At 41.4% G+C, this 144,179-nt stretch overlaps 1 protein-coding gene and 1 long non-coding RNA gene across 2 annotated transcripts; both read right to left on the bottom strand.

Annotated features, from left to right (window-relative positions):
* Window positions 1-2,841: 2,841 nt before the first annotated feature.
* NT5E (5'-nucleotidase ecto) lies at window positions 2,842-60,393 on the bottom strand. The gene is made up of 9 exons (XM_073219335.1): window positions 59,917-60,393; window positions 32,828-33,050; window positions 28,328-28,516; window positions 19,633-19,830; window positions 18,442-18,596; window positions 16,889-16,994; window positions 15,923-16,072; window positions 14,413-14,613; window positions 2,842-4,881 (listed from the first exon to the last, which is right to left on the bottom strand). Exons 1-9 carry the CDS (start codon window positions 60,244-60,246, stop codon window positions 4,718-4,720), a joined length of 1,716 nt encoding a protein of 571 aa, XP_073075436.1. The 5' UTR covers window positions 60,247-60,393; the 3' UTR covers window positions 2,842-4,717.
* A 41,072-nt stretch (window positions 60,394-101,465) lies between these two features.
* LOC108384163 (uncharacterized) lies at window positions 101,466-126,101 on the bottom strand. Its single transcript, XR_001849953.3, has 4 exons — window positions 120,440-126,101; window positions 120,155-120,263; window positions 119,048-119,167; window positions 101,466-115,689 (listed from the first exon to the last, which is right to left on the bottom strand). It is a non-coding gene; the product is annotated as an uncharacterized lncRNA (long non-coding RNA).
* Window positions 126,102-144,179: the final 18,078 nt, after the last annotated feature.

Below are 144,179 nucleotides of genomic sequence, written 5' to 3' on the forward strand. Positions count from 1 at the left end.
TAGAAATTAGCAGTTGTCTCAGTTCTAGTATTAAGCCCACTGGTGTCTCCTGATTAGTTTTGAAGGGGATGACTGATTATTATAGTGAATAAAATTTAAGTGCTGAAGAGTTTCTGTATGATTTATTCTTCTATTTATATTTTAAGTGTGGATTATCTTGGCTTCTGTATTAGCCTGGTAATACTACTTACATTCATTTACATTTATTGTGGGCTTTCCTGAATGGGATGGGGTAGTAGAGTTAAATAAAGTTAAAAAAAATACTTGATCTGATAATCAGGTAGCCAGCAGCCTACTAATCTGTGGTGTTGTTTTAAAGGACAATAATTACTGAGGTTAATCTAGTTTATTATGAATTATTCTACAGTAGTGTCTGGGATCTCTAATTTTATGTCTCTTCATTTTTACTCAAAGATTGATATTCAGTAAGGAATAAGGCAAAGCTACATGAATAAAACTTAAGCAGGATAATAATGTATCTGTGTTGTAGATGAATAGGAATGACACTATAAGTATTTCTTAGTTATGGCACAAGTTATGATTACAAAATCAGTTTAACACAATAGGCTCATGAAATTTTCAGAAATACTGTGTTAATGCTAACATATAAAGTCAATACATTGTGATTCAACCTGTAAAATAAAACTTACATTTATTCTTTAAATGTATAGATTTCCTTACTCATCTAGAGTATAGGTCTGAAAAAAAATCAAAATAAAAACTTAAAGCTCAATTAGAAATTTGATTAGCCATATTTATTTTTCTTCATGAAATAGTATTTGAAATAGGGGCTGATTTTATTGCTAACATGCTTACAAATTATTTGTCTTGCCAAAAAACAGTTGTAGTGTGTTTACTTCTGTGGCATTTTTGACTTTCATAAAGATGTGGATGTCACAGGTAAATGTACATTGGAGAGAGGTACAGTACAGTTTTCAAGACAGAAGGTAACATTTTTGTTTTTAATATATTTCATGTTTATTTGTTGTATTTGAAAGTCCTCAGAGTATTCATAGGGACAGTCTCATTTTTGATTGTCCAGAATTGGAACACTTTTATTTGGAGGAATTTCAAGGTAATTGGGAGAGAAGGAAAGTTCACCATGGAAGCCACAAGGTTGGAGTTAAATCTTCCACTCAGCCTTCTGTCTTTATGAAAGACAACTTGGGCCTCAACCAGGCTCAGCAACTTAGATGCTCCCATCCTAGTGGAGGCACCAGACCGGTCATAGGCCTTTGCGTGAGGCGTACCCGGCAGCCCCAAGGTGGCATACGAAGACTGTCCCTGTAGCAGGACTTCAGCCGTGCCTCACTCACCTTTCTTGCTCTCCATTTTCTTAGTCCTGGCTCTCCATGCTTCTTGTAGATTCTGGGAGCTACTTAATATGCTTTTGATATGTTTCTGCTTACATTTTTGTTCACAACCAAGAATCTAAAATAAATAATGAGCCTATATAATTTCCATTGTTGCTTTTCACATGTCAGGCATCTTTGTCATGGATCAGCTAAATTGTTTTCATACCTTGACTCGCTTATTTATTAACTAAATATTTTCATGAAATATTTCATTCAGGTTTTTAAGAGCCGTCAGTACTATTCACTAGAAATTTAAGATCTCCCAATTTGTTTAAAAAAAGTTGAAACTCCTCCTTTTGACTGCATTAGACAGAAAAACTGGTTCTTTGGACTTGCTGTAGTTGAGCCAATCAACTTCTAAAATGTATCCTGTTTTTCCAGCGCAAAAAATTATAACCTTTCAGTTGCAAAAATATAGAACACAGAAGGTGCTGGTTGCCTCAGCTGATTATGTAGGTCATGCAAAAGGACTGTTAAGGATTGAACTGTGTCCCCCAAAAAGATGTTGAGGACTTGTGGCAGGTCTTCAAGGCCTAACCCCTAGTACCTGTGAATATGACCTTATTTTGAAATACAGTTTTTGCAGACTCTAAAATGAAGTCTAATATTAGAGTGGGCCTAATCCAGTATGACTGTGCCCTTATAAAAAGCTGGAAATTTGGAAAGAAAGGCAGAAGTGCAGAGGAAAAAGGGTGTAAAAGCTTGGGGAGAGTACCAGCTGTAAGGCAAGGAATGCGTGAGGCTGCGGAAGCTAGGCGAGGGCCTGGGACAGATTGTCCCTCACAGCGTTCCGAAGGAACCGGTCTGCCGCCTGGATCTGACTTGCAGCCTGCAGAGCTGTGAGATGGTAAGTTTCTGTTGTGTCAGCCACCCAGTTTGCAGTTCTTTGTTATAGCAGCCCTAGGAAACGAATCAGGGACCTTTTCTAAACTGGCAAGGTTAGTCATCCACCTGTAGGACCACATACCCCAAGGGAGCAACGTTTTCTAATGGACTATTAACAGACTAAACTTTCTTCTCAGGAACCCAGCTTACACTTTCTTGCTAACTGCTGAAGGTAGCTTTGCCACCATATAGATTTACTGTGTCGGCTTGATCAAGGTGTAACTAATGACATACTGTGTTACCAGTATGCTGATTCTTAGAAGCACAACAAGTTCTGATAAATTAATTTAAATTCCCAACACTAGTATAACTTGAACTTCATTATTTTTTAGGAAATCATTGCAGGCCTTAAAACAGTTTCCTCATTACATTCTGCACATGAAAACCAGAAAATTGAATAGTCTTATTTAAAATACCCTTTATTTACTGTTCACTCCTACCCAAAAGCTGCATGCATTTTTCTTCTCATTTTTTTTGGGTGATAAGGGGGAAAGGGAGGGTTATCAGATGGCAAGGAAGTTCTGATCCAAGGAGAGTTGTTTTTCAGTCATACCGTCTTGGGTTATATAGGTGTTTGCTTGAAAGAAATAACTACAAGGGACCAGGAGGATATCTTCAGTTTTATTGTACAGTTGAATCACTCAACTGAATCTACAATTGCAAAGTATGCTGATTTCTTAAATCACTACACAATAAATGCACACACATATTTAGAAAACTATACAAAGATGTTCTTCAAAAATTTGTGCTCCAGCAGGATTGACCCTATTTTACTGGCAAAGCATAAAAAATGTACCCCAAATGTGCATTTCTCTGATTTCTCTCTTAAAATCTTACTTTTATTTATAGCTAATCTGTATATGCATAAAACAGAGGCCATTATTTTACTGTAGCAATCTTTTTAAAGATGTTATGAAATTTAAAAGCGTATTTTGTATGAAGAGTACTGAATATTTGTAAACATTAAGAAACCATCAGACTTTCTCCCCATGCCTCTAGTCGTTTGCTCACTACTTCTGAAGGTGAAGGCTCTCAGTTCTTGCTGAATCATTTATGTGGTGCTGGGCGGGCTCACATGGTCCCACTACCACATTAAGAAAGGGTTTTGATCAGTCTCGGTATTTCCTAGGCCCACTAGGAGGCCCACTCTAGGCAGGGGTCCTTGTGTCTGTACTTGAGAATGACTTGAGAATGGCTGGTCAGGTTTGGAGGCAGAGCCGACTTCACACGTCCTATGCACACCGCTCCTAAGAGTCAACCCTTGTCTCTCCTCTGGATTTCCCATAATTGGGGAAGAAGGGGGAGAATGTGTGCATATGGCGTACAGGGCTGGCATCTTGCTGGGGAGGGACAGACGCAGGTTTAGAATTATACCTTGTCTCAAAAGGCTCTCTTCTTATGATGTCTTCACGTTAGGAAGAAAGAAGAACAGAGGCAGTACTGATGGGATCTCAAAAGTACTAACAGCTAATACCATGTTTCAGGGACTATGCTGCTACTCCTTAGCAAACACTTATTTAACAAATCTAAATGCCCTTTAGTTCTCTTTCTCTTCTATAATGTAAATTGGTCCTGGCTGTCCTGTTCTTCCTTTCTCTTTTTTCCTGCCCTTGACTTCCTTTTGCAGCCTATGGCCTTTCCCACTATCCTCTGTGCCACCCATTCCCTGACTCATGAAAGGCATGTGGGTGGTGCAAAAGAGAATCCTACCCTGGATTTAGTCCATTAAACTCACCATAACAACAGGAGCTAAAGAGGAAAAAAATAGAAACCACAAATAAAGTAGAGACTTGTTATCCATGAGCTTGGGCCTATTGATAGCTATGAAGAGGGAGACCATTAACTATCACTCTGAACAGCAGAGTAGCTGGAAGTGCCAGACTTGAGGTTAGAAGACTTGAGTGCAGTCTTGGTTGGCTATGTTACTCTTAGTTGTATGGTCTTGAACAAGCCAACTTTTTCTGAACTTCAGTGTTCTCACCTTTCAAATGGGAAGAACCACCTGTCTTGTCCATCAAAGAAAGTTATGGGCATCAAATAAGATAACGTGCTTTAAACTCCCTTGTATTGTGATAAAGTTCCATATAAACACAGTGAGGCAATGGAGGCTTCATTTCCAAAAGAGTAGTGAGCTGATAATGAAAAACTAATTGACTATAACTATAGGTCCAACAGAATGATATAAAGGAGTGGATATAAAGGAGAAAAGTGATTCCTGTGATTTAAAATTGTTAATAAAAATATTAAAATTTGCATACATAAACTAAAGATGGTTGGCCTTGGCCTCAAAGGGCCCGCGTTCATTTCTTGTGTGTACACTAAGCTGCTTATCCTGAGTAGTGATGTCAGTGTCTTCACTGATGACCCTTGAAGCTCAGCTTCCAGGAACCTGCAAAGTTGGTCTTCCTTCAAGGCAGACTTGAAGCTCACTTGAGAAAAAATGTAGTTCCACCCATTATGGCAAGGAGAATTTTTGGCTATTGGTATAAAACAGTGATCAGTGCCAAAAATGAGAACAATATTAGAGAGAAGCTTCCATGGCAATGACTTCCTGCAGAAAACTTGATCCGACCTTCAACTGCTGGGTACACTACTTTCATTTTTGAGATGTATTCAGAAAGCACGCTGATATCTTGGTCACCTAGAAAAATACATACATTATTAACTACGGAAAAAGTAATGGTCAATGAACAGGAGGAAAACCAATATATTTTTCTGAAGTCCTTTGGAACTATAAGAGGGAAGATAATCCTTTCATATGTGGGGATAAAGTGTCACAGAAGACAACAGTGGTGGTTATAAATGTGAGCAATTTGATGACTTTTCCGAGTTGTAGATGTGAAACGTGCCTCTTGTTCACTCTTGGATAATGGTGGAATAGAGCTGTCTCAGATCTGACGGAGCCTCAGTGGTGTGGGAGTCCACAGCCATTGACAGAAACTGAGCTGTCTCAGTTTCTCAAGAAAGAGGTTGTTGACATCACGGCCTTTAAACCATTCCAGAACAAGGGCATTAGGGAACGAGATCAAGAGCAATTAGTTGAGACATAAAAGTAGATTCCTTTTGCTTTCCTGCTCAAAAATCATTTTCATATAATGGATGGTGAGACAATGGAGGCTTCATTTCCAAGAGAGTAGTGAGCTGATTATGAAAACCTAATTGACTATAATTATAGGTCCAGCAGAATTTTATTTTAAAAATACTACTACAAATTCTGTATCTGGTAAGGGGTTAGTATCCAAAATGTATTAAGAATTCATACAATAGCAAACAAACAAAAAAAATCCAATTAAAAAATGGGCAGAGGATCTGAATAGACATTTTCCAAAGAAGACAGATGGCCAACAGGTACATGAAAAGGTGCTCAGCATCAGTAATTATGCAAATCTAAACCACAATGAGCTATCACCTCACACATATTAGAATGGCTATTGTCAAAAAAACAAGACAGGATGGCGGCGTGAGTAGAGCAGTGGAAATCTCCTCCCAAAAACACATAGAGCTATGAAAATATAACAAAGAAAACTCTTCCTAAAATAGAGACCAGAGGACACAGGACAACATCCAGACCACATCCACACCTGCAAGAACCCAGCGCCTTGCGAAAGGGGTAAGATACGAGCAGGACCCGAGAGCCCCTCCCCCCAGTTCCCGGCGGGTGGAAAGAAACCGGAGCGGTTTTTTTTTTTTTTTGGCCAGTGCTTTCTGGAAGCCTTAAAGGGACAGGGAACCCATTGCTAGAGAGGCAGGGCAGCGGGACCGGTGAGCGGGTGCCTGGGACCGGCGCCTGAGGACGGAGGAAATCCCGCGTTTTTCCCTTTTTTTTCTCTTTTTGGCGAGTGCTTTTTGGAAGCCTTAAAGGGACAGGGACCCCAGTGCTAGGGAGGCAGAGCAGCAGGACCGGTGAGCGGGTGCCTGGGACTGGCGCCTGAGGACAAAGAATATCATGCGTTTTTCCCTGCAGGACCGGTGGGCAGGTGCCTGAGACCGGTGCCTGAGGACGGAGGAAATCGCGCGTTTTTCCCCCTTTTTTTTCTTTTTCTTTCTCTTTTTGGTGAGTGCTTTTTGGAAGCCTTAAAGGGACAGGAACCCCGGTGCTAGGGAGGCAGGGTGGCGGGACCAGTGAGCAGGTGCCTGGGACCAGCGCCTGAGGACAAAGAATATCGCGTGTTTTTCCCTGTGGGACCGGTGGGTGGGTGCTTTTTGGAAGCCTTGAAGGGACAGGGACCCCGGTGCTAGGGAGGCAGGGCAGCAGGACCAGTGAGTGGGTGCCTGGGACGAGCGCCGGAGGAAAAAAAAAAAATTGCGTGTTTTTTCCTTTTTTTTTTTTTTTTTTCTGTTCCCTCTCTCATTGTTGCTGTTGTTGTTTTGGTTTGGAGAGTGCTTTTTGGAAGTCTTAAAGGGGCAGGACAGGACACTTAGACCAGAGGCAGGGAATCTGGGGATCTCTGGGCACTCTAACCCCCTGGGCAACAGGGAGCACAGAGGCCCCTTATGGAGATAAATAGCCTCCTGGCCGCTCCCCCTCCAACAGGGCTCCACCACTTTGGAGGAGCAGCCTCAGCCAGGCCACGCCTACAGCAACAGCGGACATAAACTCCATAGCAAACGGGCAGGTAGCAGAAGCCCTGTCTGTGCACAGGTGACAAGCATAAGCCACTAGAGGCCGCTATTCTCCCAGGAGAGGAAGGCCACAAACCAACAAGAAGGGAAGCTCTTCCAGCGGTCACTTGTACCAGCTCTGCAAACTCTCTCTATCACCATGAAAAGGCAGACAAAGATCACAGAGACAACACCTGAGGAGACAGACCTAAACAGTCCTCCTGAAAAAGAATTCAAAATAAAAATCATGAACATGCTGACAGAGATGCAGAGAAAAATGCAAGAGCAATGCGATGAAGGCCAGAGGGAGATCACAGATGTCAGGAAGGAGATCACAGAAGTGAAACAATTCCTGGAAGGATTTATAAGCAGAATGGATAAGATGCAAGAGGCCATTGAAGGAATAGAAGCCAGAGAACAGGAACGTACAGAAGCTGACATAGAGAGAGATAAAAGGATATCCAGGAACCAAACAACACTAAGAGAACGATGTGACCAATCCAAAAGGAATAATATTCGTATTATAGGGGTACCAGAAGAAGAAGAAAGAGGAAAAGGGATAGAAAGTCTCTTTGAAGAAATAATTGCTGAAAACTTCCCCAAACTGGGGGAGGAAATAATCGAACAGACCATGGAATTACACAGAACCCCCAACAGAAAGGATCCAAGGAGGACAACACCAAGACACACAGTAATTAAAATGGCAAGGATCAAGGACAAGGAAAGAGTTTTAAAGGCAGCTAGAGAGAAAAAGGTCACCTATAAAGGAAAGCCCATCAGGCTAACATCAGACTTCTCGACAGAAACCCTACAGGCCAGAAGAGAATGGCATGATATACTTAATGCAACGAAACAGAAGGGCCTTGAACCAAGGATACTGTATCCAGCACGACTATCATTTAAATCTGATGGCGGGATTAAACAATTCCCAGACAAGCAAAAGCTGAGGGATTTTGCTCCCACAAACCACCTCTACAGGGCATCCTACAGGGACTGCTCTAGATGGGAGCACTCCTAAAAAGAGCACAGAACAAAACATACAACATATGAAGAAGGGAGGAGGAGGAATAAGAAGGGAGAGAAGAAAAGAATCTCCAGACAGTGTATATAACAGCTCAATAAGCGAGCTAAGTTAGGCAGTAAGATACTAAAGAAGCTAACCTTGAACCTTTGGTAACCACGAATCTAAAGCCTGCAATGGCAATAAGTACATATCTCTCAATAGTCACCCTAAATGTAAATGGACTTAATGCACCAATCAAAAGACACAGAGTAATAGAATGGATAAAAAAGCAAGACCCATCTATATGCTGCTTACAAGAAACTCACCTTAAACCCAAAGACAAGCATAGACTAAAAGTCAAGGGATGGAAAAACATATTTCAGGCAAACAACAGTGAGAAGAAAGCAGGGGTTGCAGTACTAATATCAGACAAAATAGACTTCAAAACAAAGAAAGTAACAAGAGATAAAGAAGGATACTACATAATGATAAAGGGCTCAGTCCAACAAGAGGATATAACCATTCTAAATATATATGCACCCAATACAGGAGCACCAGCATATGTGAAGCAAATACTAACAGAACTAAAGAGGGAAATAGACTGCAATGCATTCATTGTAGGAGACTTCAACACACCACTCACCCCAAAGGATAGATCCACCGGGCAGAAAATAAGTAAGGACACACAGGCACTGAACAACACACTAGAACAGATGGACCTAATAGACATCCATAGAACTCTACATCCAAAAGCAACAGGATATACATTCTTCTCAAGTGCACATGGAACATTCTCCAGAATAGACCACATACTAGCTCACAAAAAGAGCCTCAGTAAACTCCAAAATATTGAAATTCTACCAACCAATTTTTCAGACCACAAAGGTATAAAACTAGAAATAAATTCTACAAAGAAAACAAAAAGGCTCACAAACACATGGAGGCTTAACAACATGCTTCTAAATAATCAATGGATCAATGAACAGATCAAAATAGAGATCAAGGAATATACAGAAACAAATGACAACAACAACACTAAGCCCCAACTTTTGTGGGACGCAGCGAAAGCAGTCTTAAGAGGAAAGTATATAGTGATCCAGGCACACTTGAAGAAGGAAGAACAATCCCAAATGAATAGTCTAACATCACAACTATCAAAACTGGAAAAAGAAGAACAAATGAGGCCTAAAGTCAGCAGAAGGAGGGACATTATAAAGATCAGAGAAGAAATAAACAAAATTGAGAAGAATAAAACAATAGCAAAAATCAACTAAACCAAGAGCTGGTTCTTTGAGAAAATACACAAAATAGATAAGCCTCTAGCCAAACTTATTAAGAGAAAAAGAGAATCAACACAATTCAACAGAATCAGAAATGAGAATGGAAAAATCACGACAGACCCCACAGAAATACAAAGAATTATTAAAGACTACTATGAAAACCTATATGCCAACAAGCTGGAAAACCTAGAAGAAATGGACAACTTCCTAGAAAAATACAACCTCCCAAGACTGACCAAGGAAAAAACACAAAAGTTAAACAAACCAATTACAAGCAAAGAAATTGAAACAGTAATCAAAAAACTACCCAAGAACAAAACCCCGGGGCCGGACGGATTTACCTCGGAATTTTATCAGACACACAGAGAAGACATAATACCCATTCTCCTTAAAGTGTTCCAAAAAATAGAAGAAGAGGGAATACTCCCAAACTCATTCTAGGAAGCCAACATCACCCTAATACCAAAACCAGGCAAAGACCCCACCAGAAAAGAAAATTACAGACCAATATCCCTGATGAATGTAGATGCAAAAATACTCAATAAAATATTAGCAAACAGAATTCAACAGTGTATCAAAAGGATCATACACCATGACCAAGTGGGATTCATCCCAGGGATGCAAGGATGGTACAACATTCGAAAATCCATCAACATCATCCACCACATCAACAAAAAGAAAGACAAAAACCACATGATCATCTCCATAGATGCTGAAAAAGCATTTGACAAAATTCAACATCCATTCATGATAAAAACTCTCAGCAAAATGGGAATAGAGGGCAAGTACCTCAACATAATAAAGGCCATATATGATAAACCCACAGCCAGCATTATACTGAACAGCGAGAAGCTGAAAGCATTTCCACTGAGATCGGGAACCAGACAGGGATGCCCACTCTCCCCACTGTTATTTAACATAGTACTGGAGGTCCTAGCCACGGCAATCAGACAAAACAAAGAAATACAAGGAATCCAGATTGGTAAAGAAGAAGTTAAACTCTCACTATTTGCAGATGATATGATATTGTGCATAAAAACCCCTAAAGACTCCACTCCAAAACTACTAGAACTGATATTGGAATACAGCAAAGTTGCAGGATACAAAATTAACACACAGAAATCTGTAGCTTTCCTATACACTAACAATGAATCAATAGAAAGAGAAATCAGGAAAACAATTCCATTCACCATTGCATCAAAAAGAATAAAATACCTAGGAATAAACCTAACCAAAGAAGTGAAAGACTTATACTCTGAAAACTACAAGTCACTCTTAAGAGAAATTAAAGGGGACACTAATAAATGGAAACTCATCCCATGCTCATGGCTAGGAAGAATTAATATCATCAAAATGGCCATCCTGCCCAAAGCAATATACAGATTTGATGCAATCCCTATCAAATTACCAGCAACATTCTTCAATGAATTGGAACAAATAATTCAAAAATTCATATGGAAACACCAAAGACCCCGAATAGCCAAAGCAATCCTGAAAAAGAAGAATAAAGTAGGGGGGATCTCAATCCCCAACTCCAAGCTCTACTACAAAGCCATAGTAATCAAGACAATTTGGTACTGGCACAAGAACAGAGCCACAGACCAGTGGAACAGTTTAGAAACTCCAGAAATTAACCCAAACAAATATGGTCAATTGATTTTTGATAAAGGAGCCATGGACATACAATGGGGAAATGACAGTCTCTTCAACAGATGGTGTTGGCAAAACTGGACAGCTGCGTGTAGGAGAATGAAACTGGACCATTGTCTAACCCCATATACAAAGGTAAACTCAAAATGGATCAAAGACCTGAATGTAAGTCATGAAACCATTAAACTCTTGGAAAAAAACATAGGCAAAAACTCCTTAGACATAAACATGAGTGACCTCTTCTTGAACATATCTCCCCGGGCAAGGAAAACAACAGCAAAAATGAGCAAGTGGAACTACATTAAGCTGAAAAGCTTCTGTACAGCAAAAGACACCATCAATAGAACAAAAAGGAACCCTACAGTATGGGAGAATATATTTGAAAATGACAGATCTGATAAAGGCTTGACGTCCAGAATATATAAAGAGCTCACACGCCTCAACAAACAAAAAACAAATAACCCAATTAAAAAATGGGCAGAGGAACTGAACAGACAGTTCTCTAAAAAAGAAATACAGATGGCCAACAGACACATGAAAAGATGCTCCACATCGCTAATTATCAGAGAAATGCAAATTAAAACTACAATGAGGTATCACCTCACACCAGTAAGGATGGCTGCCATCCAAAAGACAAACAACAACAAATGTTGGCGAGGCTGTGGAGAAAGGGGAACCCTCCTACACTGATGGTGGGAATGTAAATTAGTTCAACCATTGTGGAAAGCAGTTTGGAGGTTCATCAAAATGCTCAAAACAGACCTACCATTTGACCCAGGAATTCCACTCCTAGGAATTTACCCTAAGAATGCAGCAATCAAGTTTGAGAAAGACAGATGCACCCCTATGTTTATCGCAGCACTATTTACAATAGCCAAGAATTGGAAGCAACCAATGTCCATCGGTAGATGAATGGATAAAGAAGATGTGGTACATATACACAATGGAATACTACTCAGCCATAAGAAGTGGAAAAATCCAACCATTTGCAGCAACATGGATGGAGCTGGAGAGTATTATGCTCAGTGAAATAAGCCAAGCGGAGAAAGAGAAATACCAAATGATTTCACTCATCTGAGGAGTATAAGAACAAAGGAAAAACTGAAGGAACAAAACAGCAGCGGAATTACAGAACCCAAAAATGGACTAACAGGTACCAAAGGGAAAGGAACTGGGGAGGATGGGTGGGCAGGGAGGGATAAGGGGGGGAAGAAGAAGGGGGGTATTAACATTAGCATGCATGAGGGGGAGGGAGAAAGGGGAGGGTGGGCTGCACAACACAGAGAGGACAAGTAGGGATTCTACAACATTTTGCTAAGCTGATGGACAGTAACTGTAATGTGGTTGTTAGGGGGGACCTTATATAGGGGAGAGCATAGTAAACATAGCACTCTTCATGTAAGTGTAGATTAAAGATTAAAAAAAAAAAAAAAAGAAAGAAAGAAAGAAAAGGGGGATTACTCCTTGATAGGATAAAACTATTGGTAAATCAAAGATCAACACATGCTTTAAATATCCTTAATGTTGATCACTTAAAGGGTGTCAGATGATCAGCTATGGAGGTACTCTTTTCTGATAATATTCCTTTCTCTTAATAAAAAAAAAAAAGCAGTCCCTGTGTGCTGACCTCCAATGAGTTCTGCACAGTGGTATAGAGGGCATGTCAAAGTGTGGGCAAAGGGTCTGTTTGTTTCTATGCAGAAGATCAAGGCCTAGCTTGGATACCCAGAAAATGAACTAAGATACGATATGAGGAGGAGCTTCCGGCATCAGCACTCTCTGGAGGACTCGTGCTGGGGGATGATCATCAAAAAGCCTCCACAGGGATCCGGGCGATGCTGCGGTTGTGGCTGCGTCTACCCCACCATTTCCTGGACTTGCCATTGGAATGAGGAGGGAGATGTCTAGGCTGGCATGTGCATACAGTGAGACAACGAATTTGACCGGATCTGTACTGTTGGAACTCAACCAGGAATTGGGAGGGGTGCAAGTTGTAGCACTCCAAAATCTTATGACTATAGACTATCTACGGTTAAAAGAACATATGGGATGTGAACAGATCCCAGAAATGGGCTGCTTTAATTTGTCTGATTTTTCTCAGACTGTTCAAGTACAGTAGGAAAATATCCGTCATATCATAGACAAATTTTCACAAATGCCTAGGGTGCCTAAATGGTTTTCTTGGCTTCACTGGAGATGGATGGTAATTACAGATTTGCTTTGTTTATGTCACTGTATTCCTATTATGTTAATATGTGTGTGCAAATTAGTTAGTAGTTTAAAACCTATACATACTTAAGGTACTCTACAAGAAGATATGTCAAAGAAATAATCAATCGTCCCATGTTTTCTTCCATATGCTACCTCTATAGCTTTTCTTCTTCCTTCCTAATTACAACCCTTAAATAGAACTCGTGCCTCATATCGAATTTACCGAGTATCATAATTCCTCCAGGTGGTAAAGATACCTCGAGACAAATGCTGGGCATAGAAGCCACAGGGCATAAATCTGCAAAGAAGTAAAAAGGTAACCTTTTCAAACAATATGGCTTTTCTCTCACTAACCAACTTTACATTTCCCTGTATGGCCCTGGAAGATGACTGGTTAGCCAGAGACGGGTAAGATTCCTCAAGGGAGGAACAACCTAAGACAGGCACAGTCGCAGGGGGACCATCAGGTGAGAAATTGGGGATCAACAGAGGTGAGGCTCAGAACCTCACCCCCCCTGCTTTGAGAGAAATCTTCTGCATCCGTGGATGTTTTGCTGCCCTTGTCTAGCTTGGATTAATACTTAGTCCATAGGCACACACCTGATCATCTACATTTGCCCTCTTACAGCACTAAACTATGTTTTCTACCTTTATCTTGCATCTACCTACCACTTCAGCATTTTATTAAAAATAAAAATAATAATAATAATAAAGGGAGAAATGTGGGATCAACATATAAATCAAGTATAAAAATCAAACGAATATTCATATTTGACCTGATTGTTTATAGTTCATAATGCGTGATCAAAACCAAAAGTTTCTGTGATGAATGCCCTTGTACTGTTCACCATGTAAGAATTTATTCACTATATAAGAATTCGTTCACCATGTAAGAACTTGTTCGTTATGCTTCAGAAGATTGGAGACTGACGAGAATTAGTCTTGAGATGGATTAATGATTGTACATGGAGCATTGACCCCCCTATACTGAATTTTATTGTTGTTAACAACCATTTGATCAATAAATATGAGAGATGCCCTCTCAAAAAAAAACAACAACAAGAAATAGCAAGTGTGGAGGCAAAGATGTAGAGGAAAAGAAACCCACATGCCCTGTTAGTGGGTATGTAAACCGGTGCAGCTATGGAAGACAGCATGGAGGCTTCTCAAAAAAAGAAAAATAGAACTACCACACGATCCAGCAACTCAGTGTTTATCTGAAGAAAACAAAAATACTATAGAAGAGATATCTGCACCCCCATGTTCACTGCAGCATTCTTACAATAACCAAGATATGGAAACAATCAAGTGTTCATGAATGGATGAATGGATAAAGTACTTGTGGCATGGACACACATACACACAGGAATATTGTTCCTGAATACCACTTCTGAAGACAGAGACAGGAAGGGACACTGGGGCTTACCAGAATCATGTTTTAACATTTCGTCTTTTATCATCTGGAATCCATCTCCACCACTGGCAAGGAAGCTTGGGAGTATCACCCTATACAATTCATCCATCCTGAGGGGCTCGTAGCTGGGCACCCGGCACCAGGTGCAAAGAACATCTAATTTGACGACTCTGTCCCCAGGTTTTCGGGAAAGATCATACTCCACGTGAATTCCTAGAAAAGAAAAGAGTTGGTACATCTTCACTGAATTCAAAGGCACATTTCTGTTTCTTAAAAAGGGATTTTGGCCAAAATTGGGAGTTGGAGCACTGGACTTATGGAAAATTTCAGCCAGAAAGAGGGGGGTGATATTGCAGGATACCCTTTCTTGGTTAGATTTATCCTTGAGTTCTTCTCGGGGGTGTCTGAGAACCACTGGGAGGAAAACAGGCTGTGGCTCAGAAGGGGCAAGGAGTGAGTCTGCAGGGAGAAACCACGTCTTTCTGAAATCCTGAATGAACTGGTCCGGCTACTTGTTTTAGTGGCCTTGGAAAATGAGAACTAGATGAGAGGCATGGGTCATTTGCTACAAGTTTGAAGACTACTAAATGGTTATAATTTGGGAGACTTTTACTAAACATACAACTACCCTGTGCTGTGCCGGGGCATCAAAACCCCACTGTTCTCTCCACTCTCCCCTAGAAAAATGCAGAAAGTTTAGGCTACCACAGGCATCAGGCTGGGGTCCCGCCACCTTCCTCAGGCCCTCAGTTCCAGCAGTGGGGTGCTCTGCAGAGGGAGGCCCCGACAAAGCAATCACACCTGTTAAGTGGCAGCTACCATCTACAGTTAGAAAAAAAGTGCGGGCCAGCAAACGGTGTCAAAATCAAATAATTATGAACGTATAATTCATTATACTGTGGAATTATTGACCAAAGCATTTCAGAAGTCCTTGGCAAGTTGGGAAGCATTTATTTTCATTCAGTTTTCACTGCAGTCCATGGGATGGGCAGGGCAGGTTTCTCACTGCACTCAGAGGGGTTGAAAACATGTACCAGCTCACAGTGGAAACAGAATCCGGTGTTCCCATGTGTTTATACAGCTGCTGCCCCTTCCAGAAATCATCCTTGTCAATCCTGACTGGATACTTTATTCCTTTGAACCATTGCATGGTTCCAGGTAATTGTGAGTAGAACAGAGGAGGGATTTTTTTTTTTTCACAAAGCATATTGAATATTTAAAGAACTAAGATTTTAACAGGAAGGGGACAGCAAGGCAGCTGACCTGCTTAAAGGCTGGAGGGCCAGCTCCTGCAGAAGGCCCATCTGATGTCCAAATCAGATTTGACAAGTACTGCTCATTGCCAGGGCCTTGGGGCTTTAATTTTGACAGAGTCTGGTTGGTTTGGGACTCCACTGCCATTGAAAGACTAAACGCTGTTGCTGGGTCGGGGGACACCCAAACAATCCTGGCCATGGAGCCTGGTGAGGGGGAGCTAAGCAGACCAGCAGCAAAGGCCCCCTCCCCTTGGAGGCTGACTTACCGCCCACCTGCAGGAACTCTCCAGTGGACTGGCCATAGCGGTGCACACTGTGCTCAAAGACCTTCTTTAGGGTGGAACCTTTTAATTGGACCAGGTCATAGGTGCCTCCAAAGGGCAACACAGAAGCCAGGTTCTCCCAGGTAATCGTGCCTGAGGGTCATCACAGACAGGGCAAGAAGGAAAACAGCCTGAGGACAAGCTTACACCAAAACCAGTTTCCCCTAAGATTGTTGGGGGATCTGAGCTCCCTCGGTGTGTCTGAGTGGCTCCTAATATCCAGCGGGGGCATGGGTTCAAGGGGCTTCTGGCCGCGCCCTCCACTCCTGGGCAAGACGGAGGGAGCTCACGGTTGGCTGCAGCTCCAGTCACCTGTGCTCTGGCCTGTATCCCCTGGTTGGAGGCTGCCTCTCCAGCGGTGTTAGGGATTGCTGCACTCCTCCAGACAGGCAGTGTGTCCCTGCCTCCTGTCCCATGAGGCCATGGGGTGAGCTTGGGGCTTACACTGAGGCCGACTGCATCTGACAGTGTATCAGGGAAGTCTGCAAGAATATCTTGAGTATCTTCCTAATTGGTTTGTTTCACCATATGATATAATCTTGGATATCTGTAAATGCTCTAAAAGTTTTTGATCCAGTGGTCTATTTTTTTCCAGCACAGAGATTGGACAGTTGTCTTCTTCTTGGATATCAAGGAGGAGATTGTCAGTATTTTGCATAGATCAGCAAGAGCCTACTTAGCTTTCTAAGTCAGAAGTTTAGATCAAGCTTGGGTTCCATTAACCCTAGCTGCTGCCTCTGTGTGAACATATAAGTGTGTGTGCCCTTTGGGTCAGGCACTGACTTGAGCAACAGTCAGCCCAAACCGAAGGCACTGACATAGTGGTACATGGCTGGCTGCAGAGATGGACTGAGGCTGCCCACGGGCACGGTCAGACAGAACACGTGAGCTGAAGCCCTGGGTGCATACCATTGTTCCGCTCGTCAATGGGTGACCGAATGCCTCCACCATTTAAAATGCACATGGACACGTGGTTCCAGGAGTCTCCGTCCAGCTTTCTAAGGTTGTTGTTGATCTGCAATAGCAGCATGAATGTACATTAGCTATTTTGGGTCTTCTTCCTGAGGACCAGTTCCAGGGATCTGGTTAGCTCTACTGAAGAAATAAAGGTGCATCTCTCCCGCTCCTGTGTCCCCAGAGATTTCTCAGGTATGTTTAGTCAGAACTAGTTTTATGCTCAGAAAGCAAAAATGAGATACTGTGACCGGTCCCATGTCAGACTCTCTGAAGCAAATGGCTCTGAGTCCCTACTCCTGAGTGAGAGAGTAAGACCCCTGGGCTCTCAGGCCAGTGAGCCCTAGCAAAACCCGCTCATAGATGTGTCAGGGCGGGGCCTCCGTGCAGACTAGCCTGCCTCGCTGCCCCTCCACGGCCTCCTCCAGGCTAGACCCCACACTTGCTCTGAGGATGGAATTGAAAGCCTTTCAACTTAAGACCTCAGGCCAACAAGAACTCTGGCCTCCATGTCCAGGTCCCCAGCCAGTTCCCACATTGGCAATTTTGGAGGCAGAGACAGCCATCTGAAACTGGGGAGAACCAGTTTCATTCTTACTTTTCTTTTACAAAATATATGTTTAGTCACAAGAAATAAAATGAACACGCTATCACTTGAAGAAAAAAATGTGAAAAAGCAAAATTGATCCCTAGCCTCTTAAGAGAGGTAAGCACTGCTGACAGCCCGGGGCAGGGGCAGGGGGGTGCCCTCTTCAAGACCTCTCTCTAAACATTCACATACGGGCTTCTCCTGCACTGGCTGCATGAAGCTGGGGAGCCAGCACCGGCCTCACCTTGGAAAGCATGAGACATCATTCACTTGGCAGAAATTTGTTGAGAGTGGCTGTATCCCAGGCATTGTGCCAGGCACAAAGAAACAGCCCCCCCAGGGTGTGGGCTTTGAGCCCATGGGAGTGGTGCAGCTGACCTGGGAGCCTTCGGCTGGGCATGGCCCCCAGGGCGCCGCCGCGCCACTGCCTGCTTTTCATGGGTGACAGTGGACAGTGCTTCTCATGGGTGATCTCACTCAGCCACAGTGCTTACTACCATCACAACTATGTCATCATTCTCTGCTTGGATAGGAGGTCCCAGTCCCTAGCTCTCCAGAGCCGAGAGGACAGAGAGGTGAGATTCAGTCTGGGCAGGCAAGGCCCAAGGAGACGTGTTCTATCCACTACATCTATATCCTCAGAGCAGCAGAGTTTGTGTACTTAGATCCTCTTGGAGAAAGGAAGCAAGCCCAGGGTGACCACCACAGAATAAGGCTCCAGGCCTAGAAGCAGTAAGTGGTGGTCAGCTGGCCTAGTTCAGGCACCTTTCCAAGGTACTGGCTGTGAGTCCACGCCAAGCTTTGGTCTAGGGCGCCCCTAGATCTGTGACCCTCAGGCTCCTTCCTTGCACCCCTCCTCCTCTTTCCTCCCCCTGCACTCTGTCCCTCGGCATGGCACCAGGCTCCTGGGGCCACTCACCATAGCGTCACAGATCAGGTTGCCCATGTTGCATTCCCTAAAACGGCACGACTGAGTGGAGCCATCCAGATAGACAATTGTTTTCCCCAGTTCCTGGGTAGAATAATTATTCAATTTTATCCGCCATTGGTTAATGTCTGCTTTTATACTTGGGTCTAGAAGAAAGTAAAACAAATGAGAAACAAAGCAGTTGGCAGTTAACACAGAGCTCACACTGGCCTAAATTTTGGAGAAGGAATCAAATGTCATTTGGTTTACCTGTGCACGTATACATTTCTTTATCATATTTATGGACCTTTTGGGTCTGTGAGATTTCCCTAGGAACCTCTTGTTCCTTGGTAGTAAGCCCTGGAAGGGATCTTAATACAAAGACTTGCTGGGCATCCTAACATCAACTCATGCCATCTGCATGAGTACCCGTGGGCCTGCCCAACAGGCATTCATTGTGGTGGTGGGGAGCCGTCGAACGGCGTGGGGGCCAGGCATAGAGGGCCTGCTCAGGTTCCGCTGCAGCCCAGGCCCCTCCCTCCGGCTGCTGGGGGTGCTGTGCTGTGACCACGGGTTCTGGGCACTGTGGCCCCTCACAGCCTGTGCTCCCCCGATCTGATCAATGGTAAGCACTGAAGGGCAGCTGAGAGGAAAGCACAGGAATGCGTTCCTGTATACTATTTGAAAAAGGGTGACATAAAATGTATTGTTCCTCTGAGTCTCAGACAAAAAAGTAAGAAAGACACTCCCTCACTTGATAAAGAAATTGAAGCCGATCAAGACTGGACAGCTGGCCCCAGGCACACGGCTCCTGTGGGCCAGGGCTGGAGCCTCGCTGTTCCTAAATTGAACCCCATTGCTTCAGTGGGAAGCTCTCCTCTGGAGCTGAGAGTGGCTGTCTCCTGCCAGGGCAAAGTTTGAAAAGGCACCGAGTCTGGTGCTGAGCGGACTTGGAGAAAGAAGCCCACGGGGACTTCAGGCATGGGGGTGTGTTTTCAGTCTCATCCATGAAGAGGGTAAATGTGTGAGCAGATCAATTCTTCAGAAATATTATGGTTTTGTCCTGAAACATTAATAAAAAGCATAACACCCCTCCCCACTCCCTCCCCGCCCCCCGCCCCCCCACACACACACTTGCAGGAGAAAAAAAATGCAGCCATCTACTTTTCGGGTTGGTGGAACCCTGCCCTGAATATCAGGTACCTTCAGGAATGCTGCTGTTGAGAAGAATGGGATTTCCATGGGAAGTGATGACGTTTCCTTTTTCATCAAACTCAACCCTCAGATAGCCTAGGTATTTGCCAAAAGCATAGGCCTGGACCACGGGAACCTTCCGCCCGTCATCCGAGGTGACTATGAACGGGTATTTCCCAGCCGGCACCTCTTTGGAAGGTGGAGTACCTAAAATAGAAGAGCCAAAGCCGATCAAGCCAGGCCTTGTGCATGCCCGGCTGCAGGTGCTGGCCACTGGCCCGATGACAGTAGCGTCTGAATTGATGATTTGCCAGCTGTGGCCCTACAGAGCTGGTCTTTCAGGGCACAGCTGGGGCAACAGGCCCCATTTCTGCATGCCCTTGAGGCAGATGGATCCTTCCGTTCCCAACGCATCAGGCATTTCCTCAGCTCTTCCTAGTCCAAGGCACTGGGCCTGGGGCTGCCGGGGACATGCAGGTGCCATCCTGCTGACATCGCCCTGCGTACTCCCCAACCCAGGCCCCACCCCGTCCTGGCCAGTGGAACAGCCAGGCCACGTGACTGCACGGGGTCTCCTCGCCTGTAAAGGGGGTCACGTGACAGCCTGCCTTTCGCAGAGCCGCTTAGGGGATGGAACACCTGAGCGCCCCTGCACAGCGGCTGGGACACAGGACACAGTAAGTGTACACCCCTTTCCCTCGTGAGGCATCAGCCCCAGAAAGCCTAGACACACACTCCAGAGCAAGGAAAATGAGCAGGAATGACAATGGGCTGTTCTCAGGTTTGCATCCCCTCAGGTTCTTTCAGAAGAACCAGCTCCCTCTGGCAGCCACCAGCGGGCCCACCGCTGCCCCGGGCCGAGCCCCATGCTGGTCAGGTCTTGCTGGCTTGCAGTCTCAAAGAGGACCCCTGTGGAGCGCTTAGGAGACACTGCCTAGAGGCTGAGAGGCGCACCCACCACTGCCGCCTGCCACAAGCCCAGCCACCCGGAGTGTAGGCCCCGGCCCCGAATCCCTTGATACAGAACACTGGTATAACTGACCCTTCCTTCGGGCACCGTGCAGCTCAGTCTTACATCCACGGAGACAATGACTTGTTTTGAGTCAGAGGCTATAGAACAGATACCCTTGACTCACTACTGTTTCTCTTGCCCTGACACCACACCTATCCGCAGTCCTTCCCATTAGAGGCTCACAGACGGCAGAGGGGACTTCAGAATGTGCTGGTCATTCACACGGACCAGTGAGGAGTCGGCCCAGAGCCAGGCCCTGGGATGGACCTCCCGGATTCCTCCAAGCACCCAGGAGGCAGGTCCTCCTATCACCCTCCTACCCCGCCTCCCCCCCGCCAGGTAGTGTGTCCAAGGTCACAGCTGCAGGGTAAGGACAGGCAAGTGAGGAGCAGGCTGCGAGATGCCGGAGCGGCCGTTCCCTCCGTCGCCCAGCACAGCCTACGGCGAGCTGCCCTCGCGGAGTCAGCAAGAGCCGGCCGCCAGAGGCCCCTCAGCGGATCAGAGGCAAGCCCAGGGTCTGTGCTCTGGGTCCCCCGCTGTCTCTGGGGTGAATGTTATGGAAAACCCACTCCTCTCCCGCCCCTGTGCCAAGAGCAGCCCCTTCCCAGCTCAGTGCCACCGGGCAGAAGTGCTGCAAGCACCAGACTTCACGAGCAGGAAATAGCTGTTGCCCACCTTAATTTCCTATTTCTTGCTTCCCCTGGGAAAGAAATGACAGAGAAAAAAGACTTGGAACTTTATTTCTACAAGAGCACCTGATCTGAGACCCTGTGGAGGCCTTGCTCTATCTGTGTGTGCAGTGCACAGCCTCAGGGGCAACGGGCGGGCGGCTGACAGTCCGAGTATTGGGATATGTTAACAGCTCTCTTCGCCCTCATTCGGTTCTGTGCTGGTCCTCCTTCGGGAAAGCCTGGAGCCTGGTGTTAGCTTCGGGGGCAAAAGGGTATGGCAGCCCCCTACCACCTAGGCTGGAGAGGGTCTCAGCCCAGAGAAGTTTGAGGAGGTGCAGTTTCCAAACGTCCACAAGGTGGCGCACTAACCTGGCTTTTTCTCAGCCTTTACTTTCCTTTTTTCACAGACATAACCGAACTTAAACTGCAAGTGAAGCTGAGGAACCTCATCATCGGGTCAAATGCCTCATCAGGTCAGGCACTGCACAAACAGGAGCTAGCAGCCCCAGATCCCAGCTGTCAGGGGATCTTCCCCAGCTCCTAAAGGCCTTGATGTTCCTTTTGTTAGAACAAGACAGGTCATCTGCTCCTTAAACTGCCTTAATTAGGAGCAGGGAGGATGCTCCCCACGTGGCTACGTGAGCAGCAGGGCTTGTTTGGCTAAGCTCTGCCTTCTCCACAGCCAGAGCCCTCGTGCTCCTCCCATTGCGGCAACCCCGGAAAAACCACTGGCAGAGAAAGCAGGCCAGGACTTCACATTTTCCATCTGTCTTCAGAAACCCAACTTACAATCTCGGCAGGAGAGAAATTACTCACCAGAACTCTCTTCCAGCCATCTAGCAAATACAGAATCTGAGAACCAGACCTGGAGACGCCATGAGCTGTGGGCTGACATTTAGTTGGTAGAAGGGGCATCCGCTAGCACAGTGCAGCTGCCTGAGAGACCCTTACAGGGCCCTGCCCTGGAAGCCCCCAGCAGCAGGCCCTCAGGAATGTGACGGTTCCAAGTGCAGGCCTGGGCAACGGCCCTCCCAGGGGCCAGAGCGGGCAGAGGGTGGATCACTTGGTGGCAGCTGTGCCAGGGTGCAGGCCTTTGACAGGTTTTCATTGGCTGAATTATGGAATGTTTCAAGGCAGTCCACGCTATGCTTTAAATGTACGTGGGCACCAGCCTAAGAAATTCGGACCCTCCTATAAAAGGACCAGATAAAAATAACTGGTAATCAGCATATTTCACATCATTGCTTCTAAGGGACTTGAACGACCCTTTTAAGTTACTTGAAAGTGCTGTTTTTCACCAGACACTGCTTTTATCTGTCTATCTCCCTACATGTCTTCAGGCAAGCCAGGGTCCTGGGTCACCATTATCTTGTGACTGGGTTACTGTGACAGCCTCCTTATGGGTCTCCGCCCATCTCCTTGGCCTCCTCTAATCCAGTCACCACATGGCAGCCCGAGTGATCTTTCTGAAACACAAATATGGTCTAAAAAAGATTACGCATCTTCGGCAAGAACCCACAGTGGGCACAAAACCCTATAAAATCCAATCCGGGCTGTGTGTACCAACTCCCGACTGGCTGGGGCAAGTGAGGGAACCGCTCACCGCACACTCACCCATTCGACAAATGTGTAGAACTCCAAGCGCCCCACATTTTGGATCCCCACTGGCCTGTGTGCTTACTCTGTATGAGGCGGGGAGAGGCTGCTTGACCGGGATAGAGCAGGGGAAGGAAAGCTCTCTGCCACCCTCCTCTCTTCACACAGGATCTAGCCATCCCGTGATTAGTATCTGTTCTGGGGCCATATACATTATATGATAGGGCTTTATATAACAAATGAAAAAAAACCCCTCAAAAATCAAACCACCATCCTCTGGTTCTATCACCAGGGCCTGTTAAAATGCAGAGCCCAGAGGAAAGAGATAGAGAGAGACATTTTCATCTTAACATACCCTTATAGTTTCATTTACTAACAGGGCTCTCTCAGAAGGAATAACTTTATTTCTTGAGATTAAAAAGGGGGTATTCATGATCATAAACTGATGTAAGCCTGATATATATTTTAGGGAAAATCAGCATTTAGCTGGAGAAGGCATTTGTGGGGTGGATGCATGCCCTGAGAAATGCTGTGTGTCTGCCTTTGGTGAGAGGTCTTACCAGCTGATTGCCACAAACCATGCACTTCAGCCACACTGGTGAGCAAGGGAGCCTGGAGAACATGGTTAAACATGCTTATCTAAGAGAACCTGGAGGTTACACACCAAAGATCAGAGACCTGAGTGAGACACAGCCAGGCTGCTTCGGATAAAGCATGGCATTTCGGGTTTCTTATCTTTTAAAGGCAAGAAGATACATTTGGTCATTTGTGTATTTAGCTCAGATTCTCAAATTGATTATGTATCTTCTTTTGCTTTTTTAATTAATAAAAGTATTCACAGTAGTTCAAGGTGTTAAAGTAACCAGAACAGGCCCCAAATGGAGTTGCTCATACTAAGCCCCAAACAGCAAACCACAATGTAACTGCATTTCTATGCCTGGCTCTGCCAGAGAGGGAGGGCCTCAATCAGACAGTCAGCACCAGGCCCCTCGGCACCAGTTCTGTGACTAGGGCTTCCCTTTGTGCCACAGGAAGAAAGAAACCCTGCTTCAGCCCATCAGCAATGCCCGGAGGAATGCCCTTGATCCTGCTCAGTTAACTCTGTGCAACTCGGAGCTCCTTCCTCTTTGCTGGAAGGGATGCTGCCCGATTCATGAATCAGGGAATAAAAGCCTGCTAGATCAGCCAGTGGTTTGTGGAAAATTTTCTCTTAATAAAGTTTAGGATTAATGGTTAAGTTTACAGGATTTAGAAAGGGCTTTATTTGTATCTTTGTTTTTTAATTTGTTTACAGAAGGAAACCTAGCATGACAGAAAACTTGGCCAATGGAGAAAAGAAAAGATTATCTGTGGACCCACCACCCTATGGCAATGACCAATATAATTTCTGTAAATTAAAAAAAATATAAGTATGGACAGCCATTGGGGAAATGGTGGCAGAAGCCATGAGAATGAAGGCTGGAGCTGGCGTGGAGGGGGAGACGGAAGTTGGGTGCCAACTTCTGGGTGTCGTTGCTTGGAGGCCGGAAGATTTGGAGGGGACAGAGTAGGAGGTTTGAGCCCAAAGCTCTTAAAGGTATAATTCAATTCTCTGCAGCTTCAGAGGAGGTTAATAGTCTAACCCCCAAGTTTTTATTTTCCAGATTTTGGAAAGTAAGTCATCAGGTTCTCTGCACGGATGGCTGTCTGGTGGACCGGACATTAGAATGGAAGAGATCGTAGGCTTACTCTGCAGATACACATACTGAAGTCCACACTCACCCTCACCACAGCTAGCAAGACTGGCCTGCATAATCCAAAATTCAGTTCAAGCAGTGGGAAGCAAGCAGTGACAGGCTCGTATGAGTCCGCCCTCTGGGGCCCCATGGAGGATAGAGCCCCCTGGTTTCGACCTGCACTCACTTGGCTACTTTTTCCTCCAAAGGCAACAACATGGACCCATTCATGACTCAAGGATTTAATTCCTTTAGAGAAGCCATTTTCCAACCAGTCCTCATCCTTGCAGCTTTCAGATTCTATAAGCCTGGTTGGGGGAAACTTTCTCCTCTTCATTCTGATTGCCAAGAATGCACAGGCAAGACCAGCTTTACCTGCATGTGCACCACAGTTTAATCAAAGAACCTGGCATGATGTTAACCTCTGAAGGGGAGAAGGTCACGCACTCTTTGTCATGCCTCGATTAAAGCTGAGTTTTTAAAACTATGGGCTATCTATAGCACAGTGAGATTAATTTAATAGGTGGCAACCAGCATTAAAAATAGATAAATAACAGAAGAGAAAATGATCAGGTGCAATACAGATCCTTTGTGAAATTTTCCTTCAGGTATATGTGTATGTGTGGGTGCTGGACCCTGTGTGTGGCTAAAATGGTTCTCAGCAAGATTCCAAGGGATGTACTGTTCTAACTATATTTTTATTAACTCATCATATTTAACCTTAATTTTATGCCAATTTCAAAAACAATTCAGTGAAGTTTTTTTAACGCCATGAAAATTGACGCAAACAAGCAAATATATCTCATCTGCTCTTGTGTCCTAGTGATACCTTCAACTGTTATGCTCATTCTTCAAAATGATGAGTATCACAACTGAATATTTTCATGAAAACAGGTTTAATCTTGGTAAGCAATCATGAAATGTGAAATAAATAAGTGACTAAGACTCTAGAGGCAGTTTTTTCAAAGATCGTCTACTCTAAGATTTATGGGTAAGCAAATTATAATTTTTACCCCCAAATCTTTCTTCTATCCACTCATTCATCATTAACTAAATTCATCTGCTTAGTGAAAGGCACATATTGTTTGACGGGACCTCATTAGATGGGACAAAGTGACAGGGACAACAAAAAGTAAAGGCTGCAGAATGACTGCGAAGCCAGGCACAGTCACTAAAACTTCCCAGGCCCATGGGGCGTGCTAACTGATGGCCACACCCCGAGGCTGTGGCTGACCCCTGGGTGTGGAGAACAGCATTGGTTAAGATGCTGGCAAAGCAAGTCCGGAGGGCCATGGGAAGGACTTCAGCACATGAATGGGTGGGTTAGATTTCTTTGATTATTCGTGCAGTGTTTTGGTCCTGCCTCATTTGAAACCGAATTTTTTGAAATATGGGCTAGCTACAGTACAAAGATATTAATCCAATGGGTGGTAATAGGCACTTAAAAAAAAAATGAAACAGTGGAGCAGAAAAGTCAGGGTGCATCCAGGTGTCAAGACCAGGAAAAATCCCACTGGGACAGGGACTTTGTGAAAGTCTTCTTTCAGTGTGTGTGTTTGAGAGTGTGTGCTGGGTTCTTATGCACATGGCCTGTCTTCCTGCGGATCAAGTAAAAAACACTTGATACCACTACTCTCAAGGATGAGGGGGTACAGGCACATATCTAGTTCCTGCTGTGTGTTCATCTTCTGACAATGCCTCAGCAAAAAGCTAAGAAAAGGCTCTAGGGAAAGGTTTTTCATGGGTCTGACGATGGAGCTGGGCTGTAGGTGAAGTAGGGACGGCTCACGTGCTGGCCCTGCCCTGGCACCTCCCCTCAGCCACTCAGTAGGCCTGTCACAGTGATAGTTACCGCAGGCACTGCGTCACTCTGGCAGATGAGGGACAGCGGGCAGGGGTGGCCCCTCCGCTGGTCAGCAGCGCAGCTGGAGTCGGAGCCTCTACCTGGTGCTGGCTGATGACCTGTCCGAGGGGTTCTTCCTCCTCTTGACACTTACAGTCCATCTAACTCTCCCACAGCTATGTTAAGTGGCTCTCAGATGTTTGACTGCAATGCTACCCACATGAAGGAGGTGCCCGTCATTGTCAAGGCCGTGTCACTATCCTGTCATGGTGCTTGCCTGCTCTGTGCCTGGAGCTGTTCTCATCGTGTTATATTTGTCTTTTTCTGTGGAGCAATATATATCCTTCCAATGAGTAATGTAAGTACACACTCTATGTAATCCAGTCTGTTAGAAAAAAAAAACCCTATGGTTTTATTAATTCACTACCATTGATTTCACAATCGCTAATGGGTATAATCTTGTTTGGTATTATTCTCTAGCTTGTGTCTACTAAGAGGCAAAATACTTGTAAGGAATTGGATCAGGAAGCATTGAGTGTGTGCACACCAGCATTATTTCCTTAAGTGAAGGCCGGTCCCACGGTGTGAGGGGGCTGGCGGCGCCACAGTGCAGCCTGGCAGTTCTCACCGGTGGGCGGTCTGGCACCTGGCCGCAGAGGCGGCCGGCTAGTTAGGGACTACAGAGGGCCTTCGTGTTCACCGTCTCACACAGTTTTCACAACAACGTGGCATTTTATGCATTATCATCCCCACTTTGAATGGAAGCCAAAAGGTTCAGAGAAGGGGAGTGACCTGCTCAAGGTCTTTCAAGTGTATCAGGAATGAGGACTTCTCACCCAACACTGTGGTTCTTTCTTTTCTTTTTATAGTTTATGTCTCTTTTTCTGGTGGCGAAAGCAACATGCATTCCTTATTTGAAAATACTAAAAGGTATAAAAATTACCTGTCTGCTCTTCTTGATGATACTTCTTTTAACATTTTTGGGCATTCAGGGTGTTCTTTATTTTTGCTTTTATAAAAAGAGGATTGCCTTAGGTAACCCATACAGAGAAGGGCAAAGCAGCGACCTCTTCAAGGGGAGGGTGTCCCCGACCAAGGCCTTCCTTCCCACTGCTGATGGTCAGTTACCAGCCAGGCCCTCCTCCTCTTCTTCCTGTTCTTGAAAATACTTGAAAGCTCCATGCAGTGAGCGTGGTGATGGTGGGGCTTGGTAGGAAAGATTCACTGAGCCAGACTCAGAAGTGTTGGGACATCATAGGTTCAAAATAGAAAAAAAAAAAAATTACTAACTGAAACTACTAACACTAAGGAGAGAAAGAAGGTTGTGGGTACGGGCTGGAGAAGGAGAGGGAAAGTGGGAAGGAAAGACAGAGTGAGGCGAAGTAAGGAGGGGGAGGCAGGGGGAGCACACGCTTCCAAGAGGAGCCGGTGGCTTCTGGGATGCTCACAGCCCTAGCACGCAGCCCAGTCTGGACCTGAGCCCACAGCTCCAGGTTCGGGGACCTGTGACCCTGTAATTCAACTCCTGTCACCTTGAGCTATGAAGGCCTTATTTACATTATTTTGTTTATGCTTAAAATTTCTTATATGTCATGTTGCTTTTTGATGTAAACAGACTCCTGGTTGGGGCTCAGTAATCTTTTTGTTATACAGATATATTTTACCCATGTATTTTGTATATATTTATAATACACATAAATAAATGGAATTGACATAATCAAGCAACCAGTAAATTAATGCTTAGTAATGTCTCCTTGTGGAAGATTTACAGGTTACTATTCAATGTGTAAATAGTAGTAAAAATAATAATAGTTACACAGGCAAAAGAGACTAAGTAGGTTATCTAGACATTCTGACACACATTTACCTGTATAAAGGAATGTGTTGGAGTGGCCTCCCACCACCACATCCACGCCCTTCACTTTCTGAGCAATCAGTTTATCCACTTCAAAACCAGAGTGTCCCAGGGCAATGATTTTGTTCACATTTAGAGTTTTTAGCTTATCTACTTCAGGTTGCAATGCAGTGATTTCATCTTCAAATATTAAATTCTCTCCTAAGGAACAAAATAAATAAAATGGACACTTATTAACAGTAATTTTTATTAGACTACTTATTATACATATTAATATGCCAAGTAAAAACTTAATCTACTAAAGCTCTTAAATTACTAAGACCAAAGCATAGCTATAAATACAAAATCTTTAAAAAGCCAATAAAAATTCACATCCATATCCTCAGTTACCTTCACTTAATGTTGCATCAGTTTAAGGTTGTATATGATACTATATTGCTCTAATTCAATCTCAAACTATGAGGGGGCTTCAGACCTGGAAGCCTATGTCTTTCTTAAAATGTGTTTTTATACTTAGACTCCCATTATGTCAATGCAAAAAATGCCTGAGCGCATAAGCATGATGTACTGTCTGTAGCTCAAGTAGTTATGCTGTACACAGTAAATGTATACAGTGCTGTATGTCTATTATATCTCAACAAAATGGGGGAAAAAAGATTGGTAACTCTCTTTGTTTGCACATTTAGGACAATCAGTCTTCAAGCTTAAAAACATCCTTGAATGCCAATCCGCACATGCCAGCTGACAACTCCGCCTTGTTCACTTGATGAGGTCAGCACTGGAGCGTCACTGAGCTCTGCATCAGCAGGGGGCTCATCCAATTGCTGGCCCTGGGGGTCTGCGTGTTCTCCATGGATGCTTAGTCCCCCTGTGTAGTGGGAATGGATCGCCTGATGGCACAGGCTGGCGAGCACAGGTGTGACTGCACAGCCCGGCTCTTCTGTGCGCTGCCAGCGTGTGCTGCCTGGTACCACGGGACGGCCATTTCTCCCTCTGTCTCTGGCGTCAAACCTCAGCCAACTTTAAGGTCTCACGGCTTTCAGGGGCTTGGAGGTGACAGCAAACGTAGACACATGTGCTGCCCTGGTGGCATGTCCCACAGTCTGACCCTGAGGTGATCTGGACACCTCTAAGCTGAATTTCTAAGAACCACCCCTGAAATGAAAATGCCAAAACATGAATGCCATCTCAGGATGCACTCCCCAACCCTAGAAATCTGCCAACTCCAGTGTGAAAAGTCTACATCTCCACAAGGAGCAACAAGACTCAGAAACACACCCCTGCGTTTAGGATCTTAACACTAGTCAACTCAACGTGGGCGAATTAGCACAGAAGATAATGAGCACGGCTGATGGCGAGGCCAGGGAAGCCCCAGGCCGAGGGCCTGAAAATGAGCAGCTCGCAGATGTGCTGTGCTGGACTGGCAGCGTTGTCAGTAAGTCACAGGCAACAGACAAAAATCAGGAGTTGTAACAACTCTTGCCTCCACCGTGCTGGCTGGTCAGCCCAAGGGGCCCCAGGCTCCCGGGTCACCCTCAGAGCCATGTCACCTTCTCCATGAGCTTCTCCCGGAAGCTCCCTTTAAGCTGACAAGATGCCCTGGCCCCCACGCCACACTCTCCACTCCCACCTCCTGCGTAACTGTTCTCCATGGCGCTTACCACCTTGGGACACACCAAATATTTCACTCATTTGTTTGTTCTCCCACTACACATGTAAGCTCAGGTGGTCATATCCCTGGTGCCTAGAACAGTGCCTGATGCAGAGGCAGGCACTCAGGGGAAGGAATAGATGAATGTTGAGACCTTTATGGGATGCTACCATTCCCTGCTTATTTTGGCCAGCAAGAGGGAGCAAAAAGTTCAGAAAAAATGCTCTAAGGACAAAGAAATAGATCCTCTGACACATCAGAAACCTCTTGGGGTCAGTTGTCACTTCTAGTTAGTGCGCATGGGATGTATTTCAAGATATCCTCAGGGGGGTCACAGGAATTTCATTATATAGCTAAAATAAATTAAATGTGCTAGAAATACCAGTTCTCCCAGTGGGCACCGGGGCCAGGGCCGAAGGAATGGGCCTGGATTTGGGGCCAGAGGCCTGCAGGAAGAACCAATGCTGGTCTGCGGGGCCTGTGGGTCTGGGGGAAGCCAGCATCCTCAGAAGCCCTGTGCCCCGCCTATCTCCTGCTGTGGTCCCCACACTGTGCAGCCATTCTCTCCCGGGAGCTGCTGGCAGGAGCACCCTCATTCAGATCCCATTTCTATTAGGACTCAGTAAAGGACTAATACGGGGTGAGGTCAGAGCCGCCATCTCTCCACCAACACCTCCCTCCGCCACTGCTGACTATTTAAGAAAGGATAACGCTCTTCTCCAGGTCATGCCTGAATGCTCTGTCGGGCATTCAGGAGGCCCTACACCCAGCTGCCCAGCCTTCCCTATGTGGAACCTGCGGTCTGGGCTGGACTGAACTCTCTGCTTGTTTCTGCCAGTGACTCCACACTTCCCTGATCCTCTGTATGCATTCCGGCAGCTTTTGCTGAGAACTTCCCATATGCTGGGACTGAGCAGAACACGGAGCGGAGTGAGGGCGGTAGGTCCCTGCCTGCCTGGAGCTTGCGACTCTGCCCCGGCTGCTGACGTGCCCTTGCCCCGGGATGCTGCATGTGGCCCAGGAGGGGCCAGGAAGGCTCTTCACCAAGTTACCTGGCCCCAGGTGAGGCCATCACTCCTTCCACTCACCCTCCCACCCCCACACCTCCCCTGCTCCCTGACTTTGTTTAAGACTCTTTTATGACATTTAATTACATCCTATCTTAAAGGGGCTCACAAGCCAGTTGACAGATGTAAATTATGAAGATCTGTAATCATTCAATCACTGAGCAAGTCCTGACCCAGAGATCCTGAGCTGGCCTACTGGGTCATAGGTGCTCATGGAGATGAGGGGCAGCTCTGCCGTCACGCTGCTCGGGCCAGCGCCAGAAGCTCCCAGCAGGGGCCAGGGCCCAGGGGCGCTGGGGTCCCACAGCATGAGCAGCCAACCCCACGGGGCCAGCAAGGGCAGCAGCACCTGGGCCGCAGCCACCCAGCCCGGCCCACACTGGAGGCTGCATTGGAGGTCACACGGCTTTGCTCTGCCATCTCCTGCTCCTCTTTATAGAAAAGCCCCAGTAGCCCCAAAGCTGCCACACTGCTTCGCCCCAGGAAGGTCTGGTCACCAGAGCCGCCCGGCCTGCAGCAGGAGGGCCAGGGTGCCAGTCGGGCCGGGCAGGGGGAGGGCGGCTGGGGGCTGTTGGTCGGTCCCTGTGGTGGGACCACATCTCGCCCTTTCCATCAGAAGGGCGCCTCTAAAACACCAGCAACCCGCTGCCTCCACAGCCACCCTCCGGCTCTGCAATGACCTCAACAGTAACTGCTGGCTGTGGGTCGTACTGTGTACAGAGGTGGCCCCCCTGCCACCTGCAGTGCCCGACTGCCTCCACGGCCTGGACGGGGGAGCCCGGAGCCTGTGCCCACCTTCAGCCGGCAGCAGGCAGCACCCTCAGGGCCGGAGCCCTGCTGCTTGGGAGCAAGGGCAGCTGACGTTTTGTGCCTTCCAGCGGCCCAGACCTGGCTTACTAATAAGTGTGTTACTTTTCTAATTGTCAAATAATTATATGTCCTTCATCAGTGAATTCTTCATAAAAAACCCTTGTTTCTGGATAACATTACATCCTAATTTCCCTTTTTTTTCAAATATGGGAAGAAAATTAATGGCGATAATTTAGGAAAAAGATCATTTTTGTTCTCACTACCAAAGTGTTTTGGTAAGTGTTCCTGTAAAAGTGACTCAAAAATGTTGCTTGAATGGCCTTAAGATTGTATATGTAGGTATGTATATATATAGGTATCTGTCATATGATCGATATCTATTATTATATATATATATTTATTATCTATCTATCTATCTATCTATCTATCTATCTATCTGTATCTATTAGGATATAGATATGATAAGACCATATGTCTATTTCCCAGAGAGCCAGATACAACAAAGTCATTAAAAACAAGAGATAAAAAACAAAAAGGGAGAAAGAAGAGTTAACTAGTCATGGGATGATCATACTAGGAGAGGAAAGATAGGGTGAACTGAGGTGCAGCCCCAGCCCTGGGCTCCCCGGCTCCACGGCAAGCAGGGCGGGGTGCTAGGCCGCTCTCATTGTTGGGTAAGTGACCCTGGACTGTCCAGCACTGGTATAAAAGGCCTTCCTGCCGGTTTTGGAAGCACTAAATTAAACAAAGATACGGTTTATGTCAACAAAGAAGTGATTAACCGGAAGAGTGGAGGCCTTGATGAAGTGACAGAGAACACAGTGGGGCCACCAGACTGGTTTCATAAAGGTCATCCTAAGTACACCGTTTGCCCAATACCACATGTTGTTCCTACTTTTTACTGGCAGTTCAAAAAAAAATGATGCCAATTCTGACTTAGTGCATCTATTTTCAAACAATGAGTGCTAGAAAAGTAGAAAATACCTGGTTTTGAGAGAAAAGGGGTCTCTTTCGAAGTGTATCCAACAATGCCCACAACTTCCTCACCGACAGGAATGATTTTATATGGTAAATAAAGTCCTGATATTCGAGATGCTAGCGACCCCTTTGCTTTAATATTTGCACTCAGAATTGGAAATCTGGCTTCTTTGAGGAGTGGATCGATCAGTCCTTCTACACCGTTATCAAATTCATGATTTCCCAGCGCCTAGTAGAAAGGGAAAGGAGAAAAAGATTCAGGTACTCTGGAATTCCTAATAAAGTATGCCTTAGAGAATATTACATCAGCCCAGTGGCTCCCAAACCCGACAGGACCCTAGGAGGCTGGCTGCACGACCACTGTCCTTGCGCCCAGAGATCTCGGTGGCCCTGCGGTTGGCCCCAAGGACATGCAGATCATCAGGCTGGTTGGACAGCTGCTCCAGCTCCCACACCTACCGAAGACGACGTCAATGTGCGTGAGTCGCCCGGAGAGCTGCTGTCCTGCCACACCCGGGTCTGGGGCAGGTTTGAGAGTCTGCAGTTACTGTGCTCTCTCCAGACTTTTTAGGTCCTGTTTTCTCTCATAAGCCCACATTTCAATCTGCTAACCCAATCACTCAAACCACCACCCGCCAGGAGAACCATTAGAATCAACAGGACTCCAGCAAAAGGCGACCGGAAATGTACAGCTGGTGGAGACCTAGAGGAGGGCTCACCTCATGTCTGGGTGTCCTTGGTCACCGGTCCCTCCCATTCCCACAGTCATTTGCCCCCGGACCCTGGGGTCCTCTAGTTCTTCTTGGAAAATGAAGATTCCCAGACACAAGCAGGAGATAGTTTCTCCCGCATTTCACAGTGAGACGCTGGCTTCCTCCTTCTGTCGGCGCTGGGTTTTGTCCCCAGCGGTTTCACATCCTGAAAAGCCTTCCACCCTTTCTGCACTGGCTGCCTGGAATGTGCACACCTCCTCTAGGCACCTACCTCAGGCTCTGGCTGCCAAGGTGGTTTTGCAAACTTTGTACCTAAGTCTGAGTTTCAAACTTCCTAAATACTGCATGCTGTCTGGTTTCACTTTGTGGGCCATTTGGGAAAAGACCTGCAAGTGCTGGCTAGTGACCCCTCACAGTCCCTCCTGGCACTCTGTACATGTCTGAAGGGGCCCTGACCCTGAGCACTGGGGCCTGCTGCCCCCGCAGCCCCTCACACAGGCACCCCCCAAGCATCTGTGGCTCCAAAGACTGCATATGGTATGCGTTTCCCCCCATCTGCATGTATCTATTCATTTTTACCTGTTTCTCTGACCTAATTACTTCCCACTTGAAGGCTGACTTGGTCTTTTTAATTTTAATTTTGGTATCATTAATGTCTGATTATATGAGCAACATTATGGTTACTAGACTCCCCCTATTACCAAGTCCCCACCACATACCCCATTTTAGTCACTGTCCATCAATGTAGTAAGATGCCATAGAGTCGCTATTGTCTTCTCTGTGTTGTACTGCCTTCCCCATGCAACTCCCCCCTACATTATGTGTGCTAATTGTAATGCCCCTTTTTCCCCCTTATCCCCTCCTTCCCACCATCCACCCCAGTCCCTTTCCCTTTAGTAACTGTGAGTCCACTCTTGGGTTCTGTGAGTCTGCTGCTGTTTTGTTCCTTCAGTTTTTGCTTTGTTCTTATACTCCACAGATGAGTGAAATCATTTGGTACTTGTCTTTCTTCACCTGGTTTATTTCACTGAGCATAATACCCTCTAGATCCATCCATGTTTTGCAAATGGTAGGATTTGTTTTCTTCTTATGGCTGAATAACATCCCATTGTGTATATGTATCACATCTTCTTTATCCATTCATATACTGATGGACACTTAGGTTGCTTCCATTTCTTGGCTACTGTAAACAGTGCTGCGATAAACATAGGGGTGCATCTGTCTTTTTAAAACTGAGCTGCTGTATTCTTAGGGTAAATTCCTAGAAGTGGAATTACTGGGTCAAATGCTTTTTCTATTTTGAGCTTTTTGAGGAACCTCCATACTGCTTTCCACAATGGTTGAACTAATTCACATTCCCACCAGTAGTGTAGGAGGGTTCCCCTTTCTCTGCATCCTCACCAGCATTTGTTGTTGTCTTTTGGATGTTGGCCATCCTAACTGGTGTGAGGTGATATCTCATTGTGGTTTTGATTTGCATTTCTCTGATAACTAGTGATGTGGAACATCTTTTCATGTGTCTGTTGGCCATCTGAATTTCTTCTTTGGAGAACTGTCTGTTCAGCTCCTTTGCCCACTTTTTAATTGGATTATTTGCTTTTCGTTTGTTGAGGTGCATGAGCTCTTTATATATTTTGGATGTCAACTCTTTATCGGATCTGTCATTTATGAATATATTCTCCCATACTGTAGGATGCCTTTTTGTTCTATTGGTAATGTCCTATTCAGCTTGATACAGTCCTACTTGTTCATTTTTGCTTTTGTTTCCCTTGCCCAGGGAGATATGTTCATGAAGAAGTTGTTCATGTTTATGTCCAAGAGATTTTTGCCTATGTTTTTTTCTAAGAGTTTTATGGCTTCATGACTTGCATTCAGGTCTTTGATCCATTTCGAATTAACTTTTGTGTGTGGGGTTAGACAATAATCCAGTTTCATTCTCTTGCATGTAGCTGTCCAGTTTTGCCAACACCAGCTGTTGAAGAGGCTGTCATTTCCCCTTGGTATATCCATGGCTTCTTTATTGTATATTAATTGACCATATATGTTTGGGTTAATATCTGGACTCTTTATTCTGTTCCACTGGTCTATGGATCTGTTCTTGTGCCAGTACCACATTGTCTTGATTACTGTGGCTTTGTAGTAGAGCTTGACGTTGGGAAGCGAGATCCCCTCTGCTTAACTCTTCCTTCTCAGGATTGCTTTGGCTATTCGGGGTCTTTGGTGGTTCCACATGAATTTTAGAACTATTTGTTCCAGTTCATTGAAGAATGCTGTTGGTATTTTGATAGGGATTGCATTGAATATGTAGATTGCATTAGGCAGGATGGCCATTTTGACAATATTAATTATTCCTAGCCAAGAGCGTGGGAATGAGTTTCCATTTGTTAGTGTCCTCTTTAATTTATCTTAAGAGTGTCTTGCTGACCTGGTCTTAAAGGTCCTCCCAGTCTTGGGCACTTGTCTTTTCTCTTGTATTCTTGGGACATCATGGTTTCTTTCTCTGGTGAAGTAAGTCTTCCTCCTGAGCTTACAATAACTATCTTAACTGTAAGGTTGTTTACTTTTAAAGGAATGCTTCTACAGTTTATCATGAAAGATTATGCAATATGTTGGCCACATTATACTTTACAACAGTGTTATATTGTTAGCATTTGGCAATAGCTGAAGTGACTCTTTTTTAATGTGTTCTCCCCTACTTGCTTGTGACACCCTGAAAGTGGTGACATTGGTTGTCTTTTCATCTCTCTGCCTGTGGGGAGAGGAGGTCTGATCTGGGGGTTCAGTGCTGTGCATGGCCTGACTGAGTGATCACACTCCCACAGCTTCAACCCCAAACTTGGTATCTGCAGTCCTGAGTTTCCCTGACTGATCTGTATGTCCAAATGCCACGTGGGCATTTCCCCCATCATACAAGTACCCCACGCTTATCGGGCTCAAAGCCCCTTCCTCCCGATTCCCCACCTTGGCCCAAGGTGCCATCACCTACCCATTGACAGAGCCGGAAGCCCCACAGCAGCTGAATGCCACCCACTTGTTCCCTCTCCACATGTCCCCCCAGCACCCACCTTTGCCCACATGCTCCGGTTCATTCATCCCACGGCTGCTCCAGGCTCACAGTCCCCGCCGTTCTCTCCTGGGCTACAGCAAGCAGTCCTGACCGGGCTTTCAGCTAGGTCCCTGCCTTCCCTGAACCATCCCATATTTTGTTGCCAGAATCATCTTTCTAAAATGTAAATTTGCTCTTATTAATCTCCACCTTAAGGTCCTGCAGAGGCTCTCCACTGCCTTTGTGATAAAATTCAATATCCCGGGCTCTTTGAGATCTGGACTCGCCTCCCCCAGTCTTATTTCCAACACCCACCACCTTAATGTGCGAGGCAACTAGGCAGGGCTGACTGCACCACTCAAGAGGAGTGACTCGGGCACATTTCTAAACCACAGCTTCCTCTGGAAGGGCAGTGAATGAGTACAATTCAAGTTGTAATGAAAACGAGCCAGCATTTACTAAGCACTTGCCATACACCAGCATTGCACAAAGTGACTTTGCATAGAAAAACTGGTTTTGTCTTGTGAGGTTGGTGTTAGTTAGGACTATCCTTATTTTACAGATGATAAAAACTGAGATCAGGAGATGTTAGGAGAATTGTTCAAGGTCGTACAGTTAGTAAGCAGAAGAGCTGGATGAGAAGCACTTCTGTTTGACTCCAACCTTCTGAACCTTTACGTGTGGATGTAAGGGCTTTGCATAAAACCTAACACACAGAGAGCACTCAAAATAAAACCCTACTTGCAGTTTTCCATGCACTCACTTATCTTTGTCCCTTTGTATGATGGATAAATGCTGATTGGTGGGTGGATACCCAACAGTTCGAGATAGGACAGAATAGAATTTCATGCCATGCCTTTATTACTTTTTTCAACCAGTGGCTTTAACTCCTGAGACCTGATGATCCTTTTAGAAAAAAGACCTACCAACAATCCTTCATTGAGTTAGATGCCCTTTCTCTGCTCTGATGGTCACCTCTGTGCAACCCCGGCAGACCCTGCATTTGCTTATCAAGTGCCTCTAATGCTCAGCACAGTTTCTGGAGCAGAGCAAGGACGCATCATCAAGTGAATAAACGAATGAGCAGAAGAATCTCTAACACATTTCTTCTATACACAGCCAACTTTTCCAACAAAAATTAGTGCAAATTCCTTTGTAAGTACTTATTTTTTTTATAAACTCATATTTTCACTTCCCCACCTTGAATTTCTCCTTTCTCCCTGTTTCTCTGCCATTGCACTTATTAGAACTTCATTATTTGTAAGACCTTCAGAAGGAGGACCACACTGCTCAATTGAGTATCCCTCCCTCCCACCACATCTGGCATACAGCAGGTGCTCAAGAGATGTGTTAAATAAATGATTACTTACTGATTCCTATTATTTTTTATTAATAACACGAATACTTCAGGAAGAGTCTGCTCAAGAGAAGAGCAGAGCAGTAAGAGAGCAAGAGAGGGCAGGTCATCCTCCCATGTGCCTTCACATCTTACAGAGCATTAGTAGCAGAACATAAGAGAATTAAAACATTCATATTGCAGTATTATTTCACCTTTTCTGGTTTTCTCTGAAATTCCCCATCCATGTTTCCTCATGGGCTCATCAACTTTCTGCTGCTCTGCCCAGAGCTTCTGGCATGCTTTTAACATCTGATCCTCCTCTGAGCTAAACTATTACTTGCTACTTATTGCTACAGTCCTCACCTCGGGCAAGTGGTTTTCCTGACCGTAAATCATATTTTTATGCTCTTTTCCTCTCTCTCTCTTTTTTTGCTTTCCAAATATTCCTTTCTAATAGTGGGTTCATTCATTCACTAACCCTATTCATTCATTAATTCTAGCCCTATGATTATATATTGTACCATCATACTAAATTTCACCAAATACACTTTTCTGTAATTAAGAGAGCCAAGCCTAGCAAACGAGACCTTCTTTGTATCTCTCACACCAGAGTGACAGAAATGTAATGTGAGCATCTGGTCTAGCCCCCAGCTCCTCACCCTCACTCCTTTCTTTGTGAAGCAGCAGCCTAAAACACTATTTTGAAAAATAAGGAAAAAAACTGATGACCTTATATGAAAGAAATTTTATACACTTTCCATCTGTCCCCCAATATTTTGGCCACCCAAACACTTGAAATGTTGCCAGTTGTTTAAAGCTAAAAACAAATGAAATTGTAAGGACAAGATATCTTATTCTTCCATGACTCAAAATCTTCTTGTTGGTAAATGAACTCTGAGGAATAGAGTTCATTTTTTTAACATCTTCTGCAGGTATTAGTTACTATTTACGTTTGATGTGGATCAGCTGTGGAAGTTCAGTGGCTTTAGAAAAACTTTCTGTCGACTAAGGTGGAGATCCAGCAGGCTTTTCAGGTCATAGGAATCAGCAATGGAGGAATTAAGATATTCTAACACTTCTGACTCCAAGTTTCTCATATGATTACTAAAAATACCCTGCAGTTGGAAGGGAAAGCTTATATGTAAATTTTGGTTTGTAATTCTAATACTGAATATAGGCCCAAGTCTTAGGGATACGCAATTTCCTTACTTAGGCAAATCATCAGGTAATTATGAGGGGCTCATATATCTAATCATTATTTATTTCCAGTACACTGTGTGTGAAAAAGAATTGAAACATTCAATTACCATCTACTGGATGCCAAATGAGATGGAAGGTAACTAGTGCCCATGAAAGCTGAAGCACATACAAGCACATGATGTCCTAATGCTACCTGCCCTACCCCTGCCTCTGTCCACAGCAGATGCCAATTGATTGACTGAGTTAATCTTTCCCACTGAGTTTGGACTGAGCCTCAGAATCCTTCTTACCCTGACCCTGCAGGGGGTTGTTGTCAATCAACCAGAGAAGGCACTTGACATGAAACTGTTTTCTCATCTTTGCATTAAGATAATAATTGTAAGTGTGAAGTCTATTTATTGACCTGTAACAAGAATAAATTATGTCTTCAGTTAGTAACAAATGCTAGAGGCAATACTTTCACATAAAGAAGAAAGAATCCTTTCTGATTTTCCTTTTACCATGTTTGTTCTAGTATATATAGTGTGGATGGAATCTGAAACTGAATTCAGCAGTCACACTGACACGCCGCGGCCCGGCCCCATTGTCCTCTGAGGCTATGTGCCAACTGTTAGGGTTTTTCCTCCTGAAAGGTCTTCCCAGGAGGAGCAGCCACTTACTCATTTCCTCCTTTCACCATAAACAAATGGTCCCATTAGTACTGAGTAAATGGATGAGAAGAAGAAATAATAACACTCCTCATGGTGAGAGTAAGAGAAATAAAGCCCTTGGTGCGAGGGCGGGGGTGGCGCATGTGGGAAGGAGGCCAAGGCCTCAGCTTTAACGCTGGCATCTATTCACGCTCTGCAGGAGGTGACACGGAAGTCAGTGGCCGCCCCGTGGCCTTCTATGAAGCCTTCTCTTTATTTTGGAATATTTTGTTTCTAATGGAGAAGTCTTCTACTTCCTGATTTCTCCAGTTATAGTTGGTTGATCAAAGCAATTTCTCCCACTAGTATTAAACAGTGTGCACTAATTTGCCTCCATTATTCCTTTAAAATGTACGAGACACAGGGGAAATGCTTGGTCAATATTTACCGAATGAATGAACAAGTAAATAAATAATGGGGGTGAGGAGAGGAAAAAAACCAGACAGAATGAATTCCTAAGGCTAGAGGTCTCCGGCCTCAGCCCCTGGGCCAGTTACCCTGTCAGCCTCTTGCACGCAACCTCGAATTCTATGCCAGTGTGGCTATGTCTGTGCACTGTAATGGGGGAAAATGTCAGGAGACAGAGCCTCTCTGGCCTCTGGTACCAAACCGGTAAAGAATTCTGTTTTGAAAGCTTCTGATGAATGAACACAGCAGCCACAGAGTGATAATTTTAGCAGGACACTTGGCCGTAAAAGGCAAGCAAGCCACAAAGCCCCAAACACTGAAAAAACCCCGCAGGCCAAGAACCCTGTGGGCCTCCCCTAGTGAGCCTGCACTCTCAGCTGGGAAGCGTGTCCCTGGATAATAGAGCTGGGGGAGGGCATGGGGGCCCAGCTCCGGTGAGCTCCCGGGGCAGCACCCGGGGTGCGTATGCCTCTACCTGCGGCAGACTTCTTATTCCAAGTGTTAACAGAAAATTTAGGCATTTTTCCAAGTTTTGAAATGGCCCCGCACCCTCTGTTTCAGGCCTCCCCGGCTTGAGGCCAGGGTGGGTCACAGGCCTGCGCCCTCTCCCGCTTCTCGTTTCAGGAGACACTGTAGGAGTTGTCGGAGGGACAGGGTGGGCACCGCTCTCGCTCCCCACCCTCCTCTGGCTCCCCACTCCTCCCAGCTGGGCTCCAGCAGAGGAGGACACTTATCCCAGGAACCCCATGACTGAGACACTCGTGAGCATGCACGTGGCCCCGGGACTGGGAAGGAGCCTCCACACCCGCTGTGGAGACCCACTCGGAGAGTCAGGGTAACACCCAGCCTGCCCCTCTTCCCTCGGCCCTCCCTCCCCTTGCGGCTGACCTGCCGCCGTCTCTCACTGCTTCTGCCCCTGCACCGTCCCGCAGCTGGGCTGCCCCTGTGCCTCTCCCCTGCTACCCGGCTCTACCACAGCCCTTCTCACCTGGACCTCTGCAGAGTCTTCTCCCTGGTCTCCTGGCCACCAGTCTTGTGCACCGCAGGCACGGGAGCACCCTTCCCCAGAGAGCGTGCCTGACGGCTGCCAGCCCGTGTTAAGTCTCTCCATGGCCTCCCACTTCCCACCCAACCACAGTCCTGACTCCTCAGACCCCAGAAGGGCTCCTCCCTGATCTCCCTGAGCTGCCAAACTTCAGGTGCCCTAAGTTCTGGGGAACACTGAGCCACCCACATGCCATGACTTGGGTGCAGCTCAAGCGTGACTTCCTTGGGAGCCTTCTGGGACACCCCCACTGTGGACACCCCTCTCGGTGCACCTGTCACATCTTCCGAGCATGTCTCCGACGGCTCTGGCCCTTGCTGCAGCTCTCTGCTCACACGTCTTTCTCTCAAAGGCAGGAATGGTGTCTCCTGTCCCTGTATTCCTGGTGACACCAGATGAACACATGGCACCAGTGACCAGCCAATGTTTACTGAATGAATAATAAAATAACCCACTCTACCCGCTCCTTTAAAGTGGGCTCCATTTTACTCTCATTTGGTATGTGAGCCATTAAAACTTTTCAGAAGAAGGCAGGATATAAAAACAAATTTGGTGAAGGGGATAAAGAAATTCAAATTTCCAACTATAAAATAAAAAAGTCACAGAGATGAAAAGTACATCATTATTATGTGGTACTCCCCCCTATATTACTATAGGTGAGACAGTCGATGATACTGTAATAAGTTTGCATGACGACAGTTGGTAACTATACTGACTGTGGTAGGTATTGCATAATGCATGTAAATGTTGAATCACTACGTTGCACACCTGAAACCAATATAATATTGTACGCTGACTATACTTCAATAAAATAATAAAAATTAAAAACACCAAATTTGGTAAATAGTAGTTAAGCAGTGTCTTTGTTGTTAAATGAGAGACACCACATTTGGAAGCAGGTGGAAAGCTTGGTCAACTGCATCAGAGTTTGCAGCCCAAAGCCCTCGGCAGCCTCTCTCAGGGCAGTTGGCCAGGTTCTCTTGTTTCCATTTTCTGTGTTTTAATTTATATTTCCATCAATAGCTTATTAGCACTTGTTTGTGAGTGGAGGAGAATTTTTTTTTTTCGGTATTAATGTATGATTACAGGAGCAACATTATGGTTACTAGACTCCCACCCCATTATCAAGTTCCCACCATCGACCCCATTACAGTCACTGTCCATCAGTGCAATAAGATGCTATAGAGTCACTACTTGTCTTCTCTGTATATACTGTCTTCTCTGTGCCCCACCCCACTACATTATGTGGGCTAATCGTAATGCCCCTTTTTCCCCTTATCCTTCCCTTCCCACCCATCCTCCCCAGTCCTTTACCTTTGGTAACTGTTAGTCCATTCTTGGGTTCTGTGATTCTGCTGCTGTTTTGTTCCTTCAGTTCTTTCTTTGTTCTTATATTCCACAGATGAGTGAAATCATCTGATACTTGTCTTTCTCTGCCTGGCTTATTTCAGTGGAGCAGAATTTTTAAAAAAGTGTGTTGACCTGTGTGTCTTGTGTGTGCATACACGAGCACTATTTAGAGTTCATGATGGCAGTTAGGGAGAAAATGACTTTCTAAAGTCTTTCTATTGGAAATCTGTTAAGGAGACTATTTGGTCTACCAAAGAATACCTCTATGTGAAACAGCCTCAGCTTTGTTCACAGAGGACAAATTAATACTGCAAAAATGACTACTGAATTTGATGTAAGAGAATTTCCAGAAAGAGAAGATTTTTTTAAAAAGACAAATAATATTAATAGGACTTTCATGTTACATGGCTGGGCACTGCTCACATATGAACTCACTTAATCCTTACATGTGTTATGAGGTAGGTGCTATTATTTGTCTTTTCTTGATGGGGAAAATGAGGCTCCCACAACCAGCAAGAGCTGGGGGCTGAACAAAGGTCATGAGGCTCCAGGGTCCAGGGCCTTCACCACCCTTCCAAACGGCCACTAAAGCAGACACCTGGAAGGGATGGGTATCATTTGACTAGTTTCTTAGAGGATTCTAGAGTGCCAACTCCCGAGGCCCAGTCCTTGTCCTCAGGAAGCTGGGGGCAGCCAGGGAGAGAGGTCAGACCTGAGCACATTTATCTGTCCATCGATAAAACATATGGGAACCAGAGAGGGATATGTGTGACCCAACCCAGCCAAGCCACAGGACCTTGGACCCGCCAGTTAGGGACCAAAGCAGCTCAGAGTGTGAACTTCGCCTCCAGGGCACCATTCAGGGGAAGCCCACAGGCAAATGGCATCGACTGTATAAACAAACAAGGGAATGAAAACATGAGGACCGAGGCAGTCAGCAAGGCTCCACGTGAAGACAAAAGGCTCACACTCGATGTTAGAAGGAAAAAAACAGGAAGACTTGATTTAAGAGTAATTCACTACGTGTGATAGAGAAAAATTTCTGTTCCACTGTACCTGCACTTCAATGTTTGTTGAATGAATGAATGAGCAAATAATGAATAGACAGCATTTAACATTTTCCCTATCAGATGGAAAAATTTACAGATTCACCATATGGGAAAAATAGGAACATGAGTGTTATGTCTAGAATTACCTGCTCAACCAGCTGGGGTGCGGGCGGGTGCAACCACACGTCTGAGGGGCAAAAGGGCTCCATTAACAGGCACATTGTATATGGAACCAATTATTCAGAAAGGGAAAGAAGTGTCAAGAGAATTTTCAAATTCTAGTTATGTGGCTAAAGAAAACAGACAAGGAAGGAGTTTATAGAGCATTCAGATATATTTGTGAATGAAGAAGGGAAAGCTGCCAGTTTGGTGTGAGATGGGTTCTTCTAATTTTTGGTTAAGAAAACACAGATGCTAGAATGAGGACGAGATAAGCCAAGAAGCTACCTGTGTTCCCCCCACACACACACCCAGCCCCCTCCCCCAGCCCCCCTCACCCCCGTGCCCGAGGTGGAGCTCTTGCACTGGGACACGCACCCCAGCCGCAGGATGGGGTGGGGGCTGCTCACGTCACCGAGGTTGGGGAATCTGCAAGACCCTCGACCCTCACGCCTCCTGAGGCTTGAGCTCTAGAAATAACTACTGACTTTTTCTGCCTTTTCAAAAATACCACTGCCATCAGGACATCTTCTCAAAGTAGTATTCCTTATGTCTTCCTCAAACATGGTTTTGCTATTGAAGAAGTACTTCTGAGAGTTTTCCTGACAGGAGAGACTTTGTAAGCACTGGAGTAAAAGGCAACTCTTCTTTGCTTAGGGATTCATGTTCTGGGGAGGAGAGGAAGCATGCCCACTGACGGTTCAGGCACATGCAGTGCCCACGAGGGCCTCACGTCGGGTCCTCTGCAGACAGGGTATGTACCTCTGGGGTCCCCAGGAGAAGGTGTGAGAGCTGCAGGCGCGCTCGGCTATCCTCCCCCCTCCTGGGTCCTGCCCAGCTTCTCTGCGTGGTAAAGGGCCCCAAGGCACACTGGCCCTCTAGCTACCAAACAGAAAGCTGCACTCCGCAAGCCTTGCTCCCCGTCCTCCACACTCAACCCTGAGCCTGGAACACGGTCATGCCTGGTGAATATTTGCAGGCTGAATGAATAAATAAGCCACAAAGACAGCAGGCTTGAAACTGGGCTCATCACCCTCCCATCCTGAGACCATCATTTTCTATTACTAATAGTCTAAGGCTTCATCCAAAATCTTGGGAACCAGTGACCAACCAGAGGTACCTGAGAGGATGCACACCATCTCCCTACAAGCAAATCACTGCCATGAAAGGAAGTGAATCTGAGCACCTGTACAGCAGCATCAAATCCTGCTGAAGCTTGTGGTGCTCCTGGCTTGAACCCTCTTAGTCGTCTTTCCATTACACCCTCTCCTAAGCCACACCTGCCAACAGGTGAGCATAGCCAACACTCACTGGCCCCTTGCTGTGGGCTGGCACTGTGCTGAGCACTTCACATATGTTGTCATCGCCTTTACACCCTACAACAGCTTATGGACTAAAGGCTAGAGTCACACCCTTCTTACACAAGTGGAAATGGAGGCTTCACAATAATCTGCTGGCAGTCCATAGATTTTCAGTAGCAGAGAAGAAGCTTGGTCCCAGACAGTCATCTGAGTTCACCCCCTTAGCCCCATGCCATACTGCCTGCCTCCTGTAACAGGGTCTGTGGATTCAGCCTTTATTTTCCCATTACCACAATTCAGCCCTCATTGCCTCATGCCTCGACTTGCCTAGACTCTTCTCCCATTCTCTCCTCTGGTGTCTTTCCCTTCCCATCCATTTCTGCTCATCTTCCACAGCTGTCATTTTCCTATGTTGCTAGGAGGTTTTTCTCACAGCAGTCAGTTCTCCAAAGAGGTTGCCAACTGGATTTTAAACATTTCAGTTCAGTTCTGGCACTATCTACCTGACATGAGCATCATACCAATTCCACAAGTTAAGGGCTCAGTGCACAAGACCTTCCTCACCTCAGATGGCAGTTGCAAGTGCTGGGCCACCATACTTCTAACCAACCAACTATAAATTAGAGGCTCCCAGGACCCCACCCACAAGTTCACTAATTGGCTAGAATAATATAGGACTTAGGAAAGTGCTTTAGTTACTATTACTGATATATTAAAAGGATACCACCCAGGAACAGCCAAAAGCAAGATATGCAGTGGGAGAGGGTGCGCAGAGCTTCCATGCCCTCTCTGGGCACCCCATCATCCAGAATAATGTGTTCACCAATCTAGACGCTCTCTAAACATCATCATTTAGGGCTTTTATGGATGTCTCATCACATAGGTGTGATTGAATGATTCCCATTGGTCATTAATCTTTGGCCTCTCTCCTCTACCAGAGCATTGAGGGGAGGCTGAGGCTCCAACTCTCTAATCATGACTGTTTAAAAACAAAATTTGTACAAGTAAATCTGAAGATCTAATTGGCTTTATTAAGCGATTCATGAATGGGGCAGTATCTCCCCTAGCAAGTAGAGATGCTTCAAGGAACTGTACAAAAATAGAAGGTTTTTATAGACAAGAAAGTGAGAAAAAGTAATTATCCAAAGAAAAGAAGGGATTGTTTCAGACAAAACCACTTTCAGTTAGTGGGAAGTAAAGGGTGTTTTATGCACATTACCTCACTAATGATTAGGACTCTAGACAGATTGGTTTAAAATTCCACTCCTCAGAGGGAGAAACTGCAACTCAGATGGGTATTAAGCCCAGGTTTGGTGCCTTGGCCCAGCAGAAGTGACACCATGTTGGACCTGCGTCTTAATTTTTATTATTTTTATTTTTTATTTTGGTATCATTAATCTACAATTACATGAGGAACATTATGTTTACTAGACTCCCCCGTTCACCAAGTCCCCCCCACAAGCCCCATTGCAGTCACTGTTCATCAGTGTAGTAAGATGCTGTAGAATCACTGCTTGTCTTCTCTGTGTTGCACAGCCCTCCCTGTGCCCCCCCTGCCACATTATGCATGCTAATCGTAATGACCCCTTTCTCCCCCGCCCCTTATCCCTCCCTTCCCACCCATCCTCCCCAGTCCCTTTCCCTTTGGTAACTGTTAGTCCATTCTTGGGTTCTGTGAGTCTGCTGCTGTTTTACTCTTTCAGTTTTTTCTTTGTTCTTATACTCCACAGATGAGTGAAATCACCTGATACCTGTCCCTCTCCACCTGGCCCACCCCACCGAGCAGCTCCATCTATGCTGCCGCAAATGGTAGGATTTGTTTTCTTCTTATGTTAATATTCCATTGTGTATATGTACCACCTCTTCTTTATCCATTCATCTACTGATGGACACTTAGGTTGCTTCCATTTCTTGGCTACTGTAAACAGTGCTGTGATAAACATAGGGGTGCATATGTCTTTTTAAAACTGGGCTGCTGTATTCTTAGGGTAAATTCCTAGGAGTGGAATTCCTGGGTCAAACGGTATTTCTATTTAGAGTTTCTTGAGGAATCTCCATACTGCTTTCAACAACGGTTGAACTAATTCACATTCCCACCAGCAGTGTAGGAGAATTCCCCTTTCTCCACAACCTCACCAACATTTGTTGTTGTTTGTCTTTTGGATGGTGGCGATCCTTACTGGTGTGAGGTGACATCTCATTGTGGTTTTAATTTGCATTTCTAGTGATGTGGAGCATCTTTTCATGTGTCTGTTGGCCATCTGAATTTCTTCTTTGGAGAACTGTCTGTTCAGTTCCTCTGACCATTTTTTGATTGGATTATTTGCTTTTTGTTTGTTGAGGTGCATGAGCTCTTTATATATTTTGGATGTTAACCCTTTATCGGATCTGTCATTTATGAATATATTCTCCCATACTGTAGGATGCCTTTTTGTTCTATCGGTGGTGTCCTTTGCTGTACAGAAGCTTTTCAGCTTGATATAGTCCCACTTGCTAATTTTTGCTTTTGTTTCCCTTGCCTGGGGAGATATGTTCATGAAGAAGTCGCTCATGTTTATGTCCAAGAGATTTTTGCCTATGTTTTTTTCTAAGAGTTTTAAGGTTTCATGGCTTACATTCAGGTCTTTGATCCATTTCAAATTTACTTTTGTGTATGGGGTTAGACAGTGATCCAGTTTCATTCTCTTACATGTAGCTGTCCAGTTTTGCCAACACCAGCTGTTGAAGAGGCTGTCCTTTCCTCATTGTATGTCCACGGCTCCCTTATCATATATTAATTGACCATATATGTTTGGGTTAATATCTGGACTCTCTATTCTGTTCCACTGGTCTGTGGCTCTGTTCTTGTGCCAGTACCAAATTGTCTTGATTACTGTGGCTTTGTAGTAGAGTTTGAAGTTGGGAAGTGAGATCCCCCCTGCTTTATTTTTCCTTCTCAGGATTGCTTTGGCTATTCGGGATCTTTTGTAGTTTCATATGAATTTTAGAACTATTTGTTCCAGTTCGTTGAAGAATGCTGTTGGTATTTTGATAGGAATTGCATTGAGTCTGTAGATTATTTTAGGCAGGATGGCCATTTTGACAATATTAATTATTCCTAGCCAAGAGCATGGGATGAGTTTCCATTTGTTAGTGTCCTCTTTAATTTCTCTTAAGAGTGTGTTGTAGTTTTCAGGGTACAGGTCTTTCACTTCCTTGGTTAGGTTTATTCCTAGGTATTTTATTCTTTTTGATGCAATTGTGAATGGAATTGTTTTCCTTATTTCTCTTTCTGTTAGTTCATCGTTAGTATATAGGAAAGCAATGGATTTCTGTGTATTAATTTTGTATCCTGCAACTATGCTGAATTCAGATATTAGTTCTAATAGTTTTAGAATGGAGTCTTTAAGGTTTTTTATGTACAATATCATGTCATCTGCAAATAATGACAGTTTGACTTCTTCCTTACCAATCTGGATTCCTTGTATTTCTTTGTTTTGTCTAATTGCCGTGGCTAGGACCTCCAGTACTATGTTGAATAACAGTGGGGAGAGTGGGCATCCCTGTCTTGTTCCCCATCTCAGAGGAAAAGCTCTCAGCTTCTTGCTGTTAAGTATGATGTTGGTTGTGGGTTTGTTGTATTATGGCCTTTATTATGTTGAGGTAGTTTCCCTGTATACCCATTTTGTTGAAAGTTTTTATCATGAATGGATGCTGAATTTTGTCAGATGCTTTTACAGCATCTATCAAAATGATCATGTGGTTTTTGTCCTTCTTTTTGTTGATGTGGTGGATGATGTTGATGGATTTTCGAATGTTATACTGTCCTTGCATCCCTGGGATGAATCCCACTTGATTATGGTATATGATCCTCTTGATGTATTTTTGAATTCAGTTTGCTAATATTTTGTTGAGTATTTTTGCATCTATGTTCATCAGGGATATTGGTCTGTAATTTTCTTTTTTGGTGGGGTCTTTGTCTGGTTTTGGTATTAGAGTGATGCTGGCTTCATAGAATGAGTTGGTAAGTATTCCCTCCTCTTCTATTTTTTGGAAAACTTTAAGGAGAATGGGTATCATATCTTCTCTATATGTCTGATAAAATTCAGTGGTGAATTCATCTGGCCTAGGGGTTTTGTTCTTGGGTAGTTTTTCGATTACCGCTTCAATTTCTTTGCTGGTAATTGGTCTGTTTAGATTTTCTGTTTCTTCCTTGGTCAGTCTTGGAAGGTTGTATTTTTCAGGCCTGTGTCTTTTTAACTGGCTTAGTTTTCTGGTCACAAGCCCTGCCCTGAAGCTTCCTAGGAGTCCCCAGCCATCAATCATCTCATTATCACATAAAAGACACTCATCACTTGGGGGATTCTGAGGGTTTTGGATTTGTGTGCCAGGAGCTCAGAACGAAGATAAAATATTTATTTTTTATTATACCACAGTCATCCTCTAGTCAGAAACGTTCAGCGGCTCCACATGCCAACACAGGAGAGCCCAAATGCTGTGAGACGGCCACGAAGCAGCGCATGGTGTCCCCTCCCACAACTCCTGCCAGCTTGTTCTGGCCGGGCTGGTCCACAGTACAGATTTGCCCCATCCTCCTGCCCCTTCACCCAATCAAAACATTTCACTGAGTCAAAATTGAATCAAAACATTTCTTAGGGGGCCATTTCTTGAGAGATGTGAAGAACCTTAGAGATAAGTGGCTCAAAACTCTTATTTAACAGATGAAGACCTGTGACCTAGAGAAGTTAATGGCAGAGCCCCAGATTGTAGATTAGTATCTCTCAAGAAGGCGCAGAACACAGTCTCGTCTGAATTTCTCGTGACAAGTGCTGGGGATGACATGCTTCAGAAAAAAAACTCCTGTAAACTTTCAAAAGCAGAAGTCACAAGGCAAAACAAATAAACAAAAAATTATACCAAATGAAGGATTTCTGTTCAATGAAAGACACTATAGACAAAGTTAATAGACATAACATAATCAGAAGATATTTGTAGAGGAGCTTGGGAAAAGACGGCAGAGTAGGAAGGCAAAGCAGAAACCTGCTCCCACACACACACAAGGGAAGCAACAGGAGCAAATACAACTAACCCTGAAAATGACCAGAACATGCAGAACAGACCACCTACACCTGGTGAAAAAGGTAAGACCACACAGAGAAGGTAACGTGGCAGAGCTGCGCTCTACTGGAACCATGGCCTTCCCCCAGCCCAGCCCAAAATTGGAAGGGAGACAAACAGAGAGGAGAGGGGACAGCCCCCAGGAACTCTGCACACCTGGCCCTGGAGACCTGCTCTGGGAACACGAGTCCACACTGCACTGGGCTTTGGTGATTATCGGGGTTGAACACCAGGTGAGTCAGGGCGCTCTGGGATGCTGAGACTCCTGCCACTTGTGGAGGAAAAGCAGTCCCTCATTCCCACTGAGACCTAAAGCAGAGGTGGCAGCTTGAAAGATTTACCAGCAGCAGGCAGAGTGCCAGAGGGGCGAGGGTAGGAAGGTGCTCTTTCTGTAGGAGAAAGGGCAGGAGGACAGCTTCCTGGGCCTCCCTCCGCCCAGATGGATGCGTGCCTGCAGGAGCCAGGCTCGAATGCTCCATGCCTGGTAGGCAGAGGGAGGCTTCCCAGCTTTCCCACCCCTCTCGTAGTCCAAATGGGGAGGCATGTGCAGGAGCCAGTTCCAAAGGCTCCTTCCCATTTGCTGGTGGCCCAGCCCTGAGCACGAGTCCTACTCACCCCCATGGCCCAGCAGTGCCACATTGCTGATGGGCAGGCAAAGGTGGCCCTGCCCATAACGAGCTCAGCAGAAGCACCACTGCACAGCCCACAAAGGGTCTCAGCTGACAGAGATCAGCCATTGCCAGCAGACAGGCAGAAGAGCAGCCCCGCCCTCAGCCCACCAACACCTGTGGCTCTACAACAAAGGAGAACCAGGCACTGGGAGCAGAGAGGCCTGAGCTTTAGGGTACCGCAGGACGCCTTCCTCATAAAGCCATTACTCTAGACCAGGAGCCAGAGCAGCCCCATCAGATTCCCCGACAAAAGGAGAAGGCAGGGGATCATGTTCCAAACAAAATAACAAGACAAGACACCAGGAAGAGGGATAAATGAAACAGAGGCCACCAATGTCCTTGATAAATATTTTAAAGTAACAGTCATAAATATGCTCACCGATCTGCAGAAAACTAGTGGCGATCTCAAGCAGGATTTCAACAAAGAGAAGATTTGAAAAAGAGCCACTCAGAGCTGAAGACTACAGTAACTGAAATGAAACATACAGCATATTTTAAAGGGATTTCTGTAGATGGAAATGTTCCTCAGCCTAAATATTTTTCATCAGTGAAAATAATCAAATAAAAAAGATAGTAGACAAATTACCTGCTGTAAGTCTGGGGAGAAAATGTGTTCCCAGCCTGGGGCAAATTAACTTTTGAAGCTAAAATCAGTCAAAGGGAAAAATAAAGTGGGAGAAACCTGTTCATTGCTGACAAGAAATCACTACTCACCTGTGTCTCTCCCTGTCCTGGCTGGGAAGAAAAACAAAAACCAAATCTTCTCTAGCCCCAGGCCCACTTGTAAACACCTACTGATATAGAGATGGAGAGATTCTGGAAATATCACAATTTTATCCACACTTTTTAAGCAAGTATGAAGTTAAAAAAAAGTAGTAAAAATGACCATAAACAAAATCAATCAAGGGGTACACAAAAAATGCAGATTATGATATCTAATACATAAAATGTGGAGGAGGAAGAAGAATAAAAAAGAAGCACTTTTAGATTGTGCTTTATTTAGAGTGAACATCAACTTAATATAGATTATTATATATTTAGGAAACTGTCTATGAAGCTTATGGCAACCACAAACCTAAAGACTAACATACACAAAATATAAAAAAAAAATAAACCCAATCACAGCACTAAAGAAAACCACCAAGTAACAAGAAGAGTATAAGAGAGGAAGAAAGGAACAGAGAGGAGCTAGCTGTCCCCAAACATTCAAAAACAATTAATAAAATGGCAGTAAGTACATTCCTATTAATAACTACCTTAAATATGAATGGACTGAATGCACCACAAAAGACACAGAGTGGCAGAATGGATAAAGAAACAAGACCCATCTATATGCTGCCTACAAGAGACTCATTTCAGACCCAAAGACATACACAGACTAAAAGTGAAGAGATGGAAAAAGATATTCCATACAAATAATAGGGAGAAAAAAGCAGGAGTACAAGTACTTATATCAGACAAAATTTATTTCAAAACAAAGTTACAAGAGACAAAAAAGGACATTCAATAATGATAAAGGATCAGACCAATATGAGGATGTAACTATTTAAATGTCTATGCACCCCACACAGGAGCACCTAAATATGTAAAACAAATCCTAACAGAATTAAAGAAGGCAACAGACTGGAACTCACTCATTTTGGAGATTTTTAACACCACTCACATCAATAGACAGATCAACCAGACAGAAAATAATAAGGAAATAGAGGCACTGAACAACACATAAGATCAGATAGATTTAACAGACATCTACAGAACATTCCACCCAAAAGCAGCAGGATATACATTTTTCTCAAGTGTACATGGAACATTCTCCAGAGTAGATGACTTACTAGGCCACAAAAAAAAGCCTCAATATATTCAAAAAGATTGAAATTGTATCAAGAAGCTTCTGAGATCACACTGCTATGAATAAATTACATGAAAAATTACATGAATAAATTACATGAAAAAACAAAAAAGTCCACAAACACACAGAGGTTAAACATGCTTCTAAATGATCAGTGGATCATTGAACAAATAAAAGAAGAAATTGAGCAATATATAGAGAAAATGAAAACAAAAACACAACAGTTCAAAATATGTGGGACACCACAAAGGCAGTTCTAAGAGAGAAGAACACAGTAATACAGGCCTACTTTAAGAAACAAGAGCAATCCCACATAAACAGTCTAAACTCACAATTAAAGAAACTAGAAAGAGAAGAACAAATGAAACCAAGAGTTAGTAGAAGCAGAGACATAATAAAGATCAGAGCAAAAATAAATAAAATAGAGAAGAATAAAACAATGGAAAAAAATTAAAGAAACCAAGATCTGGTTCTTTGAGAATATAAACAAAATAGACAAACCCCCCAGTGAGTCTTATCAAGAAAAAAGAGAGAGGCTACATAAACAAAATCAGAAATAGTTACAACTGATACCACAGAAATTCAAAGAATTATTAGAGAATTCTATGAAAAATTATATGCTAATAAATTGGACAAACTAGGAGAAATGAGCAAATTCCTAGCAAAGTAGGACCATCCAAAACTGACCCAGGAAGAAACAGAAAATCTGAACAGACCAATTACCAGCAATGAAATTGAACTGGTAATCAAAACACTCCCAAAAACAAACCCCTGCCCCACATGGCTTCATGGCTGAAGTTAATCAAACATTTAAAGAAGAGTCAATACCCACCCTTCTTAAAGTATTCCAAAAAACAGAAGAGGAGGTAATATTTCTAAACTAATTCTATGAGGCCAGCATCACTCTAATACCAAAACCAGGCAAAGACACCACAAAAAAAAGAAAATTACAGACCAATATCCCTGATGAACATACATGCAAAAATCCTCAACAAAATATTAGCAAACTGAATTCAAAAATACATCAAAAAGATCATCCATCATGATCCAGTGGGATTCATTCCCAGGATGCAAGGATGGTACAATATTTGAAATTCCATCAACATTATCCACCACATCAACAAAAAGGACAAAAATCACATGATCATCTCAATAGATGCTGAAAAAGCATTCAACAAAATTCAACATCCATTCATGATAAAAACTCTTTAACAAATGGTTATAGAGGGTAAGTACATCAATGTAATAAAGGCCACATATGACAAGCCCACAGCCAACATCATAATGTTGAAAAGCTGAAAGCTTTTCCTCTAAGATCAGGAACAAGACAAGGATGCCCACTCTCACCACTTTTATTCAACATACTACTGGAGGTCCTCGCCACGGCAATCAGACAACACAAAGAGATAAAAGGCATCTAAATTTATAAGGAAGAAGTTAAACTGTCACTGTTTGGAGATGACATGATAACTGTTAGAACTAATAACTGAATTCAGCAAAGTGGCAGGATACAAAATTAATACACAGAAATCTGTTGCATTCCTATATACTAACAATGAATTAGCAGAGAGAGAAATTGGGAAAACAACTTCATTTACAATTGCATCAACAAGAAGAAAATACCTAGGAATAAACTGAACCAAGGAGTAAAAGATCTTTACTCTTAAAACTACAAGACACTCATGAGAGAAATTAAAGAAGACACCAATAAATGGAAATCTATGCTTTGCTTATGGATAGGAAGAATAAGTATTGTTGATATGGCCATCCTGTTTAAAGCAATCTACAGATTCAATGCAATCCCTATCAAAATACCAATAACATTTTTCAATGAACTAGAACAAATAGTTCTAAAGTTCATATGGATCCACAAAAGACCCCGAATAGCCAAAGCAATCTTGAGAAAGAACAAAGCTGGGGGATTATGCTCCCTAACTTCAAGCTCTACTACAAAGTCACAGTAATCAAAATTTCATACTGGCACAAGAACAGACTCATAGATCAACGGAACAGAACAGAGCCCAGATATTAACCCAAGTATATATGGTCAATTAATATATGATAAAGGAGCCATGAATATACAATGGAGAAAAGATAGCCTCTTCAACAACTGGTGCTGGGAAAACTGGACAACTACATGTAAGAGAATGAAACTGGATTACTGTCTAACCCCATACACAAAAGTAAACTTGAAATGGATCAAAGACCTGAATGTAAGTCATAAAACCATAAAACTCTTAGAAGAAAACATAGGCAAAAATCTCTTGACTATAAACATGAGCAACTTTTCTTAAACACATCTCCTTGGGCTAGGGAAACAAAGTAAAAAATGAACAAGTGGGACTTCATCAAACAAAAAAGCTTCTGTACAGCAAAGGACACCATCAGCAGAACAAAAAAGCATCCTACAGTATGAGAGAATATGTTCATAAATGATTTATCTGATAAGAGATTAACATCCCAAATATATAAAGAATTCACTTGTGCCAACATCCATAAAACAAACAACCCAATTAAAAAATAGGCAGAAAATCTGAACAGACACTTGTCCAAAGAAGAAATACAAATGGCCAACAGGCACATGAAAAGATGATTCACATCACTAATGATCAGAGAAATGCAAATTAAAACCACAATGAGATATTACCTCATACAAGTTGGGATGGCCAACATCCAAAAGACAAGAAACAACATGCTGGAGAGGATGCAGAGAAAGGGGACCCCTCCCACACTGTTGGTGGGAATGTAAATTAGTTCAACCATTGTGGAAAGCAATATGGAGGTTCCTCAAAAAACTATAAATAGAAATACCATTTGACTCAGGAATTCCACTCCTAGGAATTTACCTGAAGAAATCAAAATCCCTGATTTGAAAAGATACATGCACCTTTATGTTTATTGCCATATTATCTACTATACCTGAGACATGGAAGCAACCTAAGTATACATCAATAGATGCATGGGTAAAGAAAAGGTAGTACATATACAAAATGGAATATTATTTAGCCATAAAAAATAATAAAATCCTGTCATTTGCAACAACACAGATGGACTTGAATGGTATTATGCTAAGTGAAGCAGGCCAAGCTGAGTAAGACAAATACCATACGATTTCACTTATTTGTGGAATATAAACAGAAACAAAGCAAAATGAACAAAATAGGAGTAGACTCATAGACACTGAGAAGTGACTGGTGGTTACCATGGGGGAGGGGTTAGAGTGGGTGAGTGGGGTAGGTGAAAGGGATAAAGGGGCACAAAATTCTCAGTCATAATATTAGTTGGTCAGGGGGATGGTGAGGAAGCTTGGAGTATATAGTCAATGGTTCTGTGACATCTTTCTGTGTTTACAGATAGTAACTGCACTTGTTGTGGTAAAGATTTAATAATGTCTGTAACTGTTGAACCACTGTGCTCTATACTTGAAACCAATATAATATTGTACATCAACTATGTTTCAATAAGGAAAGAAGATATTTGCAATGTTTAAAATTGATTGCAGATCAATGCCTAGAGCCCCTGAAGAGCAAGAAATGGCAAATTCAATTTTAAAAATAGAGCAAAGGGTGTGAGCATGTAAAAAGAGGAAAACCCAAAAGTTAACAAACATATTGAACTCACTAGTTATTATGAAAATACAAGATCAAACCATGAGATGTCACTTTACACCTGCTGAAAAGTTGGATAATGTTGCAAGGTAAGGATCCAGATTCATATCTGCATAATGTGGGGCAGGGAGAGGAGAGTCTCCAGTCCACAGGAATGCGATTTGGCAGTCCTTAGTCAATGTACACACAACCCGGTGACCAGCAGTTCTGCACTTGGGTGTGGATTCTAAGGAAAACCTCATGTGAACCTATTTGGAGCAGCGATATTTGCGGAATTGCCTCATAATTTGTGCTATTTCCAAACCCATCACCAGGGGAGCAGAAAGTAAAACTTGTGGCGATCTCCACGGAGCACAATACCCAGTATCTGTACAAAGTGGACACTGAGTGACTTGGACAAATAGTAAAAACAACCAGTTTAGGACAAAAGTAAGAAACAGATCAGCTGAGTAACTGGATGAGTTACACAACTTAAAAATACAAGCACCTAACATAAACATCAACCGCCCTAGAATGGCTGCCTATCTGGGAGGGTGGACAGCATGGAGCTGCCTATTGTTCATCTGCCTGAATTAGATGCAGGGGCCCTGGTTCCCAACCTGGTTGCTGCGGTCGGCTTCTGGGAACAATCTGTTCAGACCAAGGCTGTCGTCCTCTGGACAGGAAGTGGGCTCAGGGGCCAGGTCTCAGAAGCAGGGCCAGCTAGAAAGGAGGATGCCCTCATCTGCTGAGGCTCCCTTCCTCACAGTCCACCTCAGTGGTGAGAATCCCACCTCTGGAGATGAAGCCTTTTGATTTTATGCTTTGAGGAGATTTCCTAAGTCTTCTCAATGAGTAATCATTAAGAATAGTTTAGACAACAGGACTTAGAAAATCTGGTGGGATGATGGAGGAGGGGTGTTAGATTGTGCCAGGCAGTCAGAATCAGATTGACTAATAGCCCCCAAATCCAAATATTCTCTTCTTGCAAATTTTTTTTGGGGGTGCGGTGGGCAGGGTGCATGGTACTAACCTTTACTGAGAACTTACTATGAGCCAGCAGGGTGCTAGGGATTTTTGACATTTATTATTTATTTTCTCGTGCATTGCTCACAATAATCCTACATAGTGGGGTGGGGTTTACCCCTCTTGTTTTACTTAGGGAACATGAGGCTCAAAGAAAGTCACTGGGCCAACCCCTCACTGTGAGTGCACCCAAGGTGTCTTTTTTATGCCTCAGGGGACACAAATCCTCCCACCAAGACGGCTGCACCAACTAATGGCTTTTGACATCTTCCCTCTAGAATTTTCTGCCCCACAGCTGGGTCCAGGGGGGCCTCCAGAGATATCAGAACTGCCCCAGCAGCTTTTGGACATGCAAATCTAGAAAGTCTACACCTCCTCAGAGGCTACCACTCTAGAACTCCTGGGGCTAAACTAGACTCTAGCAGCTTCCTCTTCGCCCTCCATACCCTTGAGTCTTTAGATGCGGTTTTCACCACGACCAGTTTCTAGTTTCTAGGGAACTGGAGATGTCTCTCCACAGCTGTGTTCCACTCAGATCTGAATCTCCAGCTTCCTGGGATTCAAGATATGGCAGATGGATAAATGCGATGGGGAACCTTGAATAACAGAACAGCAATAAATTCTCCAATAGTAGTATAAGCAAGATGACAGTGAAAAATCCCTGTAAAAGAATATGGCAGAGCTTTATCACATGCTAAAGCATTACAAGAATTAGAAGTTTATGCAGGTCAAATCATGTTTGTCAAACTACAGAAATGCAGAGTAAGTCCTGATGAAATGTTATCAAGAACACGGCCATCAGCCTTGCCACAGGATCTACCTTTGCCAACATTATATAATAGCTGATTTTTCCTTAGGCTCCAGTCCAATTATTTTGAGCGAAATTTAAAAGAAAGTAACTCCATGCAACAGCAAGTATTCTAAGCACTCCGGGAGTGATGGGCTGTAACTTGCAGCAGATCGCTCCAGCCTCATCACTCTGTGTCCTGTCATTAGCAGTTGATACTACAATTAACATGATCAGCTCAATTTGACTTAAAGAGGAAAATGTTAGGGAAAACTAGAAATTCTCCATTTTTTTCCCACCGAAAATAGTTTACACATTGTGGAGAAGAGGGTGTCACCAAAAGAAAAGTTTACTACCTTGTGGTTTATTTGTGAAATCAAGACAAACTCACATAGGGTTTATTCTAACCTTTTCGGAGGTAATAGAGACATAGCTAGCAAAAATTCAGTTAAAAAATACTTATTCTGCCATTTCCACATGCAAAGTATCAAAGCATCAATGGAGGCACCGACGCTTAAGAGACCAGAGAGAGTTCTTCAGACTCATGAGTTCTGAAGAGTCCAGAGGCTGGCCAGTCCCCCAAATGAACTCTGGGGCTTAGGGATCTGCTAAAGTTGCAGCTGCGTTCAATATCCCTGGTAATCTTAAAACCAACAGTCAGAATGGAGAGGAGCTCTCTGCCCTCTCATCTCTTTAAAATAAGCTTTCTTGTTGGGCAAGAAACCCAACAACACCACACTCTTATCTTTTCCTGTCTTCCTTTCCCCAAGTTTCCAGGATAAACAAACACAGCATTGAGCTTTGCGAACCTCTATGTTGTTCTCATCAAAGTGTCTTGTTAGCTCTCTGTATACAGGCCTGGACCACAGCTCTCCTCACCTTGCACACGTGGACTTCACAGACTTCCCTGGACCCTTTCTTGCTCTCTTCCAATTCTAAAGTTTCATTTCTTGTCCCCAGTTTAAGAAACCATATATATATATATATGTCCTGTTTATTCGTGTGTAATCCTTCTGCTCATTTGCTGGAGTTTAGTCCAACAAATAAGGCATCTCTTTAGCATAACATTGGAGAGCTTGGACTTAAACTTTTGCACACGTTTTAAGAGCATCTTTTAAATTGGACTCTGTTCCTAAGTCTCTGCTGCAAACTGATTTTACTGAAATCCCCAGTGTTTCAGCACTTTGGTTCTTTCTGGAACTTGCAGCAGATTTTTCTTTTCTTTTCTACTCTTTTTCTAAACCTGTAGAGTAGTGCCTAGTAATAATAAGAAGTAACATTTACAGAGACCATACTGTGTGCCAGGCAGCGCTCTGAGATGGATATTATTATCCCATTTTGTAGAGATGAGAACGATAGGGGCACGGAGAGCAACTTGCACACAGAAGGTAGGTGAGCCAGGAATCCAGCCCAAGCCTGTGAACTTAGTCATGCTCAAGCTGCAGAGTCAGAGATGTGGAGTACAATTCTTTTAGTGTCAGTGGAATGTACTCATAGTGGACAATGTACACAAACTCTTTGACCCTATGTTTACCTTACAATAATCGAGATGCAACATTCTTTTAATACAGGGGCGGGTCTACTTTGGATCCTGGCGCTCGGTAGTTGCCAGTGCTCCCACACGCTGGCCAGTCTCGCTTTCTCCCCACATCGCTCTGCGTCCCGGTCGCAGCTCGCGACCTGCGCCGCTTAATCTGCTGCTTCGGCACCCGGCTCCTCTCTGAGTCCGGGACTCCCGCCCGCGGGTCCCCGCGCATCCGTGGCTAGGAGCCCTCTTACCATGGCATCGTAGCGCAGGGCGTTCATGAAGTGTGCCACCTCGGCGCCCTTGTACACGGTGTACCAGATGGTGCCCTGGCTCTGGTCGCCGGCGTCGAGCAGCAGCACGTGGGGCTCGGCAGCGCGGACCTGCTGCACCTTGGTGGAGAGCCGCGCCACGCCGCCCACGCAGCGGCTGGCGTTGACGCACCGGCTCGAGTCCTCGCTGGTCGGCTCCAGCCGGCTGTGTACGTCGTTGGTGTGCAGGATGGTGAGTTCCCAAGCGCCGGCCGCGGGCCACAGCAGCGCGCCCAGTGCGAGGAGCCGCAGCGCCAGCGCGCGGGGACCCATGGCCGCGGGGCGGGGAGCGGGCGCGAGCGCAGGGCGGCGGGCAGGAGGCGGCGGCGGCGGAGAGTGGCGGCGAGCGGCCGAGCTGCGGACCCGGGCCGGCGGGGCGGGGCCGGGGCGGGTCCTCCTGCAGCCGGTGGGCGGCCCCGCCGCGGGCGCGCGCCCGCTCCGTCACCCGACGCGACCCTGGCCCCGGAGCGGCCGGGCCGCGGCTGCCAGCTGCGCCCGCTCCCGGCGGGAGCTGTAGGGAGGCTGTTCCCGGTGGGGAGCCGGCATCCGCCGCGGCTGCCGCCCGAGCGTGGAGCCCGGGCCCCCGCAATCCTGCGGCGCGGCTGCTCCTTCCGGGGCAGCTCGTGTCGGGGTCCTCGCGGATTCTCGCCTTTGCTGAGGCAGGAATTTCTCTGAAGACGAATGCATGGTTTGTGCTGAGCTTGTGCTCGCAGGAGCTCATCACCTGAAAGAGGAACAGAGGAAAGAAAAAAAGATGGTCGAAAGCCAGCTGGGCGAGATGAGGGGAGAGAGTAGGGAGATGTGGGAGAGCGGAGCGCGGTGCTCCTCGGGCTGTGGGGGCCAGAACGGGCTGTGGGACGTGACCCACCGCCCCCTTTCCAGCCTGAGCACTGGTCCGTGGTGTCGGGTGCGATGTTCAGACGCAGTCTCAGAAGCTGGTGATGCCGGGGTTCTTGTTCACGGAGCCTAAGAATGAACTTCGCAAACAAAGTAGGAGAGCAAGGGAGAGACTTTTATTTTTTTAGAGATAAAGTGAGAGGACAGAGCTCCTGGCTCAAGCCAGGAGGGGACAAGAGAGTCTGTGGTCGTGCACTAAGGGTTTTATAACGTGATAAAGGGCTGGTGGTGTGGACCTGTTGTGGTCCTAGAATGTTCATCCTTGAAGAGACATTAAGTCTCTTTTCTCCTCAGTCTTCCAGATAATTCTGCAAAATTAACATACGAAATTTACTGGAGTTTGTTTCTCAGAATAGCAGCTTCTTGGTCTGGGAGCATATCAGTCATCAATCAAGACTGCCTGCACTGCCGTCAAGGTGGGCTGAGTTATTGTCTGTATGCTAAGGAGTTTAAAAGGCCATCTAAAATGGAATATTTCTTGCTTTTACTATGTTGTTTATGGCTGGGCTTGCTTGCCCTTATTAATTGCCCTGGTTGCAAATCACCTGATCATGTCTGAAGGAGGAAAAACAGCACACAGGCGTGGGTCTTTTAGCATGCTAAAGTGATCTTACACATGATTACAAATGATTAGCATAATGAAAACATGGGCACTTTCCTTTATCTGGGAAATACTAACTGATCTCACTGAAGAATGAGTCTAGAGCTTACTGTTTAACATGGAGTTTGGTAGGGGGTTTCCTTGCATATAGTTACATTGCTCTGACTGTATTGTCTTGCCTTGCCTTTTCTGGGGGCCTTCACCCTACTCTGTCTAAACCCATGGTCCCTGTCTCACTAGGAAATCATTAGAATCCAGTCTAGCATTTATTCACCACCCAAACCCTAGCGATAAAGCAGGAATGGTATGTGGGCAGCTCTTAGAAGTGAACCAAGCAAAGAAAAGTCAGCAGTATTGGGGAAATTTGGTTCAGAGACGCAGGGAAGTCAGAGTACATAGTGAGGAAGGAATTCATTAAAGTGAGTGTCAGGGAATGACAGAACAGCGGTAAAGGAAGTTCATTGAACTGCTACTCAGCATGGGGCACGTCCCCTGCTAACTCCTCATGCCAGTGTCACCTGGCGTCCAGTGTCCTCTTGGATCTGTGCAGCATGGGAACTGAGTCCCTACCACCCCGGGGTTTGGGGGAGCTGCAGAGCACTGGATGGAGTGAGATTACATTCTGTGAACTTCCTATAGGTGAAGAAAGGAGACTTTCAGGCAGGCTACTAAAGAGCATGACTGTAAGCTGCAGTTCCCTGTCACCTAGGCGTTGGTAATTTGCAAGCCCACATCTGAGCTCAGTGGCCCCTCCCTACTTGTCTGAGATAGGACAGAGAGAGTGAAGGTTTGAGGGAAATCGGGGAAGATTAGAATGACAAAGCAAAGTAACAAAGACACCATTGGAAAAGCGCAGATACAAAACGTTTTAAGTTGGGCAGTGAGAAGTCTATTTAAGGCAAAAAGGAGCACACTGGGAGAAAGGGGAGTGTGGGCTGCCCCAGAGAAGAGGCACCCCTTAAAGTTTGGGAAAAAGTCAAAGATGCACTTAGAAAGTGCGGTGACCTCAGAGAGAGGTATGCGCTGAAAGGTTGGGGGTTCCCCCTTTTAAGAATTTTTCAGGAATGTGACAAAGGGCTGGGAATGCAGACTTGTTAAGTGGTCTCTGAATATTTAAAATTAGCTTAACACAAGAAATTTACTGCTCTGATTTCTTCCAGGGATACTGGTGTCTTGGTCTGGGAGCATATCAAACAAGACTGCTTGCCCAGCCCCAAAGATGGGCTGAGCTATTGTTTGTTTGCTAAAGAGTAAGTTAAGAATCTTCTTAACTTCCTGGATTTTAAAATGCAATCTTATCTTTAACATGGAATCCTTCCTGCCTTTTGCTATGTTGTTTACAGCTGGGCCTGCATGCTTAACACAATAAAGATATGAGCTATGCTGAGGTACCCTCTTTTATCTGGGGAATATTCAAACATTCCAAGCCAAGTTACTTCTGGCTTTTTGAGCTTTAACTGATTAACTCTTTGAGTCCCTTATAAGTGGACTTTACTGGCCTTAATTCCCTCTCCACCCCACTCATATCTATTTTTCTGCCTAACAAGCAGCAAATGCTGACTTCTGCTGCTTTTCTAGGCATCTTTTTCTGTCCTATTTCTGAGACTTTAACATTCTAAGGATTCTCTGTGTGGTGTTTCAAGGTAAAGCTTTTGGCAAGGTAGATGATAATAGGAATGCATACAATAAACAAAACATCATTATAATCGAATTTAAAATTGCTGCAAAATTTCCATCTTCTTGATTGATTGATTCCTGAGTGCAATCAATTATCTAGCTGATTTTGGAAGGGAATTCTTTTGGAGTCCCCACTAGGTGTCCCATGATTTATGCTTTACAGAACAACATATGTAGACCTAACACTTCTTCAAAATGCATCAAACCAGTCCTTTTTTGTTTTTTAAAGCTTTTTGGAATGAAATACACATTACATAAAATGTGCCATTCCAACCATTTCTAAGTGTACAATTTAATAGCATTAAGTACATTCACTTGTGCAACCATCACCACCATTCATCCATCTACACAACTTTTTCATCTTCTCAAACTGAATCTCCCTAACCATTAAACAATAATTTCCCATTCTTTTCTCTCCCCAAGCCCTTGGCAACCACTCTTCTACTCTGTCTGTATGAAGGTACTCTAGGTATCTCATATTAATGGAATCATACAATATTTGTCTATTTGTGATTGACTTATTGCACTTAGCATAATGTCCTGAAGGTCTAAAAGAATTTCCTTCCTTTCTAAGGCTGAATTAGCCTTCCACTGTGTGTATACACCACATCCTGTCTCACCCACAGTGAACTCTTGGGTTGTTTTCCACCTTTTGACTATTAGAAATAATGCTTCTATGAACATGGTACACAAATATCTGTTCAAGTTGCTGCTTTCAATTATTTTGGGTTTATACCCAGAACTGCAGGGTGATATGGTAGTTCTATGTTTAATTTTTTGAGGGATTGCCATACTGTGGGTAAAATTGCAGTATTTCCAGAATCTCTCGCCTGGCCTTGTGCGTCTCCATATCAATAGGTCTTTCCAAGGGTGGGAGAAGTAGTCCATCTCCATATCAATAGGTGATTACAAGGGCAGGGGGAGCAAGGTATAACTGAACCAAAGAAGTTTAGTGGGGTCCCTTTTTTGCAGCCAGGTGGTGAGAGACATGGGTGAGCAGAAGTGGACAATTGCTTGTGGGACAACTTTCTCACTCTATTTCTCCCTTTGATTTTGGTTTCAAAGGTAATCTGTCCCAGGCTGGGAGATATTCCCCCTGGATTTACATCTGGTGGTAGTCCCTAGGGCCTCTGAACCTGAAATCCGTCTTCGTGGGTGTGACCCTTGGGCAGGCTGCCCCTGTGGATGGTGGGGAGGCCCCAGTGACTGCAGTGGTGGAGGGTGTGGCTCCACCTGGGAACCCCCTATCCATAGGACTTCCTCTTGGGAGGCCCCTAGTGGGGAAATTGGTCTAGGGTAAAGCACCTCCTAGAGTGGTGGGGCCTTCCCCAGAATGGGGGAAGGGTAGATACACCAGAAGCTGTGGAATTATCCCTCATGAGATAGAAGACTGCTTAGAGTCCCTGACTGACTGTGTAGCAGGCGGATTGTGGGATGTTTGTTTGTCGAGATACAAGAAAGGGTTATCCAGGAGAGAGACACACTTCAGTGTCACCTGGAAGAGCTGGGTGATGACCTACGGGATGCCCTTAAGGAGGAGAGACAATTATTGAGAAGATGGGTCACACTTCTGGAAGATATGTTAGCAGTGAGGGAGGGGGCAGCCACAGAATCCGCATTACAGGAGGTTGTAGGGGAGGGGGAGGAAAAAGCAGTGTCTTCAGCCCTGGGAGATGGTAGAGAAGATGTTGGGAGAGGAAGAGAGCATGGGGGCGAGGGCAAAACTTGCTGAGACCACTGCCCAAGGCACCAGCCTCTTCTGTATTAAAGGCCTGCCTGGTTGTAATTCAGAAAATAATTATGCAACAACCATGGGCTCCTCGGGGGAGGAGCGGCCCCCTCCCCAAGTTGTGAAGCACTCCATGCTCCTCCCCTATACCCTGAATGAGCTGGTGGACATGAGAATCTTGTTTTGGCAGAAGCCGCCGGAACCTCTGCCCACATGGCTTTTGTGTCTTAGGGATATGGGGATGGAAAACATTGTTATGCTGGGCTCTGAAATGGGTAGACTGGCTTCCCTGACAACTTACCCTTCCCTCTGGCAGTGGTTGCAAAGTGCCTGTCATGTCTCAGGGAATCGGGTGCTTCTGGATTGGCCGACAGCAGCCATCAGGGCCGTTTGGCATAATCAGGGTAATTTGCTATACTTACCCGCTAGCTGGGAAATGTCTGCAGAGCTCCAGGAGGTGTTATGGGAGCTGGGCATAAAAAATATAATCTATAATATGGATCCCCAGGGTCCCAATGAGGAGTTATTCATCATAGGAATGAGAAACCTGGTGCTGCATACAGCTCCCCCATCTGTCTTTGGGTCCCTAGTGACTATTCTTGGCCCCCACATAGGGCAATCCATAAGTGAGGCTACTTGTGCTTTAGCAGATCTGGGGGAGTATTAAACAATAAGAGCCTGGAAGGAAATATGGGCCATGACTGAAAGGAGAGGTGCAAAGGGCCCTGTGAAGGTCTCAAGGACCCAGATGTGAGCTGATTTGATATATGAGGGTATTGAAAAAAAAATTGATGGGAAGCACAAAAGGATCTTGTTAGAACTGTGGCACCAATTAAAGCCAGAGCAGCAATTCCAGCCAATGAGGTCCAGGACATGGAAGGCAGAGGCAAAGCCCCATGTCTGGCCTGTATCCATGTGAGACTTCCTGGGGGACAGAAGGATGATCTGGCATTGTGATTTAACTGAGGGGGGATCAACGTCCCCACCTTGGGGGATGTGGTGGGGACTGGAGGCTGCATGTAGAATTAGCAATTCATTGATCCCCTGTGAATGTAAACATGTCCTGGCACTGGTGGATGCAGAAGCTGAATGTTCTCTGATTTATGGCAACCTTGAGTGTTTTCCTGGGACCTCTGCTGTGATATATAGCTATGGGAGTATGGCAATTCAAGTGAAGAAGGCCAAAATCCCATTAGGGAAAGGGCATTTACCCCCAAAGGAGTATACTGTGTCTCTCATCCCTGGATATATTTTGGGGGTAGTTTTCCTGCAGAGCCTGTGGTTACAGACCACTGCAGGTGAGTTCAGACTGAGGGTATGTGCAGTAAAGGCAGTTCTGAGGGGACATGCTAAGCACCTGCCTGTAGCTCTGCCTGCATCTCAGTGGGTGACAAATACTAAGCAGTATAGATTTCCTGGGAAACACAAGGAAATGGGAGAAACTCCACAGGAGTTGGAGGTAGGCATCATAAAGCCCACTCATAGTCCTTTTAATTCCCTGGTGTGGCCAGTGAGAAAGCTGGACAGCTCCTGGCACGTGACCATGATACAGGGAATTGAATAAAGTCACACCCCCTTTTCATGCTGCTGTCCCCTCTATAGCAGCCCTATGGACACACTCAGTCATGAACTAGGGATGTTTCATTATGGCGTGGACCTTGCTAATGCTTTTCTTCTCTTCTGACATAGTACAGGAAAGTCAGGAACAGTTTGCCTTCATGTGGGAAGGCTGGCAGTGGCCACTCACTGTCCTTCCACAGGGATACCTCTACAGTCCCACCATTTGTCATGGACTTGTAGCCCAGGACTTGGCCACATGGGAGAAATCACAAATGGTGTGGCTGTATCACTACATTGATGATGATATGCTCACATCTGGTTCTCTTGCAGATTTAGAAGGGGCAGTTCCTAGACTGCTGCAACCTCTGTAGGAGAAAGGATGGGCTGTGAACAGCATCAAGGTTCAGGGACCTGGTTTATCTGTAAAGTTCTTGGGGGTTGTCTGGTCAGGTAAAACTAAAGTTATTTCTGAAGCAGTTATAGACAAGGTCCAGGCTTTCCCTACCCCTACCGCTGAGGCAGTATTACAAGAGTTTTTGGGTATTTTGGGCTACTGAAGAGTGTTTGTCCCACACTTGGCGCAAATTCTGAAGCCCTTTTACTGGTTGGGATGAGACATGTGCAACTGCTTTTACTGCCGCTACGTAAGCAGTCAAGGCCGTACAGGCTGTGAGTGTGATGGACTCATCAAGGCCCTGGGAGCAGGATGTTCATGTAACTCAAGATGGTTATGGATGGGGCCTTTGGCAGTGGCTTGAATGGATGTACCAACCTGTTGGATTCTGGTCACAACTATGGAAAGGAGCAGGGGTCCTGTACACCTTGATAGAGAAGTGTCTGGTTGCTGTGTACCAAGAATTAGTGGCTGAGAAACCCATCAACAGAGCAGCTCTGATCAAGGTAGTATACACCTATCCCATCGCAGGGTGGGTGTGAGACTGGACCCAAAGGCCATGGAGCAGCGTGCACAGAAGCCTACACTGGCCAGATGGGGTGCATTCTTACAGCTGCATAGTGCCCTTCAGCTGCCTAGTGCCCTTCTCACTAGCTCCTTAAGTGGAGAACTCCAGTGCTTATTGGGGCCAGTGACTTATACCAGTGGAAAGCAGGAAGAACTTATTTTTGAGCCATTGGTAGCTGAGAGTCCTTATCAGGAGGTAAAAGCCCCTATACCTGAAGATGCTTAGTATACAGATGGCTCCAGTCATGGGCAGCCCTGAAGTGGAGGTCTGTGGCTCTCCATTCTAAGACTGAGACAATACGGATGGAGGATGGAGAGGGGAAGAGCAGGCAATGGGTTGAGCTGCGGGCAGTATGGCTTGTGATCACCCAAGAGCCCTTCCCCATAGTTGTCTGCACTGACAGCTGGGCATCTACTGGGACTTGACCCTGTGGCTACTGACATGATACTACACCAACTAATGGTTGGTCACCGGCCCCTTTGGGGACAAAAGATGTGACAAGACCTATGGGCCTCCGTTCAGATTAAGGCACTTATGTATATCATGTGACTGGCCATTTGCCTTTGGCATCCCCAGGGAATGATGAAGCAGACACACTGGCCCAGGTGCGTTGGCTAGAAGGAAGCCTCCCTCTGAACTCAATGGTTATATCAGTGTTTGTTGCACATGGGGTAAAAGACAATGTGGGCTGTAGTCTGTTGGTGGGTCTTGCCATTGTCCTTTGAAGAAGTCAGCAGAGCCCAGAAGCTCAGGAGTGCCTGTGTGTTCTAAGAGGGACTTACACTGAGTCTTGCAGCAACATGGGACAATAGTAAAGGGGATGATACCCCTTGTCAGGTGGCAGGTAGACTATATTGGGCCTCTGCCTATATCAGAAGGTATCAGTATGCCATGACTGTGTGGACACAGCTACTGGAATATTGGTTGCTTTTCCTGCATGTCATGCAGATCAGCAAACAACCAAAAGCTGCCTAGGTCATCTATTTGCAGCCTATGTCTGGCTGTACATGATTAAAAGCAATCAAGGCACCCACTTAACTGCACATGCATTACAAGAATGGGTACAGTAATTAGGAATAAAGTGGAAGTTTCATGTACCATGTAACCCTACTGTGGCAGGCATGGTAGAGAAGTACAATGGTTTTTTTGAAATCTGGCTTGAAGTTGGACACCAATAATCTATGGTTTGGTCAGTTTGCTTATGGAAAATGTTACTGTTTGAGTGAGAAGCCCCAGAAAGGAGCCTTGAGCCCTGTGGACATGCTAACACACATTGCTGCTTCTCCTATACAACTGTATGTGCAAGCCAAAGAGGAGTTATTGAAGACAGGATATGGCCAGCAGAGCAACATCCTGCTGCCAGCCCCTACTGCATTAAACCTTGGAGACTCTATTGAGTGGACGTGGCCTTGGACATTTAGATACATGGACCAGTAATGGCTGGCCCTTCTGGCACCTTGGGAAAAAGGCCTGAAAGCTGGCCTCCTCTGTGTTCCTGGAGTAACATCAGAGTGGCCCCCAAAGATCACAGTAGTGTACCCAAAATGTCCAGGAGGTAAGAGCATCTTGTGGGGAAGTTTTATTTTATCTTTATGGCCAGTGCATGTATCTCCCATAGCCCTTTATACTGAGCCATCTGTAACTCCCACAGGGAGGGGTTGAAGGTCTGGTATACTAGACCAGGACGAGATCCCATTCCTGCCACTGTCCTGTCACATGACCACTCTCTTGGATGCATTCTGCCTGATGAACAAGATTTACCTATGCTGGTGTCATTAAAAGATATAATCACCCTTAAGGTTATTTTCTTCTACAATCCCTGTGACCTGGACCTGCCACCTGGCTGCAGCTGCTGCATGATAATTGCTTTTAACTCCCTGCCTGTTCAGCTCCTGACTGCCTGTGGAATGTGCAAGCTATAGACTTAATCTGCATAGGACTTTGAACCTAGCTGAATCCTCCAGCTTGAAGATTATCGTGATTTTATTGCTGTTGTTATTGTGTGTTATTAGTCTGGTTACAGTGCTCCAATTTCCTCACAGGGGCCATTGTGGAAGATGGGGAGTGGGTAGATTGTGAAGTGAGATTTCCGGAGTATAGACTGTGGGTAAAATTGCAATATTTCCTGAATCTCTTACCTGGCCTGATACATATCCCTATCAATAGGTTTCCAAGGGGCAGAGAGAAGTATCCATCTCCATATCAATAGGTGATTACAAGGGGCAGGGAGCAGGGCGTATCTGGACTGGAAAGGTTTGATGGGGCCCTTTTTGCAGCCAGGTCTTGAGAGACATGGGTGAGCAGAAGTAGGTGACTGCTTGTAAGCAGTAAATTAGTTTCTCCCACTTTACTTCTCCCTTTGACTGATTATGGCCTCAAAAGTTATTTTTCCCCCAGAGTTACAAAGATCTACCTATTCATCCACCTACCTACCTACATACCTTTCTAAATATAGAGAATAAAGAAGGATGAGAGAGATTTATCGTAAGGCATTGGCTTACATGTCTATGGAGGCTGGGAAGTCTCATGATAGGCCATCAGCAAGTGGGAGACTCAGGAAAGCCAGTTGTGTAGTTCAAAGGCCTGAAAGTCAGACAGCTGATGACGTAACTGTAGTCTTAAAGAATATGGTTTTGTGTTTTATTCTGTACTGATACATGTAGTTATTGCAGAGTGCAAAAATGGCAACTTGGGGCAAGGCAGGAATTTGGATTTCTGCACTAATACCAAAATAGCTAAAATGTATGCAAATTGTGATAAGACATGGGATATTAATTGCAATTAAAATGTATTTTAATAGGAAAAAATGGTACATTTTAGGAAACAGTTGTGGCAGGACTTAATTTGGAATTATATGAATCTATAAAAAATTTCCTTTTGAACATTCTGGGTAAGATTCATTTTTCATTTAGTGGCTTTTAAATTCATATGCTCTGGTTGTCTATTATATTTCAAATTGACTTGGGGAATTGAATTTCTATTATATTAAAGTAATAGATATTTGTATTATCCAATGACTTCTGAGAGTTTGCAGTTCAACACTATGCAATTAAAACAAGCATCCTATTAATATGAATTTCACCAAGGACTCAAGAATCTTTGAAACAAAACTTCAAAAGACTACACTTCTTGTACTGTGGACAATGGAAAATGGCAGTTCCATGGTCAGTATCCTCACTTGATCCTAATTTAATCTATCTATTGTATACATACAATGATGTAATACTTAACTTACTGCGCAGACACATACTTGTGTACCCATTAGCAGTAAGCCATTATTGTCTGTGTTGCTATAAAAAGAGATTCCCCCCTTCACTAAAAGCAAGCAGAGCCTAGAGAGAGAGAGCAGAGACTGGAGGAGGTGAGATCAGAACCTTTGAAGTGGAGGCAGCACCTGAGGCAGAGGCTGGAGCAGGGGCAGAGGCAGAGACAGATTTCAAGACTGCCGCGGAGGCTAGACAGGATTTTAGCGCCTGACCTGCCACCGTGAGACTAAAGCATGGTATAAGCACCTTTTTTACTCCCACTGTGTATGGATACATAGTGAACTTTCCTGGGCTGAAACCCTTAAGTGAGACATACTGTTTATTGGTAATTGGTGGACTTATAAAGTACTAGGCCCTGTAGGACAATTAAAATCTTAAAAGGTATTAGGCAATATAGTACTAATTCAGAGAGTTATTTGGATGTATATGCTGTAAAATTTGGAACAACAACCTATCATATTTAAATTTTAAGAGACCATTGCACATTTGAAATGACTAGAGTGTACAGGTATGAAAAGTTGCCAAAATTTAAAATCTTTGGACATGAGGCCAGGATTTAACAAAGTTAAAAACATATATAGTTCAGTATAAGGATTCTGATGTTGCTAGAAATTAAACAGTTGGAGCCAGCATTGGTTTATTTAGCTAACAATCATAAAAATTTATTTGTAACTACCTATTAAGTTATTATAGATAGACCAAAGGGTGATAACAAATAAACTATTGTATGGAAACTGATCTCCTAGGGTTTCTTGTTGTCCAAAAGTAAAAGAGTTTTTTTATTGCAAGCTAAAAGCAGCTACTATCTAAAACCAAAAGGAATTACTAGAAAGTTTTGAACTATATTCAGAATTGATATTTGTATGTTGTATCATTTTTAACTTATATTGTGGGATAAAGTAAATAATTATATTTTATAGGAAAGAAAAGGATCAGCATAAGATATTCTTTTTAGAGGAAATCAAGAAATTTAGGAGCACTGATTTGCTGAAAGTAGATTTGAAATATCAATATGAAATTATTCCAAGAAAACCTGTTTCACTTTCCCACTGAAATAGCCCAGGAGCAATTTTCCCCATATAAAACCCAAATATTCAGTGCTATGTATGGTCTGTAATACTATTTTCCACTAAAAAGAACCAAGGATTCTTGGAGAAATAGCTGATTCCATGTCTGGGGTTAAAAGGTATAAGTAAATACAAGAGTTTGGCAATGTATATAATGTGAATCTGGGGAAGTAACCAAGGTGATCACTGCCTTCTTGAAGATACGGAATCATTGATACAACTATAAGTAGAGTTCTGGACATTCTATCAGGGTCAAAAACAAAAATCTAGGCAGCTTCCTAGCCTAAATCATTGGTAGTAGATGAGGTCATTAGCATTAAAACAAGCAGCAAGAGGTTTTTCAGTTGCCTTTATGAGACTCAGATTATAAGTAATCTCAAGAGATTTCCCATGATGATTTCAACACTTAGCATATTTCTGTCTTTATCACACAAGGAGATTCCAACATCCTTTTCAGAAAAACCATGAGCTATCAGGACATTTTTTTCCACCTCTAAACATCCTATCGAGCTCAGATGTTCTTAAATTTTTCTGTGTAATGAGTTTTTAGCCAGTCTGGTGAAGCCTATGGACTCTTCTCAGAGTAATGCTTTTAGATGCATAAAATAAAATAGGATTACAAAGGAAACTAATTATAGTGAAATATTGTTAACCAAATATTGTTAAAATTTTGTGATACAATAATACATGTATTCTTTATTTACACATTAAATAAAAGAAACATTTAAAGTATTGGCAAGGTGAGCTAAACTTTATTTTTAAAAGACAGTGTGAACACAGTAGTTCCTTAGCTTGAATAAGAGAATTAACCCTTTGGGTAGCCTTTGACAAGCAACATGCATATAATGTTGGATAGCCAGTTTTGATCTTTTCTTTTGATGGTTACAAGTCTTGAAAGTCCAGTTTTCACAAAATATTGCTGTGATTGTAATTAAAGCTTGCATAACTCCACTTTACAAAGCCAGGAAGGCTGGCTTTTTTTCAGAGAACACAACTTTCTAGTAAACAACAGTTGTAGCAACTTTTTGTCCAAATGTCAATGAGTTCACCTTTGGCTAGATCATTATTTTCAACACAATTTCTCAATCTTTCTTTCATTTTTATACTTTTTGCGTCTGGTAGATGACCTAGGCTAGACAAATATTTCTTCAATAGAAGAGCTTCAGTACAGTGTTGAATAGAAATAATGCTCGTAGACATCCTTATATTGTGTCCCAACTTAGGTGTAAAGAATTTACTGTTTTTCACCATGAAATATGTTGTTCTCTATAAGGCTTTTTAAGTAACCTTGTCAGATTAAGGAAGTTCCCTTTTGTTTTCAGTTTGCTGAGAGGTTTTCATTGTGTTAATTTCTTTGAAAAGAGAAACTGGGAATACCCAGATCGCTTCAGAGTCTATCAAAAGTAATATCTAGTGACATGAAGGTTAAACCATGGATTCCCAAGCCTTACCTTTCTGTCATAAACTGTGTCTTCCAGCATTTCAAAGTTAAAGGGAGCAACAAAATATCAGTAGATGAAGCTCAACAATATATAAAAAATATTATACACCATGACCAATGGGATTTACTCAGGTATATGCAATGCTGGTTCAATATTTAGAGAATCAGTATAATCTATTACATAAACAGGTTAAAGAAGAAAAATCACATGACCCTATTAATAGGTGCAGAAAAAGCATTTGACAAAACCCAATACTCATTCATGATAGAAACTCTCAGTAAACTAGGAATATAGGGGAACTTCCTCAACTTGATAAAAAATATCAACAAAAATCTTAACATTGATATCATACTTAATGGTGAGAAACTTGAAGCTTCCCACTAAGATCAGAAACAAGGCAAGAATGTCCTTTTTCACCTTTGCATTGGAAATCATAGCTACTGCAATAAGACAAGAAAAGAAAATGAAAGATATACAGAATGGGAAGGAAAGAATAGAACATTTTGTTCACAGATGACATGATCTTCTATGTAGAAAACCTGAAGAAACTGACAAAAACACTCTTGCAACTAATAAGCAGTTACAGCAAGGTTGCAGGATACCAAGTTAATATTCAAATATCAATTGCTTTTCTGTACACCAGCAGTGAACAAGTGGAATTTGAAATTAAAAACACAGTAGAACTTACATTAGCACCTCCATAAGTGAAATACACAGGTATAAATCTAAGAAAATATGTATAATATCTATATGAGGAAAATGGCAAAAAAAACCCTCTGATGACAGAAATTAAGAAGAACTAAATAAATGGAGAGATACTGCAGAATCATGGATAAGAAGACACACTGTTGTCCAGATGTCAGTTCTTCTCCACATGATCGATAGAGTCAATGCAATTCCAATAAAAATCCCAGCTAGTTATTTTGTGGATATTGACAAATTGATGATACAGTATATGTAAAGGAAAAAGACCTATGACAGCCAACACAATACTGAAAACAAGAAAGCTGGAGGACTGACACTATTTGACTTCAAGACTGGCTATAAAATTACAGTAATCAAGACAGTGTTGTGAAAGAATAGACACACATCAGTGGAACAGAATAGAAAGCCTAGAAATAGACCCACATAAATATAGTCAACTGTACCTTTATGAAAGAACAAAGGCAATGCAATGGAGAAAAGGTAATACTTTTAAAAAATGGTGCTGTAACAATTGGGCATCCACATGCAAAAATATTTAAACAAAGATAGACACAGACCATATCACCTTCACAAAAATGAACTCAAAATGAGTTATAGACCTAACTGTAAAACACAAAATAAGAAAATTGTTAATATAACAGGAAAAAATCTAGATGACTTTGGTCATGTATCTTTTTAAATTTAACACCAAAGATGACATTCATGATAGAAATAATTGATAATCTGGACTTTGTTAAAATTGAAAACTGCTCTACAAAACACTATCAAGAGAATAAGTAGACACACCACGGATTGGGAGAAAATATTTGCAAAAGACATATCTCACAAGAACTCATCCAAAATATACAAAGAACTCTTAAAACTCAATACTAAGGAAACACAATCTGATACTAAAATGGGACAAAAGATCTGAACAGATACCTCACTAAAGAAGATAGACAGATAGCATATAAGCATATGAAAAGTTGCTCCACATCATATTACACTAGGGAAATGCAAATTACAACAACAATAGATACAATCACATGCCTATTAGAATGGCCAAAATCCAGAACTCTGGCAACAATAAATGATGATGAGGATGTGTAGCAACAGGAGCTCTCACTCATTGCAGGTTGGAATGTAAACTGGTATAGTCACTTTGGAAGACAGTTTGGTGGTCTCTTACAAAAATAAGTATACCCTTACCATATGATCCAGCAATCTTATTACTTGGCCTTTTCCCAAATGAGTTGAAAACCTCTGTACACACAAAAACATGCATATGGATGTAACAGCAGCTTTATTCAGAGTGACCAAAACAACCAAGATGTCCTTCAGTCAATGAATGGATAAATAAACTGGTACATTCAGAGAATGGAATATTATCCATTCTTAAAAAGAAATGAGCTATGGAATCATGAAAACCTTTAATGTGTATTACTAGTTGAATGAAGTAATCTGAAAAGGCTACCTGCTGTGTGATTCCAACTATATGACATACTGGAAAAGGCAGAACTGTGGAGACAGTAAAGGATCGGTAGTTGCCATGGGTTAGAAGGAAGGGAGGGGTGAATAATTAGAGCACAGGGGATTTTCAGGGCAGCGAAACTATTCTGTGTGATTCTATAATGGTGGATATATGTTATACATTTGTTGAACATATGTAGAATGTTCAACACCAAGAATGAACCTTAATGCAATTTCAGACTTTGGGTGGTACTGATGTGTTGATGTAGGTTAACTGATTACAACTAGTGTACCACTCTGTACAGGATGTTGATTTTAGGGGAGACCGTGCATCTGACAGGGCCAGGGGACATATGGGAAGTCTCTGTACCTACTGTTTAATTTGCTATGAACCTAAAATTGCTCTAAAAATTAAAGACTATTTTTTAAAAAAAGGGTACCAGTCACTGTTCTCTCTTTTTTCATCTTGGCAGCTTAACCAAGAAAGCATGTTATTTTTCAATACTATTTATGATGACTATAAGATTTTTAATAGATTTATTTTATTCACGGAAGTATGAATAACTGGCAGGCAATAAAACTAAAGGATTTTTTTTTACCCCAAAGTGAGACAAGAATGCGATTTCTCTTTTTTTTTCTTAGAAAAAGCAAAACTTCTGCTTAGCTCCAAGTGATTTTAAAGATTTTCCTCTTCTTAATGGTAGAGAATTTCTCTCCATGATGTGCCTATTTCTTGACAAAAATCTTAAAAAATACCATGATTCAGAGATGTGCTTCCTCTAAGGGGTGCTGCCTCTATGGCTGGGTAGCAGGAGGACTCTGTCACCAGCGCCTGTCTGTGTGGTGACCGTGATGATGGTGCCCTAGAGGTCCCTTTTTCATGAAAGTAGCAGAATGAACTCTATGGCGAAGTATGACAGGAGTGCCCTCTGTGTGTAGTATGAAGTGTTTCCTTCAAAAGTTTTGTTTGGCAATTTCTCCTCTTCCTTCCTTCATTCCCTTATTCCTTTGTCCCTTCCTCTCATAATTTCCAAAACACAGTCTTTGTAATTTCTGAAAAGGACCCCCCCACCCCCAAAACAGGATTTTCCTTTGATGGAGCCAGTAAACACAGTGAACGAAACAAGGAGGTAGCCCTCCTGCGGGGGTGGCTGTCCTTTCCACGAGCTGCTTGCTGAAGCGAGACTTTGAGGTTGCCAATTCTTCAATGATATGCTTCAAAATGTTAAAAAGAAATGTCATTTCTCAAACATCCTATATGTGACAAAGAACTGCCTCTAGCCTCTTTCCAAATAGAAACAAGGAGATTTCAGAAACCTTCTATCATTGTTCTGAGACACTGCATGACAGCTTTAAATGCTGGAGAATCACAGCATGCTTTGCTCTCCCTGGAACACATGTGGGCCACACAGCCTAGCAAATTTAAAACCCTTTGTGATAGACTCAACAGTTACTTAAAAAGAAGTTTACAGGTTAGGCTATCCCAAAGCCATCGCAGAAAAATGAGTATTCCACTTGGTTCTGGAGACAAGTAGCAGAAACCACTCTCTGAGGATGGGCCAGGCCTCCACCCTGGCCAGCACATACTCCTCTACCTTTGATTTCCTACACCAAAGTTTACTAAGTGTTTCGGCTTTTTACTTTTAACTTTGGGTCACTCTCTTCCCTTCCACAGGGATGAGTTTCCTGGGGATTTTGTTCGGCTGATGGGGATTTTGTCACAATGTCTCTGGAGATTTTTCCTGTTATTAGGTTAATAGTTATTAGTACTACCCATGTCTAAGCAAAGCTGCCTTTTACTCTGTAATGCTCTTTTTGTTCTTCTATCAGAAGACCAGAAATTTGGAAGAGTGTAACCATTTGTGGGGAAAATGTATGTATTATTTGCATTTTTTTCTTTAAAACATAGCTACATTTTAAAGGGAAAAAAATGCAATTAATAACATACATTTTTAAAGCTATAGGACAAATTAAGACATTCTCCTCCAAATGACCAAATCCTATGTTTGACATTTTATCTTCATTATTTTATTGAATTCTCACAGCAGCCTTTTCCGAGTTAAGGATAATAATGCACAGAGAAATGAACACTTTGTCTAGTTTAGCACAGCTGGGTCTGTCTGGCTAGTAGCCTTGACTCAAAATCGAAAACCTTTTTTTCTCTTTTGAATGGGAGGCAGCATGGATGGGAAGGAGCACACTATCTGAACCCTGGGCAAGACTCTTGTTCCCTGAGAGATTGCCATATGGTGACATGGCTCTTCCAGGGGGCGAGCTGGGCATCCGAGACCCTGCTCCTAGAATAACTGACAGGGAGGTGGTAGAGGAAGTGGCAGTCATAACTAGAACTTAAGGGAAATTTCTGTGGGGCACTGAGGCCTATTCACTCCCATTAAAGAACACCAGGCTGATATGTAGGGAAGACTGGGATTAGCAGGCCTGAGCTCCCCTCTTCCCTTTGTAGAACAATGTGTGTAGATCTTCAGTGGCAGCCCGCAGCTGCCAACATCCATCAAATCTTTCCCTGTGCCTACACTGTATACTAGCCTACTAAATCTCATTTGATTATTTCAACAATTCTACAAAGTAGGTAATTTTGTTATCTCTGTTTTACAGAAGGGTCACCTGAGGATTTGAGGGTGTAAGTGTTTTGCTCAAGATCACAAAGCTGGTAGGTCAAGAAATCACTGAGGCTTTTAATTACTTTTAATTACTAATCCATTTACTTCACTTCCATCGGCTTCTAGGTGTTTTTTAAAAATTGTGAACCTGGATTTCTGTTAGCTGAGAGGCTTTCAGGTTGAGAAGCATTAAAGTAGGTTTCTGAGGAATGCTTTGAGGAACTTAATCCCATTTTCATTAGAATTACTGACATAAGGTTAACCTCATTTTGCTGTCTCAGCCCTCCAACCTCCAGCCCACAGAACCAGTCCCCTGAGCTGTAATTCCATTGTGCCTGTCAACTCAGAATAGTGTGGTAGATCCCACTTGGTCGTGACATATAATCCTTCTTAGATTCTGTTTGAGAGTATTTTGATGAGAGTTTTTATATCTGTATTCATGGGGGATATCAGTTTGTAGTTTTCTTATCTTGTCATGTTTTTATGTGGTGAGATACCAGAGTACATTGCACTTACAGACTGAATTTGGAAGTTTTTCTCTGCCTTCTATATTTTAGAAGAGTTTGTGAAGGATTGGTTTTAATTCCTCTTTAAACATTTGGGAGGATTCACCAGTGAAGCCATCTATGTCTGGAATTTTCTTTGTGGGAATATATTTTGCTTGTTAATTCAATGTCTTTGCTTTTTTTTTCTTGAGTTAGTTTCAGTCCTAGGAATTTGTCCAATTATCTAGGTTATCTAATGTGTCGGCATACAGTTGTTCATAGTATTCCCTTACAATTTGTTTATTTCTATAAAATTGATGGTAATGTTTTCTCTTCCATTCCAGATTTAAGTAAATTTTTTCAGTTTCTTTTTTGTCAACCTAGTTTGTCAGTTGGATCTTTTAGAACTAACTTAAAATCTTTTTTCTACCATTTTTATATTTTTTATTTTATTTATTTCCACTCTTTGTTATTTTCTTCTTTCTGCTTTCTTTAAGCTTAGTTTGCTGTTCTTTTTCCAGTTTCTGAAGTTAAAAAATTAGATAATTAATCTAATACAGGCATTCACAGTAATAAATTTCCCTCTAAACACTGCCTTCATTGCATCCCATTTTTAGTATGTTTCATTTTCATTCATCTCAGCATACTTTCTAATTTTTCTTGTGATTTCTTCTTTGACCAACTTGTTGTATAGGAGTATGATGCTCAACTTCCATATATTTGTGAATTTCCCAAATTTCCTTTATTTATTTCAAATTTTATTCTATTGTAGTTGGAGGACATGCTTTGTATGATTTAAATCTTTGTTAATTTATGGAGGCTGATTTTATTACCTAGCATATGGTCTATCCTAGAGAATGTTTTGTGTGTACCTGAAAAGAATGTATATTCTGTTGTGTGGGGTGTTATTTAAATGTCTGTTAAGTCTAGTTGGTTTATAATATTGTACAGGTATTTTATTTCCTTTTTGATCTTCTGCCTAGATGTCTTATCCATTATTGAAAGTGAAGTGTTGAAGTCTCCATATGTTATCGTTGAATTGACCATTTTTCCTTGCTCTGTCATTTTTAATTCTTGAATTTTTAGTTTTTTTATGTACATACATGTTTATAATTATTTATTTCTGATGAATTTACCCTTTTATCATTATAAAATGTTCTTTTGTCTTAAATTCTATTTTATCTGATATTAGTATAGCCACTCCAACTCTCTTTTAGTTACTTAATGCATTGTATCTCTTTTCTCATCCTTCTACTTCAGCTTATTTTTCTATTTGAATCTAAAGTATGTGTCTTACAGATAGCACTTAACTTGGATTATGTTCTTTTCCTCCATTCTTCCAATCTCTGCCATTTAATTGGAATGTTTAATCCATTTACATTTAATTCAATAACTGGTTTGATAGGATTCACATCTGTCATTTTGCTCTTTGTTTTTTATATTTCTTATGATTCTTTTCTGTTCTTCTTCCCCTCCATTACTGTCCTCTTTTTTGTTAAGTGTTTTCTAGTATACCATTTCAATCCCCACCCTTTTTTTAACACCATTTTTTAGTTATTTTCATAGTGGTTGTCATAGAGATTACTATAAACAACTTACAACAATCTGTTTGGATTAATATAACTTAATTTTAATAGTATACAAAAATTTTGTTCTTATATAAGTTCATTCCATCTGCCACTTTGTGCTGTTATTGTCATACAAAGTATATCTTTGTACATTATAGTCCCATCTGATTATTGCTTTCTGCAGTTGTCTTTTAATTTACATAGAAGAAAGACTTACAAACCAAAAATATATTTATACTATCTTCTATGTTTGCCAATGTTATTACCTCTACTGGTGTTCTTTATTTATTCATGTGACTTCTAATTATTGTTTAGTGTTCTTTCATTTCAGCCTGAAGGACTGTCTGTAGTATTTTTTGTAAGACAGATCTGCTTGTGATTAATTCTCTCAGTTTTTGTAATCTGGGGATGTTTTAACTTCTTTGTTTTTGAAGGATAGTAGTATGGAAAATAAAACCCTTGGAAGGCCATGCTTTCTGATGTGGAGTTAGCTGTTAATGCTATTGCAGATTCCTTGTATGTAATGAATCGCTCCTCTTGCTGCTTTCAATATCCTTTCTGTTTCTGTTTGGTTATAATGTCACAGGTATAGATCTACTTGGGGGTCCTTGAGCTTCTTGGATGCATAGATTTTTGTTTTTTTTAAAAATCAAGTTTGGGAAGTTTTGAGCCATTATTTCTTCAAATATTCTTTCTCTCCCCCTCTCCTCTTTCTTTCTGGGGCTACCATTGTGCGAATGTTGTCACAAACAGCAAACAAATGTTACACCCCTCTTTGATAATTTACCCCTACTTTTCCCCAGTCTTTGCCTCTTCATATCATACAATTTTATGATACAATTTCTATAGAAAGTCAGTGTTTTTTCTATCATTGGTTGTCCAAAATTTATTTTTTATAATTAAACTTTTTAAAATTAAAGTATCACTGATGCACAATCTTATGATGGTGCACATAAACAATACAGTGATTTCAACAGTCATATTATCAAGTCCTCAACCCCTCCATTGTGATCACTGTCCATTAACTTAGTAAGATGTTAAAGAATCATTAATTGTTTTCTCTGTGCTGTACTGCCTAATTGAAACATTTTTACAGTTGAAGTTTATAATCAATATAAAATTTCTTTTAGCTTCATAGCTTGTCATTAGTAATGTCATGTAAACTGGGATAAACTTCAAGTTTGGCTTTCTAACTTCTGTAAACCTCTATAAAATTTCCTTAATATATGGGCCAGAAGCTCTCAGGGCATTTAAAGTGCTTTTTTATCTTTCCAGTCACTAGTCTTGAATATGCTTTGAAATGATGGTACTCATTCACAAATTTGTTGTTGATCATTGTTATATTCAATCTGTACCTTCATCCTGAATTTGAGGGAATGGAATAATAGAGAGTTAAATTTTTTTGGCAGCCATTCCTATACTGGCATGCCTAATATAATGCTTTAACTCTACACTGAAATGACTGAATACCACATAAATATATCCAACTACATCTGAACTAAATGAATCTTCAAGCCGACTACTCTTTAGCCGATCTCAGGATGCCCGTGGTCATTCCAGTACCATCTATCACAAGGGAAAGTATGAAACAGAGGAAGTTGTAATGAAAAGAGAGAGAGATCTTAACCAATTGTGTTTAAAATACCAAATATGGAATTTTTACAAAAACATATGACCATATGAATACATCGATAGACCCCTCCCAGAGCCTTAAAAGTGGTCCATGCAAGTGTGGGGACCTGAACCTTAAAGTTTGTTAACGTCACAGAAGATTCACCTCTGTACATTACTCTCCTTTTCCATAAATCTCCAAGCTGTTCTCATTTTGTTTATTTATTCAGAAGAGCTTAAAAAGAATTTTATCCAATTAAAAAAAATCGTATTTGGTGTTTTGATTACTGTATCAGGCAAAAGAGAGAAACCACACAGTAATTTGAACTGTGAAAGTTTAATGTAAATAATTATAAACTACAACAAAGGATTGGAACAACAAGGACTTGGCCAGTAAGAAGTAAATAGAACTATAAAGAATATAGGAACAGCAGGTACAAGGAGCATCCTCTACTCCTATGGCTAAGGTGGAAGCCCAAGGCAGATCCCCCAGGCTGGGACCCAGACCGGGGCACAGGCCACTGGCTCACTGGACAACAAAGGAATTGCTCTGATGATGAGCTGAAAATATGCCCTGCTGGGTGTTGGGGAACGCTGTTCACTGGCAGGTGAATAAAATCTCCTGAGGTGGGTAGTACCAGGGAAGCTTCTGGCTCGTGGGCACTGCAGGAGCCAGGTTTTGGAGAAGCTGAACATACTGCAGGAGTCTGTAGAGTAGGCACATGGGAACCAAGGAGCAAACTCTTTTCCTCCAGCAGTATCTCTTTTGACAAAGTTCCCTCTCTTGATAAGCCTTAACCTTATGATAGCTGGCAAAGGAAATATATTTAAAGGGTGCAAAACCATTTTTGTAGAGCAGTCAATGAAGAATGAATTTGGAACTGGGTTATTTAATTGCTGTTTGACACAACTGGTAACATTATACACTAATTTAGGGAGAATTTATGTTTTTATCCAAGAATAAGGTTTAATGTTCCATTTGTTCAAGATTTTTCTTACTGGATTTTTATTGTTTTAAATATATATGAGTGCTTTATACTTTTCATATTTGTTGCTATTGGGAATGGATTTTTTCCATTGTGTTTTTTATATTTTTTATTATCAAACATAATCACAGTGGTTCAAAAGTCCCCCTCACCTCCCTCACCTACTCTCCTCCTGCTTGGTAACCACTAGCCACTTCTCAGTGTCTATGAGTCTAATGCTGTTTTGTTCCTTTTGTTTTGCTTTGTTTTTATATTCCACATATAAGCAAAACCATATGGTATTTATCTTTCTCCACCTGGCTTATTTCACTGAGCATAATACCCTCTATGTCCATCCATGCTATTGCTAATGGCAGAATTTCTTTTCTTTTTATGGCTGAATAATATTCCATTGTGTATATGTACCATGTCTTCTTTATCCATTCATCTATTGATGGACACTTAGGTTGCTTCCGTATCTTGGCTATTGCAAACAGTGCAGCCATACATTAGGGATGTATATGCCTTTTTGAATCATGGATTTTGCTTTCTTTGGGTAAATACTTAGGAGTGGAATAAAGGGCCCAATGGTATTTCTATGTTTAGTTTTTGAGGAACTTCCATACAGCTTTCCACAATGGGTACACCAATTTGCAGTCCTACCAACAGTGTAGGAGGGTTCCTATTTCTATGCATCCCGTCAAGCATTTGTTGTTTCTTGTCTTTTAGGTAGTGGTGATTCTAACTGTTGTGAGGTGATATCTCATTGTGGTTTTGGGGTTAGACAATCCAGTTTCATTCTCTTACATGTAGCAGTCCAGTTTTGCCAGCACCAGTTGTTGAAGTGGCTGTCTTTCCCCATTGTATATTGTATCATGTATTAATTGACCATGTATGTGTGGGTTTATATCTGGGCTCTCTATTCTGTTCCATTGATCTATGGGTCTGTTCTTATGCCAGTACCAAATTGTCTTGCTTACTGTGAGTTGGTAGTAGAGCTTGAAGTTAGGGAGCATAATTCCCCAGCTTTGTTCTTCTTTCTCAAGATGTGTTTGGCTATTTGAGGTCTTTTGTGGTTCCATATGAATTTTAGAACTATTTTTTCTAGTTCATTGAAGAATGCCATTGATAGGAATAGCATTAAATCTGTAGATTGCTTTAGTCAGGATGGCCATTTTGACAATATTAGTTCTTCCTATTTATGAACATGGGGTAGATTTCCATTTGTTGATGTCTTCTTTTATTTCTCTCATGAGTGTCTTGTAGTTTTCAGAGTAAAGGTCTTTCACCTCCTTGGTTGTTAGGTTTATTTCTAGATATTTTCTTCTTTTTGATGCAATTATAAATGGAGTTGTTTTCCTGATTTCTCTTTCTGCTAATTCATTGATAGTATATAGGAATGCAACAGATTTCTGTGTATTAATTTTGTATCCTGCCACTTTGCTAAATTCAGGTATTTGTTCTAATAGGTTTTTAGTGGACTCTTTAGGGTTTTCTATGTATAATATCATATCATCTGCAAACAGTGACAGTTTAACTTCTTCCTTACCATTCTGGATGCCTTTTATCTCTTTGTGTTTTCTGATTGCTGTGGCTAGGACCTCTAGTACCATGTTGAATAACAGTGGGGAGAGTGGACATCCTTGTCTTGTTTCCAATCTTAGAGGAAAGGCTTTCAGCTTCTTGCTGTTAAGTATGATGTTGGTTGTGCATTTGTCATATATGGTCTTTATTACATTGAGGTACTTGCCCTCTATACCTATTTGTTAAAGAGTTTTAATTGTGAATGGATGTTGAAATTTGTCAAATGCTTTTCCAGCATCTACTGAGATGATCATGTGATTTTTGTTCTTTTTGTTGATGTGGTGTATGATGTTGATTGATTTTCAAATATTGCAGCATCATTGCATCCTGGAATAAATTCCACTTGATCGTGATGGGTGATATTTTTGATATATTTTTGAATTTGGTTTGCTAATATTTTGTTGAGGATTTTTGCATGTATGTTCATCAGGGATGTTGGTATGTAATTTTCTTTTTTTGTGGTGTCTTTGCCTGGTTTTGGTATTAGAGTGATGCTGGCCTCATAGAGTGAGTTTGGAAGCATTCCCTCCTGTTCTACTTTTTGGAATGCTTTAAGAAGTGTGTGTATTAGCTCTTCTTTAAATGTCTGATAAACTTCAGCCATGAGGCCATCTGGGACAGAGGTCTGTTTTTTGGGAATGTTTTGATTACCAGTTCAGTTTCACTGCTGGTAATTGGTCTGTTCAGATTTTCTATTTCTTCCTGGGTCTGTCTTGGAAGGTTTTTTTTAGAAAGTTTTCCATTTCTTCTAGGTTATCCAATTTGTTGCATATAACTTTTCATAGTATTCTCTAATACTTTGTATGTCCATGGTGTCCGTAGTGATTTTTCCTTTCTCATTTTGGATTCTGTTTATGTGTATACACTCTTTTTTTCTTGATAAGTCTGGCTAGGGGTTTATCTATTTTGTTTATTATCTCAAAGAACCAGTTCTTGGCTTCATTAATTTTAATTTTTTTCTATTGTTTTTTTCTTCTCTCTTTTATTTATTTCTGCTCTGATCTTTATTATGTCCCTCCTTCTACTGACTTGGGGTTTCATTTGTTCTTATTTTTCCAGTTTCTTTAATTGTAATTTTAGACTGTTTATTTGGGATTTTTCTTGTTTCTTGAGATAAGGCTGTATTGCTATATGCTTTCCTCTTAGAATTGCCCTTGCCATGTCCCACAGATTTTGGGCTCTTGTGTTTTTGTTTTCATGTCTCCATGTATTGCTTGATTTCTATTTTAATTTGTTCATTGATCCATTGATTATTTAGAAGCATGTTGTTTAGTCTCCATGTGTTTTTAAGTCTTTTTATTTCCTTTGTGTAATTTATTTCTAGTTTCATACCATTGTGGTCTGAGAAGCTGCTTGATACAATTTCAATCTTTTTGAATTTATGAGTTACACAAAAATAAGAATTTATGTGATCTATCCTGGAAAATGTTCCATGTACACTTGAGAAAAATGTGTGTCCAGCTGCTTTTGGATGGAGTGTTCTGTAGATATTTGTTAAGTCCATCTGTTCTAATGCATTGTTCAGTACCTGTTTTTCCATATTTCTTTTCTATCTGGTTGATCTATTGATGTGAGTGGTGTGTTAAAATCTTCAAAATGAGTGAGTTCCAGTCTATTTCCCTCTTTAATTCAGTTAGTATTTGTTTTATATATTTAGGTATGCCTATTTTGGGTGCATAGGTATTTATAATTGTTATATCCTCTTGTTGGACTGATCCGTTTATCATTACGGAATGTACTTTTTTGTCTTTTGTAACTTTGTTTTGAGATCAATTTTGTCTGATATAAGTACAACTACTCCTGCTTTTTTCTCCCTATTATTTGCATGGAGTATCTTTTTCCATCCCTTCACTTTCAGTCTGTGTATGTGTTTGGGTTTGAAATGAGTGTCCTGTAGGCAGCATGTAGACGGGTCTTGTTTACTCCTCCATTCTACCACTCTGTGTCTTTGATTGGTACATTCAGTCCATTTACATTTGAGGTGATTATTGATAGATATGTACTTATTGCCACTTCATTAATAGTATTCTAGATGTTTTTTTATATCTCCTCTCTGTTCCTTTCTTCCTTTCTTATGCCTTTCTCTTGTTATTGGCGGTTTTCTTTGGTGTTGTAACTGGATTTCTCTCTTTTCTAAACTCATTTATTTTGTGTGTATGTATTTATAATAGGCTTTGGTTTTTTGATTACCAAAAGTTCAAGGATGGCTCTTTACTAAATAATTGTCTATCTTAAGTTGATGATTGCTCTATTTCAAACACAGTCTAAAGGTATTTTTTTCTTCTTCCTTTTCCACATTTTTCATATTAGATGTCATAATCTATACTTTTTGTGTATCCCTTGACTGATTTTGTGTATAGTTGATTTTGCCTCTTTTTTTTGTTTTAATTTCATACTTGCTGAGTAATTAGTTGGTCTAATACCCTTACTGTGGATTTATTTTCACTGGTGAAAACTATTTAACCTTAGGGTCATTTCTATCTACAGCAATCCCTTTAACATATAATAACATATGTAAGACTGGCTCCTTTTTCAAGAAGATTGGTGATCTCTGTTTCATTTAGGTATTTATCTTGTAGTTCTGTTTGGGTTAAATTCCTCTAGGTGGTCTGTTCTGTAGTCTTCAGGTAATTTTCACGTCTAGTTGCATTTGCTGTATTTTTCTCTTGTGTGTTTTTTGGAGAAGGTTTTAGTCTTGCCTCCCCATTCCACCATCTTTCCATTATGTTTTTTGATCATTGTTTAAGCTGTTGATTTTTGTATTTACTTTTTCACTGACAATCTTATTGGTTTATCTTAGTATTTCTAATGTTTGTTTTTTCCAGTTAATTCTCTTGGTTTTCCATATATAAAATCTTATTATGATTTATGAAATGAATGAAACTCCTCTTTCCAATATTAATAATCATATTTAATTAGTAATCATACCATCTAATAATTAGTTAATGTCTTGAAGAATGTTAACTAATGGCAATATCAGATGTCTGCTTCCATTATATCCTCTTAGAACTTTGGCCTCATGCATGATGTTGGCTTTTTATTAGAACAGTGTTTTTGATCATGTTAAGAAAGTATTGTTTGATATTGTCTTTCCTAATTTTAAAAAAACAATCGACGTTTGATTTTACAAATGTCTTTTCATCATTTACTGAAGCAATTAACTGTTTTTCTCCTTTGACCTTTAAACATGGATAATTTGCTGATACTGAACCAACTTTGTAGTCTCAGATTGAACTATTCTCAATCATGGGGTTGTGGTCTTTTAAAATATTGTTTGATTTTATTTTCTAATATTTTATTTAGGATTTTGTTTCAATACTAATGAATGAAATTGGCATATAGTTTTCTGTTAAGTTTTGGAATAAGAATTACATGGTTTTGTTCAAATAATTGGAAAGCTTTCCATTTTTCTTCTGGAAAATTTAACAAACTTTGAATATTTATTCCTTGGTGGTTGGAAAGACTCTGCAAAACTTTCTATTTCTTGTGTTTTGGGGATACTTAGTCTTAGGCAACTTTAAAAGTGTTTTCCAGGATTATAAGTTTGTTGAGAATTATCTCTTAAGTTTTTTTTTTAGTAATTTGTATCTTTCTCAAAAGTCATGAATTTATTCTGTATTTTCAAACATTAACAAGGAGTTTAAACTACCTCATTCTTGGTAGTTATTTTCATTCTCTCATTCTTTTTACATATTTGTGCTTTTAATTTTTCATTTGTTACATTGATATCAAGGAATGTTATCTGTACTGTTTCTACTTTTGGAATTTATTGAACTTTTATTTGTGGCCCATATATATATATATATATATATATATATATACGATTCTTCATGAATATTTCAGGGGCAAATGATTTAAACTTTTTGCTGTAGGGTGTTCTTTTTTGATATTAAATCAGGTAAACACTTTTGGGAGCAGGTCACATTCCTTCAAATCCATACTATTTCTTAACCAGCATAGCCTAATGTCTTGCTTTAAAGTGTAATCCCAGGACCAGCAACATCACCCTGGCCAAGGGGTTCAACAGAAATGCAGAATCTCAGTCCCCATCCCAGATTTACTGAATCTAAATATGCATTTTAACAAGATCCACTGGTCATCCATGTTCACATTAAGATTCTATTGAATTTCATACTCTAAATTATAACATTTAATGTAATTATGAATGTCTTCCAAATCATGTCATTTATTAATATTCCATTTTTAAATGAATTGAATCTTTTATTAACATCTAAGAAAAAGTAACATTTATAGGGCCCTGAATATGGTGTCAAATTGCCACCTCTTGTCTAAGGATATAATTACATCTGGGGCTGGCGCTGTCCCACATTCTGATGTCATCCTTTTCCATATCCTTCACTTTCCTTATCCTCTGTCCTACTTCTCAGGAACTGATTAAGACCCAAGAATTTTGGCTTTGGCTTTGCAGACCTGGAGGACATGGTTACAGCCCCACTGGACCAAGAAATCAAGTGTAATAACAATGTTTTTGTCTGAATGTGTTTTTCTGTGAAGGTCAGGCTTCAGTTCAAGCCACTAGGCAGTATTGCCAGACTTAATGCCAAGGAACAGCTGAAAGAAACAAACAGTGTATTCTTTCCTCCCTGCAGCCCAACTACTGCAGGAAACCCTAGGAAACCTTTGGAAGTGAAGAGCAAAGAATGACCAGCAACCTGGTGGCCAATGAAGGGCTTATAGGGTTAGGACTGGGTCCAAGGCAAGCCAGCAGTACTGGGAATCTCAGGAATTAGGGCTTTTCAAAGGTAATCCATCAGAATTTGTTACATTCTCATCATGCAAGGCCTCAAGGACTTTTTTTTTCTATCAGTTCCAGCTGACTTATTAAAATTGTCAAGATACAGACTTCCAGCACACACACACAAAAACAGGCAATGATGTTGACAGTACAATGAGTCTGCTTTGCCACCATTTGCTACAAAATATGCAGATGGTCTGTACTTTATTTAGATTATATTGCACAAAGTGAGAAACTTTTTAAACTATGGGCCTTTTCTTTTTTGACTAAAAATCGAGAATCCAGTTTCAAACCTTCCATCTGGAGCTCCCATCCACATATCGCAGTGAGATACATTAAGTCCTACTATAGTACAGTACATAAATGATCTTTAAACTAAGATAACAGCTCTGAGGTCTTTATCACCATTTTCAATAAATCTTTACCTATAAATATTGAACAAATCTCTACTATAGCTGTACAAAGAAAGTTTTATTTTTTAAACCACAAGGCCTTTAGATGTAAGGATTATTTTACAATTTTAATCCTTTTTAAACCAGGACATAACATACCAACATACTTGCATGCTAAAAAAGAGGAAAAAAGGAAATCAAAAGGGAAGAAGTGCCTGAAAGTCTTACTGAAAAAACACAGTAAGAATGTTCCCTTTACACTGTACAAAAATACGCCTGAAAATATATTAATTTTTTAAAAAGACTGAGGTCTGTTATGTATCAAAAATGTTTCAAACCTTTTGTGCTGAGGTCTAGGCTGTCTGGTATTCAATCAAGGAGGTATAAGGAACGAGTTACAAAAAAAAAGTTGGCAAGTAGAAATCACATTTGCAAAACCATAAACAATTTGATCTGAAAAGTAAACTCTGATCTTAAGTCAGTTCACAGTTTTTTTTTCTGTAAGTGTTTGTACAGTCTACATTTTTTCAAGCTCCCTGCAGTTTTGTTAAGAATTGGATGCATAGAAGACATCAGTTTTCTCCCTCCAAAAAAATAGTAAAGTTCTCAAGGACTTTTTTTAATGGAATTGTGTAATGTCTAAAAGCATGGCAGCTATTCTAGGTTTCCTAGGATGTTGCTTTTCATTTTTCTAGAAATGATAACTTTGGGGATATCTCTGGCAGGGGAGAATTTCAAACCCAGCAAGCAGGAGTGGACAGACCACAGCAGCCCAGTCTTGCAAGGCCTGTCAGGTTCACCAATCAGGCAGCTTAATCATGCTCGGATAAGGAGCACTTCAGCGGAAGTGTAATTCTTGCTTATCTCAGGAAAAAAGTGCTAATTCTTGGTGAGTCTGAATTATCATATTGATAAAGCTTGGTGTGAAAAATCTCCTCAGTTGGCGTGTGTTTGCAAAATTGGCAATGCCTTGTTCCACAATACCAGAGAAGTTGTAAGAGGAGGTTTTGACTAACTCCTTTAAGTTCTCATCAATCAGATAGGTGGTTCCTGCACTGTTTAAATGTTCTTTCCAGTCTAAACTGAAAAATACTGTATGTATGAAACAGATTTTGATGTTTAGAATTTTTCTCAACATACTATCTGTAGAATAAATATTTCTGAAAATGCTATCTATAACTATTAGTAATTTTCATGGTAAACTGAGTATCAAAAACCTAAATTCTAAGTGTACATTAATTCACTTGAGTTTCTCATACTGGCCCAAGTAGGAAGCATCCTCTATAAATTCCAAGTTAGTTGTGTAATTGACCCTACCATTCCCTTTTAGCTGAACAAAATGTACTGAAGTTGTGAGTACTTGGATGTATTAAATTAAAATACGGAAATGACTATTTATTAGCTGAGTAACTTCCTATTAGGACTTGAGTGTACTGTCAAATCAGAGCAGTGTGATTCCTCCCTGATGGTACCCCCAGAACCAAGGATGAATACTGTGGGGGCCTGCAGTGCAATTATCTCATTATTAGTGGTGGTTGTAAAGAGTTTTCCCCAAAGTCAATGATTTGTTTGCCTTTCTGTGTAAATCTTGGCACAGCCTCCGTATCCTAGAAGTTGGAGTCAAGTTCTAAAGCCTTTTTCTCTTCATCCTTTCTTCTGACACTGGCTCTTATGGCTTCTTTCTCTCTAACAATTGATTTTCTTCCTCATGTATAAACCTCACTTCTGTTTCCTGAAAGGAAGAGAAGAGGCTAGAAGGTCAAGCACTCCCACTGTTCATCATCGATTCCTAGCTGGTTATCCCATACTTGTCCTCTCCAGGTTGTCTAATTACTGACACATGCAAACACTGAGCCAGTTGAATATTTAGGTTAATCTCTATTAATATGTTGACCCTAATTATACAATTTGATATCTGTACTTGGTATTACCCTGTCTCTGAGGTCGTTGAGAAAAATAAAAATCTCTTGTAATAGTCATTTCATTTTTCTTACCATATTAGCATCATAATTACATCAGGAAAATCCTTTCTGCTGACAGGTTCTGTTAGAGATCAATCTTAGACCCTTGCACATGGATGATGTGATGGAAAGCCACCAAAGAAAAAAGTTAACTGTCTCTTTCACGCAGTTTTGGACCTCTGCTTGTGTGGGTTTGCATTCTGTGCCATCTGGATAGATGGAAATCCCCACCTGGGAATAGGGCGTTTTCTACCTTGAGGCCAGATACATCATTCTCCCTTTAGTTAACCTAATCTCTCAGTGTGTATGGATTTTAAATCGACTGTCACTGAGTAATGAGTAAAACTCCTTATTAATTTAAATTGGGAAACATGACTACATTTGTGTCTCAAAGTCAATGTTCTTTTCCCTTTTGGAGCCTCCGTGTTGTTTTGTTCATGACAGCTGCTGACTAAGGGGTGAGGTGTTAGTCAGTGTTGGCCGGTGTAAACTCTGCTGACCAAGGACGATTTTAGGGGCCAATGGCTTGGAAAATATTCCAGATATCCTGGGATGGTGCCCAGTGTGGTTTTATGCCCTTTGAGTTCTCCTGGATGATGCTGGTTTTCTTCAGTGCTCTCCTCTCTGCTTTGACTAGTTTCTTCCCTGCTGGCTGAATAACGTTTCATATTTTTTTGAGGCCAACACCTGGAATTGGCCAGGATCCTCTGCAGCAGAAAGCACCAAAACCAGCCTTTTCAGTAGAAGTCCTTAAAGCATAACATAATCTGAAGTTTATATTATGTTAAGCTGAGTTCAGCAGAGGATGACCACAAATTTTTGTTTCCATTGATGTTTGGAGTTTCACTTGTTTTTCTGTGTGTATATGTGTGTGTGTGTGAGAGAGAGAGAGAGAGAGAGTCTGTATGTGTATGTAGGGTCTGTCTTTCACACTCTATTTGCATTCATTCATTCATTATCACCCTTTCTTTAATATGGTTTCAAAATAATGTTTTCTGTTATTTCTGCCATTAAAATGCCACCAGAACTGCAGAACTGATGGTCAGGCAGTCCTCAGTGGTACAGCTGTGATGACTGTAAATATGGAAATAGTTCTGCACCCAAAGGCAAATCATTGTTGCCACAAACTCCACCTGAGTGTTCCTCTGCTGCCAGGGGATGCCCCAGAGCTCCCCTCAGTCTAGCTGCTGGGTGCTTCATACCTGGCAGAGCTAGGGGTGGGGTCCTCTGGGATCCTGTTTCAGTGTTTCCATACCAGCACCTACTCTGCTTTAGATGGTGCCCTCTCGCTGTACCAGTTATTATATATTTTGGTTATTACCTCCAGAAAATAACAATACTTAATTCAGAGAGTATGTGGCTATTCAGCCAATTGTAGTTCTGAATCAGCTAAGACCTGTGAAGAAGGCAGAAGAAATTGTTGAACAGTGAGAATAGATGCCATAAACTACAGGCACTAATGATCACATACTTTCCTTATAAAGAACTTCGTGACAACTTAGACGGTCACAATACAGGTCTAGGCATTTGAAGTGTGAGCTTTCTATCACTAGAAGTAGACAGATTCAAACAACCTCCAAGGGCCCTTCTTAGCATATGATATTTCAAAAACAGTCAGCTGTGCAAATTCCTCCCTAAACATATACCTAGCGTGTTACATGAGTTTCATGAGAGCTAAATAAGTAAATAACCAGATGCTGCCTTAAGGCCTCTGTTAGCTTGATCTGGGTTAAGACACATGGTGGCTGCAAGAGTCAGCTGCCTAAGTGTGAGCCTCTGATTATGGACTTCGTCTCAGAGCACTGCTCATCCATGGCGACCGAGAGAATGTGGCACGAAACCACAAGCATTTGGGATATCCGGATGTTCAGGAAGGAAGTGGTTTGGTTTTGGGAATAAGCAGTTGATCTTCATGAGGACAGTGGTACCAATGAAGGAAGCATTTATTTTCTGTCATAAAACTGAAATGGGAGGAATTCCTAGTGTCCTGAAATTGATGAGGCAGCTGTAGCTCTGCATCATTCCAGAGGGACACACACTCCCTAGCGCTTCTAGTCTCTGCAGTTTGGAGTCGGTGCAGTGGCTCTGGGAGGCTAAGGTCAGTCCTCTGAGGAAGGCTGCACGTGAGGGCCTGGGAGTGACGAGCAAGGGGAGTAGAAACAGGCACAAAGAACTGGTCAGAGACGCTCTGGGCGGTCTGGGTATAATATCAGTATGGCTCCGGCAGCGGCTTCTTGCCAGGCGGCCAACTTGAACAACTTGAATGTGCTTTGATTTTTCTCCTCTGTAAAATGGGGATTCTAGTATTTCCCCCATACCTTTTCTTAGCAGTTGTGTTATGTGGTTGGCCATGGTAAGTGTCAATAATGACTTTTGCAAGGAACTAGGAAGCAAAGTGGCTTCTGGGAAAGGGAAATATCCTGGGGGCCTGTAGCTATGAGACCCCTGGAACCCCACATGCTCTCTGACCAAATTTGGTTGGGTTGTATATCTACCTTAAGTTAAAAAATGTTGAATTCCAGGAAAATGGAAAGAACTAGAAAAACTGACACCTGTATTCTGCCTTCTTGAATGCACCAGTTCCTAACATCTGGCTCTGTACACACGCACCCACACTCATTTCCTCCTGTGAGCCATCGGAAAGCAGTATGCAGGCATCATGACACCTCACTCCTGTGTGATTCTAAATAATACTTTTCCAAAAACAAAGATATTTTTTACTTTCCTAGTCAATCATAATACCATTTTAATATCTAAGGGAACATTAATTCAATAATATCTAACACATAGTCAAGAGTCAAATTTCCCCAATCGTTTCCAGAATGTCATCAGTGTCGAGGTCAAGCGTCGCGTCAACTCAGCAGACTTGGGTCTGCAGCAGCTTCTCCTTCTCCCTCTGTTCCTTCCTGTTGAATCTTTGGAGCGTCCAGGCCTGGCATCCTGCAGGTCACTCCGTGGGTTCCTGCCACCGTCCCCACGTTGGGCTGTATTTCTGAGCCAGCCCCTCTAGCCCGGGTCTTATGAGTCATAGTGGCTTTGAGGCTGTAGACTGAGGCCTTGCTGGAGTTGGAGGGTAAGCCCTTAGAGGACTAGGGGTAAATTTTTGTACACATTTGAAGGGCCAACCTCATTCACATGCCTCCAAAGAACTCCAGGTTCCTTCTATCCCTACTCAGCCACGCTTTCACCATGGTTACTAGAAAGTTGGTCAGACTTGCTAAACCACAACCACTGGTCTCATTCCTAAAACATGAAGCAGAAAGAGAACAGGGGTGTTGGATTCATTTTTCTTTCGTGGTGGTGATGTGGGCTCACTCTCAAGGCACAAAAAGTACAATGGTGGTTGAATGCAGATTAGGAAGAAGAGCATTTGTTATTTCTGTCTTGGGTATTTGTGAAGAAATCTCCCTCTCCAGCTTGCCCCATAACAAACTGACATGTTACAGGCTGCAAACTGGGCTGAGACTGAGTTGTGAAATGTCAGGTGAGTGAATGGAAAAATGGCGTCTCACCATCACAAGCCACTCCAGCATTTATATAGTTCCTCTCATTTTCCCAGGTATCCATAGTCATGAAGACAGAATGATCACTTTGCAGATGAGGAAATAGAGATAAAGTGAGATATGCCCAGAGTGAGATATTGCCCAATGTCACCCAGCTTGCCGTGGGGGGCAGACCTGGGATTAAAGCTTGTCTCCTATGACCAGCCCTATGCTTTGTCTGATATCCACAGTGATGGAGTCATTACATTTTGTATTTAGATGCCTGAGGAACCAGGTTTGGAATGGCAGGTGCTGGGGAAGAAAACATGATTAATTCAGCAGACGCGAGAGACTCTCATAGTAGTTAAAATCAAAGCACAGTGTTCCACTGCTGTATCCTCGAATCTTGAAACATGGCTAAGTGTGGCATTCTCTCTGTAAGAGCAGAGCTCTTTGCTTCTTGAAAACGTTTTTTGGGCCTGCCAAAATCATAGTTCTTTGACCGTTAGAGTGTGAGTCAAGATACTATGTGAAAGTAACTTTTTCTTGGGTTGTCATAATGGATTGTTTGTCTTTTAAATTGCAAACTGAATCAGTTTCAGAGCTATATCTTTCATACAGGCATTATCCTTCTGAAGTAATTATGTGAAAATCTCTTTTCCTCTTCCACAGGTGTGTAAATACTGTTTGCAATTATCAGGTGTCTGTCTTCACATGTCTATTACAGAGGGTATTTTCAGAAGTTCTAATTCTATACAAAATTTCAGATCATGGCCTAGATTGTACTTTGATGATAAAAATAGATTTTAGGGTAATTCTTCTCAACCAAGTTGTAATATCATCACTGTGATTTATTTTTTGCATGTAAAATAAATATATTTGTTCAACTAGATCTCCTTTTTTATTAAAGAAAATGTATTTTCAATTCCCTATAGAAAGGAAGGAAGGAAGGATGGAAGAAAGAAAGAAGGAAGAAAAAGAAAACTGGTCATCAATCTGTACTAAGTCACAGTTCAGTTTTTTTTTTTTGTGAGTTGTCTTGGTTGTGGATTTTTAAAGCTCTTTTCAATGTTTATTGAAAATATGGAAAATCTCTAGGAGTAAAGGAATGGATAGTCAGGAAGAGGCACATCTGTTTCAGAGGTTTTGGCAGCAAGTAGCAGAAACAAACAAAAATAAGCCTTCAGACTGCTTCTAATAATAACATTTGTTGGCTCCTGCAATGAGGAAGTTAAAAATGGTGTGGTCTTCAAGGTGTGTTGATCTGATGACTCAGTGTCATCATTAGGGACTCAGGTTCTTTCCATGTAACCAGTCTGTTAAGTACAGTACGAACTTTGTTCTAAGGCTGGATGTTCTTGGGTTCAAAACACGCTTGTCAGTAGCAACTGGAGCCATATGAGTCCTTATTCAGATTTAGTTTGAAAGAGAGATAATATTTTCCTATGGTTCTCTCTAGTGTTAGGAAGACTTCCCAGAAGACCCCAGAACAACATCCCTTATGTCATATTAACCTGTTTTGAGTCATGCGCCCAATTCCTGTTACACTTAGACCTAGTATCTTAGGGTGGGTTTCTCAGGAAGCAAACTGAGATAATTTGTAAACAGGAGGTTTATTGGAGGGGGCCCTCCACTCGGTGCTTGTTGGGGGATGAAGGAAGTAGCACTGGGCAAAGGGAGGAATTAACTCTTAACTTCGTCAATTTCCCTGGGAACTCTTGAGCTGAGATGGCCCTTCAGAACTGCCCTTTGCACCAAGACTGCTCCAGCTTTATACTTTCACCATGCATGGTCACTGGATGTGAGCCGACTTCATGAGGCCCTGGGCAAGGTGGCTTTCTTTGGCTTGCTTTTCCAGGGCAATGCCTAGAGAGGGACTCAGCTGACAGGCATCAATTACTGACATCCCAGCAGCTTGGTTGGGGGGAGCTGGGTATTTTGGTTCTGAGTGGAGGGCTTTGGGCAGCACATGACAGCACAAACTACATTTCATTTCTTGAACCATTTCAATCAGTTTTCTTCGTATAATAAGGATTCTGATTGCCCTGTGTTCCTGGGGAACTTAAAAAAGGAAGGTTACCTGTCAGGATGAATTGCTGCCCCTTTAAGAGATGAGGGGGTTGAATTTGCAACAACATGGATGGAGCTAGAGGGTCTTATGCTCAGTGAAATCAGCTAGGTGGAGGAAAACAAGTACTAAATGATTTCCGTCATTTGTGGAGTACAACAACGAAGCAAAACTGAAGGAACAAAAAAGCAGCAGACTCACAGACTCCAAGAAGGGACTAGCGGTTACCAAAGGGGAAGGATGGGGAAGGGCGGATGGGGAGGGAGGGAGAAGGGGATTGAGGGGTATTATGATTGGTGCACATGGTGTGTTGGGGTGTCATGGGGAAGACAGTGTAGCACAGAGAAGGCAAGTAGGGACTCTGTGACATTTTACTACATTGATGGACAGTGACTTCAGTGGGGTATGGGGGGAACTTGATAATATGGGTGAATGTAGTAACCACAATGTTTTTCATGTGAAACCTTCATAAGAGTGTATATCAATGATATCTTAATTTAAAAAAAAGAACTGAGGGGGTTGAGTAAAGTCAGCTTGCCAACAAGTAGCTGGTTGCTCTCTTCAGAGGGTGACACTACCACCTCTCTTCCACCTGCAGTAGTAGGTGGACTGGGAAAGAATATCAGAATTTGAAGTACCACCAAACTAACAGAGAATTTACCATATTTTTTTCTCAGATGTCTCCAGCCTGATCTTCACACTGTCAAAATCCAGAAGTAAGCTATGTTTTCATAAGTAAGTTATGAAATAGAGAAAAGCCCAGGAAAATCCCTTTAGTTCTGGCTTGAAGCAGAAAAGAGAACTCTTAGAAATAAGAGATCGAGGGAATCACCCTGGTGTTCCTCTGTCTCCTTTTGCTGCGTGTATTTTTTCCCTCAGGCCCAGGCAGTCCTGTGGCTGGGGCAGTGTCGGCCAAGACAGCCACCGCAGAAAACAGCAGGAGCCCAAGTTCCGAGGGCAGGTGGTGCTCACTTTTCATTTAGAGGAGCTGCAGTTCTGAGAGGCAGTTGGCTGACACGTCTCCCTTCCACTTTCTTTCTTTTTTTCTTAACCCTCTTTCTGTCCTCTTGTCATTTGGACTGCAGATATGACTTAAACACAGAAGTGCATGGTTTTTGGCTGATGGACTGGAAAAGGGACCAGAAAGTTCTGGGGAGGGAACAGAGAAGGCAGAGGTCAATAAGTGGATTCCGTAAAATTGGGTTATCTGCTTGTGTCGGTGGATCTGTTCCTAAGCAGCATTCCGAAGGCCATGAGAGCTGAGCTAACAGACCTCTTCCCAAGTCCCAGATTAGTCACTAAGTTACACACTAAGAGGACAGATCTGAATAGCACTTTAAGCCTCTGCAGTCTGAACTGACATTGTAGTCACAGCCCATAGAAAATGACCTGGAAGGTATGACTTGACCCTAACTTAGCCTGCTAAAACAAAAATATCAACATTTTCTCATAGGATTTAAATAAGACCCTGAGTCTCATGAAGTAATACTAAAAATGTCTAGGATAAAATCCAAAATTACATGACATATGAAGAACTATGAAATTCTCAACTTAATTTGGAAAAGACAGTTAAAAGATGCCAATGATGACATAACACAGATGTTGGAATTGACAGTCTTGTAAACAGAGATTATAAAAATGTTCAAAAGAGCAATCATGAACACTTTTTGAAATGAAGTTAAAATGGGAAGTTAAAATAAAAATAGAGATACAAAGAAGAATCAAGTGGAAATTTCAGAACTGCAAAACACAATAACCAGAATTTTAAAATTCACTGGAAGGGCTCAATAGCAGAATAAAAATGACAGAGGGAAAAAACAGAGAGAAAAAGATTGAAAAAAATATAGAACAGGACCTCAAGGTCATATGGGATGACATGAACAGGTCTAATATTTGTGTAATCAGACTCCCAGAGGAGAGAAGAAAGAATATGGTTTGAAAGAAAAAAGGTTTGAAGAAACATGGCTGAAAATGTCACATGTTTGGAGAAAGACATGTACCTACAAATTTAAGAAGCACAGCAAACCCCAAACAGGATAAAATCACAGATATCCATGCCCAAACATATCATACTCAAATTTCTGAAGCAGCAAAGATGAAGGAAAATTCCTGAAGCAGCTGGAGAGAAACAATCCATTATCTACAGGAGAACAATGATTTGGTGACAGTGATTCTCTCCAGAAACTGTGGAGATCACAGGAAGTACCACACTGTTTCTCAAGTGCTGAAATAAAAAGAACTGTCAGTCTAGAATTCTGTATACAGCAAAAATATCTTTTTCAAGCATGAAAGTGAAACAAAGTCATCCTCAGACAAAGAAAGACTAAGGGAATTTGTACCCAGCAGAACTGTTTAAAGAATTGTTGAAGGGAATTCCACAGATAGAAGGGAAATAATACCAGAAAGGAACTTTGAACATCAAGAATGAGAAAGAGCAATAGGGTTGGTAAATATTTGGGTAAATATTATAGACTATTATTCTCCTCTTGAGAACTTCAAAAATATGTTTTATGGTTGAGAGCAAAGGTATATCATTGTCTGATGAACTTTTCAGTGTATGTAGGTGTGACATTTAAAACAATGCCTCTAACATAATGAAGGGCAGAGTAAAGGGAATTTTCTGGTGTTAAGGTTTTTATGTTCCAATTGGCAAAATAGTGAAAAGTATGTATTTTGTAATCTCTAGAGCAACTACTAAAAAAACTATATAAAGATACTGTCAATATCATAATAGATAAATTAGAATAGAACACAAGGTGCTCAAGTACTGCCTCCCCCCCCAAAAAAAAGGCAAGTAAGGGGAAACAGAAATGAGAAACAGAGAGAATGAATAGAAAATAATAAAATAATAAAAATAACTCTAAACATACCAGTAATTTCAGTAAATGTAAATCCTTTCAATACACTAATTAATTATTAAGATCATTAGAGTGGATTTAAAAAAATTTCTTAACTATGTCCTGTATATAAGAAATGCATTTCAAATATGATGATAAAGATAGATGAAAAGTTAAAGGATGGAAAAAGACATATCATGCAAAAACTAACAAGAAGGAAACTGTAATGGTTATGTTAATGTCAAAGTATATACTTCAAAGGAAAGAAAATTAGCAGGATGAAAAGGCATATTACATATTGATCAGAGAAGGATTAGAAAGGCCATTTCACCAAGAAGACACAGAAGCTCAAAACTGTATGAATCTCACAACAGCTTCAATATATATGAAGAAAAACTGACAGAACTAAAAAGAGAATAGACAGAAAAATATTACAGTTGTAGAGATCAACACCCTCTCTCAGTAATAGAGAGAACCAGCAGACAAAACATCAGCAAGGATATAAAGCTGAACAACACCATTAACCAACTGAATCTAACTGACATTTATAGAACACATATTCTTTTTAAGTGCACACAGAAGTCTCCAAGAGAGACCATATCCTGGGTCATAAATGAAGTCTTAACAATTTTAAAAGATTTAAAATTCTGCTAAGTATATTCTCTTAAGAAGCAAAATGGAAAGACCTAATGTGTTCATGGATTGGGAGACTCAACATAGTAAAGATTTCAGTGTTCTCTAAATAATCTACAGGTACTTCATCAGAGAAAACATAAGAATTGAATTAAGCACATGAAAAGATGTTCAACTGCACTAGCATAATAATTGCTATTGTTATGGCCTTTTTGTTCTTTCTTGCATTTATAAATGCAAATTAAAGCATGCTAAATAACATTACACATTTGTTAGAATTGTTAAGATAAAAAATATTGACAATACCAAGTACTAACCAAGATGTGGAGCAACTGGAACTCATATACTGAGGGCAGAAAAAATGGGTTTGGACACTTGTTATAAAGTTAAATAGGACCCAACTATCCCCCTCCTGAGTATGTTTAATCTAGAGAGAAGAAACTGTACACAAATATGTATAGCAACTCTAGTAATAATTTCTAAAATCTGGAAACAATTCAAATATCCTTCATTGTGTGAATGGATAAACTGTAGTACACACATAAAATGGAATAGTACTCAGCAGAAATAATGAACAGACTACTTGCAACAATTTAGATCTGAAAGGCATTGTGCTGAGTTAAAGATGCTGGTGTCAAAAGGTTATGAGCTAGGTGATTCCATTTATATGACACTCCTGAAAAGACAAAACTATAGTGATGGAGAGCAGATTAGTGATTGTTAGAGGGTAAAAATGGGGGAGGATGTGACTATAAAAAGATGGCATGAGGGAGTTTTGGGGAGTGATAGCATTATCCTGTATCCTGGTTGAGATGGTGACAACATCTATCTATTTGGGATGGGGACTGGTAGGGTAGGGGAATGTTTTAATTGCTATTATTAGGGCCTTTCTGTTCTTTCACTTTTAAAGTCAGTTTATTAAGCTCAATGATGAGAGTTATCAGAAAAATACCCTGAAAATTAATTTTTCTTAGGAAAAAAGAAAACTAAAATTGTCTCAGCATCACCGCAGATGTTGAGGCATTCAAGCCCAAGCACACCTCCTGTCACGTGCTGTCCGGTTTCCTGGATGGTCCTCTTCATCCTCAGCGGTAAGCCATCCACTTCCTGGAGCAGGTTCATCTACTTCCTCGTCTCCATCGTCCTCCGAGAACTGGAGATTAGGTATGTCAAGATTATTACCTGCTTCAAATTGCTCTCCCAACCCCTGTCTTCAGGTTAATTGTTTTTTCCTACTTGTTCTTCTTTCTTCATTTGGTTCTTAGTTTTCAGAGCCCTGTACTCAACTTTGCCTTTCAACTCAGATTCTCAATGTAACAGAAATGCCATGGATTAAATGTACTTTGGCTTCTTCTGTTTTCCTTCCTTTCTTTTTTCCTTTTAATTCTTTTATAGTTTTTACATGTTCTACTATTTCATTTACTTTTTCCTGTACAGTCAACACTTACGCAAAAATCATTATCATAGCAAGGTTTTCCTCCATGTGTAGCATTAGTAATTTAAAAATGTCTGAGAAATCTCATTTTCCTTGGGGATAACACTTCGTATGTGGAAAGTTTTTTCCTATATGTAAACTTGAGGATTTCTGGACAGTTTGCCATTTTCTCCAGCATTGCCTGTTATAGGATGATGAAACTGGTTGGATCTCCTGACACTCCTCAGCAGGATCTTGGGAAGTGAGGCGTCCTTGAAGTAGAATGTGGAGTCAGGGTAGTCCACACATGTTTTGGAAGGCTAGTTGTTAGAGGGATGGATCACTGTGGAGTCAAGCTGAAGAGCAGAGCAAGTGGACCCCAGAGTTTTCAGCTCCTTGCACTGCTCCTTGATGTGAGATGTCATCATGGCCCTTGCTGTGGCCCATGGGTTGCCCAGACATGGACTGAGCGAGGCACATGGCCACACTGTGTATCATCTTCTATTCTTGCTTTTGATTTTAATTTTGTGCATGTAATATTTTGATATTTTTAAAATGCTGTATGTCTTAGTCAGTTTGAGCTGTTGTAACAGAATACCACAGATTGGGTGGCTTAAACAGCAGACATTGACTTATCACAATTCTATATATAGGCTGCGAAGTCCAAGATCAGGGTGTCTGCATGGTTGGATTTGATGTGAGCCCTCTTCCTGGTCTGTATGCCTTCTTGCTCTCTCCTCACATTCTGAATACGCCTAATTTCTTCATAAGGGCAATGTTCCCCATGTATTGGGATTGACCCTTCCTAACCTTGCTGCATAAGCTTTGTTGCTTGGTTTTTTTGCCGCTGCTGATATGCTGGTTTCCAAGCATATTTTTATATTGCTTCCAGAGAGTGACCTGCCTAAACAATTAGATTTAGTTTACTGAGACATATGCTGTGCCTGCCATTTTTTTTGGTTCCCCTAAAGGCTCAGAAGTATGCTCAATAAATGCTGAGAGGCTAATGAGTTATGTGGATGCATATATAATTCTAATGCCTGGACTCTGTGCAGTAGCCCTCTAGTCTCAGCTGCTGCTCCTTTCACCCCAGACATATAGATGGTGTATGTGGTGGAGGTAGGGACTGGGATTTTAAATAAGTCAATGTCTGTAAACAAGGTGAAGTAAAATGTTTTCTCAGTGAATTTGATTAAAGAGTCATGTAGAAGTATCTTGAGGAAAGTGTGAGAAGCATACTCACTGGTCCAAACTCAATAAGTGGACACAGAGACAAAGAGAACAGCGGAGCGAGGCTTTAATGACGGTCATACGAGATTGGCTGTGTGATAGGCAGGCACACTTGGGACCGTTGGCACACGTAATTTATTCTCTAGTATGCGAGTCCTCCCCTGGTTCCTCATTGGCTGAGTACTGCAGGGCTCACATTCTTTCCTGGAGTCGCCCAAGCCAATTATATCCATATTGGGCCTTCTCTTACATTTGTCTTAATTTTATTGGTAGGTTTAAAAAACCCAAATAGGTATAGCCAGGTCCTTACCAATTCCCCACCCCACCAACTCCCACTTTCAGCCTGAGCAGCCTCCTGGCACATTTTCCAACATGTGGCCCTATGTTAATACCTTACTGTTAAAGTGTTTAAACCTCCTGGTGGGAATAAAACACATTTAGGTTTTATGCTTTTTCTAACAGAAAGGAAAGATGGTATGACCCCAAGAAGTATCAAAGGGATGGAGTCCCTGGGGTTCAGATATGTTCCTTAGCTTAGCAGATAGAACCTAGATATTTTTAAATAGATCATTTTTTGAGAGGAGGTTTAGGTTCATAGCAAAATTGAGCAGCAAGTGCAGAGATTTCCCATATATCCCTGAACCTGCCCATACATAGCTCTCTCCACCACATTTGCTACAATTTTGGACATGCATCTGTACTTTTTATCACCTGAAATCCACAGTTACTATGGATTCACTCTTCATGTTGTACATGCTTTGGGACAAATGTATGACATGTATCCATCATTGTACTGTCTATCATACAAAATAGTTTCACTGTCCTAAAATCCTTTGAGCTCCACCTATTCCTCCCTTCCTTCCTCTGCTCCTTGGCAACTACTGATCTTTTTATTATCTGTGCAGTTTTGCCTTTTCCAAAATGTTGAACTTATATAGTACATAGCTTTTTTAGATGGGTTCCTTCACTTGGTAATATTCATGTAAGGTCACTACTTGTCTTTTCCTGGCTTGATAGCTCATTTGTTTTTAGCACTGAATAATAGTTAGTTGCCTGGCTGTACCAGAGTTTGCTTATCCATTCAGCTACTGAGGACATTTGGTTGCTTCTAAGTTTTGGCAATTGTGAATAAAACTGCTATAAATATCCACGTTCAGGTTTTGTTTAGACATAAGTTTTCAGTCATTTGGGTAAATACCAAGGAGTGTGATTGTTGGATCATATGATGAGAGCATGTTTAATTTTGTAAGAAATCACTAAACTGTCTTCCACAGTGGTGATACTGTTTTGCATCCCTGCCAACAGTGGGTGAGGGTTCCTGTTGCTGTACATTCTCAACAGCATTTGCTATTGTCAGGATGCTGGATTTTGGCTGCTCTAATGGGGTGTATAGAGGTATCTTGTTTTAGTTGCATTTCTGTAGTGAGGTATGTATGGATCTTCTTCATATGCTTATTTTCCAACTATATATCTCCTTTGATATGGTGCCTGTTAAGGTGTTGGCCTATTTTAAAATCAGGTTGTTTGGTTTCTTTCTGTTGATTTTTAAGAATTCTTTGTATATTTTGGATAACAGTCCTATATCAGATATGTCTTTTGCAAATATTTTCTTGAGACTGTGACTCTTTTTTTTTATTGTTTGAAGTATCTTTCAGAGAGCAGAAGACTTGAGCTTGAATGAAGTCATGGGTCTGCTCCTTTGGTCTTGTATCTACAAAGTCAGAACCAAACCCTAGATCACTGAGTTTTTTTCTTATCTTGTCTTCTAGATATACTATAGTTTTCAGTTTTCCATGTGGGTCTGTGCCATTTTGAATTAATTTTTGTAAGGGGTATAAGGTCTGTGGCTAGATTTATTTATTTTTTTCATGTGGTTGTCCAGTTCCAGTACCATTTGTCAAATACACTATCTTTTCTCCATTGTTTTGTCACAAATAAGTTGTCTATATTCATGTGGGTCTATTTCTGAGCTCTCTATTCTGTTGCATTGATCTGTGTGTTTATTCTTTCACCAGAACCACTCTATCTTAATTATTGTAGATCTATAGTAAGTCCTGAAGTTGGCTAGCATCAGTCCCCCAACTCTTCTCCTTCAGTATTGTGTTTGCTCTCCTAGGTCTTTCATCTCCATGTATACTTTAGAGTCAGTTTATCAATATCTGCAAAATAACTTGCTGGGATTTTGGTTGGGATTTCATTGCATCTATAGATCAAGTTGGGAAGAACTGAAATCTGGATAATATTGAGTCTTTCTATCCATGATTCTGCAATATCTCCCCACTTACTTAGTCCTTCTTTGATTTCTTTCATAGAGTTTTACCATTTCTGAATATAGATATTATACATATTTTCTTAGATTTATATCTATTTCATTTATGCAGATTTCAGTGTAAGTGGTATTGTGTTTTTAATTTCAGTGTAACTTGTTTATTGCTGGTAAATTGGAAAGCAATGGACTTTTTAATATTAACCTTGTATGCTGCAACCTGGCTATAACTCCTAATTAGTTCTAGGAATTGTCAATTCCCTCAGATTTTCTGTATAGAGGATCATGTCATATGTGAAAAAAGTCTGTTTTATTTCTGCCATTCCAATCTGTATAAATTTCATTTCCTTTTTTGTCTTATTGTAATAACTATGACTTCCAGTACAATGTTGGAAAGCAATAGTGAAGGAGAAGTTTGTTGCTGATCTTAGTGGGAAAGCTTTAGGTTCCTCAACAGTAAGTATGATGATGTTAGCTTTAGGTTTTTTGGTTGGTATTCTTTATCAAGTTGAAGTTCCCCTCATTTTTAGTTTACTGTTTCTCTTGTGAATAGGTGTTTCATTTTGTCAAATGTGTTTTTGCATCTATTGATAGGATCATGTGATTTTTCTTCTTTTGCCTGTTGATATGATGGATTACATTAATTGATATTTCTAATGTTGAACCATCATCCTTGCATACTTGAAATTAATAAAACTTTGTAGCAGAATATAATTCTTTTCATTGTTGAATTTGATTTGCTAATATTTTGTTGAGGATTTTTGCATCTGTGTTCATGAGAGATATTGGTCTGTAGTTTTTCATTTTCATAATGTCTTTGGTTTTGGTATTAGGATAAGCTGGTCTTGTAGAATGAGTTTGGAAGTATTCACTCTGATTCTATTTTCTGAAGGAGATTATCAGGAATGCATATAATTTTTTCCTTAAACATTTGGTAGAATTCACCAGTGAATGTATCTGGGATTGATGCTTCCTGTTTTGTGAGGTTAATAATTATTGATTCAATTTTGTAATAGATAAAGCCTATTCAGATTGTCTATTTCTTGTTGTGTGAGTTTAGCAGATGGTGTCTTTCAAAGAATTGTTCCATTTCATCTAGGTTGTCAAATTTGTAGGAAGAGTTATTCATGGTATTGCTTTATGTCTTTTTAACGTTTATGATATCTGCAGCGATGTCCTCTCTTTAATTTCTGCTTTAGTAGTTTGTGTCCTCTCCCTTTTATTCTTAACCTGGCTAGCTGCTTATGGATTTTATCGATCATTTAAATAACCAGATTTTGGGCTTGCTGTTTTTTCTCTACTTAGTTCCTATTTTCAATTAAATTTATTTCTGTTATAATTTTTGTTATTTATTTTTATGTTTACTTTGGATTTAATTTGCCCTTTTTTTTCTAATTTCGTAAGGTGGAAGCTTAGATGGTTGATTTTGGATCTTCTTTCTTTTCTAATGTTCCATTATAATGCTATAAATTTCCCTCTAAGCACTCCTTTTACTATGTCCCACAAATTTTGGTAAGTTGTGTTTTCATTTTCATTTCATTCAAAATATTAAAAAATTTCTCTTGATGTTTCTTCTTTACCTACATATTATTAGAAGTGTAATGTTTAATTTTCAAATCTTTGGGATTTTCCAGCTATCTTTCTGTTATTTATTTCTAGTTTAATTCCACTGTGGTTTGAGAGTAGATATTGTATGATTTCTATTTTTTAAAATTTGTTTGTTTTATGGCCCAAAATATGGCCTATCTTGGTGAATGTTAGTGTACTCAGGCTTGATCTTGAGCTGAGTTCCCCTGATCAGGTACAAGACTGATTATCTGTAAATCAGAAAGCCACTTTATTATTTATAATTGGGTATAATTTTTTACATGAATACTTATATCTGTGATCCAGGCCTCCCCTCAGTCCTCCATATTAGTCCTGATGACTTCTTATATCAACATTATTTAAAAGGTTTGGCTGAGTGTGCCAAGCAGGATGGGTAAATAGGGGAGCACCACTGCTGCAAGAATGACCCACCAGTGAGGAAGATGGAGAATTCAGAGCTGGCTCCTGCAAGCACCTGGCCAGTTGGGCTGAGGGAGGAGCAGCAAAGCCAGGAAAGTATTGTCCACCTTCCACCTGCCAGTCAGGAAAGTTGGAGTGCTGCTGGGATGAGTGATCCAGGCAAAGTGGGTATGCAGAGGAATGCCTCTGGGGGTTGAGCTGCCAGTGAAGAAGATGGAGCATTTCAGAGCTAACTCCCATGAGCACCCAACCAGTTGGGCTGAGGGAGGGCTGGGAAAGTGTCATCCCCTGTCCTTTCTCTTCTAGAGAGAACTTCCTCCAACCCCAACCCTCTTTCACACTTCCCACTGCTGGCAAATCTCTTATACTGCCACCTCTGTGTTGGGGCCTCGGTGGGACCAACAGAATATGCCTGTCTTCCACAAGCAGCAGAAGTTTCTTCCCCCCAGAGTACTTGAATTCTCCATATTGTTCAGCCACATTAACCACCAAAGCACAATGCAATGTGGACTCGTATTCCTGGAACAGATCTCCAGGGCCAGGTGTGTGGATTCCTGAGTGTTTATCCCATCTCCTCTTCATTCCTCTTCCTCCCACTTTGGGGCTGGGATGGGGAAGGACTTGGGTCCTGATCAATCATGGCTCTGCTCTTTTGCCCTTCTCAATATAGTCCTCTCTTCTTCACCAGATGTAAATAGTCTGTTCTGCAGTCTTCAGGTCATTTTCACAGTTCGCTGTATTTGCTATAGTTGCTTCCTTGGTGTGAATGTGGGAGGAGGTTTTTGCCTTGCCATCCTACTCTGCCATCTTTTTGCCTCCCCAGGTTTCTGCTTCTGGGCAAGCAGAAGTTAACACAGCATGTTCCCAGGGACAAAGAACAAAGGACTTCTGTTGCCTCTGCTATATCCCTATCCCCATTTCCCTGGGTCTTAAGCCCACCATCACTTGTCATGTACTAGGGCAGCCCTCCTACCTGAAAATGTTTCATGTATTTGTTTGCTTGCTTAGTGTTTGCTTTCCCAGTAGAGCAGAGATTTTATCTATCATTTATTTATTTGCAACACCTACAGCATTTCTAGGAATCTAGAAGTTCAATGAATATTGTCTAAATGAAGGCTAGAAAGCCCCTCAACCCTTCTTATAATCACCAAGTCGTTCATGCCTTCAGGTTTGAGAGGCCAGGGACATTTGGGTTACATAGCTAAAACTCAGATCTGTCCATGTCCCTTTGCCTCTCATAAGTTTCCAGTGCTTCCATGCTTCTAACTGGCTATGGTATAAATGCTTTAAAATTCACCCTGTTAACACAGCAGGGATGATGTCTTTGATCTGGCCCCTGCTTGCATGCTGATCTCATCTTTCACAATGCCTGCTGTCACATTTTACCTCCCAGAAGCACTTAGGAGTTTGCTGCTTCTCCTACACATCATGATGTCCCTCCTCCATGCCCCTTTCACACTGGCCCCTCTGTACCTCCCTCATTCTTTTCATCTCTCTCAGACATACTTATCCTTTGAGGATTAACTAAGCTCGTACATCTAATGTTCCATTTAATGCTATAAATTTCCCTCATCAGCACTGCTTTTACTACATCCTACAAATTTTGGTAAGTTGTGTTTTCATTTTCATTTCATTCAAAATATTTTAAGATTTCCCTTGATGTTTCTTCTTTACCTACATGTTATTAGAAGTATAATGCTTAATCTTCAAATATTTGGGGATTTTCCAGCTATGTTTCTGTTATTTATTTCTAGTTTAATTCCACTGTGGTTTGACAGTAGGTATTGTATGATTTCTATTTTTTAAAATTTGTTTGTTTTGTGGCCCAAAGTATGGCCTATCTTGGTGAATGTTAGTGTACTCAGGCTTGATCTTGAGCTGAGTTCCCTTGATCAGGTACAAGAGTGATTATCTGTAAATCAGAAAGCCACTCTACTGACTGGCAAATAGAGGGTGGACTATTTTTTATTGAGTCTTCCTGCCCTCGTTCAGCTCAACTGGCAAGATGCTTGTGGGATCCAAACCTAAACTCTCTACTGGCCCTATTGTCACAACCCCAGTGTTCCATGGTGTGCCTGCCCCACCAAACACATACCAGCAGTGGCTGCCATTGCTGACTTGTGGCAAAAGATGGCCTCACCCACAACAAGTCCCAGCAGAAGCACCTTGTGTCACACAAAAGGCACACAGAGGTGAGCTGCGGGGATGAGCCACTATGAGCAGATGGGCAGAAGAGCAAGCCCTACCCACAGTTCACCAAGAGCAACTTCAGCTCAGCTGCAAAAGAGAATGAGGCACTTGTCAGCAAAGAGTTCTGAGCTTCTGGGGCACCACAGGATGCCCACTTCATAAAGTCCTTACTTTCCAGACCAGGAGGGCATAGTTGATCTGTCTAATACAAAGGGAGAAACACAGAAATCCAGACAAAATAGGAGGCAGTGGAAAATGTTCCAAACAAAAGAACAAGACAGAATACCAAAAAAAAGGGCTAAATGAAACAATCTTCTTGATTAGCAATCTTCTTGATAAAGAATTCAAAGTAACAATCATAAATTTACTCACTGCACTGAAGAGAAGAATTGATGATATCAGTGAGAACTTCAACAAAGAGACAGAAAATATGAAAAGAGCCACTCATAGCTGAAGAATACAATAACTGAAATGAAAAATACAACAGAGCGAATGAATAGAAGACTGCTTGAGGTAGGAAACAATCATTAAGATGGAAATTAGAGAACAGGAAAATAAGAAGGCTAAGAGGGAAAAAGGAGTCTTTAGAAATGAGAAGATGCTAAGAGAGCTGAGAGACAATTCCAAATGAAACAATATTTGCATAATAAGAGTGCTAGAAGTACAGGAGGGAGACAAAGGCATAGAAGTCTCTTTGAAGAAGTAATTGCTGAAAACTTCCCCAATTTGGGGGAGGAAATAAACACTCAGGTTCTGGAAGCCCAGAGAGTCCCTAACAAGATGAGCCCCAGGATGACAACATCAAGATATATAGTAATTAAAATGGCAAAAATTCAAGATAAAGAGAGAATCTTAAAAGTAGCAAGAGGAGGAAGACAATTACCTCTAAGGGAAACTCCGTAAGGCTATCAGCAGATTAATCAGCAGAAACTTTACAAGCCAGAAGGGAGTGGCATGACATTCAAAGTATCAAAAGGGAAGAACCTACAACCAAGAATTCTCTACACAGCAAGGTTATCATTCAGAATTAAAAGAGACATTCAAAATTTCCCAGGTAAACAAATGTTAATAAAATTCACCACACTAAACTGGCCTTACAGGATATGTTAAAGGAACTTCTGTAGATGGAAATGTTTTAAGTTTAAATATTTTTCATTAATGAAAATAGACCTACAGTAAGGGTAGTAGACCAATTGCTTACAAAGCAAATATGAAGTCCAAAAACCAAAACAAAAGTAATAAAATTAACTATACACAAAATTAGTCAAGGGATACACAAAAAATGCAGATTATGGCATCTAATACATAAGAGTGTGGAGGAGGAAGAAGAATAAGAATAGTGCCTTTAGAATGTGTTCAAAATAGAGCAATGACCAAGTTAAAATAGACTGTATTATATTTAGGAAACTATCTATGAACCTTATGGTAACCACAAACTAAAGCCTATAGTAGATACACAAAAGAAATTGAAAAAATAAAGGAATTGAAGCATCATGCTAAAGAAAACCATCCAATAACAAGAGAAGAGTATAAGAGAGGAAGACAGGAACAGAGGAACTCTCAAAACAACCAGAAAACAATTAATAAAGTGGCAATAGTACATACCTATAAATAACTACATTAAATGTAAATGGTCTAAAGGCACAAATCAAAAGACACAGTGTGGCAGAATGGATAAAGAAACAAGACCCATCTTTATGTTGCCTAGAAAAGACTTATTTCAGACCCAGAGACCATAGACTGAAAGTGAAAGGATGCAAAAAGATATTTTATGCAAATAAAAGGGAGAAAGAAGCAGGAATAGCAGTACTTACATCAGGACAAAATAGACTTCAAAGAAATTAACAAGAGACAAAGAAAGACATTCCACAGTAAAAAAAGGATCAGTCCAAGAGGATGCAAAAGTTGTAAATATCTATAGACCCAAAACAGGAGCACCCAAATTTATAAACAAATACTAATAGACCAAAATGGAGAAATATATTGCCATATAATCATAGGGGGATTTTAACACCCCACTTACATCAATGGATAGATCATCCAGACAGAAAATAAATAAGGAAATGGAGGCATTGAATGACACCTTTGAGCAAAAGGACTTAACAGGTATATACAGAACATTCCACCCAAAAGCAGCAGGATACAAATATTAGGGTACAAAAAGATTGAAACCGTATAATTCATCATTTCAGACCACAATAGTGTGAAACTAGAAATCAATTACATGAAGAAAACAGAAGCCATAAAACACATGGAACCTAAACAACATGCTTCTAAATAATCAATGGATTAGTGAACAAAGAGGAACTTAAACAATACATGAAGACAAGTGAAAACAAACACAGCAGTTCATATTTTGAATACATAGCAAAACAGGCCTACCTGAGGAAACAATAATATTCCTAGATAAACAATCTAATTCTACAACTAAAGGAATTAGAAAAAGAACAAATGGAGTCAAAAGTTAGTAGAAGTAGGAACATAATAAATAAAGATCAGAGCAGAAATATATGAAATAGAGAATAAGAAACAGTAGAAAAAATGTCATTGAAACCAAGAGCTGGTTCCTGGAAGAAAGAAATAAAATTGACAAACCCCTAGCCAGACTTATCCAGAAAAAAAGAGAGGGGGCACAAATAAACAAAAGCATAAATGAAAAAGAAGTTACAACTGACCACAGACATTCAAAGAATTGTTATAGAATTATATGAAAAGTTATATGCCAATAAATTGGACAACCTAGGAGAAATGGGGAAATTCTTAGCAAAGAACAATCTTCTAAGACTGACCTGGGAAGAAACAGAAAATCTGAGCAGACAGATTAACAGCAATGAAACTGGACTAGTAATAAAAAAAACCTCCCAACAAACAAAATTCTAGGAGTAGATGGCTTCACAGTTGAATTCTACAAAACATTTACAAAAGAGTTAATATGCATCCTTCTTAAAGTATTCCAAAAAATAAAAGAGGGAATACTTCCAATTTCAGTTTATGAGATTGGCATCTAAACCCAAAAACGGACAAAGAAAATACAAAAAAGGAAAATTATAGACCAATATCACTCATGAAAATAGATGTAAAAATCCTCAACATAATATCAGCAAACCAAATTTAAAAATACATCAGAAGGATCCTTTGTCATGACCAAGTGATTTATTCCAGGGATAGCATTCGTAAATCAATATGATATACCACTTTAACAAAGGAAAGAATAAAAATCATATGATCATCTCAACAGATGCTGAAAAATCATTTGAAAAAATTCAATATTTCCTCATGATAAGAACTCTTGATGAAATGGGTATAGAGGGAACATATCTCAACATAATTAAGGCCATATATGATAAAACCACAGGCAACAACATACTCAATGGTGAAAAAAAATGAAAGCTTTTTCTCTAAGATCAGGAAGACAAGATGCCCACTTCCACCAATTTTATTCGACATGGTACTGGAAGTTCTAGCCATGGCCATCAGACAAGGTAAAGAGATAAAAGGCATCCGCATTGGTAAGGAAGAAGTTAAACTGTCACTATGTGCAGACAACATTATCCTATATATAGAAAACCCTAAAGACTCCACCCAAAAAGTGCCAGAACTAATAACTGGTTTTAGCAAAGTCACAGGATACAAAATCAATACATAGAAATCTGTTGCATTCTTATACATTAACAGCAGACTAGCAGAAAGAGAAATCAGGAAAACAATTCTATTTATAATTGCATCAAAGAGAATAAATTATCGTGGAATAAACCTAACCAGGGAGGTGAAAGACCTATACTGCACTCTGGAAATAATAGGACAGTAATAAAAAAAACTAAAGAAGACATAAATAAATGGAAATCTATTCCATGCTCATGGATAGGAAGAATTAATATTATCAAAACATCCATCCTGCTCAAAGCAATCTAAAGATCCAATGCAATCCTATTAAAATACTAATGACATTTTTCAATGAACTAGAGCAAATAAGCCTAAAATTCATATGGAACCACAAAAGACCCTGAATAGCCTAAGCAATCTTGAGAAAGAACAAAGCTGGGGTGTTATGCTCTATGACTTCAAGCTATGCTATGGTCAATTAATATATAATAAAGGAGCCATGAATATACAATGTGGAAAAGACAGTTTCTTCCATAAATGATGCTGGTAAAACTGGACAGCTACATGCAAGAGAATGAAACTGGATGACTCCTTAACACTATACACAAAAGTGAAATCAAAATGGATTAAAGACCTAAATATAAAACATGAAACCATAAAACTATTAGAGGAAAACATAGGCAAAAATCTCTTGAACATAAGCATGAGCAATTTTTTTCCTGGACCTATCTCCTCGGGCAAGGGAAACAAGACCAAAAATGACCAAGTGGGACTACATCAAACCAAAAGTATGGCAAAGGACACTAACAACAAAACAAAAGGCAACTGACAGTATGGAAGAATATATTCATAAATGATATATCTGATAAGGGATTAACATCCAAAATATACAAAGAACTCATATGACTCAACCCCAGAAAAACAAATAACCCAATTAAAAAATGGGCAGAGGATCTGAACAGACATTTTTCTAAAGAAGAAATACCGATGACCAACAGGCACATGAAAAGATGTTCCACATTGCTAATCATCAGGGAATACAAACCCAAACCACAATGAGATATTATCCCACAGATTTCAGAATGGCTACTGTCCAAAATACAAGAAATAACAAGTTTTGGCAAGGATGTGGAAGAAAGGGAACCTTCCTGCACTGTTGGTTGCAATGTAAATTTGTGCAGTCACTGTGGAAAGCAGTATGGAGGTTCCACAGAAAACTAAAAATAAAAATTACACATGACCCAGTAATTCCACTTCTAGGAATTTACTTGAAGAAAACAAAAGTCTCTGATTTGAAAAGATATATGGACCCCTATGTTTATTGCTGCATTATTTACAATAGCTAAGATATGGAAGCAACCAAAGTATCTGTCATTAAATGTATGTATAAAGAAGAGGTGATATGTATACATAATGGAATATTACTTAGTAATAAAAAAGAATGAAATCTTGCCATTTGTGACAACATGGATGGGCTTAGAGGGTATTATTCTAAGTGAAATAAGGCAGGTGGAGAAAGGTAAATACCATATGATTTCATTTATTTGTGGAATCTAAAAACAAACAAAACAAAATGAACCAAATAGCAATAGACTCATAGACACTGAAAAGTGAGTGATGGTTACCATGGGGGAGGGACTGGGCTTGGGTGGGTGAAATAGGTGAAGGGGATAAAGAGGCACGGTCTCAATCACAATATAATTAGTCATGGGGATAGAAGTAGAGCATAAAAAGAAAGTCAGTAGTTTTGTAACATCTTTCTATGTTGACAGACAGTAACTCTACTAGTTGGGGGTAAACATTTAATAATAAACATAACTGTTAAATCACTTATATTGTATACTTGAATCCAATATAATATTGTATTTCAACGATACTTCACTAAAAAAATTTAGAAAGTAACCTGCATTTTCATCATTATTCATTCAATTCAATATGGCCACAAAAGCAGTGCTGCACATTACAGTCATCTCTAAGAGGGTTTCACTTATCTCCTTACTGCAGAATCATAAAATCTTTATTAAATATTTTGTTTCCTGTAAGTCCTTCCTCAGCTTCATCCACCAGGGAGAGGAGGTGATGATAGACTGGAATTCTGTGGTTACATAGGAACTCACTAAGGCAGGGAGAGGAAAGAACATTCTGTCAGGGGAACACAAAATGAGCTTCAGTTTCTGAGGCCTAAGAGATCATGTCAAGTTTAAAGAAGGCAAAATAACTCAGGATCGTTATGCCTTGCTAAGATTTTGGTGAGTGGCATGTACAGAGGTCATTTTAGAAAAATCCCCCTGATGGAAGAGTGGAAAATATTTGGGTGGTGGAGACACTAAAAGCAGTTAGAAACTTGGGGCAATAGAAAGGAAAGAAAGGAATCCAAGAGGGAAAAGGTGAGTGGAAATAAATGGAAGGTTAAAGTCCTAGATATCTCTATATGGTGGAAGGGCAGGCACTGTAGGAATAACACGAGACAACAGAAAGTTAGAGGTTTGTTAGAGTGTAATTTATTAGGGTACCTCATGCAAAACCCAAAAGGACTTCCTGGGTGGTGGAATGTTGAAGATGTGGATCTGGAGGTGAGGAACCAAAGTGTCATGGCCGCTTAGAGATGGTGATGATACGGCAGCTTGCCTCCAGTTTCATGACCAGATTGTTTAGGAGTAAAAGGATGCTTGGAAGTGAGGTCATCACCTAGAATGGAAGAGACGATGGCATACAGAGGCACTCAAAGTAAATGAATAAGTGACTGGGTCTCATATACCTCCCCTTGACATAAGTTGTTCTGGTGTCAGAACAAACTTCAAGTCACAGGCAGTACCTGGCATAGTTTAATATAGGAGGGGAGGATCTCTGATCCAAGGGAGGGCTTCCTTACCCCAGTAAAGTCATTCCTACCCCCAGGGGTTTGGCATGAACAAGTCCTTGTTATGTGTGCTTGTAAAGCACATTGTTTACCTCATCTACATAGCACATATCATAGGCTGAAACGTTTTGTGACTTGTTTTGCCTATTTGCTCCCTATTCTTTCATGGTAGGGACTCAAAGGACCTGAAAAAGCAAAATTATCTGTGAAACCTAGAGCTAGCTGTTGGTGAATTACTCAGTCCTGCTGTAATTATAAAGGCACTTGCACATCTCTGCTATATGAAACAGAATAGGATAACTTAGGGTTTTAGTTAAGGGTGGGCAGGGTTTGGATGAATGAGTGGGGAATTCAGTACAGGAACAGAAATAGCCTAGGCCTGGTAAGGGTAGGGAGAGAGAGAAGCTACCAGGGCAGAGAGTCATATGGAGAGGCTGCCTTGGGAGAAGCTGGGGCCTGGGGAGTTCTGCTCTTTGGTGGAGACCGCCCTGCAGGAAGGAAGCCAGTGGAGTAAGTACCTGTGCTTCCCTGCCCCTCACTCTCTGATCTGTTGCCATGCCCCATTTGCCAAGCCCCCTAGTAGCTGGAGGGTAGGGAACCCTTTGATGTGTCCATCACTTCACCTCCAAAGCAGAGAAGGAGACTGAGTTTGGAGGTGCTGTTAGGTTCTTTCAGCATACTGCCTTTCTCACAGGCCTGTTCAGGCAAGTGACACTCTCTCAACTTGCCTGGAAGATTTAGTCATCTCCAAAAGGGCATGCTAAACTATGTCTAGGGGTAGAGAAGGAAGTGGATCTGTTTGTTTGTTTATATACTCAAACCTTTTTCTACAATAGCTAAGAACCCAAACCACAGGCAATAATGGGTAATGCATAGATGAACACATCTCAGTCAAGTCCAAGGGGACATGTAAGGTCTTCTAGAGGGAGTCAATCAAGAAGGCAACGTAGGAGGCCCCTGAACTCCCATCCTCCCATGGCCACACTGAATAGACAGCTATCCATGAGCAATTACCTCTGAAAGAAATCTAGAAACTAGCTGAATGTCTCCTAGCATCAGTCTAATGAGAAAATATCCACATTGAAAATAAGAAAGGCCGACACACACTCTTGGCCATAAGCTACATCACCAGGATGGCATACTACAACCAGGAAGGTATTCACAACATCCATCATCTCCCTGATTAATAATGGGTTTGGACTCCACATCTAGTGCTCCAACTTTCAAGACTTCTACCTGAGGGGTGAGTCACCCAAACATTTAGCGCTAAAGCCTATGGGCTGCACCCACAAGATCCACAAGACTACAGCAAAGAAAGAAGCAGTTGTTAATGGGCATGTGGGCACTCACTGCTGCTATCCCCCAAGGCTGAGCACAGGGAAAGCAGGCAAAAAATACCAATTTTCTAGTCTTTTCCCTGGTAGAGGTACATCTGCATACTTTGAAGGCTGCTGTCTGAGGGTCAGGTTTCTAATTTGCTGCCTGAAATCCTCCCTGAGGACACCACCCTGCATCCTTCCTCTTGCCTATTCTAGTTTTCAGTATCTCCCTGGAAAGAGCTTATACACATATCTGTACCCCAGCTTTTGAGCTGCCACCTGATGGACAGGCCCCTGAGTACCACAAGACTGTGGTAAACAAAGAAAAAGTTCTTAATCAGCTATCTCTCCAAGGCTCAATGCAGAGGAACCAGACAAAACCCATCTCTTAGTCTTTCCCTGAAAGGGGTCTATCTGTGGACTTTGAAAACTGCTGCCTGAGAGGCAGGCTTTGAAAGCAGCACACCTCTAGGTGGTGCAGCAGTTCTCTCTAGAGGCTGGGGCAACGGGTGGACAGCTCCTCTGCCTTCTTCTACTAGCCTGCTCCAAGTTGCCAATAATTCCCTGGAAGGAGCTTTTACACACATCTGGCACCTCAGATTTTGCAGCTTCTACCTGAGGTGTGGTCCCCAGGACACCTGACTCTGATAGCCAGTGGAGTTTATATTCACAACTCTTATAGGGCCGTGGCAACAAAGAAGCATTTCTTAATGGGTAAAAAATCCCTTCTCTCATTGGCTATAAGCCCAGGTCCTGCACAAAGATAGCAGACAGAAACACTCATTTTCCAGTTTCTCCTTGAAAGAGGCCTAACCACATACTTTTCCAGCTGCTTCCTGCAGGTCCAGCTTCCAATCAACCTGCATCTAGGTGCTGATGGGATTGTCCTTTTTGAGGGATCTTGTTGTACCTCTAACTCTTGGGAGCCGCTAAGAACAAAGAAAGTGGCTAGGATAATCACAAAGATTTGAGAGACAACCAGGAGCTCATGCAGGACTGACTGATGGGTCTATCTGCATGGGACCACTCTGTCCACACTATAATAGGTGGCTGTTTTATCTAATATGCTGAAACCAATATAGAGAGTTAAGGAAAATGAAGAAACAGAGGGATGTGTTCCAAACAAAAGAACAAGATAAATCTCCAGAAACAGGTCTTACAGAAACAGAGATAAGTGATTTACTCATAGGGAGTTCAAAATGACAGTCATAAATATTCTCATTGAGGTTAGGAAATAAATACAGGAACAAAATGAGGATTTCAACAAGGAGATTGAATATGGTAAAAAGCGCAAAATAGAAATCACAGAGCTGAGGAATATGGTACTTGAGCTGAAAAATTCAATAGAGGGGTTCAGTGGCAGACTAGATCAAGTGGAAGAAAGGGTAAATAAACTTGAAGACAAGGCAGTGGAATTCATCCAATCAGAGGAGCAAAAGGAAAGAAGAACAAAAGAGTAAAGATAGCTTCAGGGACTTGTATGATACCAAGAAGCAGAAAAATATATGCATTATAGGGAGGAGGAGGAGAGAAAGAAAGGACCAGAAAATTTACTTAAAGAGATAATGGCTAAAAACTTCCCTAATCTCTGCAAAGAAAAAGACATCCACATCTAGGAAGCCCAGACTTCCAAATAAAATGAATCAAAAAGATTTATACCGAGACATATTATAATTAAATTATCAAAAGTTAAAGACAAGGAGAGAATCTTAGAAGCAGCAAAAAAGATGCAACTTGTTATACACAAGGGAACCCCTATACGACTATTATCAGAATTTTCAGCAGAAACTCAGCAGGCCAGAAGGGCTTGATATGATACAGTCAAATTGCTGAAAGAGAAAAAAAGTGCCAACCCAGAATACTCTACCTGACAAACTTGTCCTTCAGAAATGAAGAAACGTAAGGTGTTTTCCCTATAAACAAAAGTTGAAGAAGTTCATCACTGCTAGACAGGTCTTATAAGAAATGTCAGATGGAGTTCTTCAAGCTGAAATGACAGAATACTAATTAGTAATAGGAAAACATGAAAATATGAAGCTTATTTGTAAAAGTAAATACACAGTTAAATTCAGAGTACTTTAAGGCTGTAATAGTGATGGAAGCAAAAAAGAAAAAGGTACTTCCATGGCTATTATGTTTCAGTAAAGTTTTTAATGGCATAGGAAAATAAATGTGATCCATTGTGCAAAAAAGCTCCAAATTTCTAGTCAATAATTTGCATGAAAAAAGAAAAGAGAACAGGTACTTGCACTTTCTACAATAAACAGGTATTACTTTAAAATCATAAACAGTATTATGAAGTCTGAGAAAGGATGGCTCTGGATAAGACTTCTTTCTAAGCCACTTTTTGTTAGCATTCCAGTAAGAATGAGAGAAAGGAATTGTCACCTGGGGCTCTTTGAAAGTGACAAAACTCCAGACAATCTGGGCCATGGCTACAGGTGTGCTCCTGTTGGGTTGTAAGGTAGAGCTGGGGAGGAGAATGGAGACATGGCCATGGGGCATATGTCTGCGTTAGCCAGCGCTCCTCTGAGGGTGAGGGGAGCACTGTATGGCTCCCCAAGCGCTGCTTCCTGCCCCTCAGAAGCACCCTATGTCAGTCAGGTGTGAGTATGTTTTTATATCTTACACAAAGGGACTGAACAGGCTGGTAGTTCCCCTGGAAGGAGCATCTCTCTGAAGAGAGGACAGGCGGGTGAGGGAGCCTTAGAGCGGGCTGCTCAAATGGAGAAAGGCCAGAACACAGAAGAAATGTTGGGAGTTGTTTCTAAAAGGCAGGGTCCACCCAGGTCACCGATTTCCCAGAGTCCAGAAGCAAGGCTGACTTGATCTGGTTAGAGCTGGGGCAGCCCCCTGTACTGGACTTTGCACAAGCTTATCAGGCGTTTACTTACTAACTCATTAACTAACAAACCTATCCACCCCTAGGAAGAGGAAGTTTTCACATTTTATACCATTGGGCTTTTATTCCTACCTTTCCTCTGGTTTGAGTCAAAGATGTGTGTAAGTTTTTCCTTCACAATAACAACTGGCTTTCTTCTTTTCTTCTGTGCAAAGATTTTGTGACCACAGCTTGACCTGGACTGAAAAGACATCAGTTGGAATGAAATTTGACTGTGGTCAGGAGGGACGTATTGTTTTAGCTTAGAGAAAGAAGTGAAATGTTCTCTTATAACTTGGTGGGAGTGTTTTCTGTGCCCAGGAAGGACTGACACCATAATTCCCTTCCCTCAGCGACGGGGCATGAAGGAACTCTTACCTGCATTCTGGGGCTGGAGACCCCTTCACCCCGGTTTGAAGTCAGATTTCTTTCCCTGTGACAGAAGATGGAGGAAGTTACTGGGCTTTTAAGTCATCTACTTCAGGTCATACTGTGGTTATATTTTTAGGTCCAAGAGGTTTGCTCATCATTTTTAGGTATAAGAGTTCATTCCAAATTTGGAAGATAAATGAAAATCCCTCCTGCATCTGGGAGTATTACTTATTCACATAGCACAGACAGGCCTCACCCAGTTTCCTGTGCTCTTGCCAGCTTGACTCATATTCCCCAGTAATGCCTGATTATTCCATCAGGGCTGGAACACAGGGAAATTGTGTGACCATAAAAGCATCATATTGTTCTTTCTTTCAGTTATCTCTGGACTTAAAGTCTAGATCTCTTTATTTTTTCTGGTACATTGATAAGAGGTGCTTCAAAGAGAGCCTCTTTTTGGTAGCTCCCTAATGTCATTCATTTGAAAAGAAAGTGGTTTTAAGGGTGACGTTAGCCATGCTATTCCTAAAGCTGGATTCCGAGACTGCTTTGTCTTTCTTCTGTATTCAGGTACATGAGTAACCCCGCAGAGTAGGGCTCTAAATCAACAGGGCACTTTTTCTGGACAAGCACGGGGGCACCAATGTAACCCATCTTGAAGCAGTAACAGAGCATACCTGTTCAGGGCTTCAAGAGTTTGGTTAAAACTACCTCAAACCAACAAGTCAACCAAACTAGCTTCATTTCTTAAGACAAAATCCCAGAGTGCTGATTTACTCAACTGGTTGTGTTTCCTGGGAATGTGATTCATTCATGCCCAGTGTAGGGAGAAAGAACAACATTTGAAGGCACGCTTTAACAAGAGGTGGACAAAACGCTGTTGTTTCTGGCTATCCTATCTTCTACAGTATGACATGAATGTTTCCAGGGGTCCTCTCTGGGGTAGGATTTGGAGATGATGGTTTTGAACTGCAGATAGGGGTGTGAGGACAGCTTGCTTCTGCCAGGCCTGAGGCTCCAGCGAGGGATTTTCTGCTCATTGAAGACAGGCAAGGAGGTCCTCTTTGGTGCTGGGGACATATGTTCCCTAACTAAGGATTCACAGCTAAAGCCACATTTCTGTGCCTCACTCCAAGGCTGGCCATGAGGGCTCAGGGAAGCCGGGAAGGGCAGCCATTAACCATCAGAAGCCAGGGGTCCCATTATTATAGCAACCAGCAAGGTCAGAGGAGCGGCCAACGACATGGCTGCTTTCACTGTGACTCGAATGGACATGGCTAGCAACTTGGCCTGAAAAAACATAAGGCTCCAGGAGTGTGGGCAGAAACACATCACAGGTTTTCAGCTCCATTTTGCATCACTGAGATCTAAGAGGCTACAAGTTGTCAACTCACAATACAAAGGGGATGCAAAGAGATTTGATTTCTTTATTCGACTGTGAGTGATTTTCCCTTCCACCCTGCCCCCATCCATTAGTTGGTGGGAAAAACTTACCCAAGTGTCAATTCAGTTTACGTTCATCGGACACACGTTTCTAGTGCTGAGCATTCTCTCAGCGGGCTCGCTATCTTCTGGCTTCTTGCCTTCAAGCTGGTATTATTTGATGGGTTTGGGTCATATATTATTAATTGCTTCATGGGAAAAAAAATCCATAAATGTAAAGTGCCAGCCAGTTATATGATTCCTGATCCACCTCAGAATGTGCTTTTCTCCCCAGGACTTCAGCTGGTGTTGCAGTTTACAGGATTCTGGTCTACATCCAATCTGTTCGACATTACATTGTGTTGTTTTTCACTTAACATTCTTCTGAATATATAGTAAAAGTCCTTGTATTTATTTTAATGGCCACATGCATTTCTATTGTAATGGGTACATGGGTCTTCAGAGATTAGTGCATTATACTCTTTAGAATTCCAATTTAAAGAAGGCCCCAACTTTTACTGAACCTCAATTCTGTCTGCAAACTCAGAGCTGGGGTTGTATTTGGACTTAGAACTATTTGGATTTGATCTCTTCCTAGGAAGAGTTAGAAAAACACCAAAGTAGAGGGATTTTTTCCCCCCAGGAAGTTTCTTCATATTTTCAAGTACTTTGTGGAGGCTGCACGGTGCTGCACAGGGTGCACAGGGTGCTGCACGGTGGGGGCCTCATCCTGCTCCTCGCATCTCCGTCAGCTTCCACAATTGGGCTGAAAAAATTTACAATGCTACGTGCAGCACCTTCAGGCAAGTCCTCCATCAGTACCTATGCCTAAGACTCTCCTGGGTAGATGTTCTCAAGCTTTACATCAAGGATTATTAGTTAGACAAATTCTCTGTCCAGGCAGGATTTCAGTCTGTATATCCTGAGATGGATGAATGTTGCAGGCAGACATACCCGGTCAGGTATGTATCAGATATTCAGACTGAACAGTAGGACTAGGGTATGTGGCTTAATTTATACCCCACAGAGATGATGCTTTTTAGGGGGAAGCTTCGGTGAAGGCTGCAGAGCCACCATCCTGCTCAGCCCTTGTCTTGGGTAGCCCCCCCTGCGCCCCTTCTCCACCTGGCTGAATGTAAACCATTTCTCAAGGTTCTGTTCGAACCCCATGCCTTCCTGGACCCCCAGCTCCCTCTGGGATCCCGCCCTCCTCTGGACCCCAGAGGACTGGCTCATCCTACTGAAAAGTCTACTAACCAATTAAAAGAAGGTGCCATCCCAGGGAAGAAAAATTGTAATTTTTTTGAGGTTTCCACAGTGATTTACTGTTCATAATTTTTATGACTTTTTCATGAAGATGATTCACATATTTAAAATAACCTCAAATAATTAAAAAGCATAATCACTTTAAATAACTGACATTTTACTGGCAAAGTTATGAACACTTACATCACAGGAATTCTTTCTTCTTACTTTTTAAAAAATAACACCGATGAGCTACTGGAAGCCATTCCACTTCTCTGTGAGGCCGAGGAGAAGGGGCCTTCTCAGGGCAGGGGAATGAATCAGAGGAGCTTCCCTCCCGCAGCACAGGCTTTGCGGACAGTGGGCTTCTCTCCTGGGGCTCCTTCGTGCAGTTCCAGAGCTGGGGCTTGTCTCAGGGCGGCGTGGGGCCCGCATCGTTCTGACTGCCTCCTCTGGGCGGCTCTGGTCCTAGCGCACATCGCTTCTTTCCTCTGATTCCTGTCCTGCACTGGGGACTCTAGCTGTGCGTGGCCTGGCTTCCAAACGTCTGCTTGTTCATCTGCCGATTCTGAGTGATGCTGACCTTTTTGGGGACTTGATGTCCGTGTCTCAGAGAACTTTATCTGTGGCTGTTGTAGCCTGATGGCAAATAATAAACATCTATTGAATTCACGAAGTGTTCAGCATCCCCAAGTACTATTGATAACAGTGAGAAAGTGCTTTTCAGTGCCACAGCAGGCCTCCCAAGATGTTCATTGCCTTATCCTCCAGGGAGTTCTTTTGAGGAGGTATTAATAATAATAATAATAATAGTAACAACAACAATGACAAAAGTAACTGTTTATTTAATACTCTGTGCCATCAACTTTATAGAATAAAACTCATGATGCACTAGGCTCCTCTTTGTAGGGAAATGAAAGCTAGGAGAGGGGAAATGATAATTAAGAGGCAGCCAGGTGTCTCCCGGAGGGTGGACTCCTCACCGCCACTGCAGGCAGTGCTCAGTCCGAAAGGAGGGCAGGGTGGGACTGCTTGGAGGTGTTCATTTTCCCTAAGGTCTCAATCAAGTGCCCAGCTAGGATGTAACTGCTTTGACAGCAAGGACTGAAGCTTCTTCCTCTTTGCCTCCTCAAATACCGAACTTGGTCTCTTGAAAAGGGTCAGTGCATACGTATGGGTGATTGGAGTATTGGTTTCTAAGTGGTCAGTCCTGGGTGTTGGTCCATCAGACAGAAACAGAAAGACACCACAGGGTGGAAGGCTGCATGTCTAAGTGTCTGAGTCTGTTCAGTGCAATACTGGTTGTGTTCACCCCACAGCAGCTGTGAATACATTTCTTGTGAGTGGCCACGACTTCTAGTTTTTAAGCACTTCCGAGGATCCTCCTGGTTGCTGAAGACCATTCTGAACTCCTGCTTGAACAGCGTTCAGGCATCCCTGTGTTTGCACCTGCTGCACACACAGCTTTTTGTGTCTGTTCTTCCCCCTTCGTGCTGTCAGATCCTTCTTCCTCTTTCTTCTGTTTCTTAAGAATGTAGCTGAGCAAAAGGTGCAGTTAGTAAGCTCTTTGCCTGAGGCTTCTTGGTTTTCATTTGCCCTTTGAAAATTCTGTTCTTTGAAGGTAGTCATAAACAGTGGGTGCTGAGTATATTTGGCATTAGTTTTATATTTGCGAATAAAACTGGTAGAAGATCACAGCTTACCTGAATAAACTCTTCTTAGCCTAACACCATAATAAGGTTAAAAAAAATTATAAAAAAGTTCAAGCAGGAATAAAAGTTTAATCTTGAGGAAATGTCACAGTTTTATTTTGCCCCAGAGTTGTAGCTCATAAAGATGGTCATCTTTGGTTTAAAGGTCAGTTTTGAGAGTATACACAATTTTCCTAGAATTGTTTATATTTATTCAAGACCTCATTCTGAGCACGAGTGAGTGCTAAGCTCCAATCAAATTTGAATACATCCTTGAAGACTCTGAGTCTGATCTGAGAATTTTTGCTCTAATTTAAGTTGTCAAATTCAAGATATTACAAAACAAGAGAACTGGAATTGATAAAAATTAGTAAGTAACTCTGGGTTTTACTACTGCTTTACCATTTACTTATTAGTGACTTGAAGCTAATATCATCATTATTAATGTGGAAAAGTGTAAAATGTAAAGGTTAACATTCCAAGAAATCCCTGTGTATATTCTGTAGCCTGATTAAAAATACTACATGTTGGCACTAAAATTATGGGCCTCAGTTTTACCACCCACAGTGTTTGGGGGAAGTAATTAATGAAGGATAAAGAAAAGCTATTAAGAGTCACGAGTTGTTTGTACTATCCTGTGGTCCTCCGGGAAAAGCGACTCTGTGGAAACATAAAGTCATGGTTCTTGTAGGAGGAAAGAAAATATGATGTGAGCATGAAATAAACACTTAGCTAGGTGGAGAGTCAAGGATGTGGGTTGTGGGAATGGCTAGTTACTTGTCTCACTTGATTAGACTTTTGGAAAACTTGAGGAATTCCAAATTGTTTTTCTAGCCTGAGAGCTGACTTCCTGTTTGGATATGGACAAGCCACTGTACATTTATTTCATAAAGAATACTTGAGAAATGGTTGAGAAATGTTCTTGATAGCCACAAGTTTTCACATTCCTCTTTGTCTTGTATAATCCCCAAGGACTTTGACAGTATCCCAAAACAGAATCAGAGGACAAAATATCCATGATCTTTATTCTGGAACATTCCAGAATTGGGTCTCAGAACATTCTATGTTAAATGGGTTAAATAGAAGAGTAGATTGAAAATTGGTGTAACTTTTTTAAATAGGTGACTTTGTATTAAGAAGATATAGGCAGCATTTATGCAATATTTATTTTTCCATTCATTCAATACCAGCTAGATTTCCATTGAGCACTACAGCAAGTGGCGTGCATGCCCCATCCCTGAGTTCTCCAGCAGGCGCAGCACAGAGCTCTTATGCACATTGGCAACTTCTGCCTTTAATTGTCCATGTCTCTTTGCTTTTCTTCTTGCAACCAAAAGAGTTTTGTTCAACGCCTGTGTGAGGCTGATGGAAGTGCTGGGAATTAATGTCCCTGGTCAGCCCTTAACCAATGGAGGATGAGAGTCGGTGAGTGATACTCCAGCTTTGCTATCCCCTGGTGGGGTGCTTCTGAAGGATGCTTCCCAGAGGGTGCTCAGCAGGACTGAGCTCTAGCTGCTTGCCATGGCAGTCAGCTCCCTGGCACACACTTTGTTGGCGATCCTCCCTCTCCTGCCCTGTTTGCCCCACTTGTGTTTCTTGGGATCATCTTCCCAATAAACTACCTAACCCAGAATTGCCTCAGGGTTTGCTTTCACAGGAACCCAGAGGCACACAAGCACATATTGTGATTAAGGCACCATGTTAGATGGGAGAAACTCTCAAGGGTCTAGTAATGGAGACAGAGAAAGGACTGAGCAAAACCACATCAGTAGCAGAATCACCACTCACTGTGAAGGGTGCATAGAAAACAGCTGTACAGGGATTCAGAGAAAAGAGAGATGGTTGCAGTGTGAGGTGTACAGAACCATGGAGGAAGCAGGATAAAGTTCAGGCTTGAATAATGAGTTGGACTTATGTTCCTACGGAGTTGGGAGGATAGCATTGAGTCTGCGGTGTGGGCCTGACAAATAGATCCACTGACTGGAGAGGAAGGGAAAGGAAGAGAACCGACATTTACTGAGCATAGGTTATTGGACACAACCTAAAGGGGACACGGTGATTAGGAACACGGATTTTACACACACTGTCATACTTAACCTTCAAATAACCATACGAGGAAGGTAAAGTTGTAGTTAACTTGGGCTGCTGTAACAGAATGCCATAAACTGGGTGGCATATAAACAACAGAAACTTATTTCTCACAGTTCTGGAGGTTGGAAGTCTGCTGACTCCAAATGCAAACCCCACCTCCAGTCCTAAAGATATGATAGAATTAGCAGTTTTATCTTGAAAACATGAATAAAATGGATTGTGCCCACTTAGCTATATGAAATATTTTGTCTTCACAATCTCTTTTGAGAATTGCCTGTGGTGAACATCACACTCAGTTTCATGCTTGTCCAATAATAAAATGGTTTTCGTTCTTTTACCTTTGTAGGGGGGATTTCTAGGTTGGGAGGAGAATTTGTTTCAATTATATTTCCCCAATACTACCTTATGTGGCCTCTTCTAGAAGACTAGTAAGGCAAAGCTGCTTCCAGAAAGGGTCTAGGGCACAGGGGAGGGGTGAGGTGTACCAGACCCACTAGGAGGCTTCCTTAATTCAGTAAATATTTATTGAGCACCTAGTATATGCCTGGCCTTGTGCTAGAGGTGGGCTGTTGGTGAAGTGCACTTTTTGATCACAGCTCAAAGGGGGAGGAAACCCACCTGCTGCCTGGGTGCCTCGGGACACAAATCAGATGTGGACTCCCAGCCTAGGAACTTGGGAGCTCAACAAAGGTGAAGAACCAAAGAACCTAAGATCTCTTCAAGGAGGTTTAAGCATGTCTTTTGGGGATTGGGCCTTGAAGAAGACCTAGAGCTCTTTTTTCCTAGAGTGGCACTCTTAGATGCACAGCTCCTGTGTTAATCATCTTTGCATGGTCAGACGGTATCTGAGTGTCTAATATGCAGTTAGTAACTATAAATGGCTGTTGATTACATGGAAGAAAGAAATTATTAATTTTTTCCTTGGGCCAGGAAAGACTCAGAGAGAAAACAAGGACCTTTCAAGGTGGTTGTGGGCGTGCATATTTACTGTTTCCCTCCGGGGAGGCTGTTCCCGATAATGCCGTTGTCTTACAGCTCATTCCTTAAGGGTTACAGTTTCACTTCCATGAATGTCACTCCTTCCTCCTGTTCTACCAGCTCTTCATGATTCCCTTTCTTGTTTACTCTTTTCTGTCCTCTTCTCTTTCCCTTCTCCCTTAGCAACTTCTCTCCCTATTGGAGTTGAGTAAAACTGAAACCTATCAATTAATTAGTCATTTTAGTGGGGCTATTTTTTCCTTTGAAATACAATACAATGTCTCTTCATTCCACAAGATACCCTTTACAATGTCTTCTTGCCATTCAGATTTGTCAGTTGACAAATGAACAGTGGAAGGTACACGTATTAGCTGCTAGTGCTGCTGTGATGAAGCACCATCGTCTGGGTTGCTTAACCAACAGAAATTTATTTTCTCACAGTCTGGAGGCTAGAAAGCACACATTTGGTTTCTTCTGAGGCCTTTCTCCTTGGCTTGCAGGTGGCTGTGTTCTCCGTGTGTATTTACGTGGTCCTTACTTCTCTGTGTCCTCATCTCCTCTTCTTTCAAGGACACCAGTCATGTTGGATGAGGGCTTACCCTAGTGACCTGATTGTAAATTAATTATCTCTTTACAGACTGTCTCCAAATATAGTCACATTCTGAGGTGCTGGGGTTAGAACTTCAACATATGGAATTTGGGACAACACACATCAGCCCTTTACGTGTACACCAGTACACCTTTACGTTTGTCTTTTTTTTTTTCCTTTATCATGGATCTAAAGCAATGACTGCTAGGAATGGCCTCATAAGCATTATCTGGGGAGACTGAAAAATACAGACTCCTGGGCCCTTCCCAGGAGATTCTCATTCAGGGGGTCTGAAATAAGAATGAGAATATGTATATTTTAAAAACACCCTAGGTACTTCAGATAGTAAGTGTGGTTTGGAAACCATCATTCTAACTAATTCCTGGCATGTTTATTATTATCGAGCTAGGAAAGATCAAGCTGAATGAAAGAACTGGAGTGCTCAGCAGAAAAACAGAAAGATTGCCTTTGAGGAGACTCCTTCGAAATTTTGCTGTTTCTTTTCATTTGGTGCCATGTTTTCTTCTGTCTTCTTCATTGCTTTTCATTCTTGCATGTACTCATTAATGTGAGATCTTACAACACTCAACCGATTTTGGTCTAAGTTTTATGATTTAATTAACTGCATCTATTGGACTTAGGTCCCAAATAATTTCTGACTCATATACTCCTATCTCAACTATAAGCACTAATTAGGTATTTAATTTACTGTGTGTGTGCCAGTGGTATTTGATATGAATGGTATTTGCAAAGACATAAAGAAGGGTGTGGTAAGGTCTGCCCTCAAGAAGTTCAGGGGCTTTCTTTGTTAGATCATCAAAGACATCTCCTAATGTTACTATGTCATTACTTTAAACAAAATCATATCATTGGGGACTTACTACATTTTTGGTTGTTTTGAATGGATTACATTATTACCCCAGCTCTGCCGACACACATTCACAGGTAAGGCTGTGGCTGAACCAAGGGCTGGTTGCCTAGGTTTGGTGGCTTGTGGCTGCTGCCTCAAGAGACTGACATGAGTTGTCCATTTGCCTTTCCTTGAGCAGAAATAGGTGATAGAACCATGAGTTAAGACATTTCAAAGGTTTGCTAAGCACAATCCTCCCTAGGTAATTGTGTCTGATTAAAACTTACCTCACCAGAAATGCCTGCTGGGTTCTAGTGCAATTAATTATGCCCCATTTTGACTGAAGTAAACCCATCAGCTATTGTCAAAATTGCTGAGTGGCCTATGAAGAGGCAGGTCAGGCATTTAAACATGAAATGTAATCCCTTGTTTAAAAAAAAAAAGTCAAAGTCAAGAAGAAGGATCTTTCTTTTCGTAGAATTTTTTAGAATCCATTGAGGGTAACATAAAAAAATTGATCATAGATTTTTGAATTTGGTTCAGGTCTGTTAGGGGAAGAGGAAGTGAAGGAGGCGGAAACAGGGCGGATGGGTTCTATTGTTTTGAGATGAGAGTTAGAGGTCAACTTGCACTGTGGGCTTCACAATGTTAGTGCACATTGTCTAATGCTCTTTGACTTGTTTATCTAATTGTCTAATGCTCATTTGTTCCTTCTTTCACTTGTTTCTGATAACACTTATCAAATGTTCATTGAGTTATTTTGCTTAGAGCCATAGAGATAAGAAACCATCTATTCTTAGGAACCTCAAAGTCCTGGGAGAGATGGACACATAAGCCAGTGGTCCAGTAGTTGTGATGGGTGTATCAGTGTGCTAGGCTCAGGGTAATGAAGAGTCTGAAAAATGGATGACTAACCAGCTGGCTGGGGAAGGGTATGGCTTCAGAGGAGGAAATGCTGGGCTGAGCAGAAAAGAGGAGAAAGGCATTTCATTTAGAAGGAAGAGAATATGCAAGTGCAAACATACCACAATCCCCCAAAGCAAGGAGCTGCTTAAGTCTTACTCATAACTTTTCATCTGAAAGGTGGGGTAGTTGGGGCAGCCCATCCCAGTGGATGGAATTCTTGAGGCTGCCATCATAAGAATAGGAAGAAACATTCTGTACCTCCAGATCTAATGACACCTGGGCTGGGTGGGGTCAGGCACGGGGGAGGATGTGCACACCCTGTTTGCATGCCATCTTTATTTCCAGGGACTGTGTTCCTGGCACTAAACACTCATTAAATACATATTTGTTGAGTTTGATCACATTGATTGGGCAGGTTTTTTTTTTACTTATGAGGGTAAGGGAGCAGCAGAGCAAACAGAGAATCTGTATCTCATTTGCCATGGGTGAATCTATGACAGTCAGACCTCACCTGTGTTTTTTCTCTTTCAGAGTTGTGACTATAATTATAAAGGTGTTGTTATGAGGTCAACACTCCATGTTTGTATGTTTTATATCTGCAAAGAGAAATGACAATCCCACTGCAAACCAAAGGAAAAAGAAAAACACTCCTCAGTGATGTGTATCAGAACCTTGTACTCAGTAGTAGTGACTCAATGGATTCGCCACCAGTATGACATCTAATCTCTGTCACTGTTAGTTTCTCCTAGGAGAAGGAAGGACCCAACTAAGGTCCTTTGTAGCTAAGGACATAGAGCCTCTAATCAAATGTGTACTGGGTGCCTGCTTCATGCTGGGCTAGGGATGCTGCTTGGATGAGTTGTGGTTGTTTATTTTGAACAAAGATGACTGCAGCTTGCCTGACAGAATGCAGGGCAATGATGTGCAATATCTGAACTTCCAGATGAGGAGCCTGTGCCCTCACCCTCTAGGAATACTGCTGTCAAAGGCCGAAGATTGGATTAGCTTGTTAGAATGAACCACCTGGCAGACAATATCAACTTTCAGACTATCCAGCTCAGGGGAGCTTTCAGATGACTGCAGCTGTTTGAGTGACTGAGACCAGCAGATGAACCTTCTAGCTAAATATAGGCCCAATGTAGGCTCACAGAATTGTGAGCAAATACAATGGTTGTTTTGCGATGGTAACTTTTCAGGCTTAAAGTGCTAATGATTTTTCTCTGGGCAAACCTTGATTTTGGAATCAAGCTAGAGTCCATGACCTTGCCTTCTTGGAGCTTTGTCATAGCCCAGTGGTGTGAATAGAAGACAGCTGCTCATTTCTTCTCACTTTAATGTTTATTATTTGCATTTGGACTGAAAGGAGCTCTGTTCTCCAGGACAGAACTATTCTAAAGCTCTTCCAGAACGGGAACAGGAGCCCGTCACACACAGCCAAATTGAACTGTGTCCTAAATAGAGACATACAGACAAAGAGCTAAGGATCTGGGGACTCATTTCGCCTCGCTCCCTTATTTTGCATTCAGACCAGAGGGAGGGAAGAACTTGCTTGAATTCTCACAGCTCCTTAGTGGCACAGTCATGACAAGGACAATAATCTCCTGACTACTAACCTGGAATGCTTTGAACATTCAAGTTGAACATACGTATTTGACTATTTAAACTTGAATGTCTTTTTAAGCAAGAGGAGAGAGTAATCATTTCAAAATATGATTTTAGCGTTACCAGAAAGACCTTAGAATGCTTCTTGAACACAGATGCCTGCAATCTGAGAGCAGATGGGCCTAACTTCAGCTGCCCCCTGACTGCAAATGACAAACCTTATTTTCAGTAAAAAAGACAAAATAAACTTTGCAATTTCATCTTGAAAACAGGACCATAATGAATTGTATCTACTTAGCTATATAAAAAAGTAAGATTTTCATCTCTTTGCAATCTCTAGCAAATTGCCTGTAATCAGCATTACATCCTTGTTTAGTACTCATTCAACAGTAAAAGTTTTTTTCATTTTCTTCTTTCTTTGTGGAGTGGATTTCTGGGTTGAGATGAGAGAAGATATTGTTTTAAATTATATTTCCAGGACAATTTATAACAAATTTCTTCCTCCCTCCCTCCCTCCCTCCCTTCCTTCTTTCCTTTTTCTTTTAAATCAATTTTTCAGTTCATCTTCTGTAGCCTACTCGGTTCCTTTTTGTTGAAGTGTATCCCTCAGTAGGTTTCTTCAGTGAGGGTCTCTGGCAAGTTATGTCCTTGTCTTTCTTTGTCTGAAAATGCTTTTATTTCCTCCAAATTTTTTGGAGTATAGCTTAACTGGATATAGAATTCTAGGCTATTTTCCATCATCATTTTAAAGATATTCAGCCATTATCTCTGGTACATATGGTTGCTGTGATTGTTTTCTCTGGTAGTTCCAAGATTTTGCTTATTCTGGTAGTTCCAAGATTTTGCTTATTCTTGATGGTTTGGCCTTTATTTTTATTTATTTAGTTCAGTTTTGTGTATTTTCATCTGACATCTCATGACTTTCTTCATATCTGGAAGATTGACCACTTCAAAGATGCCTCTTCACTAGTCTCCTTAATCTTTTATTCTAGAGATTTATTAAACATATGATAGAGCTTTTCATTCAGATGCCATAGTCCCAACTTCAGTTTCATATTTTCTATCCCTTTTTATATCTATGCTGTGTTCTGGGTGATTTCCTTAGATCCATAGTCCAGTGAATTATTTCTTCACCCGAGTCTTATCTATTATTTTGCTTATTAATATTAATATTGAGTCTTTCTATTTTGACCACTATATCTTTCACTTTTAGAAGTTTCTAGTTGGTTCATTTTCAAGTCAATCTGTTCTTATTCATTCTATACCTTTTTAAGAGTTAGATTTACATTTCCCTTTCTCTCTTTGTACAGTTAAAATACTCATTTGAAAATCAATTTAACAATACTTCTTATTAAGCATAAATTCTCCTAGTTTTGAGGTCTTTGGACTTTCCCTTCAGAAGAGTCATCTTTAGAGGGAGTCCAATCCACGCCCCTGGCCGTAGAGGCCTCTTGAGCAAGGCTTACCACTGCCCTTGCCAATGTCCTCTGAGTTCACCGCTTTCAAGCCAACTTTGATGCAAGGTTCTCAGCTACAAATTCCCGTACTGCATGGAACGGAAAGGTGGTTGGCTCTGTCCTGGTGCATGGTACGGTCTCAAGAGTCAAACCTCCCGGTGTGTGTGGGAGTGGCTGTTGAAATCTGTTTCTGAGAATCTGAGAAAGTCACTTTTCCCTGCAATGCTGGGTGTGCTGAAAATTTTCAGGTAATGCTTATGAGTTTTCTCAGCACAATTTTTGTATGTCTGAAAAATGTCCACTCCTACGTCTTGTCATATATGGGGCCTGAGGCTTAAATTCCTTTCTCACAAAGGTATGAACATGCCAGCCCTTAAGGTGTATATTTGGCCCAGTTTCTCCCAATGAATAAAACACAATGAATAATAAAACAGAAATGAATAAAATACAATGCCAAGGACTGTGTGGTTTTAAAAACTGAACATCTTCAGGCTTATGTGTTCCCTTTTCATTTTTGGCAGATGAAGATGTCCATTTCTTTTGAGTTCCACTGTGTCTTTAAATGGAACAATAAATATATATATTTCCTTTGTATTTTGAATAAGAGTAGAGATTACTGCATCTAATCAATTGCTTTCTTGAAGAAGGGCCATAGGACTTTTGTTTATATTGTTTACTTTCCCTGAAATGTTCTTGTCTCCTCCGAATATTCATTCCCATTTCCCAGTTACTTCCTCCTCTCCTTGTGATTTCAGTTCAAATATAACTAATTCCAAGCTCCACAAGAGTAGGGACATGTCTGTTGTTCATCATAGCATCCTCCACTAGCACAATGACTGGAACCCAGTAGGTACTCAATAAATGTTTGTTGAATGAATAGACAAATGAATATTTTGCTTTTGCAATCACAAGAAAATGTGTATTAGAAAAAAAATCAGTTCCAGTTTGTCACAGGTCTATCTGCCAACACTTATAATTCCTAGGTAAAGAAATATTACAACTCTCAAGAGCTAAGAGAAATGGATAAAACACAATGCCAGTTAATCCAAGCCCTCATTTAGAATTTTTGTTTGACCAAAATTTTTTTTGTCAGTTTTCGACTAAGTCTTTGACAACTGTGGATCATATTTACAACATTGTATTATCAACATTTTTTTAATAAATAGGTTTAATTGTAATGATTCAATCTAGTAGCCTCCAGCTTCCCCAAATCTGAAATTGAAGAGTGGCTAATGTATTGTAGGTTGAAACTAGATGCCCTCTAGGAAAGTAAAGGAAAAGTGAGGGTAGAGGGATTCGTCCAGATCCAGCTTACAAAATAAAAACATGAACAAGTCTAAGAATATCCTTACTTGGCTCTGTAAGTCTTATTAAAAATTAAGCATAGAGTCCGCAGGTTCCAGATCCCTGGTAGAATTCATGAGTTTAATCTAGATTCAGAGCTGTGCGAAGCAGTTCCTAAGTTGAGGAACATGTTCTCAATTAAGGCATTAGAGTTATTTTAGCTTTGCAGCAAGAAAGATGCTACAATTACCTCGTGGAGCAGGCTTGAATAGCTGAAATAGATCCATAAGGACCCATTGCTCCAATTAAGCAAATATTGCTCAAGTAATTGCATGGGGTGCTCCCAGTTTTGCTATTCCCATCTTCTTCACTAGGTCTCCTTTTACCTTCTTTGATTGTAATTTCCTTCAAAATTGTTGATTGACTACTACTGGGAACAGGACAGGACATCTACTTAGTGCTGTGTGTGAGGGGGAATCAGAGTTCAATTCCAGCCCTTAGAGTTATCAGGTAATCTGGAGACAAGCCACAGGCATAAGAAAAATGGAAAGATATGTCATATGTAGGTGACAAGAACAGGGAGACAATACAGGGGAGGCTGTAAGCCTGCTTGTGGTCAAGATCTGAGTGTTTTAGGTAGTGATTTATGTATTTTATCTCCTTTAAGAGTCATGAAGTCCTTTCTTCTTGAAATGAGAAACCGTTTTCTTTTCTAGGTTGTACAGCACTAAGTTTATTGACCCTTCCTAACAGGATGTATTTTTCATGCCTTTTAATTCTCTACTGAGATATTAAATGAAGTAATTTATGTGGCCTATTGCCTGCCACATAATAAATCTTTAATACATATTTGTTGATGCCTGTGAAGTCTCCTTTCTCCACTTTCTTTCCAAAGTGGTCACTGCAACTGGTAGCCCATAGAGAGGCTTTTCCTGGGTAGGTGAGTCGATGTTGAGAGAGACACCTCTCAGAGAGAATTTGGAAACCCAGAAGGAAAAGGTGGTAGGGCTTAGGAAAAAATAATAACAGGAAATTCTGTGTGAATTTAGCATGCAAATAATTAGTTGGCAAACTGACCAGTAGTGTCAACCTAAAACATCAATCTCAGAATTGTGGCATGGGTTGAAAAATGATGAATTAAGTTAATAGGTTGATTACATGGGAGTAGGCAGGAATGTTTTCAGAATAAGGGTTTGTGACTGAGATTTCAGCCAATTAAAATAATTTAATCTTTGCCTTTCAACAAGTTTAATTTGACCTTTAAAGAAGTCTGTTGATGAGTATGTAAATTGGGACTTGGAGGCTTAAACATGGAGAATTCATTTACTGGTATTTAAAAATCAAGCCAAAAATAATGATAATATTGCTCTTTAAAATTTTCCTTTGATGTCAGCTCTTACTTGTGCTTAAAAATATTTTTAAGTAGGCCAGAGATGGAGGTCTAATCAATCACCACCTTTGATGAGTTTCTTCTTTCTTTCATGTTTTTTATTCTAAATTTAGACAAGGAAAATTCATTTTTTTAAAACATTTTAGTTTCTAAGTAGTAGTTATCTGGATTGTCTGAATAAATGTAAGAAGAAATCAATGAATCCAGTAAAATGCAGAAAGTACAATATTAAGCTACTTTGGACACACTGCTTTGTCTTTCTGGACCTCAAATCAAACATTGATTAAAAAGGGAGGTTGGATTAGATGATCCGCAAATTTCATCTAACTTTAATCTTCTGCATTAAAGAATATTTGTAGTCAATCTGATATTTTGGGCACTAAGATCTAACATCTGTCATTCTTAAAATGACAGTAGGAAATTGCAGTGGCTCTTGGGAGCTGTGATACAGGCTGATTTTCTGTGAACATAATAAGCAGCAGGGGTGTGACTAAGCTATAAGAACTCTATCCAGCATGTCTGTGGTGCCTGATTCCACTGGTGACCTTGTTTTTATTCAGAAAGGTGTGAAAACTCAAGTTGACTACCCCACTTCAGGAGGGAAATGGGAACAGAGGGGAGCCGAGGTGGGGTGATGGATGGGCCTGGGTGAACAGAGGGGCCTTATGTCCTTTTCAAAAAAGGAAGATTTTCTTCACCTCCAGCCAGTTTTTGCCATTCAGGAATATGGGTTTAGGGCTACCGGGTTCTCTAAATTTTCAAGAGGTGCTGGATATTCTGGTTTTCTGTACACTTTCGTAACTGGATTACATCATTTGGGTCAAACAAACATATCTTGGCTTTAAGTTGCCTTGTGGGCTGTCAGTTTGTAATGTCTGTTTAGGAGCAACCAGCTAAGTTACTCAAGCCCTTGGGAGAGATCACATGTTAACACAGGCCATCTTACCAGTCTCAGCATTATGGAATCAGAAAATGTTAGATCTCATCAGTACGCAGACAGGGCAGCTTTGGAGAGGAGATGTGGGTAGGGATTTAGGTGAGACGGTGGGGGTGGTAGTCAGTGGAGGGCCTGGACTCTGGGGGTGGGAGGACCAGTTGTTGGGACCCTTAGGGACACTGGATTATCTCCCCTTGGTCTCAGTTTATACTCTCAGCTTCTCTGGGTGAAGAGTAGATCTTCCTGTCATTAACAGGACTTCAGTGTGATGATCCTTAGGCAGAGATATGCAGAATCCAATCAGATAAAGTTTCCATCCCTAGGAGAGTCTGACAGGTGCAAAGCATATTCCTATGAATATTGACTCATGTGGATAGATGGGTCGGGAGTTGCTGAGACGTCTCTGTGGAATTCTCCTTGCATCTCACAAGAGGGTCATTCCGTTCATGTAATTACAGGAAAATCAGTAGAAAAACCTGTGTTTATTTGGTATTTAAGTATACCAAATTCAATATATTAGGCTGTCAGTATATTAACCTATCAGATTAGCTTTCTGATTCCAATTTAAAATATGTGCTTGACTTTCAATTTACAATTTTTCATTCAGTATTTTACTAAGTTTATAAAAAGCATGGCAATGTTTAAAAGAACTTAAGCTGAATGATATTTGCATGTTTACTTTTATTTATATTTTACTAAACTTATTTTAAATCCTTGGTGAGTATTTGCTTAGTAGACATTTCAAAAGCTTAAAAATTTTAATATATTACTCTTATAAATTCAACTTAAAATATTTAAGGGGGTTAATAAATTATGTTTAAATATGGGACCAAACACAAATCAAGGTTCGTCATAGTGAAAACTAAAATTTACCAAATTGTAAACAGAATAGGGTTTTAAAACTGAAAACAAAAGCTTAAGAAAAAAGCTGTTTTTGAATTTGTAGTTTTAATAGACTTAATATTAGTGTTTTAAAAGCACAGAGTAACCAGGTTACAAAAAAAATCTTTTAGGTTCTCGAAAGCTGCCCTGCTAGGTCACACGGACACTCCCACCTTTGCATCCCCAGGGCCTGGAGCAGCATCGAGCCCTGCGGCAGCTCATGAATGCACACTGAACAGGTAGAGAATTGAGGTTAGTATTTAAAATGGGTGAGAGTGGTAAGCAAAGGCGGCGTGGGGGGCAGATGAGTTAGGCTCTTATTTAACCAGAGGACTTTGGTGTCGATGTAGGGCCCATCAGTTATTTCTGTCAAGGAAAGTGATTTGTACCTTAAGAGAGTTATTTCAAGCACCAGCAGTTTTCCTTGGTTTATGGAACTCTCTACCGCTGTGACTTGGACAACAGGATGTGAATCACTCCGGGTGCGCATGTCTGTGCTAGTAGACCCTGAAGGTTGTGTGACTGATTTCCTCTCAAAGAACCCCTGCTGCAGGGCCATAAAGATAATTTAATTCACCTGTTTAACCACTTGAGGGTTCCAAAAATTGGAACAATTTTCCAGCTTTCTTTTTCCTCTTTCACAATATTAAGGTTTTTGAAGAGCACACACTCAGACCTCCACCCCCATTCACTGATGAAACTTTACCCAATAATCACTACCAGGTGATTGATAGTCTTTGTTTCACACCTCTGGTGACAGGAAAATTTAAGATGGCTCTGGAACCAAACTATGGAGCTATATCTTACCTTCTTCCATGACCTGGGGGCAACCAAAGTCCTCATCACTACCCTTAGAAAATGTAACACTGATTCATTTCTGTTATCTAATATAGACTCTATACCTGTGTTCAGATTTCTCCAGTTTTCCCAGTAATCCCAAGCCAGGATTTGAAAAAGTATTTTGCATTGTATTTCTTTAATGCAGTCTATAGTTAATCTAGTTGATGTAATTTCCTTTAACCCAGAGCAATTTCTCTGCTTTTTTTGTTTGTCTGTTCTTTACTAATGTTGATATTTTTGAAGAGCCTGGACAGGAGGTTTTGCAGAATATCTGTCAAGTTGGTTGTGTGTGAACAGAGCTTTTGTTATAGCTCTGCATTCTGAAAGTACTTTCTTTACTGAAATAAAATTTTGTTATTTATACCCATTGGTGCTAGCTTCAACTCTCAGAGAAAATAAAAGTAATCTGCATGGTAATTACTTGTTAAAAACAATGAATGAATATTAATCAGCTGTTAGTCAAAAAGTCTAGGTGTTGGGTGATGGGCTCTTGGTGTCCGGGAACATGGGGCATGGTGAGCATCTGAGCCGAGGCCTCTGCTCAGGTGTCTGGCCCAGAAGTCATATTGTCAGAAGATAGCAGCTGCAGTCATAGTGGGGTAGGAGGAAGTGACTTTCAACAAAAAGGGTGGTAACACTGGGCATCTGCTGTTAGTATTCTTTTTTTAAGAATTTTTTTATTAAGGTATCACTGATATACACTCTTATGGAGGTTTTACGTGAAAAACTTTGTTGTTACCAAATTCACCCATATTATCAAGTCCCCCCCACACCCCATTGAAGTACAGTCCATCAGTATAGTAAGATTCCACAGTCAATACTTGTCTTCTCTGGGCTACACTGTCTTCCCCATGACCCCCACACACCATTTGTACCCATCATAATGCCCCTCAATCCCCTTTCCCTCCCTCCCCCCTTTGGTAACTGCTAGTCCCTTCTTGGGTTCTCTGAGTCTGCTCCTGTTTTGTTCCTTCAGTTTTGCTTTGTTGTTGTATTCCACAAATGAGGGAAATATTTGGTACTTGTCTTTCTCCACCTTGCTTATTTCACTGAGCATAATACCCTTTAGCTCCATTCATGTTGTTGCAAATGGTAGGATTTGTTTTTTTCTTATGACAGAGTTTACTGACATGAAAAAATAACATTGAATTCCAAATAACACAAAAATCTTGATACATTAAGATTTAAAGAGACGTAACAAAATAATACAAGAAAATTTAAGAGAATATTGTATAATTAGGACTAGAGGGTATAGTTTCTGTTTTTTATTATTAAAGTATCATTGATATACAATCTTATGAAGGTTTCACATTAGTAACATTGTGGTCACTACATTCACCCATATTATCAAGTCCCCACCACATACCCCCTAATAGTCACTGTCCATCAGTGTCACAAGATGCCACAGTATCACTACTTGTCTTCTCTGTGCTACTCTGCCCTCCCTGTGACCAACACCCCACTCATGATTGGCCATGTGTGCCAATCATAATGCCCCTCAATACCCTTCTCCTGCCCTCCCCCACCCCTCCCCTTAGGTAAGAGTCCCTTTTTCAAGTCTGTGAGACTGTGAGTCTGCCGCTGTTTAGTTCCTTCAGATTTGCTTTGTTGTTGTACTCCACAAATGAGTGAAATCATTTGGTACTTGTCTTTTTCTTTGCCTGGCTTATTTCACTGAGCATAATACCCTTTAGCTCCATCCATGTTGTTGTAAATGGTAGGATTTGTTTTCTTCTTATGGCAAATGATATTCCATTGTGTACACATACCACGTCTTCTTTATCCATTCATCTACTGATGGACACTTAGGTTGCTTCCATATCTTGGCTATTGTAAATAGCCCTGCAATAAACATAGGGGTGCATATGTCTTTTTGAATCAGGGATCTTCTTTTCTTTGGGTAAATTCCTAGGAGTGGAATACCTGGATCAAATGGTATTTCTATTTTTAGTTTTTTGAGGAACCTCCATACTGCTTTCCACAATGGCTGAACTAATTTACATACCCACCAGCAGTGTAGGAGGGTTCCCCTTTCTCTGCATCCTTACCAGGATCTGTTGTTTCTTGTCTTTTGAATGTTGGCCATCCTAACTGGTGTGAGATGGTATCTCATTGTGGTTTTAATTTGCATTTCCTTGGTAATTAGTGATGAGGACCATCTTTTCATGTCCTTCTTGGCCATCTTAATTTCTTCTTTGGAGAAGTGTCTATTCATATCCTCCATCTATTTTTTAATTGGGTTATTTGCTTTTTGGGTGTTGAGGCATGTGAGCTCTTTATATACTTTGGATGTCAATCCCTTTTTGGATATGTCATTTACAAATATATTCTCTCACACTGTAGGATGCCTTTTTGTTCTGCTGATGGTGTCCTTTGCTGTACAGAAGGTTTTCAGCTTAATGTAGTCTCATTTATTCATTTTTGCTTTTGTTTCTCTTGCCCAAGGAGATGTGTTCAGAAAAAAGTTGCTCATGTTTATATTCAAGAGATTTTTGTCTATGTTTTCTTCTAAGAGTTTTATGGTTTTATGACTTACATTCAGGTCTTTGATCCATTTTGAGTTTACTTTTGTGTATAGAGTTAGACAGTAATGCACCTTCAGTCTCTTACATGTAGCTGTCCAGTTTTGCCAACTCCAGTTGTTAAAGAGGCTGTCATTTCTCCATTGTATCTCCATGGCTCCTTTATCATATTAATTAACCATATGTGCTGGGGTTTATATCTGGGCTCTCTATTCTGTTCCGTTGATCTATGGGTCTGTTCTTATACCAATACCAAATTGTCTTGATTGCTGTGGCTCTGTAGTAGAGCTTGAAGTCAGGGAGCATAATTCCCCCATGTTTATTCTTCCTTCTTAGGATTGCTTTGACTATTTGGGGTCTTTTGTGGTTCCATGTGAATTTTAGAACTATTTGCTCTAGTTCATTGAAGAATGCCATTGGTATTTTGATAGGGATTGCATTGAATCTATAGATTGCTTTAGGCAGGATGGCCATTTTGACAAAATTAATTCTTCCTGTCCATGAGTATAGGATGCATTTCCATTTATTAGTGTCTTTTTAAATTTCTTTCATGAGTGTCTTGTAGTTTTCAGAGTGTAGGTCTTTCACCTTCTTGCTTAGGTTTATTCCTAGGTATTTTATTCTTTTTGATGCAATTGTGAATGGAATTGTTTTCTTGATTTCTCTTTCTGCTAGTTCATCATTAGTATATAAGAATGCAACAGATTTCTGTGTATTAATTTTGTATCCTGCAACTATGCTGAATTCAGCTATTAGTTCTAGTAGTTTTGGGGTGGATTCTTTAGGTTTTTTATGTATAATATCATGTCATCTGTAAACAATGACAGTTTAACTTCTTCCTTACCATTCTGGATGCCTTTTATTTCTTTGTGTTGTCTGATTGCCATGTCTAGTACATTCAGTACTATGTTGAATCAAAGTGGGGAGAGTGGGCATCCTTGTCTTGTTCCCGATCTTAAAGGAAAAGCTTTCAGCTTCTCACTATTAAGTATGATATTGGCTGTGGGTTTGCCATATATAGCCTTTATTATGTTGAGATTCTTGCCTGCTATATCCATTTTGTTGAGAATTTTTATCATGAATGGATGCTGAATTTTGTTGAATGCTTTTTCAGCATCTATGGAAATGATCATGTGGTTTTTGTCCTTCTTTTTCTTGATGATATGGATGATGTTGATGGATTTTTGAATGTTGTACCATACTTGAATCCCTGGAATAAATCCTACTTGATCATGATGGATGATCTTTTGATGTATTTTTGATTTTGGTTTGCTAACATTTTGTTGAGGATTTTTGCATGTATGTTCATTGGGTATATTGGTCTATAATTTTTTTGTGTGTGGTGTCTGCCTGGTTTTGGTATTAGAGTGATGCTGGCCTCATAGAATGAGTTTGAAAGTATTCTGTCCTTTTCTACTTTTTGGGAAACTTTATGGAGGATGGCTATTAGGTCTTCACTAAATGTTTGATAAAATTCAGCAGTGAAGCCATCTGGTCCAGGAGTTTTGTTCTTAGGTAGTTTTTTGATTACCAATTCAATTTCATTGCTGGTAATTGGTCTATTCAGATTTTTTGTTTCTTTCTCGGTCAGTCTTGGAAGGCTGTGTTTTTCTAGAAGGTGTCCATTTTGTCTAGGTTATCCTATTTGTTAGCATATAATTTTTCATAGCATTCTCTAATAATTCTTTGTATTGTTGTGGTATCTGTAGTGATTTTTCCTTTCTCATTTCTGATTCTGTTTATGTGTGTAGACTCCCTTTTTTTTCTTGATAAGCCTGGCTAGAGTTTTATCTATTTTGTTAATTTTTTTGAAGAACCAGCTCTTGCTTTCATTGATTCTTTCTATTGTTTTATTCTTCTTGACTTTATTTTTTTCTGCTCTAATCTTTATTATGTCCCTCCTTCTACTGACTTGAGGCCTCATTTGTTCTTCTTTTTCTAGTTTCATTAATTGTGAGTTTAGGCTATTCATATGGGATTGTTCTTCTTTCCTGACATAAGCCTGCATTGTAATATACTTCCCTTTTTGCACAGCCTTCACTGTGTCCCACAGATTTTGTGGTGTTGATTAATAATTGTCATTTGACTCCATATATATTAGTTGATCTCTGTTTTTATTTGGTCATTGATCCATTGGTTATTTAGGAGCATGTTGTTAAGCCTCTGTGTGTTTGTGGGATTTTTTTTGTTTTCTTTCCGTAATTTATTTTTAGTTTCATACCCTTGTGGTCTGAGAAGCTGGTTGATACAATTTCAATCCTTCTGAATTTACTGAGGTTCTTTTTGTGGCCTAGTATATGATCTATTCTTGAAAATGTTCCATGTGCACTTGAGAAGAATTTGTGTCCTGCTGTTTTTGGGTGGAGCATTCTGTAGCTGTCTGTTAGGTTCATCTGTTCTAATACATTGTTCAGTGTCTCTGTCTCCTTACTTATTTTCTGTCTTGTTGCTCTGTCCTTTGGAGTGAGTGGTGTGTTGAAGTTTCCTGAAATGAATGCATTGCATTCTATTTACCCCTTTAATTCTGTTAGTATTTGTTTCACATAATTAGATGCTCCTATGTCAGGTGCATAGATATTTATAATGGTTATATCCTCTTGTTAGACTGATCTCTTTTCATTATGGAATGCCATTCTTTGTCTTTGTCTTTTGTGACTTTCTTCATTTTGAAGTCTATTTTGTCTGTTATAAGTACTGCAACTCCAGTTTTTTCTCCCTATTATTTGCATGAAATATCTTTTTTCATCCCTTCACTTTTATTCTCTGTATATCTTTGGGTTTGAAGTGAGTGTCTTGTAGGCAGCATATAGATAGGTCTTGTTTTTTTAATCCATTCATTGATTCTATATCTTTTGAATGCTGCATTCAGACCATTTACATATAGGGTTGTGATTATCGATAGATATGTACTTATTGCCATCACAGGCTTTAGATTCATCGTTACCAAAGGTTGAAAGGTAAGTTCTTTACTATCTAATAGTTGAACTTAACTCAATTAGTATGTTATTACAAACACAATCTAAAGGTTCTTTTTTTTATCCCTTCTTTTTCTTCCTCTTC

The sequence above is a fragment of the Manis javanica genome, chromosome 13, assembly GCF_040802235.1.
Source record: "Manis javanica isolate MJ-LG chromosome 13, MJ_LKY, whole genome shotgun sequence".
NCBI lineage: Eukaryota > Metazoa > Chordata > Mammalia > Pholidota > Manidae > Manis > Manis javanica.

Bases quoted from the DNA above. Each gene is read 5' to 3' on its own strand.
- NT5E (XM_073219335.1), bottom strand. From the start codon at position 60,246: ATGGGTCCCCGCGCGCTGGCGCTGCGGCTCCTCGCACTGGGCGCGCTG. The intron at 19,831-28,327 runs GTAAATGTGTGT...CTTCTATTTTAG, and splicing joins CAACACATTCCTTTATACAG to GTACTCCACCTTCCAAAGAG. The intron at 14,614-15,922 runs GTAAGTCAGCCT...TTTCTTTTCTAG, and splicing joins AGAGTTCCTGCAGGTGGGCG to GAATTCACGTGGAGTATGAT.